The 144,179-nt window shown below is 44.7% G+C and overlaps 11 non-coding genes across 11 annotated transcripts; 5 read left to right on the forward strand and 6 right to left on the reverse strand.

Moving 5' to 3' along the window:
- Nucleotides 1-141: 141 nt before the first annotated feature.
- On the reverse strand, nucleotides 142-223 carry trnas-gcu (transfer RNA serine (anticodon GCU)). The gene has a single exon. It is a non-coding gene; the product is annotated as a tRNA-Ser (tRNA).
- A 41,090-nt stretch (nucleotides 224-41,313) lies between these two features.
- Nucleotides 41,314-41,386, reverse strand: trnaf-gaa (transfer RNA phenylalanine (anticodon GAA)). The gene has a single exon. It is a non-coding gene; the product is annotated as a tRNA-Phe (tRNA).
- A 9,154-nt stretch (nucleotides 41,387-50,540) lies between these two features.
- Nucleotides 50,541-50,613, reverse strand: trnaf-gaa (transfer RNA phenylalanine (anticodon GAA)). Its single transcript has one exon. It is a non-coding gene; the product is annotated as a tRNA-Phe (tRNA).
- A 10,189-nt stretch (nucleotides 50,614-60,802) lies between these two features.
- trnaf-gaa (transfer RNA phenylalanine (anticodon GAA)) lies at nucleotides 60,803-60,875 on the reverse strand. Its single transcript has one exon. It is a non-coding gene; the product is annotated as a tRNA-Phe (tRNA).
- Nucleotides 60,876-65,409: 4,534 nt separating this feature from the next.
- On the reverse strand, nucleotides 65,410-65,482 carry trnaf-gaa (transfer RNA phenylalanine (anticodon GAA)). Its single transcript has one exon. It is a non-coding gene; the product is annotated as a tRNA-Phe (tRNA).
- Nucleotides 65,483-80,270: 14,788 nt separating this feature from the next.
- trnaf-gaa (transfer RNA phenylalanine (anticodon GAA)) lies at nucleotides 80,271-80,343 on the reverse strand. The gene has a single exon. It is a non-coding gene; the product is annotated as a tRNA-Phe (tRNA).
- A 6,623-nt stretch (nucleotides 80,344-86,966) lies between these two features.
- trnar-ucg (transfer RNA arginine (anticodon UCG)) lies at nucleotides 86,967-87,057 on the forward strand. Its single transcript is given in 2 exon segments — nucleotides 86,967-87,003; nucleotides 87,022-87,057. It is a non-coding gene; the product is annotated as a tRNA-Arg (tRNA).
- Nucleotides 87,058-96,208: 9,151 nt separating this feature from the next.
- trnaw-cca (transfer RNA tryptophan (anticodon CCA)) lies at nucleotides 96,209-96,280 on the forward strand. The gene has a single exon. It is a non-coding gene; the product is annotated as a tRNA-Trp (tRNA).
- Nucleotides 96,281-109,867: 13,587 nt separating this feature from the next.
- trnal-uaa (transfer RNA leucine (anticodon UAA)) lies at nucleotides 109,868-109,950 on the forward strand. Its single transcript has one exon. It is a non-coding gene; the product is annotated as a tRNA-Leu (tRNA).
- A 3,744-nt stretch (nucleotides 109,951-113,694) lies between these two features.
- On the forward strand, nucleotides 113,695-113,777 carry trnal-cag (transfer RNA leucine (anticodon CAG)). The gene has a single exon. It is a non-coding gene; the product is annotated as a tRNA-Leu (tRNA).
- A 17,841-nt stretch (nucleotides 113,778-131,618) lies between these two features.
- On the forward strand, nucleotides 131,619-131,709 carry trnar-ucu (transfer RNA arginine (anticodon UCU)). Its single transcript is given in 2 exon segments — nucleotides 131,619-131,655; nucleotides 131,674-131,709. It is a non-coding gene; the product is annotated as a tRNA-Arg (tRNA).
- Nucleotides 131,710-144,179: the final 12,470 nt, after the last annotated feature.

Genomic DNA, 144,179 nt, shown 5'->3' on the forward strand with positions numbered 1-144,179 from the left:
TCCAATTGTCTGTCTCAATTTTAATAAAGTATAACAAATTCTGGAATCACTGTCTGGACATTGACAAGAACAGGTTTCGAGGCTGACTTTACAAATAAGCTCACCCAACATAAATAATACACGAAACAGCTCATAAACTAGCGACAAGGATGGGATTCGAACCCACGTGTGCAAAGCACAATGGATTAGCAGTCCATCGCCTTAACCTCTCGGCCACCTTGTCAGTTGCAGAGGCATAGCTGTCACCTTCAGCACAGCTTCTGGCTGTGCAGCCAGCTGTGGAATGATGGAAATATATCTTCTGTAAGTAAATGAAGTTGGGAATGGAGCGGTGTGAAACATTTCCAGACCATGTCCAACACGTTTCTACTCAGTGTGAAAACCCACCACGGAAAGACTGGAACATACAAACATTTCAACACATCATGATTAACATCACTCAGACACCTGAACTATTAGGTCACTGACGAAGTCATGATGACCGAATTTCTCATGAAATGACAACTGAACTAACTGACTGGAAGAATTGCTTTAACCCCACATGATCAGCGAGGCACAGCATCAGGCTGACTTGTCGGGTGGTGTAAACAGATATCACTGCTTCTGATCTTCACCAGAACAGAGAGTGAGATGTAACATTGATCATCAAACAGACTGTGAGAGAATACAACAGAATAAAACACATGGAGAGACACTGTGGAATAACAAATAGATTTGATTGGAATGTTGAAATTTTGATTGGAATGGATAAAACACCAGAAACAGCAGATTAAATTGGGATTCTCATCATTATAGTGATCTGGGACAGAAAAGAGAAACTGATGGAAAGAAGAGAAGAAGGAAGGAAAGAAAGGGTGAACTGTTCAATCTTTTCAGTTTTTTCACTCGCCCATCAAAGCTGATAAAAAAAAGTTGCAAATAACAGAGAATTTCACCATAAAGGGAGATTAAATGTTGCTGAAACCTTGGATCGAAGGATGCCCCAAAAGATCACCTGTTTAACTGTCTCCTCACTAGGGGATTTCAATCAGTGAGCAATATTATTCTCTACTTTTTTTGTTAATTTGTCCCAGAACTGTCACTTGGAATTAATATCTGTGTTCCGACTCCTGAATAATAAAATTGTGAGTTTCTCGATATTTTCTGGACACAGTTCCTGCTGAAAGAACTAACAACTCTTTTCTAATTTGCACAATACTCTATACACACTCATCAAGCCTGCTAAGCTAGCATCCTTGGTGCTGCTCTCTCTTCTCCCAAACTTCATCTCATGTGACTGTTCCATCATCACTCTGACAGTGGGAGGGGTTGATCCCACTATCTTCAGCATTAACCCTTTACATCCTTATACCACACAGTCTGTCCAAAAAAAATGGGTGGAGGGAACTTCCTTCATTTATCAAAACACCAACAGCAGCACAGTGGCGCAATGGTTAGCACCGCAGCCTCACAGCTCCAGCGACCAGGATTCAGTTCTGGGTACTGCCTGTGTGGAGTTTGCAAGTTCTCCCTATGTCTGTGTGGGTTTCCGCCGGGTGCTCTGGTTTCCTCCCACCTCCAAAAGACTTGCAGGTTGATAGGTAAATTGGCCATTGTAAATTGTCCCTAGTGTAGGTACGTGGTAGGAGAATGGTGGGGATGTGGTAGAGAATATGGGATTAATGCAGGATTAGTATAAATGGGTGGTTGCTGGTTGGCACAGACTCGGTGGGCCGAAGGGGCTATCTCTCTAAATAAGAAAAGTAAAATAAAAGCTATCAGTCGTAAATCAACTCAAACCCATTAGAGAGATAGAGGGAGACTGTCAGAGAACTTCCTGCATCCAGTCCTGACCCTGTCACACTCAGCAGCTTCTCACCCAGACCCCACTCTCATCAACACTGAACATTGTTACCGAGACCCTTCAAATACTGTTTATAAAAGGGAGAAAAATTCAAACTTTATCACAGCTAGATTGAATAGAACAAAGTTTAATATCTTCTCGTCGTCACTCGGTAACCACATGAGACAGTCCTTAAATCAGTAGCATAAATTATCAGCTGTAAGAATGTTTGTCATTGGGTTGAATCATTTCTGTGTGAGGAATGTTCCAGCATCATAAACCAGGGGAACGTGTTGACTGAGCTGTATCTTCATCTCTCTTCTGGACAGTTCACCCTTCCTTCTGCTCTGATTCACTTTCCCAAAGCGGATCTACAGATTCTCAAATCTGGAGACTGGGTTTTCTTATTTTGTTCCTTTTGATTTTTCTTGCTCCTGAATGATAATATATTCCAACCTCGGATCAACCTTGCCCTGTCTCGCAGTCTTGGTTAAAAGCGACAAATAACGGCAACAACATTCTGAAACATACAACACGGTCACATTCTGCTTCAGTGAGATTAATGCTGAGGCAGTTTCTGTGTCGAATGCGATTGTGAACAAATTTCTCTCAAGGAAATTGTGAGTGATCAAGTATTTGCACTGAATTTCTGTGCAAGAAGGGACAGTTTCAACCAGCCATTCCCAAATCACTTCCTTCACAAAGACAAAGACTGTGCTGTCTTAACGTGTGAATCAACTTCACAAACAAATTTGAACTCGAAGTTCAGGAGAAGACAGAGATGTGAATGATTGACAGTGTAATCTTTAAATCATAATTTTCCGTTTCTTCGTTGAAGTGAGGCTCAACCCTAAGCCACTAGAGATCGCGGAAAGCTACAAACTTGGATCCAGAAAACAGAAAAGTAGTGAAACAGTTGGTGAGTACATTGTGACATTGAAGAATTTATCACCACATTGCAACATTGGCACATTCTTAGACCGTACATTATGAGACAGATTTGTGCTTATATTGGTGGATGAGGAAAGATACTAAACACACAAAATCCCAATTTGAGCTAGTGTGTAAGATTGCTCTTTCCACGGAGATAGCATCAAAGAATGCTCGTGAATTTCATCCTATGCCAGTGACAGTAACACACTTCAGAGGAACTTAAACACACTGGTAAAATGGGCTTTCACACAACAGATAAAATTTTACACAGAGACTTGTGAAGTGATACAGTTTAGGAGGAAGAATGAGACAATGTACACCAATCTTTTTTGATCAAGGTTTGAAAAGGTTGCTAAGAGCAAACAGGACACTTGGCTTTATTAATAGAGGCATAGAGTAAAAGCAAATAAGTTATGCTAAACCTTTATAAAACACTGGGGCTGAATGACCTACTCCTGTACCTCCACGGGAAGCTTCCACTCCAGGCTCGGGCACCCTCTTCAGGATCACTCTCCATACATCCCGCCACTCCACACACGGATATCTCCCTCAGGATCAGATCACAGCTCCACAGTCCTGCCACATCCAGTTGTGAATGGTGGTGGATAATTAAATAACTAACAAGATGAGGAGGCTCCAAAAACATTCACATCCTCAATGATGGTGGTGCTGAGCACGTCAGTGCAAAAGATGAAGCTGAAGCATTTGCAACCATCTTCAGTCAGAAATATTAAGTGGATTTGATCTGTGCTAATTTCAGCTCCTCATGCTCGCTGGTGCCTTGGTTCTCTGGTGCTAATTTCAGAGTAAATCATGCAGCTTGACAATTGGAGCCAAAGAAAAAGACACAGGAGAGGTTGAAAGTGCCAAAACCTGGTATTGAACCAAGAACTGTTTAACTGTTAGTACAGCACGAACTCAACAAAGCTATTTCAACAACACACCAAAGCCAGCATTCTGTCACTGCTTTGGAAGACAATATATACATTAAAGTGTTTGTAAAAATTTACAGAACACAACATGTGAGTAATATTCCCCATTGTTTTCTCAGTACTGATGGACTGTGAAGTGGGAGACAGCCAGAAGTCCCACTGTGCCACACTGACCCTGAGCTGTGAGTGAAATGAGATAAAGTTCAATCTTTAGCAGAGAGATTCTGGAGAGAGGTAAGAGTCCTGAATCAAGGAAAGACTTTCTGACACAATAAAAGCAAAATACTGCAGATGCTGGAAATCTGAAATAAAAACAAAAAGTGCTGGAAATACTCAATAGCTCTGGCAGCATCTGTGGTGAGAGAAACGGAGTTAACATTTCTGGTCTGTGACCTTTCATCAGAACAGACACAGGTTAGAAAAGAATGAGGTTTTAAACAAGTGACGGGGAGGGGCATGTGGGAGAGAACAAAGAGGAAGGTGTTTGATAGGGCAGAGGGCAGGAGAGATTAAATAACAAAGCTGTCCTGGGACAAAGGCAAAGAGTGTGTTAATGCTTGTGGTTGCCTGACACCAGTCATGCTCTGATGTTATTGAACACAATGTTCAATCCACAAGGCTGTAGAGTGCCGAATCAAAAGGTCAGGTGCTGCTCCTCGAGCTTGGGTTGATTTTCACTGGAACACTGGAACAGGCCAAAGACAGAAGTGTTGACATGAGAGCAGGGGAGAGTGTTGAAATGGCAAGCAACCCGAAGCTCAGGATTATGCTTTCGGCCTGAGCAGAGGTGTTCCATCCAATCTGCATTTGGTCTCCCCAGTTTAGAGGAGACCGCATTGTGAGCAGTGAATACAGTATACATAATTGAAAGAAGTACAAGTAAATCGCTGCTTCACCTAAAAGGAGTGTTTGGGGCTTTAGATAATGAGCAGAGAGGAGGGAAAAGGGCAGGTATTATATCTCCTGCGATTGCATGGGAAGGTGCCTTGGGAAGGGGACGAGGTATTGGGGGTAATGGAGGAGTGGACCAGGGTGTCGCGGAGGGAACAATCCCTTCAGAATGCTGACAGGGGATGGGAGGATGCATTTGGTGGTGGCATCACGCTGGAGGTGGCGGAAATGGTGGAGGATGATCCTTTAGATGTGGAGGCAGGTGGGGTGGAAAGTGAGGACAAGGGGAACCCTGTCGCAGATCTGGGAGGGAGGGGAAGGGGGAAGGCAGAGGTTGAGAGTCCTGTCAACTACACTGGGAGGGGGCGGGGTGGGAGTAGTTGAAATCTGGTGATGTTGTTGAATTTAATTTCAAACAATCCTTGAACTCTCTGCTGATGAAGACTGAAAAAGGGAAGAACAACCACACAACAAGGGTCTCAAATCCAAGACCCTGAGATTAAAAGTCTCATGCTCTACCAACTGAGTTAACAAGGCCTGATACAGTACTTCTACTCTGTCTGTTATTGGACGGATGCTGCTGTTGGCTCCACCCCAAGGGCGGGAATTTGTTCCACCAACTATGAAGCAGCTTCCTATCAATTCCCCAGATTATCAGTAAATCCACTTCCAGAAGCCCCAAAGTGTGATATATTCCTCTCACTCATCAATAATAAAACTGAAATCTTTTTACCTTCCAAATTCTGCCATCCATTTTGTCAGTATTTATTTCTCTCTCCTTTTTATTTAGTTCATGCATTTCTTCAGAATTTTTTTTTCAATTATATCTGAGGGAAGAAATGAACAGATCTGGCAGCTCAAAACTGGACATCCATGAGGCACTGTGGGTCATCAGCAGCAGCAGAATTGTATTTAAACACAATATGTTACCTCATGGCCTGACATATCCCTCACTCGAACCATTACCATCAAGCCAAGGGAGCAATAGTGGTTCAATGAAGTGTGCAGGAGGGCATGTCAGGAGCAGCACCAAGCAGACCTAAAAATGAGTGAAGCTACAACACAGGATTACTTGCATGTCATATAGCGGAAGCAGCATGCAATAGACAGAGCTGAGTGATCTCACAACCAACAGATCAGATCAAAGCTCTGCAGTCCTGCCACATCCAGTCCTGAATGGTGGTGGATAATTAAACAATTAACAGGAGGACGAGGCTCCACAAATATCCCCATCCTTAATGATAAGGGAGACCAGTATATCAGTGCAAAATACAAGGTTGAATCATTTGCAACCATCTTCAGCCAGAAGTGCCAAGTAGATGATCAATCTCGGCCTCCTCCTGAGGTCCCCAGCATCACAGGTGCCAATCTTCAGCTAAATCCACTTCACTCCACATGATATCAAGAAATGGCTGAAGGCTCTGGATACTGACAACATCCTGGCTGCAGTGCTGAAGACTTGTGCTCCAGAACTAGCCACGCCGCCCGCCAAGCTACAACACTGGCATCTACCCAGCAATGTGGAAAATTGCCCAGGTATGTTCTGTATACAAAAGGCAGGACAAATCCAACCCGGTCAATTCCTGCCCGATCAGCCTCCTCTTGATCATCAGTGAAGTGATGGAAGGTGTCGTTGACAGTGCTATCAAGCAGCACTTACACAGCCATAACCTACTCACCAATGCTCATTTTGGGTTCCGCCAGGGCCACTTAGTTCCTGACCTCATTATGGCCTTGGCCCAAATATGGACAGAAGAGCTGAATTCAGGAGGTGAGGTGAGGTGACAGTGACTGCTCTTGCCAAGGGCATCAAGGAACCCTTGCAGAATTGAAGTCAATGGCAATCAAGGAGAAAAATCTCCACTGGTTGGAGGCATACCTTGCGCAAAGGAATATGGTGCTGGTTGTTGGTGGCCAATCATCTCAGTACCAGACATCGCTCAGGAGTTCCTCAGGGTCGTGTCCTCGGCCCCAACCGTCTTCAGTTGCTTCATCAATAAACTTCCTTCCATCATAAGGTCAGAAGTGGAAATGTTCACTGATGATTGCAAAATGTTCAGTTGCATTAGTAACTCCTCAGATACTGAAGCAGTCCGTGTCCACATGTAGAGAGACCTGGGCAAGATTGGGCTTGGACTGATAAGTGGCAAGTAACATGCACGCCACAAAAATGCCAGGCAATGACCATTTCCAACAAGAGTGAATCTAACCATCTCCCCTTGACAGTCAATGACATTACCATTGCTGAATCCTTCACAATCAACATCCGGGGGGTTACCAATGAGCAGAAACTGAATTGGATCAGTCATATAAATACCGTAGCTACAAGAGCAGGTCAGAAGCTGGGAATTCTGCTGCAAGTAACTCACCTCCTGTCCACCATCTACAAGGCACAAGTCAGGAGTGTGATGTAATACTCCCCACTTGCCTGGATGAGTGGAGCTCCAACAACACCAAAGAAACTCAACACCATCCAGGACAAAGCAGATCACTTGATCAGCACTCCATCCACTACTTTAAATATTCACTTCCTGCACCACCAGTGAACAGTGGCAGCAGTGTGTACCATCTACAAGATGCACTGCAGCAACTCACCAAGCCTCCTTCGACAGCACCTTCCAAACCCCCAACCTCAACCACCTAGAAGGACATTGGATGAATGGGAACACCACCATCTGCAAGCTCCCCTCCAAGTTACACACTGTCCTGACTGGGAACTATATCACCATTCCTTCACTGTCACTGGATCAAAATCTTGGAACTCCCTTCCTAACAGCACTGTGGGTTTACGTACAACACATGGACTGCAGCAGCTCCAAAAAGGCAGCTCACCACCACCTTCTCAAGGGCAATTAAGGATGGACAATAAAGGCTGCGTTTGCTGACAACGCAACCACTAGGTGGCACAACTCGCTTTCTCCCCCTGCTTTGCACCGGCCGCTTCCACCCTCCACAGTCGCTCACTCCAGACCTCGCTGCTCCCCCCCCTACTTCCCTGGCCGATTGTCTCCCGATCATGTCACCCCATTCTCCAGTCGTTCGCTCACTCCCCACCCCCCCTCCCCTCCAGCCGCTAGCTCTCGGCTGCGCTGCTTCCCTTCTCTCGGCCACTTGCTCCCACGTTTGTCCAGTCTCCACGCGCCGCCCGAAGAAGCAAGGTGGGCTGCAAAGTGTGACGTAGGAGTGAGTAGTGAGTGGCCTAGGGGAGGGAAGTGGCACGGCCTAGAGCTAGCGGCTGGAGTGGGGGTTGGGGGGCAGAGAGCAAGCGGCCATAGAGCTGGATGACGCGAGTGGGGAACAATTTTCCAGGGGAGCATCGAGGTGTAGAGCGAGCGGCTGAGGGGAGGAAGCGTCGAGGCCTGGAGCGAGTTGCCGAGGGGGGAGAGCTCCAGCCTCAAAGTCTCCTATTCAGCCGCTTCCTCCAGCTGAGTGAGGGGCTGGATACCTGATGACGCTTTAGCGCACATGTGCGAAGATGGACCAAGCGCGGATATGCGATGATGTTGGCGCTGCGCAATGACATCATCCTCCACATGTGCCACTTAATCCTGGCAAGATGTAGCTGTGCCTATGCACAGCTTGGCACAGTCCGATGCTGCGTTGACAGGAATCACATTGTGTCAGCAGTGCCCACATCCCATGAAAGAATAAAAAAGAGATTTACCACAATGGTAGCAGGGTGAGGGATTTCAGTTATGTGGAGAGATTGGAGAAGCTGGGGTTGTTCTCCTTGCAGCAGAGAAAATTCAGAAAAGATTTGACACATTTGTTCAAAGTCATGAAGTTCTTCAATAGTTTAAATCAGGAGAAACTGTTTCCAGTGGTAAAAGGGTCAGTAAGCAGAGGACACAGATATCAGGTGATTGGCAGAAGAACCAGAGGTGACATGAGGAACCATTTTTTACACAGCAATGTGTTGTGATAAAGAAAGAAAAGACTTGCATTTATATAGCACCTTTCAAGACCACTGGACATATCAAAGCACTTTGTAGACAATGAAATACTTTTGAAGTGTAATCACTGTTGTAATGTCAGAAATGCAGCAGCTAATACCCACAAACAGCAATGTGATAATGACCAACTGATCTGATTGAGGGGCAAATATTGATCACAACACCAGGGAGAATTGCTCTTCACTTGTTTGAAATTGCAGCATGGGATCTTTTACATTCACCCAAACATGCAGACCAGGTCTTGGTTTAACATCACACCTGAAAGGCAGCACCTTCAACACCCTCAGTGCTGCACTGGAGTGTCAGCTGTGAAATCTGAACCCAGAAGCTTGTGATTTCGAGGTGAGTGTGACCAACTGAGCCACAGCTTTTACCTGAGTCTCAATCCTTCTACCAACAGTTTCTCTCTATCGGGTCTGTCACGGCCCCTCATGATTGTGAACACCTCTATCAAATCTCCTCTCTAAAGAGAACAACCCCAGCTTCTCCAATCTATCCACATAACTGAAATCCTAACCACATGTTGCAGAAATCGATTTTTCCTCAAGTTCCTTCTGGTTTTGTGAGTCACCTTAAATCTATAACCTTCGGTTATTGACCTTTCAGCAGTTAGAAACAGTTCCTCAGTATTTACTCTACCTCAAACCTTCAAGGAAGCTCTGCAAAGTAACTGAAAATCAAGTTGTCAGAAGTGGGATTTAAACACATGCCTCCAGTGAAAGCTGCAACCTGAACAGCGAAGCTGAAACCGCTCAGTCACCTCAACTGTTCAGACCTTTTTGACCTCGTCCTCACTTCTGTACTTTGAAAGGTTCACTCAGTTCAGGAACTTGTTCAATGTTGCTGGAATGCTCAGTGACTGGGATATTAACTCCCCCGGGTTTTCCTGAGCTTGTTCTCGGTGTATGGGGATGTTTATCCTGGGCTGTGGAATCTTGCATCCCTGTAATGGACATTAACCCACTGATTGAATCTGTATTCACTGCTTTCCGCTGGTGCTGGGTAATTGCAGAGTGTGGGGCCGGAATGTTGCTGCTTGTCCCGGCCTCACTCACTCTGGGAAAGAGTGAATAATTGATGCGTCTGTTTCTGTATCTGAAATGTGACTTCAATCTGCTGTTATTAACCGAGGCAGCGCTGCAGAAGGATACGTTAATAATCTCTCACTAATCAACTGCAAACAGTCAGAATGTGTAACTTTGAGCAGCGCTTTCTGCACCGTCAGGGCTGGAAAGTTGAGGGAGGGAGAGACACTGTCAGTATCTGAGTGTATACAGCACTGTACAGAGAAAGAGTCAATATACCGGGGCTGAGACACAGTGCATCTTTTCACATTTAATCACAATAATATCCACAGTCAGGAGCTGAAAATGATGAAAAACCGAATAGCAAGAGCAAAATTAAGAAATGTAAGTAATTATAGATTAGCTGATCAGCTTTCACTGTGTTACCTGGTAGTCTACAGTTTTATATTTAATGCTCTCTCCTCTGTGGCCAGGGAATGATTTCTTCTCAAAGGCTGAACATTGACAAAACTGCTTGTAATTTAAAATCTTTTAAAAGTAATTCCATGGAGCGAATGGGGCAAAGTCAAATAACTGAACCAATTATAGGAGAGCTGGTTGGTGATGACGTGGATGTGTCTGCAGTGTGCAGGACCAGACTGTTTCTATAGATTCACAATGAATGTTCCATCTTTATTTATAACAGTAAAACTGATAGCGGACAATGGCTATTCTGGTTGCAGCAACCTGAAGCTTTAACTCATTAACACCCTACTTTAGGGTAATTTAGAAAGAACAACATGCAGCTCTGTCAGTTAGTATGTTTGTTTGTTAACCCACAATTTGATGGTTCAAGCACATAAATAGATGAGGCTTTATTAACTTAAACTCTTCTACATCTGCTATATTACTCTTGCTGTTGATTTTTCAAAGATAAGGTTAATCAAGTCTTTCTTCATGAAATCCATGCTGACTGTGTTTTATTATTTTTCATTTCCATCTGTATTTTCTACTTTGGAGGATTACAGGATATTATCATTTTTTAATTCATTCATGGGAGGTGGGTGTCGCTGGCTGGGCCAGCATTTATTATCCATCCCTAATTGCCTTGAGAAGGTGGTGCTGAGCTGCCTTCTTGAACCACTGCAGTCCATGTGCTGCTGTTATGAAGAGAGTTCCAGGATTTTGACCCAGCAACAGTGAAGGAACGGTGATACAGTTACAATTCAGGATGGTGTGTGGCTTGGAGGGGAACTTGCAGGTTGTGGTGTTCCCATGCATCTGCTGCCCTTGTCCTTCTAGGTGATAAAGGTCACGGGTTAGGAAGGTGCTGTCTCAGGAGCCTTGGCACATTGCTGCAGTGCATCTTGTGGATGGTACACACTGCTGCCACTGTGTGCCAGTGATGGAGGGCATGAATGTTGTAAATGGGGTGCCAATCAAGCGGGCTGCTTTGTCCTGTTGAGTTTCTTGAGTATTGTTGGAGCTGCACCCAGCCAGACAAGTGGAGAGTATTCCATCACACTCCTGACTTGTGGACAGGCTTTGGGGAGTCAGGAGGTGAGTTACTTGCCGCAGGATTCCTAGTCTCTGACCTGCTCTTGTAGCCATAATATTTATATGGCTACTGCAGTTCAGTTTCTGCTCAATGGTAACCCCCAGGTTGTTGAGAGTGGGGGATTCAGCGATGGTAATGCCATTGAATATCAAAGGGAGATGGTTAGATTCTCTCTTGTTTGGGATGGTCATTGTCTGGCAGTTGTGTGGTGAGAATCTTATACATCTTTATTGTAGGGTACTCTATTGTACTGTTGAGTGACTACACTTTAAAAGTCCTTCCTTCATTGGCTGTAAAAGGGTTTGCAATGTCCTGTGGTCGTGAAATGCAAGTCTTGCTTTTTCCATTGTTATCAGTGTCATTGTGATCAAAAGATAGGATTCATGAGCACAAAGTTTAAATCAATTTTGATTAAAATAATGTAAAAGCATCTGTATTTTTGCACTGTACTTAATAATCTCCATCTTCCTATCCTTAACAAGTACAATGTCTTTGACCCTGAAATTGATTCCACAATCGCAGTCCCTCAGACAATTTCAGCCCAGTTCTGATGAAAGATCACAGATCTGAAACGTTAACTCTGTCTCTCTCTCCACAGATGCTGCCAGACCTGCTGAGTATTTCCAGCATTTTCTGTTTTTATTTCAGATTTCCAGTATCTGCAGTATTTTGCTTCTGTGTTACTTTGAAAGTTAAAACTGACCCACCTGTCTACAATTCACACTGGGGTCTCCCATGAAATGATTCTGTATAATGTTGATGTAATGAATACAGACTCCGAGCACAGAGCTTCCTGTGGGGAATTGGGGATATGAAAACCAGCAGACTCTGCAGGAATTTCCACTGGGAGCACAAATTCACAAAATCTACCTTTTATATATCGATTCATTTTGATTGTCCTTCTGGAAAATTATTTTGAAACAATTTAAACATCAACCCACAGCTCCATGACTGGGTCAATTATGAGGTCATCCTCTGACAGGTCATGTGACAGCTGGAGCCACAAGACATCAGAATCAGATTTGTGACTGGATTAAAACCCGGAATCCTGTCATAATGACTTTTCAAATAAAGCTGTTGCTGTTTGAAAACACAGCAGTTAAACTTTCTGCCTGACCATGAGGGGAGCTAGGGAGAAATTTACAAAACTAAATCCTTTTACAAAATAGTTCAAAAATCATTCACTGAGAAATCATGTGAGGATTTATATGCAGGAGAAACAAGCAGAATACAGAAAGTACAGAGGAGAGCTGAAAAAGGAAATGAGATCAGCAAGAGAATGTATGAGAAAAGATTAGCAGGTCACATAACTGGGAACACTGAAGTCTTTTACCAACATATGGACAGTCAATGAAAGGGTGGGTCAATTAGGAGATCCTGTGGAGGCAGAGGGTGTGGCTGAGGTACTAATTAAGTACATTTCATCTGTCATCACAAAACAAACGGGTGCTGCAAATGTCACAGTAAAGGAGGAGGAAGTGGAGAATTTGGAGGGGATGAAAATAGATAAAGAGGAGACAATTACAAGGTTAGCAGTGCTCACACCTGTCTACTGGTCACCCGGTCTGGATGGGCTGCATCCTGGGTTACTGAGGGAAGTCAGGGTGGAAATAGCAGAGACTCGAACCACAATCTTTCAATCCTCCTTGAATATGGGAATGATGCCAGAGGACTGGAGGATGGAGGTAAGCTTGGGTAGTTCGATCTCAGTTTAACTTGACCATTTTTATAATGTATCCATTGTCATAACTAACAACGTTAAGAAAGCCATTTTATAATGAACACATGACCAAAGGAACCATTTTGTGTTCAGTACTAACGTTTATATCCTGTATAATTAATGAGTAGCTACCCATCCTGAAACAGATGATTGTAAAAGTAATGAACCTTGATTGAGTTATAATTAATGAATCAATAAACATTTTAGAGAGAATGGGTTTTCATTTAAAGTTAGTTCAATCTAATTACTGTGAGTTTCTGTGTCTGTGTGGGAAAGGACAGTTTCAGCTAAATGTATTCAAACAATGGACCTTTCTCGGACCCCTGATAAAACCCATGGTATGGTACATCGTGACCTTCAAGAGTCTAGATTTAATGAACAGGAAACTTGTTTCAGATCAGATTGGGAGACAGTGTGAAACCACTCCATTGTACTCATGTCTGAGATTCTGAGGACAGGTGACTGTTAGTGGAAGACATTATTAAGAACTAATTAAATGTACCTAGCAACAGCTAAGACCAATTATTATTTTACATGGTGGTGTGATGGCCATCCAGGGGTTAAAAGTAGGGATCTTGTAAGGTTTCAGTGTGCAGGAACACTAGAAGATCTCAGGGGTAAAGACTCAGATCATCAACCAAGTTCTCCACCTGATGAGGGATCTAGGCTGGACAAAGAGGACCGTGACGCTCTGAGACCAAGCTCGACCAGTCCCCAGAGCTGTAAAGTTATATTCCCCAAGTTTGTTAAGTATAATTTTACTTTCAATTATTAAGTACTATTTTACTCTCAGTAAAAGTTCTGGACTTATTAATCAAGTATCCTGTTGCTTTAATTGGTTAAAGTCATGCCCAAAGTGATTGTCTGCAATAGACTTTCCAGAATTAAAAGATAAGTCTGCAAGGGTTGTGAATATTACAGCCCTGTTTAAAAAGAGAGATAAACCCAGGAACTACAGACCAATTAGTCTAATGTCGGTGGTGGGGAAACTTTTAGAGACAATTATCCAGGAGGAAATTAACTGTCACTTGGTAGAACATGGGCTAATAAATGACAGCCAGAACAGATTGGTTCACAGAAGATTGTGTCTGAAATAATTAATAAATTAATTTCTTTGATGAAGTTTCAGAGAGAGTTGACGAGGGTGGTGAGGTTGATGGTACGTGTCTGGACATCAAAATTGTGTTTGAAAAGATACCACAAACTAGACTTGGGGCAGCACAATGGCACAGTGGTTGGCACTGCAACCTCACAGCTCTCGCAACCCAGGTTCAGTTCTGGGTACTGCCTGTGCAGAGTTTGCAAGTTCTCCCTGTGACTATGTGTGTTTCTGCTGGGTGCTCCGGTTTCCTCCCACAAGCAAAGACTGCAGGTTGATAGGTAAATTGGCTGTTGTAAATTGCTCCTAGTGTAGGTAAGAGAATGGTGGGGATGTGGTAGGGAATATGGGATTATGGTGTAGGATTACTATAAATGGGTGGTGGTTGGTCAGCACAGACTCAGTGGGCGGTAGGGCCTGTTTCAGTTTTGCATCTCTCTTTGACTTGCTAACAAAATTCAAGCAGATGGGATTAAAGGGGCAGTGGCAGTGTGGATCCAAAATTGGCTGCAGGGTAAAAAGTAGGGTGAATGCTTGTTTTTCAGAATGGAGGGAGTTATACAGTAATGTCCTTGTTGTTGCAATATGTTCAATGTCAGACCCCGAGCTGTCCGAGGGATGGGGCAATTTGTGATGTTCCTGTGGTTGCAATATTTGCAGTGTCTGACCTTGATCTGTCACAGGGACGTGGCATTTATGAGGTCCCTGTGGGGTGCTGTTTGTTTGGTGTATCACACTGACCTGTCCCAGAGAGCGGGAAGGTTGTGATGTCCTTGTGGGTTGCAATCTGTTCAGTGTCTGACTCTGATCTGGACCAGAGATGGGGCAGTGTGTGATATCCTTGTGCATGTCATACAGGCCCACTGGTGTGTGGTTCCATCCTGATGCCAAGAAACAGAGCCCCATCTCTGGGCAAAAAGTCTCACTTCTCAAGGGGTGTCTCGAGAAGACACAGTGGCGCAGTGGTTAGCACCGCAGCCTCACACCTCTAGTGACCCGCGTTCGATTCTGGGTACTGCCTGTGCAGAGTTTACAAGTTCTCCCTGTGACTGCGTGGGTTTCTGCCGGGTGCTCTGGTTTCCTCCCACAGCCAAAGACTTGCAGGTTGATAGGTAAATTGGCCATTGTAAATTGCCCCTAATGTAGGTAGGTGGTAGGGGAATTGAGGGGATGTGGTAGGAATATGGGATTAATGTAGGATTAGTATAAATGGGTGGTTGATGGTCGGTACAGACTTGGTGGGCTGGAAGGACCTGTTTCAGTACTGTATCTCTAAATAAATAAATAAGAAGGCTGAGGCAGTAAACCTGGACAGTAAATCCGGAGTGGAGTCCTGGAGGCGGTTACCTGTGACTTATCAGGCAGTTTTCCAGCAACTCCTACAGCAGAACTGGTAACAAACAGTACTGGTTTTTCCTTTCCTTTGGACAATACGAGCAATGCTGAGAGGGGGTCCTGATGCTCAGGGTCTCCATACTGTTTGCCCAGGCCTGTGCCCTAGAGAGGACACTCCAGCTTCGTGGTTAAACATGAGCACAACCCGGGAATAAACAGTTACTGATTATAAGCTCTCATTCAATTGGTGTAGAGTATGAGCGGCAGGGGTTACTTCGGACAGTGGGAGAGCTCTTAGTGTCTCATTGGATAGCTACCATTCACTCCAAGCTGGGCATCCCCCAGTCAGTTAGGTGCTGTGAAGCCACGACCTGCTTGCTTCAATGGGTGCTTGGAGCTGAGAGAGTCATCTCTCAACAGGCGGATCGATAATCTATGCACCAAGAAAAACAAACTCAACAAAGAAGACACCAGTCCTTCGCATCACAAGCTGGAATGTAAGGACCATGTGTCCTGGCCTTACCGACAACCTTCTGCAGGTTGATGACACACACAAGACAGCTGTGATCGACAAGGAACTCACAAGGCTCAATGTGGACATTGCTGTGCTGCAAGAAACTAGACTCGTTCAAAGTGGATCCCTCAAAGAGAAACACTACACCTTCTTCTGGCAGGGGAAAGCCCAAGAGGCAACTCGTGAGCATGGAGTGGGTTTCACAGTAAAATACACGCCACTTCAGATGAGTGAACCACCCACAGTAGGCTCAGAGAGACTTCTTACTCTTCACTTGTCAACAAGTGTGGGCCCAGTTAATCTCATGTGCATCTATGTCCCGACACTCACCTCCACCCCAGATGTCAAGGATCAATTCTATGTGACACTTGACACTGCCATCAGTAGAATTCCCAGCACTGAGGGACTGTACCTTCTAGGAGACTTCAACTCAAGCTTGGGTACTGACTACACAGCTTTGCCAATGTGCATAGGGCACCAGGGGATTGGCAAGATGAACAAAAATGGACAGAGGTTGCTGGAGCTATGCTGTCACCATGGATTCTGTGTGATGAACAGCTACTTCCAGGTCAAGCTGTGCTACAAGGTGTCCTGGAGACATCCGAGATCATGCCATTGGCACCAGCTAGACCTTATCTTCACCAGACATAACACCCTCAGCAGTGTCCTCATCACTCGCAGCTATCACAGCGCTGACTGTGACACTGACCACTCCCTGGTGGGTAACAAGGTCAGGCTTCAGCCAAGGAAGCTTCATCCATCCATGATGAAAGCTCGTCTTCTGATCAACACTTGCCGAACCACTGACCCAGAAAGGACCCAGGGGTTCCTCAACATCCTCGATCAGGCTCTTTCAGACAACAATGCTCAAGGCCTCAGTGCAGTGTCAAAGTGGAATCATCAGCACACCACCATCTATAACTCTGCACTCACTGTGTATAGGAAAAGAGATGGGAGGAATGCTGACTGGTTTGAGGCTTATTGGACTGAAATGGAGTCAGTTACTGTAACTAAGAGGAGAGCCCTCATGAACTACAAACAAGTCCCCAGCAAACAACATCTAAATGCTCTCAGAGCTGCCAGAAACAAGTCTCTGCAGACTGCTCGGCACTGCACCAATCAATACTGGTTAAAACTCTGCTGATGAATCCGGGGATGCTAGAGGGATGTATGAAGGAATGAAGAAAGCAATGGGCCCAGTAGTAACTAAATCAGCACCTTTTGAAGACAAAGAGAGGGGTGATCATCACTGAACCTAACAAGCAGATGGAAAGGTGAGTGGAGCATTACCTTGAACTCTACATAACGGAGAACATTGTCATTGAAGTAGCTCTCAGTGCCATTCCAGACTTCCCTGTCATGGAGGAACTGGACAGTGAGTCCTCCATAGTCGAGCTCAACAAGGGCTCAAAACATGCGTGATGCAAACATTGTCACCTTGTACAAAATTAAGGGGGATCGCAGTGACTGCAGCAATTATCGGAGCCAGCTACTCAGTTCCACTCACCTGCTCGATCCCTTTCCTCCTGCAAGTTCCTTTGCTTCAGGTATCCATCCAATTTCCTTTTCAAATCATTGATTGTCTCTACTTCCACCACACTCGTGGGTCAGGTCATTACCACTCACAGCATAAAAAAATTCCACCTCACCCAAGGATGGGAAATATTTATATCTTCTATATTTAGCTTATTCTCTATCTCTACGAGAATAGAATGGCAGTCAACATGAAAGGGAACCCAAAAATCTTCGAGCAGTATATAAATAATAAGCAGGTAGTCAGTGGTGAAGTGGGCCCCATGAGGGACAAAGAGGGTAATATATACTTAGAGCTGCAGGGCAATGTTAATCTAGATAATAAGTACCTTGTATCAATGATCACTAAGGAAGTGGAATTTGACAAAATATCAGTAGAAGTGGAGAGTGTAGAGGCAATGGAGAGGGTACAAATTGAGAGAGGGAGGTACTAAAAAGGCTGGTTATGCTTCAGGAAGATAAATTACCTGGTCCGGATGGCTTTCATCCCAGATTGCGAAAGGAAATGTGGATGAAGATAACAGAAAGGCTTTCTATAATCTTCCAATCTTCCCTGAATACGGGGGAGGTGTCAGAGGATTAAACAGTTGCAAATGTGACACCCTTATTCAAGAAAGGGTGTATGGACAGTCCGGCTAACTACAGGCCAGTTAGATTAACAGCAGTGGTGGGTAAGGTTTTAGAAAGAATAATCAGGGTAAAAAATCAACAGTCACTTGGAGAGGTTCGAGTTAATTAAGGAGAGTGAGCATGGATTTATAAATGGGAGTTCATGCTTGACTAATCTAACTGCATTTTTTGATGAACTAACAGAGAAGGTTTATGAAGGGCATGCAGTGGATGTTGTTTATGTGGATTTTAAGAAACGACACATAAAAGGGTGATTAACAACATTGAGGTTCATGGAATAGGAGGGTCAGTGTCCAATTGGATAGAAAATTGGCTTAAGGACAGAAAACAGCAAGTCGTAATAAATGATTCATTCTCAGACTGGAAGGTTGTCGACAGTGCTGTTCCCCAAGGGTCACTGCTGGAACCACTGCTTTTTACTTGCGACAGATAAATGACTTGGATCTTGGAATATAGAGTAGAATCTCAAAATATGCCGATAACACCAAACTTGGAGAAGTGGCAAACAGTGAGGATGAAATGAACCACCTGCAACAAGACAGTGATAGGCTAGCAGAAGGGGCAGACAGGTGCAGATGGATTTTAATAGTGACTAGTGTGAGGTGATGCATTTTAGCAGAAGGAATAGGGAGAGGCAATATATACTTAATGGCACAGTTCTAAAGAGTGTGCAGGAATAGAGGGACCTGTTCACTGAACAATGAACAACGTGAACAATTACTTCTTGTTGTGTGCTCTCAGATTTGTCACCTTCACTGGACTGGAGTGAGGTGACATCTACTGGCAGGAAGCAAGAACTGCAATCAAGCAGCAGAAATTCCATCGTCTGTCAGGGTGAAAGAAACATTGCAATGTGAGGAAATAGTGAATGGGTTTGATTGGGTTGATGGAGGCATGATTCCACTTGTGGTGGAGTCCAAAGCAAAGACCAGAAATATAAAATTGTCGTTATTAAAAGATATGAGGAATTCATGATAAATGTATTTTGGAAGTGAGTGGGTGGAATCCAGATAAAATAGAAAGTGAGATTGGGTGGACAGAAGCAGTGTGAAAGGATGGCTCAAACAAAAGGTAAACGCCCTGAAAGGTGAACTCTGTTTCTCTCTCCACAGATGCTGCCAGAGTTTCTGAACATTTCCAACACTTTCTGTTTTTATTTCAGAATTTGCAAGATGTTGCTTTGCTCTGAAAAAAAAATGGATGGTCGGCTTTGGCTGCCAGTGAAATTCCACAGGAGCTAAAAGGAAGTGGCATGTTGATCTAGGGGTATGATTCTTGCTTCGGGTGAGTGATTAATTAATGTGTGAGAGATCCTGGGTTCAAATCCTGGACATGCCCTTCTTCTTTGGCATTTTTAGTTTAAGGTCGTCGATTGGTTTCAGCCTTGCAGAAGGCGGAATTGATTTCCATATGGAGCCTGCTTGAGGACCAGAGAGCTGGATTCAAAGAGCTTGATTAACTAAATGTACAGATAGCCAAGTGGGAATATAAAGTTTTTGCAGTAATTGTGACCTGACTCCAAAAAGAACAGGACTGGGTTCTGGACTGGAATGGAATCGAATTCTTCAGTGTTTCTGCTGTTTGGCTTGCATCGACTCATCGATTTTCTTGTTTTTCACTTTGTCGATGCCTTTGAATAATTGTGGATCCTTCTTCAGGGTGTCTTCTTTCACCAGGTAGTTCTGACCTCTGATGATGATGATCGTAATGAGCTTCAACTCACTGATAGTTTTGGAACTGAACAGATTTCCTTTGCTTGAGTCTATAACATGGAACTCAGTCTGACATGTGGACCCATGGGAGGATTTGAATGCCACCCCTGCGTTGGAGAATACAGTTGTATCCGTCCAATAAGAGAGCGAGTAGAAGTGACAGTTCAGTCAGTCAAACATTAAACTTTTAATTTCAGGGTGGTGAGTTTGAGTGCCATTTTGTTTTTCCCTTTTTTAAGGCTTCATTAACAGAGAGTACAAGGAGTGTTTGAAATGAAATTCAGCAAAAGTATGAGAAAGTCTCACTTTGATTCGGGACTCTTATCTCTCTGCAGCATCTCGCTGTGAAAGATTGAACTTCATCTCATTTCATTCCCAGCTCGGGGTCAGTGCGGCTCAGTGGGACTTCTGGCTGTCTCCTGCTTCACAATCCATCAGTGCTGAGAAAGCAATGGGGAATATTATTCACGGCTCTGTAACCTGAGGACACCGATTTAAGGTGAATGGCAAAAGAACCAAAGGCAACAGCGAGTGGTTAAGATCTGATATGCACTGCTTGAGAGTGTGATGGAGGCTGATTCAACCATGGCTTTCAAAATGGTATAAGATAATTATCTGAAGTGGAAAAATTGCATGTTTTCATGGAATACATGAGTCTGTGGCATGAGCTGAGTTGCTCGTGCATAGAAGCAGCACAAGCACAATGAGCTGAATGGCTTCCTTTTGTTCTGTAACTATTCTATGATCTATGATTCTTTTCAGAGTGAAATCAACACTCACATACAAGAAACTGACAGGTACACTGTAAACTTTGCATTACCAGACAAGAAATTGACAGATACAGTGTGAAACCCACAGTCACGTAGCAGCAGTTGGCAGGTAACGTGTAAAAATCTTTCTTTCATATCCCAACTGCAAGGTACAAAGGAAATTAGGTACAAACCCAGGCTCACACTTCAAAGACTGAGAGATACAAAGCAAAACACATATTCACCTACAAGTACAGAGACGAAGACACACTCAGAGGAGGTGCAGATTAAAGACACATGCATGTAACAGAAACTGATAGGGATAGAATCAAACCCTTTCTCACTTCTCAGAAACTGATAGATATAGACAAAAGCTGATGCTCACATACAAGTTGTTGAAAGATATGTGGTGAAACTCACAGAGCAATAGCAGAAACAAACAGGTACTGAATAATACCCACAGTCACAGACCAAAAACTGAAATATACTGAGTTAAACACCACTTTCTCACACCAGAAACTCATGGCTACAAAGTGAAGCTGACTCTATCCTCCCAGGCACTGACAGGTGCAAAAGAAAACACTCACGACGATTCCAGGACATGAAATGTACGGAATAAAACCTTTCAGCTGAAAGAATAGCATTAATGACAGGTGTGATACCCAGAATGCTCAGCGGCCTAGAATCCGCCCTATCTGTGACAGGAGCGGGGCGCGCAGGCGCGGTAGAGACAGCTCTGTCAGCAGCAAGAGCTGCGGAAACGGAGTTGGAGCGGGATATTCACAAAGTGCGAGAAGACTTTGCGGGCTCACACAGCTGGAGCAGGGCCTCAGGCCACAATAGCATGGAACAATCCCATCTGTATCCCTGCGGATGGCGGTGGTGAAGCTTTTCCCGGTGAGGCTTCCCGAAACGGCGTCTTTCAATGGATAAGAATTGGGGACTGGGCAGGGAGCGTCTCTAAATGAATAAAATTAGGGTACTGGTCAGGGAGCGTCTGTAAATGGATAAGAATTGGGGACTGGGCAGGGAGCGTCTCTAAATGAATAAAATTAGGGTACTGGTCAGGGAGCGTCTGTAAATGGATAAGAATTGGGGACTGGGCAGGGAGCGTCTGCAAATGGATAAGAATTGGGGGACTGGGCAGGGAGCGTCTCTAAATGAATAAGATTTGGGTACTGGGCAGGGAGTGTCTATAATTGAATAAGAGTTGGAGACTGGGCAGGGAGCGTTTCGAAATGAATAAGATTTGGGGACTGGGCAGGGAGCGTCGATAAATGCTTAAGAATTGGGGACTGGTTCGGGAGCGTTTTTTTATTCGTTCGTGGGATGTGGGCGTCGCTGGCTCGATCTCAGCTCGAGTAATGTGTCCAGTTCTGGGCACCAGGCTTTAGAAAGGACATCAAAGCTTCTGAGACAGTTCAGAGGAGATTTACTAGAATGATACCAGAGATGAGGGGTGTCAGTTCTCTGGACAGGCTGGTGAAGCTGGGATTGTTCTCCTCAGAGTAGAGAAGGTTAAGGGAAGATTTAATAGAGGTGTTCAGAATCATGAAGGATTTTCATAGGGTAGAGAGGGAGAAACTGTTTCCACTGTCCTGGGGGGTCAGTAACCAGAGGACACAGATTTAAAATAATTGGCCAAAGATGTCAAGGGGAGGTGAGGAGAGATCTTTTTACCCAGTAACTGATTCGGATTTGGAATGAATTGTCTGACAGGGTGGTGGAAACAGATTCAATTATAACTTTCATAAAGGAATTGGACAAATATTTCAAAGTGAAATTCTCCAGGATTATGGGGAAATAGGCAGGGGGTTGGACTAATTGCATCTTTTTGTCAGAGAGTCAGCAGAGGCACAATGGGGCCGAATGGCCTCCTGTGCTGGATGATTCGATGAACATAAGAACGAGGAGCCGGAGTCGGCAAGTCAGCCACTCGAGCCTGCTCTGCCATTCAATACAATCATGGCTGATCTCATCACGGCAGTTCTTGTTTCTTGCCAGTAGATGTCACTTCACTCCAATACAGTGAAGTTTACAAATCTGAGAGAGACACAACAGGAAATAATTGTTCACATTATATTGAATGTGTGGGATTTAGAAATACTAGGAGTGGAGACGAGTTATTACTTGTCTGCTCGATCCCCATAGCCCTGTAAAATTATTTCCTTCAAGTGCCCATTCAAATTCCTTTTGTAATCCTCGATTATCTCCATTTCCACCGCCCCCGTGGGCAGCGAGTTACAGATCATCACCAATCAGTGGAAGAAAGTTCTTGCGCACATTCCCCCTGTACCTCCTGTCCAAAACCTTCAATCTGTGTCCCCTAGTCCTTGTACCAATAGTTAACGGGAACAATGTTTCCTTGCCAACTTATTTAAAACTGTCATAGCCGAAAACACATCTATCAATTCTCCCCTCACTCTCCTTTGATGCAGGTAGAACAACCCTAGCTTTTCCAATCTAACCTTGTAACTAAAATCCTCCATCCCTGGATCCATTCTGGTGAATTTCCTCTGCATCCTCTCAAGGACGCTCACATTCTTTTTTAAGTATGGTAAGCAAAACTGGAAGCAACACGCCAACTGGGGCCTAACCAGAGCTTTATAATGGTTCAGCATAACTTCCCTGCTTTGTACTCAATGCCTCTTTTTTTCAAGCCCAAGATCCCATATGCTTTGCTAACCACTCTCGCAATATGTCTTGCCACCTTCAAAGATTGATGCACATGAACCCCAAGTCCCTCTATTCCAACACACACTTTAGAACTGTGCCATTAAGTAAATATTGCCTCTCCCTATTCCTTATGCCAAAATACATCACCTCACACTTGTCACTATTAAATTCCATCTGCCACCTGTCTGCCCATTCTGCTAGCCTATCATTGTCCTGTTGCAGGCAGTTCATATCATCCTCACTGTTTGCCACTCCTCCAAGTTTGTTGTCATCGGGATATTTTGAGATTCTACTCAATATTCCAAGATCCAAGTCACTTATCTTTAGCAAAAAAAGCAGTGGTTCTAGCACTGACCCTTGGGGAACACCTCTGTCGACTATCCTCCAGTCTGATAAAGAATCATTTCATAAGACTCCCTGTTTTCTGTCCTTAAACCAATTTTCTATCCAATTGGACACTGACCCTCCTATACCACGAACCTCAATTTTGTAAACCCCACTTTTATGTGGTACCTTGTCAAACGCTTCCTTAAAATCCATATAAACAACATCCACTGCATTCCCTTCATCAACCTGCTCTGTTAGTTCATCAAAAAATGCAGTTAGATTAGTCAAGCATGAACTCCCATTTATAAATCCATGCTCACTCTACTTAATTAACTCAAACCTCTCCAAGTGACTGTTGATTTTTTACCCTGATTATTCTTTCTAAAACCTTACCCACCGCTGCTGTTAATCTAACTAGCCTGTAGTTAGCCGGACTGTACTTACACCCTTTCTTGAATAAGGGCGTCGCATTTGCCACTGTTTACTCCTGGCACCTCCCCCGTATCCAGGGAAGATTGGAAGATTATGGCAAACTCTTCCATTATCTGCATCCGCATTTCCTTTCGCAACCTGGGATGCCAGCCATCCAGACCAGGTGATTTATCTACCCTAAGCACAGCCAGCCTTTTTAGTACCTCCCTCTCTCAATTTGTACCCTCTCCATTGACTCCACTCTCTTCACTTCGACTGATATTTTGTCAAATTCCACTTCCTTAGTGATCACTGATACAAAGAACTCATTAAGTAGATTAACATTGCCCTGCACCATTGCACTTTTGAACTACAAGAAAGCCCCCAGCGATTTAACATCCGCAGCACTTAAAGCAGCCAGAAGTACTGCACAAAGAACAGCTAGGCGTTGCGCAAACGACTACTGGCAACACCTATGCAGTCATATTCAGCTGGCCTCAGACACCGGAAACATCAGAGGAATGTATGATGGCATGAAGAGAGCTCTTGGGCCAACCATCAAGAAGATCACCCCCCTCAAATCTAAATCGGGGGACATAATCACTGACCAACGCAAACAGATGGACCGCTGGGTTGAGCACTACCTAGAACTGTACTCCAGGGAGAATGCTGTCACTGAGACTGCCCTCAATGCAGCCCAGCCTCTACCAGTCATGGATGAGCTGGACATACAGCCAACCAAATCGGAACTCAGTGATGCCATTGATTCCCTAGCCAGCGGAAAAGCCCCTGGGAAGGACAGCATTACCCCTGAAATAATCAAGAGTGCCAAGCCTGCTATACTCTCAGCACTACATGAACTGCTATGCCTGTGCTGGGACGAGGGAGCAGTACCCCAGGACATGCGCGATGCCAACATCATCACCCTCTATAAAAACAAAGGTGACCGCGGTGACTGCAACAACTACCGTGGAATCTCCCTGCTCAGCATAGTGGGGAAAGTCTTTGCTCGAGTCGCTCTGAACAGGCTCCAGAAGCTGGCCGAGCGCGTCTACCCTGAGGCACAGTGTGGCTTTCGTGCAGAGAGATCGACTATTGACATGCTGTTCTCCCTTCGTCAGATACAGGAGAAATGCCGTGAACAACAGATGCCCCTCGACATTGCTTTCATTGATCTCACCAAAGCCTTTGACCTCGTCAGCAGACGTGGTCTCTTCAGACTACTAGAAAAGATCGGATGTCCACCAAAGCTACTAAGTATCATCACCTCATTCCATGACAATATGAAAGGCACAATTCAACATGGTGGCTCCTCATCAGAGCCCTTTCCTATCCTGAGTGGTGTGAAACAGGGCTGTGTTCTCGCACCCACACTTTTTGGGATTTTCTTCTCCCTGCTGCTTTCACATGCGTTCAAATCCTCTGAAGAAGGAATTTTCCTCCACACAAGATCAGGGGGCAGGTTGTTCAACCTTGCCCGTCTAAGAGCGAAGTCCAAAGTACGGAAAGTCCTCATCAGAGAACTCCTCTTTGCTGACGATGCTGCTTTAACATCTCACACTGAAGAATGCCTGCAGAGTCTCATCGACAGGTTTGCGTCTGCCTGCAATGAATTTGGCCTAACCATCAGCCTCAAGAAAACGAACATCATGGGGCAGGATGTCAGAAATGCTCCATCCATCAATATTGGCGACCACGCTCTGGAAGTGGTTCAAGAGTTCACCTACCTAGGCTCAACTATCACAAGTAACCTGTCTCTAGATGCAGAAATCAACAAGCGCATGGGCAAGGCTTCCACTGCTATGTTCAGACTGGCCAAGAGAGTGTGGGAAAATGGCGCACTGACACGGAACACAAAAGTCCGAGTGTATCAGGCCTGTGTCCTCAGCACCTTGCTCTACGGCAGCGAGGCCTGGACAACGTATGCCAGCCAAGAGCGACGTCTCAATTCATTCCATCTTCGCTGCCTTCGGAGAATACTTGGCATCAGGTGGCAGGACTATATCTCCAACACAGAAGTCCTTGAAGCGGCCAACATCCCCAGCTTATACACACTACTGAGTCAGCGGCGCTTGAGATGGCTTGGCCATGTGAGCCGCATGGAAGATGGCAGGATCCCCAAAGACACATTGTACAGCGAGCTCGCCACTGGTATCAGACCCACCGGCCGTCCATGTCTCCGTTATAAAGACGTCTGCAAACGCGACATGAAATCGTGTGACATTGATCACAAGTCGTGGGAGTCAGTTGCCAGCATTCGCCAGAGCTGGCGGGCAGCCATAAAGACAGGGCTAAATTGTGGCGAGTCGAAGAGACTTAGTAGTTGGCAGGAAAAAAGACAGAGGCGCAAGGGGAGAGCCAACTGTGCAACAGCCCCAACAAACAAATTTCTCTGCAGCACCTGTGGAAGAGCCTGTTACTCCAGAATTGGCCTTTATAGCCACTCCAGGCGCTGCTTCACAAACCACTGACCACCTCCAGGCGCGTATCCATTGTCTCTCGAGATAAGGAGGCCCAAAAGAAAAGAAAAGAAGAAGAAGCACCTCTAAGCTTATATTATCCTTTTTGTCCCTAATAGGCCCGACTCAACCTCTTACTACCCACTTATCATTTACATGCTGCTCGAAGATTTTTGGGTTTCCTTTCATGTTGACTGCCAGTCTATTCTCATAGAAATAGAGAATAAGCAAATATAGAAGATGTAAGTATTTCCCATCCTTGATGAGGTGGAACTTTCTTATGTTGTGGGTGGTAATGACTTGGCCCACGAGTGTGGTGGAAGCAGAGACAATCGATGATTTGAAAAGGAAATTAGATGGATACTTGAAGGAAAGAAACTTGCAGGAGGAAAGGGATTGAGCTGGTGAGTGGAACTGACTAGATTGCTCCGGGGAGAGCCAGCATGGACGTGATAGGCCAAACGACCACCTTCTATGCTGTAAATGACTCTGTGTTGTTTCTCAAATTCAATCCACTGGTGCTTGGTAAATAATTTCAAAGTAAATTGTGCAACTGGAAAATCAGAACCAAGGCAAGGGACGCATAAGGAAGCAAAACTGCTGTAACCCGGGATTGAACCAGGAACCTTTAGATCTTCAGTTTAACACTCTCCCAACTGAGCTATTTTAGCCCTACATTAGCAGTGGCTTGTTGTCCTTGTTTTGGAAGAAAATACATACATTCAAGTTTTCCAAAAAATTAAAGAACACAACATGTGAGTAATATTCCCCATTGCTTTCTCAGTACTGATGGATTGTGAAGCGGGAGACAGCCAGAAGTGCCACTGAGCCGCACAGACCCCGAGCTGAGAATGAAATGAGATCAAATTCAATCTTTCATAGTGAGATGCTGCTGAGAGGTAAGAGTCCTGAATCAAAGCGAGACTTGCTCATTTCAAACACTCCCTGTACTCTCTGCTCATGAAGCCTTAAAAAAGGGAAAAACAGAATGGCACTCAAACTCACAACCCTGCCATTAAAAGTCTCATATTCGACTGACAGAACTGTCACTTCTACTCGGTCTCTTATTGGATGGATGCAACTCCAACGCAGGGATGGCATTCAAATCCTCCCATGGGTCCACATGTCAGACTGAGTTCCATGTTGTAGACTCAAGCAAAGGAAATCTGCTCACTTCCAAAACTATCACCGAATTGAAGCTGATTACAATCAACATCATCAGAGGTCAGAACTACCTGGTGAAAGAAGACACCCTGAAGAAGGATCCACAATTATTCAAAGGCATCGACAAAGTGAAAAACAAGAAAATCGATGAGTCAATGCAAGCCAAACAACAGAAACACTGAAGAATTCCATTCCATTCCAGTCCTGTTGTTTTTGGAGTCAGGTCACAATTCCAGCAACAACTTTATATTCCCACTTGGCTATCTGTACATTTAGTTAATTACAATTTTGTCGACAAGCTCTTTGAATCCAGTTGTCTGGTCCTCAAGCCAGCTCCGTATGGAAGTCAATTCCGCCTTCTGCAAGGCTGAAACCAATAGATAACCTTAATCTAAAAATGCCAGCAGACCAGGGCTCGTCCGGGACTTGAACCCAGGATTTCTCGCATGTTAATTAACCATACTCCCTAAGCGAGGATCATACCCCTAGACCAACGAGCCACTGACAGGTCAGGTTTTATTAGCTGCTGTGGAATTTCACTGGAACCCCCCAGCCAATCATCCATTTTTTTTTCAGATCAAAGCAACATCCTGCAAATGCTGAAATAAAAACAGAAAGTGCTGGAAATGTTCAGCAGCTCTGGCAGCATCTGTGCTGTGAGAAACACAGTTAACGTTTCAGGGCACTCACCTTTTGTTTCAGCCATCCTTTCAGACTGCTTCTGTCCATCCAATCTCACTTTCTATTCTATCCACATTCTAACCATTCACTACGTTACTACATTTTTCATGAATTCCTCATTTCTTTTATTAATGACAATTTTGTATTTCTGGCCTTTGCTTCAGACACCACTACAAGTGGAATCATGTCTCCATCTACCCAATCAAACCACTTCGCTGTATCCTCACATTGCAATGTTTCTTTAATCCTGACAGACTGTGGAGTTTCTACTGCTTGATTGCAGTTCTTGCTTCCCGCCAGTAGATGTCACCTCACTCCAATACAGTGAAGTTTACAAATCTGAGAGAGACACAACAGGAAATAATTGTTCACATTATAGTGAATGTGTGGGATTTAGAAATACTAGGAGTGGAGACGAGTTATTATTGCACTCTGCTATTACATCTTTTATAATGGACTCCAGCATTTTCCCCACGACTGATGTCAGGCTTCTTTTGGGCCCCCTTATCTCGAGAGACAATGGATACGCGCCTGGAGGTGGTCAGTGGTTTGTGAAGCAGCGCCTGGAGTGGCTATAAAGGCCAATTCTGGAGTGACAGGCTCTTCCACAGGTGCTGCAGAGAAATTTGTTTGTCGGGGCTGTTGCACAGTTGGCTCTCCCCTTGCGCCTCTGTCTTTTTTCCTGCCAACTACTAAGTCTCTTCGACTCGCCACAATTTAGCCCTGTCTTTATGGCTGCCCGCCAGCTCTGGCAAATGCTGGCAACTGACTCCCACGACTTGTGATCAATGTCACACGATTTCATGTCGCGTTTGCAGACGTCTTTATAGCAGAGACATGGACGGCTGGTGGGTCTGATACCAGTGGCGAGCTCGCTGTACAATGTGTCTTTGGGGATCCTGCCATCTTCCATGCGGCTCACATGGCCAAGCCATCTCAAGCGCCGCTGACTCAGTAGTGTGTATAAGCTGGGGGTGTTGGCCGCTTCAAGGACTTCTGTGTTGGAGATATAGTCCTGCCACCTGATGCCAAGTATTCTCCGAAGGCAGCGAAGATGGAATGAATTGAGACGTCGCTCTTGGCTGGCATACCTTGTCCAGGCCTCGCTAACCGGTATATAATTCGCTGTTTTCTTTCTGCCTCTTTTTTTAAATAGCGGAGTTACATTAACTACCGTCCAATCCATTGGAACTGTTCCAGAGTCGATAGAAGTTTGAAAAAAGACCAGAAATGCATCTGCTATTTCAAGGGCCACTTCCTTAAGTACTCTGGGATGTAGATTATCAGGCCCTGGGGATTTATCGGCCTTCAATCCCATCAATTTCCCAAACATTTCCTACTAATACTGATTTCATACAGTTCCTCCTTCTCACTTGACCCTATGTTCCCCAACATTTCTGGGAGATAATTTGTATCCTCCTTTGTGAAGACAGATCCAAAGTATGTATTTAATTGGTCTGCCATTTCTTTGTTCCCCATTATAAATTCCCCCGTTTCTGACTGTAAGGGGCCCACATTTGTCTTCACTAATCTTTTTCTCTACACATATCTATAGAAGCTTTTACAGTCAGTTTTTATGTTCTCTGCTAGCTTACTCTCATACTCTATTTCCCCCTTCTTAATCAATCCTTTTGTCCTCCTCTGCTAAATTCCAAACTGCTCACAATCTTCAGGTTTGCTGCTTGTTCTGGCCATTTTATATTTCTCCTCCTTGGATCTAATACTTTCCTTAATTTCTTTTGTAAGCCACAGTTGAGCCACCCTTCCTGTTTTACTTTTGCACAGACAGGAATGAACAATTGTTGTAATTCATCCATGCGCTCTTTAAATGCTAGCCATTGCCTATCCACTGTCAACCCTTTAAGTAACGTTCCCCAATCTATCATAGCCAACTCCCGCCTCATACCTTCATAGTTTTCTTTGTTTAGATTCAGGACCCGAGTCTCGGAATCAACTCTCTCACTCTCCATCTTAATGAAGAATTTTATCATATTATGGGCGCACTTCCCCAAGGTACCCCACACAACAAGATTGTTAACTAATCCTTTCTCATTACACAATACCCAGTCCAGGATGGCCTGTTCTCTAGAGGTGTTATACACCTCTATCAATTCTCCACTCAATCTCCTTTGAGAAAGGCAGAATAATCCTAGCTTTTCCAACCTAACCTTGTAACTAAAATCCCCCATCCCTGGATCCATTCTGGTAAATCGCCTCTGCGTCCTCTCAAGGACCCTCACATTCTTTCTAAAGTCTGCTGAGCAGAACTGGAAGCAACACTCCAATTGGGGCCTAACCAGAGTTTTATAATGGTTCAGCATAACTTCCCTGCTTTTGTACTCAATGCCTCTACTTATAAAGCCCAAGATCCCATATGCTTTGCGAACCACTCTCGCAATATGACTTGCCTCCTTCAAAGATTGATGCACATGAACCCCAAGTCCCTCTATTCCAGTATACTCTTTAGAACTGTGCCATTAAGTATATATTGCCTCTCCCTATTCCTTATGCCAAAATACATCACCTCACACTTGTCACTATTAAATTCCATCTGCCACCTGTCTGCCCATTCTGCTAGCCTATCACTGTCCTGTTGCAGGCAGTTCATATCATCTTCACTGTTTGCCGCTCCTCCAGGTTTGGTGTCATCGGCATATTTTGAGATTCTACTCTGTATTCCAAGATCCAAGTCACTTACCTTGAGCAAAAAAAGCAGTGGTTCTAGCACTGACCCTTGGGGAAAACCACTGTCGACTATCCTCCAGTCTGACAAAGAACCATTTAATAAGACTCGCTGTTTTCTGTCCTTCAACCAATTTTCTATCCAATTGGACACTGACCCTCCTATACCACGAACCTCAATTTTGTTAACCGCCCTTTTATGTGGTACCTTGTCAAACGCTACCTTAAAATCCATATAAACAACATCCACTGCATTCCCTTCATCAACCTGCTCTGTTAGTTCATCAGAAAATGCAGTTAGATTAGTCAAGCATGAACTCCCATTTATAAATCCATGCTCACTCTCCTTAATTAACTCGAACCTCTCCAAGTGACTGTTGATTTTTTACCCTGATTATTCTTTCCAAAACCTTACCCACCGCTGCTGTTAATCTAACTAGCCTGTAGTTACCCGGACTGTCCTTACACCCTTTCTTGAATAAGGGTGTCGCATTTGCCACTGTTTAATCCTCTGGCACCTCCCCCGTATCCAGGGAAGATTGGAAGATTATAGCAAGCCCTTCCGTTATCTGCATCCGCATTTCCTTTCGCAACCTGGGATGTGAGCCATCCGGACCAGGTGATTTATCTTCCCTGAGCACAGCCAGCCTTTTCAGTACCTCCCTCTCTCAATTTGTACCCTCTCCATTGACTCTACTCTCTTCACATCGACTGATATTTTGTCAAATTCCACTTCCTTAGTGATCACTGATACAATGTACTCATTAAGTAGATTAACATTGCCCTGCACCTCTAAGCTTATATTATCCTTTTTGTCCCTCATAGGCCCGACTCAACCTCTTACTACCCACTTATCATTTACATGCTGCTCGAAGATTTTTGGGTTTCCTTTCATGTTGACTGTCAGTCTATTCTCATGGAAAGAGAGAATAAGCAAATATAGATGATATAAGTATTTCCCATACTTGATGAGGTGGAATTTTTTATGCTGTGGGTGGTAATGTCTTGGCCCACGAGTGTGGTGGAAGCAGAGACAATCAATGATTTGAAAAGGAAATTGGATGGATACTTGAAGGAAAGAAACTTGCAGGAGGAAAGGGACCGAGCTGGTGAGTGGAACTGACTAGATTGCTCCGGGGAGAGCCAGCATGGACGTGATAGGCCAAATGACCACCTTCTGTGCTGTAAATGACTCTGTGTTGTTTCTCAAATTCAATCCACTGGTGCTTGGTAAATAATTTCAAAGTAAATTGTGCAACCGGAAAATCAGAACCAAGGCAAGTGACGCATCAGGAAGCAAAATTGCTGAAACCCAGGACCTTTAGATCTTCAGTCTAACGCTCTCCCAACTGAGCTATTTCAGCTCTACATTAACAGTGGCTTGGTGTCCTTGTTTTGGAAGAAAATACATACATTCAAGTTTTCCAAAAAATTAAAGAACACAACATGTGAGTAATATTCCCCATTGCTTTCTCAGTACTGATGGATTGTGAAGCGGGAGACAGCCAGAAGTGCCACTGAGCCGCACAGACCCCGAGCTGAGAAATGAAATGAGATCAAATTCAATCTTTCATAGTGAGATGCTGCTGAGAGGTAAGAGTCCTGAATCAAAGCGAGACTTGCTCATTTCAAACACTCCCTGTACTCTCTGCTCATGAAGCCTTAAAAAAGGGAAAAACAGAATGGCACTCAAACTCACAACCCTGCCATTAAAAGTGTCATATTCGACTGACAGAACTGTCACTTCTACTCAGTCTCTTATTGGATGGATGCAACTCCAACGCAGGGGTGGCATTCAAATCCTCCCATGGGTCCACATGTCAGACTGAGTTCCATGTTGTAGACTCAAGCAAAGGAAATCTGCTCACTTCCAAAACTATCAGCGAATTGAAGCTGATTACAATCAACATCATCAGAGGTCAGAACTACCTGGTGAAAGAAGACACCCTGAAGAAGGATCCACAATTATTCAAAGGCATCGACAAAGTGAAAAACAAGAAAATCGATGAGTCAATGCAAGCCAAACAACAGAAACACTGAAGAATTCCATTCCATTCCAGTCCAGAACCCAGTCCTGTTGTTTTTGGAGTCAGGTCACAATTACAGCAACAACTTTATATTCCCACTTGGCTATCTGTACATTTAGTTAATTGCAATTTTGTCGACAAGCTCTTTGAATCCAGTTGTCTGGTCCTCAAGCCAGCTCCGTATGGAAGTCAATTCCACCTTCTGCAAGGCTGAAACCAATAGATAACCTTAATCTAAAAATGCCAGCAGACAGGGCTCGTCCGGGACTTGAACCCGGGATCTCTCGCATGTTAATTAACCATACTCCCAAAGTGAGAATCATACCCCTAGACCAACGAACCACTGACAAGTCATGCTTTATTAGCTGCTGTGGAATTTCACTGGAACACCCCAGCCAATCATCCATTTTTTTTCAGATCAAAGCAACATCCTGCAAATGCTGAAATAAAAACAGAAAGTGCTGGAAATGTTCAGCAGCTCTGGCAGCATCTGTGCTGTGAGAAACACAGTTAACGTTTCAGGGCACTCACCTTTTGTTTCAGCCATCCTTTCAGACTGCTTCTGTCCATCCAATCTCACTTTCTATTCTATCCACATTCTAACCATTCACTACGTTACTACATTTTTCATGAATTCCTCATTTCTTTTATTAATGACAATTTTGTATTTCTGGCCTTTGCTTCAGACACCACCACAAGTGGAATCATGTCTCCATCTACCCAATCAAACCACTTCGCTGTCTCCTCACATTGCAATGTTTCTTTAACCCTGACAGACTGTGGAGTTTCTGCTGCTTGATTGCAGTTCTTGCTTCCCGCCAGTAGATGTCACCTCACTCCAATACAGTGAAGTTTACAAATCTGAGAGAGACACAACAGGAAATAATTGTTCACATTATAGTGAATGTGTGGGATTTAGAAATACTAGGAGTGGAGACGAGTTATTATTGCACTCTGCTATTACATCTTTTATAATGGACTCCAGCATTTTCCCCACGACTGATGTCAGGCTAACCGGTATATAATTCGCTGTTTTCTTTCTGCCTCTTTTTTTAAATAGTGGAGTTACATTAACTACCGTCCAATCCATTTGAACTGTTCCAGAGTCTACAGAATTTTGAAAAAAGACCAGAAATGCATCTGCTATTTCAAGGGCCACTTCCTTTGGTACTCTGGGATGCAGATTATCAGGCCTTGGGGATTTATCGGCCTTCAATCCCATCAATTTCCCAAACATTCCCTACTAATACTGATTTCATACAGTTCCTCCTTCTCACTAGACCCTATGTTCCCCAACATTTCTGGGAGATAATTTGTATCCTCCTTTGTGACGACAGATCCAAAGTATGTATTTAATTGGTCTGCCATTTCTTTGTTCCCCATTATAAATTCCCCCGTTTCTGACTGTAAGGGGCCCACATTTGTCTTCACTAATCTTTTTCTCTACACATATCTATAGAAGCTTTTACAGTCAGTTTTTATGTTCTCTGCTAGCTTACTCTCATACTCTATTTCCCCCTTCTTAATCAATCCTTTTGTCCTCCTCTGCTAAATTCCAAACTGCTCACAATCTTCAGGTTTGCTGCTTGTTCTGGCCATTTTATATTTCTCCTCCTTGGATCTAATACTTTCCTTAATTTCTTTTGTAAGCCACAGTTGAGCCACCCTTCCTGTTTTACTTTTGCACAGACAGGAATGAACAATTGTTGTAATTCATCCATGCGCTCTTTAAATGCTAGCCATTGCCTATCCACTGTCAACCCTTTAAGTAACGTTCCCCAATCTATCATAGCCAACTCCCGCCTCATACCTTCATAGTTTTCTTTGTTTAGATTCAGGACCCGAGTCTCGGAATCAACTCTCTCACTCTCCATCTTAATGAAGAATTTTATCATATTATGGGCGCACTTCCCCAAGGGACCCCACACAACAAGATTGTTAACTAATCCTTTCTCATTACACAATACCCAGTCCAGGATGGCCTGTTCTCTAGAGGTGTTATACACCTCTATCAATTCTCCACTCAATCTCCTTTGAGAAAGGCAGAATAATCCTAGCTTTTCCAACCTAACCTTGTAACTAAAATCTCCCATCCCTGGATCCATTCTGGTAAATCGCCTCTGCGTCCTCTCAAGGACCCTCACATTCTTTCTAAAGTCTGCTGAGCAGAACTGGAAGCAACACTCCAATTGGGGCCTAACCAGAGTTTTATAATGGTTCAGCATAACTTCCCTGCTTTTGTACTCAATGCCTCTGGTTATAAAGCCCAAGATCCCATATGCTTTGCGAACCACTCTCGCAATATGACTTGCCTCCTTCAAAGATTGATGCACATGAACCCCAAGTCCCTCTATTCCAGAACACTCTTTAGAACTTTGCCATTAAGTATATATTGCCTCTCCCTATTCCTTATGCCAAAATACATCACCTCACACTTGTCACTATTAAATTCCATCTGCCACCTGTCTGCCCATTCTGCTAGCCTATCACTGTCCTGTTGCAGGCAGTTCATATCATCTTCACTGTTTGCCGCTCCTCCAGGTTTGGTGTCATCGGCATATTTTGAGATTCTACTCTGTATTCCAAGATCCAAGTCACTTACCTTGAGCAAAAAAAACAGTGGTTCCAGCACTGACCCTTGGGGAACACCACTGTCGACTATCCTCCAGTCTGACAAAGAACCATTTAATAAGACTCGCTGTTTTCTGTCCTTAAACCAATTTTCTATCCAATTGGACACTGACCCTCCTATACCACGAACCTCAATTTTGTTAACCGCCCTTTTATGTGGTACCTTGTCAAACGCTTCCTTAAAATCCATATAAACAACATCCACTGCATTCCCTTCATCAACCTGCTCTGTTAGTTCATCAAAAATTGCAGTTAGATTAGTCAAGCATGAACTCCCATTTATAAATCCATGCTCACTCTCCTTAATTAACTCGAACCTCTCCAAGTGACTGTTGATTTTTTACCCTGATTATTCTTTCTAAAACCTTACCCACCGCTGCTGTTAATCTAACTAGCCTGTAGTTACCCGGACTGTCCTTACACCCTTTCTTGAATAAGGGTGTCGCATTTGCCACTGTTTAATCCTCTGGCACCTCCCCCGTATCCAGGGAAGATTGGAAGATTATAGCAAGCCCTTCCGTTATCTGCATCCGCATTTCCTTTCGCAACCTGGGATGTGAGCCATCCGGACCAGGCGATTTATCTTCCCTAAGCACAGCCAGCCTTTTTAGTACCTCCCTCTCCTAATTTGTACTCTCTCCATTGACTCTACTCTCTTCACATCGACTGATATTTTGTCAAATTCCACTTCCTCAGTGATCACTGATGCAAAGTACTCATTAAGTAGATTAACATTGCCCTGCACCTCTAAGCTTATATTATCCTTTTTGTCCCTAATAGGCCCGACTCAACCTCTTACTACCCACTTATCATTTACATGCTGCTCGAAGATTTTTGGGTTTCCTTTCATGTTGACTGCCAGTCTATTCTCATAGAAATAGAGAATAAGCAAATATAGAAGATGTAAGTATTTCCCATCCTTGATGAGGTGGAATTTTTTATGTTGTGGGTGGTAATGTCTTGGCCCACGAGTGTGGTGGAAGCAGAGACAATCAATGATTTGAAAAGGAAATTGGATGGATACTTGAAGGAAAGAAACTTGCAGGAGGAAAGGGATCGAGCTGGTGAGTGGAACTGACTAGATTGCTCCGGGGAGAGCCAGCATGGACGTGATAGGCCAAATGACCACCTTCTATGTTGTAAATGACTCTGTGTTGTTTCTCAAATTCAATCCACTGGTGCTTGGGAAATAATCTCAAAGTAAATTGTGCAACTGGAAAATCAGAACCAAGGCAAGGGACGCATAAGGAAGCAAAATTGCTGAAACCCGGGACCTTTAGATCTTCAGTCTAACGCTCTCCCAACTGAGCTATTTCAGCCCTACATTAACAGCGGTTTGGTGTCCTTGTTTTGGAAGAAAATACATACATTCAAGTTTTCCAAAAAATTAAAGAACACAACATGTGAGTAATATTCCCCATTGCTTTCTCAGTACTGATGGATTGTGAAGCGGGAGACAGCCAGAAGTGCCACTGAGCTGCACAGACCCCGAGCTGAGAATGAAATGAGATCAAATTCAATCTTTCATCGTGAGATGCTGCTGAGAGGTAAGAGTCCTGAATCAAAGCGAGACTTGCTCATTTCAAACACTCCCTGTACTCTCTGCTCATGAAGCCTTAAAAAAGGGAAAAACAGAATGGCACTCAAACTCACAACCCTGCCATTAAAAGTCTCATATTCGACTGACAGAACTGTCACTTCTACTCGGTCTCTTATTGGATGGATGCAACTCCAACGCAGGGATGGCATTCAAATCCTCCCATGGGTCCACATGTCAGACTGAGTTCCATGTTGTAGACTCAAGCAAAGGAAATCTGCTCACTTCCAAAACTATCAGCGAATTGAAGCTGATTACAATCAACATCATCAGAGGTCAGAACTACCTGGTGAAAGAAGACACCCTGAAGAAGGATCCACAATTATTCAAAGGCATCGACAAAGTGAAAAACAAGAAAATCGATGAGTCAATGCAAGCCAAACAACAGAAACACTGAAGAATTCCATTCCATTCCAGTCCAGAACCCAGTCCTGTTGTTTTTGGAGTCAGGTCACAATTACAGCAACAACTTTATATTCCCACTTGGCTATCTGTACATTTAGTTAATTGCAATTTTGTCGACAAGCTCTTTGAATCCAGTTGTCTGGTCCTCAAGCCAGCTCCGTATGGAAGTCAATTCCACCTTCTGCAAGGCTGAAACCAATAGATAACCTTAATCTAAAAATGCCAGCAGACAGGGCTCGTCCGGGACTTGAACCCGAGATCTCTCGCATGTTAATTAACCATACTCCCAAAGTGAGAATCATACCCCTAGACCAACGAGCCACTGACAAGTCATGCTTTATTAGCTGCTGTGGAATTTCACTGGAACACCCCAGCCAATCATCCATTTTTTTTCAGATCAAAGCAACATCCTGCAAATGCTGAAATAAAAACAGAAAGTGCTGGAAATGTTCAGCAGCTCTGGCAGCATCTGTGCTGTGAGAAACACAGTTAACGTTTCAGGGCACTCACCTTTTGTTTCAGCCATCCTTTCAGACTGCTTCTGTCCATCCAATCTCACTTTCTATTCTATCCACATTCTAACCATTCACTACGTTACTACATTTTTCATGAATTCCTCATTTCTTTTATTAATGACAATTTTGTATTTCTGGCCTTTGCTTCAGACACCACCACAAGTGGAATCATGTCTCCATCTACCCAATCAAACCACTTCGCTGTCTCCTCACATTGCAATGTTTCTTTAACCCTGACAGACTGTGGAGTTTCTGCTGCTTGATTGCAGTTCTTGCTTCCCGCCAGTAGATGTCACCTCACTCCAATACAGTGAAGTTTACAAATCTGAGAGAGACACAACAGGAAATAATTGTTCACATTATAGTGAATGTGTGGGATTTAGAAATACTAGGAGTGGAGACGAGTTATTATTGCACTCTGCTATTACATCTTTTATAATGGACTCCAGCATTTTCCCCACGACTGATGTCAGGCTAACCGGTATATAATTCGCTGTTTTCTTTCTGCCTCTTTTTTTAAATAGTGGAGTTACATTAACTACCGTCCAATCCATTTGAACTGTTCCAGAGTCTACAGAATTTTGAAAAAAGACCAGAAATGCATCTGCTATTTCAAGGGCCACTTCCTTTGGTACTCTGGGATGCAGATTATCAGGCCTTGGGGATTTATCGGCCTTCAATCCCATCAATTTCCCAAACATTCCCTACTAATACTGATTTCATACAGTTCCTCCTTCTCACTAGACCCTATGTTCCCCAACATTTCTGGGAGATAATTTGTATCCTCCTTTGTGAAGACAGATCCAAAGTATGTATTTAATTGGTCTGCCATTTCTTTGTTCCCCATTATAAATTCCCCCGTTTCTGACTGTAAGGGGCCCACATTTGTCTTCACGAATCTTTTTCTCTACACATATCTATAGAAGCTTTTACAGTCAGTTTTTATGTTCTCTGCTAGCTTACTCTCATACTCTATTTCCCCCTTCTTAATCAATCCTTTTGTCCTCCTCTGCTAAATTCCAAACTGCTCACAATCTTCAGGTTTGCTGCTTGTTCTGGCCATTTTATATTTCTCCTCCTTGGATCTAATACTTTCCTTAATTTCTTTTGTAAGCCACAGTTGAGCCACCCTTCCTGTTTTACTTTTGCACAGACAGGAATGAATAATTGTTGTAATTCATCCATGCGCTCTTTAAATGCTAGCCATTGCCTATCCACTGTCAACCCTTTAAGTAACGTTCCCCAATCTATCATAGCCAACTCCCGCCTCATACCTTCATAGTTTTCTTTGTTTAGATTCAGGACCCGAGTCTCGGAATCAACTCTCTCACTCTCCATCTTAATGAAGAATTTTATCATATTATGGGCGCACTTCCCCAAGGGACCCCACACAACAAGATTGTTAACTAATCCTTTCTCATTACACAATACCCAGTCCAGGATGGCCTGTTCTCTAGAGGTGTTATACACCTCTATCAATTCTCCACTCAATCTCCTTTGATATAGGCAGAATAATCCTAGCTTTTCCAACCTAACCTTGTAACTAAATTCCCCCATCCCTGGATCCATTCTGGTAAATCGCCTCTGCGTCCTCTCAAGGACCCTCACATTCTTTCTAAAGTCTGCTGAGCAGAACTGGAAGCAACACTCCAATTGGGGCCTAACCAGAGTTTTATAATGGTTCAGCATAACTTCCCTGCTTTTGTACTCAATGCCTCTGTTTATAAAGCCCAAGATCCCATATGCTTTGCGAACCACTCTCGCAATATGACTTGCCTCCTTCAAAGATTGATGCACATGAACCCCAAGTCCCTCTATTCCAGAACACTCTTTAGAACTGTGCCATTAAGTATATATTGCCTCTCCCTATTCCTTATGCCAAAATACATCACCTCACACTTGTCACTATTAAATTCCATCTGCCACCTGTCTGCCCATTCTGCTAGCCTATCACTGTCCTGTTGCAGGCAGTTCATATCATCTTCACTGTTTGCCGCTCCTCCAGGTTTGGTGTCATCGGCATATTTTGAGATTCTACTCTGTATTCCAAGATCCAAGTCACTTACCTTGAGCAAAAAAAACAGTGGTTCCAGCACTGACCCTTGGGGAACACCACTGTCGACTATCCTCCAGTCTGACAAAGAACCATTTAATAAGACTCGCTGTTTTCTGTCCTTAAACCAATTTTCTATCCAATTGGACACTGACCCTCCTATACCACGAACCTCAATTTTGTTAACCGCCCTTTTATGTGGTACCTTGTCAAACGCTTCCTTAAAATCCATATAAACAACATCCACTGCATTCCCTTCATCAACCTGCTCTGTTAGTTCATCAAAAAATGCAGTTAGATTAGTCAAGCATGAACTCCCATTTATAAATCCATGCTCACTCTCCTTAATTAACTCGAACCTCTCCAAGTGACTGTTGATTTTTTACCCTGATTATTCTTTCTAAAACCTTACCCACCGCTGCTGTTAATCTAACTAGCCTGTAGTTACCCGGACTGTCCTTACACCCTTTCTTGAATAAGGGTGTCGCATTTGCCACTGTTTAATCCTCTGGCACCTCCCCCGTATCCAGGGAAGATTGGAAGATTATAGCAAGCCCTTCCGTTATCTGCATCCGCATTTCCTTTCGCAACCTGGGATGTGAGCCATCCGGACCAGGTGATTTATCTTCCCTAAGCACAGCCAGCCTTTTTAGTACCTCCCTCTCCTAATTTGTACTCTCTCCATTGACTCTACTCTCTTCACATCGACTGATATTTTGTCAAATTCCACTTCCTCAGTGATCACTGATGCAAAGTACTCATTAAGTAGATTAACATTGCCCTGCACCTCTAAGCTTATATTATCCTTTTTGTCCCTAATAGGCCCGACTCAACCTCTTACTACCCACTTATCATTTACATGCTGCTCGAAGATTTTTGGGTTTCCTTTCATGTTGACTGCCAGTCTATTCTCATAGAAATAGAGAATAAGCAAATATAGAAGATGTAAGTATTTCCCATCCTTGATGAGGTGGAATTTTTTATGCTGTGGGTGGTAATGTCTTGGCCCACGAGTGTGGTGGAAGCAGAGACAATCAATGATTTGAAAAGGAAATTGGATGGATACTTGAAGGAAAGAAACTTGCAGGAGGAAAGGGATCGAGCTGGTGAGTGGAACTGACTAGATTGCTCCGGGGAGAGCCAGCATGGACGTGATAGGCCAAATGACCACCTTCTATGTTGTAAATGACTCTGTGTTGTTTCTCAAATTCAATCCACTGGTGCTTGGGAAATAATCTCAAAGTAAATTGTGCAACTGGAAAATCAGAACCAAGGCAAGGGACGCATAAGGAAGAAAAATTGCTGAAACCCAGGATTGAACCAGGGACCTTTAGATCTTCAGTCTAACGCTCTCCCAACTGAGCTATTTCAGCCCTACATTAACAGCGGTTTGGTGTCCTTGTTTTGGAAGAAAATACATACATTCAAGTTTTCCAAAAAATTAAAGAACACAACATGTGAGTAATATTCCCCATTGCTTTCTCAGTACTGATGGATTGTGAAGCGGGAGACAGCCAGAAGTGCCACTGAGCCGCACAGACCCCGAGCTGAGAATGAAATGAGATCGAATTCAATCTTTCATCGTGAGATGCTGCTGAGAGGTAAGAGTCCTGAATCAAAGCGAGACTTGCTCATTTCAAACACTCCCTGTACTCTCTGCTCATGAAGCCTTAAAAAAGGGAAAAACAGAATGGCACTCAAACTCACAACCCTGCCATTAAAAGTCTCATATTCGACTGACAGAACTGTCACTTCTACTCGGTCTCTTATTGGATGGATGCAACTCCAACGCAGGGATGGCATTCAAATCCTCCCATGGGTCCACATGTCAGACTGAGTTCCATGTTGTAGACTCAAGCAAAGGAAATCTGCTCACTTCCAAAACTATCAGCGAATTGAAGCTGATTACAATCAACATCATCAGAGGTCAGAACTACCTGGTGAAAGAAGACACCCTGAAGAAGGATCCACAATTATTCAAAGGCATCGACAAAGTGAAAAACAAGAAAATCGATGAGTCAATGCAAGCCAAACAACAGAAACACTGAAGAATTCCATTCCATTCCAGTCCAGAACCCAGTCCTGTTGTTTTTGGAGTCAGGTCACAATGACAGCAACAACTTTATATTCCCACTTGGCTATCTGTACATTTAGTTAATTGCAATTTTGTCGACAAGCTCTTTGAATCCAGTTGTCTGGTCCTCAAGCCAGCTCCGTATGGAAGTCAATTCCACCTTCTGCAAGGCTGAAACCAATAGATAACCTTAATCTAAAAATGCCAGCAGACCAGGGCTCGTTCAGGACTGGAACCCGGGATCTCTCGCATGTTAATTAACTACTCTCCCTAAGCGAGAATCATACCCCAAGACCAACAAACCACTGACAAGTCAGGCTTTATTAGCTGCTGTGGAATTTCACTGGAACCCCCCAGCCAATCATCCATTTTTTTTCAGATCAAAGCAACATCCTGCAAATGCTGAAATAAAAACAGAAAGTGCTGGAAATATTCAGCAGCTCTGGCAGCATCTGTGCTGTGAGAAACACAGTTAACGTTTCAGGGCACTCACCTTTTGTTTCAGCCATCCTTTCAGACTGCTTCTGTCCATCCAATCTCACTTTCTATTCTATCCACATTCTAACCATTCACTACGTTACTACATTTTTCATGAATTCCTCATTTCTTTTATTAATGACAATTTTGTATTTCTGGCCTTTGCTTCAGACACCACCACAAGTGGAATCATGTCTCCATCTACCCAATCAAACCACTTCGCTCTCTCCTCACATTGCAATGTTTCTTTAACCCTGACAGACTGTGGAGTTTCTGCTGCTTCATTGCAGTTCTTGCTTCCCGCCAGTAAAATGTCACCTCACTCCAATACAGTGAAGTTTACAAATCTGAGAGAGACACAACAGGAAATAATTGTTCACATTATAGTCAATATGTGGGATTTAGAAATACTCGGAGTGGAGACGAGTTATTATTGCACTCTGCTATTACATCTTTTATAATGGACTCCAGCATTTTCCCCACGACTGATGTCAGGCTAACCGGTATATAATTCGCTGTTTTCTTTCTGCCTCTTTTTTTAAAAAGTGGAGTTACATTAACTACCGTCCAATCCATTGGAACTGTTCCAGAGTCTACAGAATTTTGAAAAAAGACCAGAAATGCATCTGCTATTTCAAGGGCCACTTCCTTAAGTACTCTGGGATGCAGATTATCAGGCCTTGGGGATTTATCGGCCTTCAATCCCATCAATTTCCCAAACATTCCCTACTAATACTGATTTCATACAGTTCCTCCTTCTCATTAGACCCTATGTTCCCCAACATTTCTGGGAGATAATTTGTATCCTCCTTTGTGAAGACAGATCCAAAGTATGTATTTAATTGGTCTGCCATTTCTTTGTTCCCCATTATAAATTCCCCCGTTTCTGACTGTAAGGGGCCCACATTTGTCTTCACTAATCTTTTTCTCTACACATATCTATAGAAGCTTTTACAGTCAGTTTTTATGTTCTCTGCTAGCTTACTCTCATACTCTATTTCCCCCTTCTTAATCAATCCTTTTGTCCTCCTCTGCTAAATTCCAAACTGCTCACAATCTTCAGGTTTGCTGCTTGTTCTGGCCATTTTATATTTCTCCTCCTTGGATCTAATACTTTCCTTAATTTCTTTTGTAAGCCACAGTTGAGCCACCCTTCCTGTTTTACTTTTGCACAGACAGGAATGAACAATTGTTGTAATTCATCCATGCGCTCTTTAAATGATAGCCATTGCCTATCCACTGTCAACCCTTTAAGTAACGTTCCCCAATCTATCATAGCCAACTCCCGCCTCATACCTTCATAGTTTTCTTTGTTTAGATTCAGGACCCGAGTCTCGGAATCAACTCTCTCACTCTCCATCTTAATGAAGAATTTTATCATATTATGGGCGCACTTCCCCAAGGGACCCCACACAACAAGATTTTTAACTAATCCTTTCTCATTACACAATACCCAGTCCAGGATGGCCTCTTCTCTAGAGGTGTTATACACCTCTATCAATTCTCCACTCAATCTCCTTTGAGAAAGGCAGAATAATCCTAGCTTTTCCAACCTAACCTTGTAACTAAAATCCCCCATCCCTGGATCCATTCTGGTAAATCGCCTCTGCGTCCTCTCAAGGACCCTCACATTCTTTCTAAAGTCTGCTGAGCAGAACTGGAAGCAACACTCCAATTGGGGCCTAACCAGAGTTTTATAATGGTTCAGCATAACTTCCCTGCTTTTGTACTCAATGCCTCTGTTTATAAAGCCCAAGATCCCATATGCTTTGCGAACCACTCTCGCAATATGACTTGCCTCCTTCAAAGATTGATGCACATGAACCCCAAGTCCCTCTATTCCAGAACACTCTTTAGAACTGTGCCATTAAGTATATATTGCCTCTCCCTATTCCTTATGCCAAAATACATCACCTCACACTTGTCACTATTAAATTCCATCTGCCATCTGTCTGCCCATTCTGCTAGCCTATCACTGTCCTGTTGCAGGCAGTTCATATCATCTTCACTGTTTGCCGCTCCTCCAGGTTTGGTGTCATCGGCATATTTTGAGATTCTACTCTGTATTCCAAGATCCAAGTCACTTACCTTGAGCAAAAAAAACAGTGGTTCTAGCACTGACCCTTGGGGAACACCACTGTCGACTATCCTCCAGTCTGACAAAGAACCATTGAATAAGACTCGCTGTTTTCTGTCCTTAAACCAATTTTCTATCCATTTGGACACTGACCCTCCTATACCACGAACCTCAATTTTGTTAACCGCCCTTTTATGTGGTACCTTGTCAAACGCTTCCTTAAAATCCATATAAACAACATCCACTGCATTCCCTTCATCAACCTGCTCTGTTAGTTCATCAAAAAATGCAGTTAGATTAGTCAAGCATGAACTCCCATTTATAAATCCATGCTCACTCTCCTTAATTAACTCGAACCTCTCCAAGTGACTGTTGATTTTTTACCCTGATTATTCTTTTTAAAACCTTACCCACCGCTGCTGTTAATCTAACTAGCCTGTAGTTACCCGGACTGTCCTTACACCCTTTCTTGAATAAGGGTGTCGCATTTGCCACTGTTTAATCCTCTGGCACCTCCCCCGTATCCAGGGAAGATTGGAAGATTATAGCAAGCCCTTCCGTTATCTGCATCCGCATTTCCTTTCGCAACCTGGGATGTGAGCCATCCGGACCAGGTGATTTATCTTCCCTAAGCACAGCCAGCCTTTTTAGTACCTCCCTCTCCTAATTTGTACCCTCTCCATTGACTCTACTTTCTTCACTTCGACTGATATTTTGTCAAATTCCACTTCCTCAGTGATCACTGATGCAAAGTACTCATTAAGTAGATTAACATTGCCCTGCACCTCTAAGCTTATATTATCCTTTTTGTCCCTAATAGGCCCGACTCAACCTCTTACTACTCACTTATCATTTACATGCTGCTCGAAGATTTTTGGGTTTCCTTTCATGTTGACTGCCAGTCTATTCTCATAGAAATAGAGAATAAGCAAATATAGAAGATGTAAGTATTTCCCATCCTTGATGAGGTGGAATTTTTTATGTTGTGGGTGGTAATGTCTTGGCCCACGAGTGAGGTGGAAGCAGAGACAATCAATGATTTGAAAAGGAAATTGGATGGATACTTGAAGGAAAGAAACTTGCAGGAGGAAAGGGATCGAGCTGGTGAGTGGAACTGACTAGATTGCTCCGGGGAGAGCCAGCACGGACGTGATAGGCCAAATGACCACCTTCTATGTTGTAAATGACTCTGTGTTGTTTCTCAAATTCAATCCACTGGTGTTTGGGAAATAATCTCAAAGTAAATTGTGCAACTGGAAAATCAGAACCAAGGCAAGGGACGCATAAGGAAGCAAAATTGCTGAAACCCGGGACCTTTCGATCTTCAGTCTAACGCTCTCCCAACTGAGCTATTTCAGCCCTACATTAACAACGGCTTGGTGTCCTTGTTTTGGAAGAAAATACATACATTCAAGTTTTCCAAAAAATTAAAGAACACAACATGTGAGTAATATTCCCCATTGCTTTCTCAGTACTGATGGATTGTGAAGCGGGAGACAGCCAGAAGAGCCACTGAGCCGCACAGACCCCGAGCTGAGAATGAAATGAGATCAAATTCAATCTTTCATCGTGAGATGCTGCTGAGAGGTAAGAGTCCTGAATCAAAGCGAGACTTGCTCATTTCAAACACTCCCTGTACTCTCTGCTCATGAAGCCTTAAAAAAGGGAAAAACAGAATGGCACTCAAACTCACAACCCTGCCATTAAAAGTCTCATATTCGACTGACAGAACTGTCACTTCTACTCGGTCTCTTATTGGATGGATGCAACTCCAACGCAGGGATGGCATTCAAATCCTCCCATGGGTCCACATGTCAGACTGAGTTCCATGTTGTAGACTCAAGCAAACGAAATCTGCTCACTTCCAAAACTATCAGCGAATTGAAGCTGATTACAATCAACATCATCAGAGGTCAGAACTACCTGGTGAAAGAAGACACCCTGAAGAAGGATCCACAATTATTCAAAGGCATCGACAAAGTGAAAAACAAGAAAATCGATGAGTCAATGCAAGCCAAACAACAGAAACACTGAAGAATTACATTCCATTCCAGTCCTGTTGTTTTTGGAGTCAGGTCACAATTACAGCAACAACTTTATATTCCCACTTGGCTATCTGTACATTTAGTTAATTACAATTTTGTCGACAAGCTCTTTGAATCCAGTTGTCTGGTCCTCAAGCCAGCTCCGTATGGATGTCAATTCCACCTTCTGCAAGGCTGAAACCAATAGATAACCTTAATCTAAAAATGCCAGCAGACCAGGGCTCGTCCGGGACTTGTACCGGGGATCTCTCACATGTTAATTAACCATACTCCCAAAGCAAGAATCATACCCCTAGACCAACAAGCCACTGACAAGTCAGGCTTTATTAGCTGCTGTGGAATTTCACTGGAACACCCCAGCCAATCATCCATTTTTTTTCAGATCAAAGCAACATCCTGCAAATGCTGAAATAAAAACAGAAAGTGCTGGAAATGTTCAGCAGCTCTGGCAGCATCTGTGCTGTGAGAAACACAGTTAACGTTTCAGGGCACTCACCTTTTGTTTCAGCCATCCTTTCAGACTGCTTCTGTCCATCCAATCTCACTTTCTATTCTATCCACATTCTAACCATTCACTACGTTGCTACATTTTTCATGAATTCCTCATTTCTTTTATTAATGACAATTTTGTATTTCTGGCCTTTGCTTCAGACACCACCACAAGTGGAATCATGTCTCCATCTACCCAATCAAACCACTTCGCTGTATCCTCACATTGCAATGTTTCTTTAACCCTGACAGACTGTGGAGTTTCTGCTGCTTGCTTGCAGTTCTTGCTTCCCGCCAGTAGATGTCACCTCACTCCAATACAGTGAAGTTTACAAATCTGAGAGAGACACAACAGGAAATAATTGTTCACATTATAGTGAATGTGTGGGATTTAGAAATACTCGGAGTGGAGACGAGTTATTATTGCACTCTGCTATTACATCTTTTATAATGGACTCCAGCATTTTCCCCACGACTGATGTCAGGCTAACCGGTATATAATTCGCTGTTTTCTTTCTGCCTCTTTTTTTAAAAAGTGGAGTTACATTAACTACCGTCCAATCCATTGGAACTGTTCCAGAGTCGATAGAATTTTGAAAAAAGACCAGAAATGCATCTGCTATTTCAAGGGCCACTTCCTTAAGTACTCTGGGATGTAGATTATCAGGCCCTGGGGATTTATCGGCCTTCAATCCCATCAATTTCCCAAACATTCCCTGCTAATACTGATTTCATACAGTTCCTCCTTCTCACTAGACCCTATGTTCCCCAACATTTCTGGGAGATAATTTGTATCCTCCTTTGTGAAGACAGATCCAAAGTATGTATTTAATTGGTCTGCCATTTCTTTGTTCCCCATTATAAATTCCCCCGTTTCTGACTGTAAGGGGCCCACATTTGTCTTCACTAATCTTTTTCTCTACACATATCTATAGAAGCTTTTACAGTCAGTTTTTATGTTCTCTGCTAGCTTACTCTCATACTCTATTTCCCCCTTCTTAATCAATCCTTTTGTCCTCCTCTGCTAAATTCCAAACTGCTCACAATCTTCAGGTTTGCTGCTTGTTCTGGCCATTTTATATTTCTCCTCCTTGGATCTAATACTTTCCTTAATTTCTTTTGTAAGCCACAGTTGAGCCACCCTTCCTGTTTTACTTTTGCACAGACAGGAATGAACAATTGTTGTAATTCATCCATGCGCTCTTTAAATGCTAGCCATTGCCTATCCACTGTCAACCCTTTAAGTAACGTTCCCCAATCTATCATAGCCAACTCCCGCCTCATACCTTCATAGTTTTCTTTGTTTAGATTCAGGACCCGAGTCTCGGAATCAACTCTCTCACTCTCCATCTTAATGAAGAATTTTATCATATTATGGGCGCACTTCCCCAAGGTACCCCACACAACAAGATTGTTAACTAATCCTTTCTCATTACACAATACCCAGTCTAGGATGGCCTGTTCTCTAGAGGTGTTATACACCTCTATCAATTCTCCACTCAATCTCCTTTGAGAAAGGCAGAATAATCCTAGCTTTTCCAACCTAACCTTGTAACTAAAATCCCCCATCCCTGGATCCATTCTGGTAAATCGCCTCTGCGTCCTCTCAAGGACCCTCACATTCTTTCTAAAGTCTGCTGAGCAGAACTGGAAGCAACACTCCAATTGGGGCCTAACCAGAGTTTTATAATGGTTCAGCATAACTTCCCTGCTTTTGTACTCAATGCCTCTACTTATAAAGCCCAAGATCCCATATGCTTTGCGAACCACTCTCGCAATATGACTTGCCTCCTTCAAAGATTGATGCACATGAACCCCAAGTCCCTCTATTCCAGTATACTCTTTAGAACTGTGCCATTAAGTATATATTGCCTCTCCCTATTCCTTATGCCAAAATACATCACCTCACACTTGTCACTATTAAATTCCATCTGCCATCTGTCTGCCCATTCTGCTAGCCTATCACTGTCCTGTTGCAGGCAGTTCATATCATCTTCACTGTTTGCCGCTCCTCCAGGTTTGGTGTCATCGGCATATTTTGAGATTCTACTCTGTATTCCAAGATCCAAGTCAATTACCTTGAGCAAAAAAAGCAGTGGTTCTAGCACTGACCCTTGGGGAACACCACTGTCGACTATCCTCCAGTCTGACAAAGAACCATTTAATAAGACTCGCTGTTTTCTGTCCTTAAACCAATTTTCTATCCAATTGGACACTGACCCTCCTATACCACGAACCTCAATTTTGTTAACCGCCCTTTTATGTGGTACCTTGTCAAACGCTTCCTTAAAATCCATATAAGCAACATCCACTGCATTCCCTTCATCAACCTGCTCTGTTAGTTCATCAAAAAATGCAGTTAGATTAGTCAAGCATGAACTCCCATTTATAAATCCATGCTCACTCTCCTTAATTAACTCGAACCTCTCCAAGTGACTGTTGATTTTTTACCCTGATTATTCTTTCCAAAACCTTACCCACCGCTGCTGTTAATCTAACTAGCCTGTAGTTACCCGGACTGTCCTTACACCCTTTCTTGAATAAGGGTGTCGCATTTGCCACTGTTTAATCCTCTGACACCTCCCCCGTATCCAGGGAAGATTGGAAGATTATAGCAAGCCCTTCCGTTATCTGCATCCGCATTTCCTTTCGCAACCTGGGATGTGAGCCATCCGGACCAGGTGATTTATCTTCCCTAAGCACAGCCAGCCTTTTTAGTACCTCCCTCTCTCAATTTGTACCCTCTCCATTGACTCTACTCTCTTCACTTCGACTGATATTTTGTCAAATTCCACTTCCTTAGTGATCACTGATACAAAGTACTCATTAAGTAGATTAACATTGCCCTGCACCTCTAAGCTTATATTATCCTTTTTGTCCCTCATAGGCCCGACTCAACCTCTTACTACCCACTTATCATTTACATGCTGCTCGAAGATTTTTGGGTTTCCTTTCATGTTGACTGTCAGTCTATTCTCATGGAAAGAGAGAATAAGCAAATATAGATGATATAAGTATTTCCCATCCTTGATGAGGTGGAATTTTTTATGCTGTGGGTAGTAATGTCTTGGCCCACGAGTGTGGTGGAAGCAGAGACAATCAATGATTTGAAAAGGAAATTAGATGGATACTTGAAGGAAAGAAACTTGCAGGAGGAAAGGGACCGAGCTGGTGAGTGGAACTGACTAGATTGCTCCGGGGAGAGCCAGCATGGACGTGATAGGCCAAACGACCACCTTCTGTGCTGTAAATGACTCTGTGTTGTTTCTCAAATTCAATCCACTGGTGCTTGGTAAATAATTTCAAAGTAAATTGTGCAACTGGAAAATCAGAACCAAGGCAAGGGACGCATAAGGAAGCGAAATTGCTGAAACCCGGGATTGAACCAGGGACCTTTAGATCTTCAGTCTAACGCTCTCCCAACTGAGCTATTTCAGCCTTACATTAACAGTGGCTTGGTGTCCTTGTTTTGGAAGAAAATACATACATTCAAGTTTTCCAAAAAATTAAAGAACACAACATGTGAGTAATATTCCCCATTGCTTTCTCAGTACTGATGGATTGTGAAGCGGGAGACAGCCAGAAGTGCCATTGAGCCGCACAGACCCCGAGCTGAGAATGAAATGAGATCAAATTCAATCTTTCATCGTGAGATGCTGCTGAGAGGTAAGAGTCCTGAATCAAAGCGAGACTTGCTCATTTCAAACACTCCCTGTACTCTCTGCTCATGAAGCCTTACAAAAGGGAAAAACAGAATGGCACTCAAACTCACAACCCTGCCATTAAAAGTGTCATATTCGACTGACAGAACTGTCACTTCTACTCGGTCTCTTATTGGATGGATGCAACTCCAACGCAGGGGTGGCATTCAAATCCTCCCATGGGTCCACATGTCAGACTGAGTTCCATGTTGTAGACTCAAGCAAAGGAAATCTGCTCACTTCCAAAACTATCAGCGAATTGAAGCTGATTACAATCAACATCATCAGAGGTCAGAACTACCTGGTGAAAGAAGACACCCTGAAGAAGGATCCACAATTATTCAAAGGCATCGACAAAGTGAAAAACAAGAAAATCGATGAGTCAATGCAAGCCAAACAACAGAAACACTGAAGAATTCCATTCCATTCCAGTCCAGAACCCAGTCCTGTTGTTTTTGGAGTCAGGTCACAATTACAGCAACAACTTTATATTCCCACTTGGCTATCTGTACATTTAGTTAATTGCAATTTTGTCGACAAGCTCTTTGAATCCAGTTGTCTGGTCCTCAAGCCAGCTCCGCATGGAAGTCAATTCCACCTTCTGCAAGGCTGAAACCAATAGATAACCTTAATCTAAAAATGCCAGCAGACCAGGGCTCGTTCGGGACTTGAACCCGGGATCTCTCGCATGTTAATTAACTATTCTCCCTAAGCGAGAATCATACCCCTAGACCAACAAGCCACTGACAAGTCAAGCTTTATTAGCTGCTGTGGAATTTCACTGGAACCCCCCAGCCAATCATCCATTTTTTTTCAGATCAAAGCAACATCCTGCAAATGCTGAAATAAAAACAGAAAGTGCTGGAAATGTTCAGCAGCTCTGGCAGCATCTGTGCTGTGAGAAACACAGTTAACGTTTCAGGGCACTCACCTTTTGTTTCAGCCATCCTTTCAGACTGCTTCTGTCCATCCAATCTCACTTTCTATTCTATCCACATTCTAACCATTCACTACGTTACTACATTTTTCATGAATTCCTCATTTCTTTTATTAATGACAATTTTGTATTTCTGGCCTTTGCTTCAGACACCACCACAAGTGGAATCATGTTTCCATCTACCCAATCAAACCACTTCGCTGTATCCTCACATTGCAATGTTTCTTTAACCCTGACAGACTGTGGAGTTTCTGCTGCTTCATTGCAGTTCTTGCTTCCCGCCAGTAGATGTCACCTCACTCCAATACAGTGAAGTTTACAAATCTGAGAGAGACACAACAGGAAATAATTGTTCACATTATAGTGAATGTGTGGGATTTAGAAATACTAGGAGTGGAGACGAGTTATTATTGCACTCTGCTATTACATCTTTTATAATGGACTCCAGCATTTTCCCCACGACTGATGTCAGGCTAACCGGTATATAATTCGCTGTTTTCTTTCTGCCTCTTTTTTTAAATAGTGGAGTTACATTAACTACCATCCAATCCATTTGAACTGTTCCAGAGTCTACAGAATTTTGAAAAAAGACCAGAAATGCATCTGCTATTTCAAGGGCCACTTCCTTAAGTACTCTGGGATGCAGATTATCAGGCCTTGGGGATTTATCGGCCTTCAATCCCATCAATTTCCCAAACATTCCCTACTAATACTGATTTCATATAGTTCCTCCTTCTCACTAGACCCTATGTTCCCCAACATTTCTGGGAGATAATTTGTATCCTCCTTTTTAGTTTTTTAGCTTTTAGTTTCGGTGGCCGCAGCGTGGATAGCAGCGGAGGTGCGTGAACGGGCTTACAGCTGAGAAGTCAATTTCAGCGTAAGTTTAAAAGTGAATTCCCTTTTGTTTTCGGAGGACCAGGGGACTGCTGGGTAAGGAAAAAGGTATACATTTGTGTGGTTTAGAATCTCTTTCTTTTAGTTTCGGTGGCCGCAGCGTGGATAGCAGCGGAGGTGCGTGAACGGGCTTGCAGCTGAGAAGTCAATTTCAGCGTAAGTTTAAAAGTGAATTCCCTTTTGTTCTCGGAGGACCAGGGGACTGCTGGGTAAGGAAAAAGGTATATATTTGTGTGGTTTAGAATCTCTTTCTTTTAGTTTCGGTGGCCACAGCGTGGATAGCAGCGGAGGTGCGTGAACGGGCTTGCAGCTGAGAAGTCAATTTCAGCGTAAGTTTAAAAGTGAATTCCCTTTTGTTCTCGGAGGACCAGGGGACTGCTGGGTAAGGAAAAAGGTATATATTTGTGTGGTTTAGAATCTCTTTCTTTTAGTTTCGGTGGCCGCAGCGTGGATAGCAGCGGAGGTGCGTGAACGGGCTTACAGCTGAGAAGTCAATTTCAGCGTAAGTTTAAAAGTGAATTCCCTTTTGTTTTCGGAGGACCAGGGGACTGCTGGGTAAGGAAAAAGGTATATATTTGTGTGGTTTAGAATCTCTTTCTTTTAGTTTCGGTGGCCGCAGCGTGGATAGCAGCGGAGGTGCGTGAACGGGCTTGCAGCTGAGAAGTCAATTTCAGCGTAAGTTTAAAAGTGAATTCCCTTTTGTTCTCGGAGGACCAGGGGACTGCTGGGTAAGGAAAAAGGTATATATTTGTGTGGTTTAGAATCTCTTTCTTTTAGTTTCGGTGGCCACAGCGTGGATAGCAGCGGAGGTGCGTGAACGGGCTTGCAGCTGAGAAGTCAATTTCAGCGTAAGTTTAAAAGTGAATTCCCTTTTGTTTTCGGAGGACCAGGGGACTGCTGGGTAAGGAAAAAGGTATATATTTGTGTGGTTTAGAATCTCTTTCTTTTAGTTTCGGTGGCCGCAGCGTGGATAGCAGCGGAGGTGCGTGAACGGGCTTGCAGCTGAGAAGTCAATTTCAGCGTAAGTTTAAAAGTGAATTCCCTTTTGTTCTCGGAGGACCAGGGGACTGCTGGGTAAGGAAAAAGGTATATATTTGTGTGGTTTAGAATCTCTTTCTTTTAGTTTCGGTGGCCGCAGCGTGGATAGCAGCGGAGGTGCGTGAACGGGCTTGCAGCTGAGAAGTCAATTTCAGCGTAAGTTTAAAAGTGAATTCCCTTTTGTTTTCGGAGGACCAGGGGACTGCTGGGTAAGGAAAAAGGTATATATTTGTGTGGTTTAGAATCTCTTTCTTTTAGTTTCGGTGGCCGCAGCGTGGATAGCAGCGGAGGTGCGTGAACGGGCTTGCAGCTGAGAAGTCAATTTCAGCGTAAGTTTAAAAGTGAATTCCCTTTTGTTCTCGGAGGACCAGGGGACTGCTGGGTGAGGAAAAAGGTATATATTTGTGTGGTGGCTGTACCCGAGACACTACACTTGTAGTGTCTCCCACCCACCCTCCTCCTCTAACCATAAAAAAAGTACTCTGGTGTGTTGATAAGGTAAGCTTTTTATTTAGGAAGTTCTGTCCGTTGGATTGCTAACCTAACAAGTTTTGACTTTTTGTTTTTCAGTAGATTTGTTGGGAATTTAGAATAGTGGGAATGGAGGTTAAGGCAGTTGCATGTTCCTCCTGCAGAATGTGGGAGGTAAGGGTCGCCAAGAGTGTCCCTGCTGACTGCATCTGTGGGAAGTGCACCCAACTCCAGCTCCTCGAGAACCGCGTTAGGGAACTGGAGCTGGAGCTGGATGAACTTCGGATCATTCGGGAGGCGGAGGAGGTTATTGAGAGGAGTTATGGGGAGGTAGTCACACCTCAGGTAAAAGAAGTAGGTAGATGGGTTACCGTCAGGGGAAGGAGAGGGAACCAGCAGGCAGTGCAGGGATCCCCTGTGGCCGTTTCCCTCAACAACAGGTATACCGTTTTGGATACTGTTGCGGGGGACGACTTACCAGGGGTAAGCAATGGGGTACAGATATCTGGCACAGAGTCTGTCCCTGTTGCTCAGAAGGGAAGGGGGAAGAGGAGCAGAACATTAGTCATTGGGGACTCCATAGTTAGGGGAACAGATAGGAGGTTCTGTGGGAACGAGAGAGACTCACGGTTGGTATGTTGCCTCCCAGGTGCCAGGGTTCGTGATGTCTCGGATCGTGTTTTTGGGATCCTTAATGGGGAGGGGGAGCAGCCCCAAGTCGTGGTCCACATAGGCACCAACGACATAGGTAGGAAGAGAGATGGGGATTTAAGACAGAAATTTAGGGAGCTAGGGTGGAAGCTTAGAGCGAGAACAAACAGAGTTGTTATCTCTGGGTTGTTGCCCGTGCCACGTGATAGCGAAGCGAGGAATAGGGAGAGAGAGGAGTTGAACACGTGGCTGCATGGATGGTGCAGGAGGGAGGGTTTTGGTTTCCTGGATAATTGGGGCTCTTTCTGGGGTAGGTGGGACCTCTACAAACAGGATGGTCTTCACCTGAACCAGAGGGGTACCAATATCCTGGGGGGGAGGTTTGCTAGTGCTCTTCGGGGGGGTTTAAACTAATTCAGCAGGGGAATGGGAACCTAAATTGTGGTGCCAGTGTACAGGATGTTGAGAGTAGTGAGGTCAGGGATATGGTTACAAGGACGCAAGAGGGCACTGGCAAGCAAGAACCTGGTTTAAAGTGTGTCTATTTCAACGCCAGGAGCATCCGGAATAAGGTGGGTGAGCTTGCAGCATGGGTTGGTACCCGGGATCTCGATGTAGTGGCCATTTCGGAGACATGGGTAGAGCAGGGGCAGGAATGGATGTTGCAGATTCCGGGATTTGGATGTTTTAGTAAGAACAGAGAAGATGGTAAAAGAGGGGGAGGTGTGGCATTGTTAATCAAGGAGAGTATTACAGCGACAGAAAGGACGTTTGAGGACTCGGCTACTGAGGTAGTATGGGCTGAGGTTAGAAACAGGAGAGGTGAGGTTACCCTGTTGGGAGTCTTTTATAGACCTCCGAATAGTTCCAGAGATGTAGAGGAAAGGATAGCGAAGATGATTCTCGACAGGGGTGAGAGTAACAGGGTAGTTGTTATGGGGGACTTTAACTTTCCAAATATCGACTGGAAGTACTATAGTTCGAGTACTTTAGATGGGTCAGTTTTTGTCCAGTGTGTGCAGGAGGGTTTTCTGACACAGTATGTAGACAGGCCAACCAGGGGCGATGCCACATTGGATTTGGTACTGGGAAATGAACCCGGCCAGGTGTTAGATTTAGATGTAGGTGAGCACTTTGGTGATAGTGATCACAATTCGGTTAGGTTTACCTTAGCGATGGGCAGGGACAGGTATATACCGCAGGGCAAGAATTATAACTGGGGGAAAGGAAATTATGATGCGATTAGGCAAGATTTAGGATGCGTCGGATGGGGAAGGAAACTGCAGGGGATGGGAACAATCGAAATGTGGAGCTTATTCAAGGAGCAGCTACTGCGTGTCCTTGATAAGTATGTACCTGTGAGGCAGGGAGGAAGTTGTCGTGCGAGGGAGCCGTGGTTTACTAAAGAAGTTGAAGCGCTTGTCAAGAGGAAGAAGAAGGCTTTTGTTAGGATGAGACGTGAAGGCTCAGTTAGGGCGCTTGAGAGCTACAAGCTAGCCAGGAAGGATCTAAAGGGAGAGATAAGAAGAGCAAGGAGAGGACACGAGAAGTCATTGGTGGATCGGATCAGGGAAAACCCTAAGGCTTTCTATAGGTATATCAGGAATAAAAGAATGACTAGAGTTAGATTAGGGCCAATCAAGGATAGTAGTGGGAAGTTGTGTGTGGAATCAGAGGAGATAGGGGAAGTGTTAAATGAATATTTTTCGTCAGTATTTACAGTAGAGAAAGAAAATGTTGTTGAGAATACTGAGATTCAGGCTACGAGGCTAGATGGGATTGAGGTTCACAAGGAGGAGGTGTTATCAATTTTGGAAAGTGTGAAAATAGATGTCCCCTGGGCCAGATGGGATTTATCCTAGGATTCTCTGGGAAGCTAGGGAGGAGATTGCAGAGCCTTTGTCCTTGATCTTTATGTCGTCATTGTCGACAGGAATAGTGCCGGAAGACTGGAGGATTGCAAATGTTGTCCCCTTGTTCAAGAAGGGGAGTAGAGACAGCCCTGGTAATTATAGACCTGTGAGCCTTACTTCGGTTGTGGGTAAAATGTTGGAAAAGTTTATAAGAGACAGGATTTATAATCATCTTGAAAAGAATAAGTACATTAGAGATAGTCAGCACGGTTTTGTGACGGGTAGGTCGTGCCTCACAAACCTTATAGAGTTTTTCGAGAAGGTGACCAAACAGGTGGATGAGGGTAAAGCAGTGGATGTGGTGTATATGGATTTCAGTAAGGCGTTTGATAAGGTTCCCCACGGTAGGCTATTGCAGAAAATACGCAAGTATGTGGTTGAAGGTGATTTAGAGCTTTGGATCAGAAATTGGCTAGCTGAAAGAAGACAGAGGGTGGTGGTTGATGGCAAATGTTCATCCTGGAGTTTAGTTACTAGTGGTGTACCGCAAGGATCTGTTTTGGGGCCACTGCTGTTTGTCATTTTTATAAATGACCTGGAAGAGGGTGTAGAAGGGTGGGTTAGTAAATTTGCAGATGACACTAAGGTCGGTGGAGTTGTGGATAGTGCCGAAGGATGTTGTCGGGTACAGAGAGACACAGATAGGCTGCAGAGCTGGGCTGAGAGATGGCAAATGGAGTTTAATGCGGAAAAGTGTGAGGTGATTCACTTTGGAAGGAGTAACAGGAATGCAGAGTACTGGGCTAATGGGAGGATTCTTGGTACTGTAGATGAACAGAGAGATCTTGGTGTCCAGGTGCATAAATCCCTGAAGGTTGCTAACCAGGTTAATAGGGCTGTTAAGAAGGCATATGGTGTGTTAGCTTTTATTAGTAGGGGGGTCGAGTTTCGGAGCCACGATGTCATGCTGCAGCTGTACAAAACTCTGGTGAGACCGCACCTGGAGTATTGCGTGCAGTTCTGGTCACCGCATTATAGGAAGGATGTGGAAGCTATGGAAAGGGTGCAGAGGAGATTTACTAGGATGTTGCCTGGTATGGAGGGAAGGTCTTACGAGGAAAGGCTGAGGGACTTGAGGTTGTTTTCGTTGGAGAGAAGGAGGAGGAGAGGTGACTTAATAGAGACATATAAGATAATCAGAGGGTTAGATAGGGTGGATAGTGAGCGTCTTTTTCCTCGGATGGTGATGGCAAACACGAGGGGACATAGCTTCATGTTGAGGGGTGATAGATATCGGACAGATGTGAGAGGTAGTTTCTTTACTCAGAGAGTAGTAAGGGCGTGGAACGCCCTGCCTGCAGCAGTAGTAGATTCGCCAACTTTAAGGGCATTTAAGTGGACATTGGATAGACACATGGATGAAAATGGAATAGTGTAGGTCAGATGGTTTCACAGGGCGGCGCAACATCGAGGGCCGAAGGGCCTGTACTGCGCTGTAATGTTCTAAAAAATTCTTTGTGAAGACAGATCCAAAGTATGTATTTAATTGGTCTGCCATTTCTTTCTTCCCCATTATAAATTCCCCCGTTTCTGACTGTAAGGGGCCCACATTTGTCTTCACTAATCTTTTTCTCTACACATATCTATAGAAGCTTTTACAGTCAGTTTTTATGTTCTCTGCTAGCTTACTCTCATACTCTATTTCCCCCTTCTTAATCAATCCTTTTGTCCTCCTCTGCTAAATTCCAAACTGCTCACAATCTTCAGGTTTGCTGCTTGTTCTGGCCATTTTATATTTCTCCTCCTTGGATCTAATACTTTCCTTAATTTCTTTTGTAAGCCACAGTTGAGCCACCCTTCCTGTTTTACTTTTGCACAGACAGGAATGAACAATTGTTGTAATTCATCCATGCGCTCTTTAAATGCTAGCCATTGCCTATCCACTGTCAACCCTTTAAGTAACGTTCCCCAATCTATCATAGCCAACTCCCGCCTCATACCTTCATAGTTTTCTTTGTTTAGATTCAGGACCCGAGTCTCGGAATCAACTCTCTCACTCTCCATCTTAATGAAGAATTTTATCATATTATGGGCGCACTTCCCCAAGGGACCCCACACAACAAGATTGTTAACTAATCCTTTCTCATTACACAATACCCAGTCCAGGATGGCCTGTTCTCTAGAGGTGTTATACACCTCTATCAATTCTCCACTCAATCTCCTTTGAGAAAGGCAGAATAATCCTAGCTTTTCCAACCTAACCTTGTAACTAAAATCCCCCATCCCTGGATCCATTCTGGTAAATCGCCTCTGCGTCCTCTCAAGGACCCTCACATTCTTTCTGAAGTCTGCTGAGCAGAACTGGAAGCAACACTCCAATTGGGGCCTAACCAGAGTTTTATAATGGTTCAGCATAACTTCCCTGCTTTTGTACTCAATGCCTCTGTTTATAAAGCCCAAGATCCCATATGCTTTGCGAACCACTCTCGCAATATGTCTTGCCACCTTCAAAGATTGATGCACATGAACCCCAAGTCCCTCTATTCCAGCACACTCTTTAGAACTGTGCCATTAAGTATATATTGCCTCTCCCTATTCCTTATGCCAAAATACATCACCTCACACTTGTCACTATTAAATTCCATCTGCCACCTGTCTGCCCATTCTGCTAGCCTATCACTGTCCTGTTGCAGGCAGTTCATATCATCTTCACTGTTTGCCGCTCCTCCAGGTTTGGTGTCATCGGCATATTTTGAGATTCTACTCTGTATTCCAAGATCCAAGTCACTTACCTTGAGCAAAAAAAACAGTGGTTCTAGCACTGACGCTTGGGGAACACCACTGTCGACTGTCCTCCAGTCTGACAAAGAACCATTTAATAAGACTCGCTGTTTTCTGTCCTTAAACCAATTTTCTATCCAATTGGACACTGACCCTCCTATACCACGAACCTCAATTTTGTTAACCGCCCTTTTATGTGGTACCTTGTCAAACGCTTCCTTAAAATCCATATAAACAACATCCACTGCATTCCCTTCATCAAGCTGCTCTGTTAGTTCATCAAAAAATGCAGTTAGATTAGTCAAGCATGAACTCCCATTTATAAATCCATGCTCACTCTCCTTAATTAACTCGAACCTCTCCAAGTGACTGTTGATTTTTTACCCTGATTATTCTTTCTAAAATCTTACCCACCACTGCTGTTAATCTAACTAGCCTGTAGTTACCCGGACTGTCCTTACACCCTTTCTTGAATAAGGGTGTCGCATTTGCCACTGTTTAATCCTCTGGCACCTCCCCCGTATCCAGGGAAGATTGGAAGATTATAGCAAGCCCTTCCGTTATCTGCATCCGCATTTCCTTTCGCAACCTGGGATGTGAGCCATCCGGACCAGGTGATTTATCTTCCCTAAGCACAGCCAGCCTTTTTAGTACCTCCCTCTCTCAATTTGTACCCTCTCCATTGACTCTACTCTCTTCACATCGACTGATATTTTGTCAAATTCCACTTCCTTAGTGATCACTGATGCAAAGTACTCATTAAGTAGATTAACATTGCCCTGCACCTCTAAGCTTATATTATCCTTTTTGTCCCTCATAGGCCCGACTCAACCTCTTACTACCCACTTATCATTTACATGCTGCTCGAAGATTTTTGGGTTTCCTTTCATGTTGACTGTCAGTCCATTCTCATAGAAAGAGAGAATAAGCAAATATAGATGATATAAGTATTTCCCATCCTTGATGAGGTGGAATTTTTTATGTTGTGGGTAGTAATGTCTTGGCCCACGAGTGTGGTGGAAGCAGAGACAATCAATGATTTGAAAAGGAAATTAGATGGATACTTGAAGGAAAGAAACTTGCAGGAGGAAAGGGACCGAGCTGGTGAGTGGAACTGACTAGATTGCTCCGGGGAGAGCCAGCATGGACGTGATAGGCCAAACGACCACCTTCTGTGCTGTAAATGACTCTGTGTTGTTTCTCAAATTCAATCCACTGGTGCTTGGTAAATAATTTCAAAGTAAATTGTGCAACTGGAAAATCAGAACCAAGGCAAGGGACGCATAAGGAAGCAAAATTGCTGAAACCCGGGATTGAACCAGGGACCTTTAGATCTTCAGTTTAACGCTCTCCCAACTGAGCTATTTCAGCCCGACATTAACAGTGGCTTGGTGTCCTTGTTTTGGAAGAAAATACATACATTCAAGTTTTCCAAAAAATTAAGGAACACAACATGTGAGTAATATTCCCCATTGCTTTCTCAGTACTGATGGATTGTGAAGCGGGAGACAGCCAGAAGTGCCACTGAGCCGCACAGACCCCGAGCTGAGAATGAAATGAGATCAAATTCAATCTTTCATAGTGAGATGCTGCTGAGAGGTAAGAGTCCTGAATCAAAGCGAGACTTGCTCATTTCAAACACTCCCTGTACTCTCTGCTCATGAAGCCTTACAAAAGGGAAAAACAGAATGGCACTCAAACTCACAACCCTGCCATTAAAAGTGTCATATTCGACTGACAGAACTGTCACTTCTACTCGGTCTCTTATTGGATGGATGCAACTCCAACGCAGGGATGGCATTCAAATCCTCCCATGGGTCCACATGTCAGACTGAGTTCCATGTTGTAGACTCAAGCAAAGGAAATCTGCTCACTTCCAAAACTATCAGCGAATTGAAGCTGATTACAATCAACATCATCAGAGGTCAGAAATACCTGGTGAAAGAAGACACCCTGAAGAAGGATCCACAATTATTCAAAGGCATCGACAAAGTGAAAAACAAGAAAATCGATGAGTCAATGCAAGCCAAACAACAGAAACACTGAAGAATTCCATTCCATTCCAGTCCTGTTGTTTTTGGAGTCAGGTCACAATTACAGCAACAACTTTATATTGCCACTTGGCTATCTGTACATTTAGTTAATTACAATTTTGTCGACAAGCTCTTTGAATCCAGTTGTCTGGTCCTCAAGCCAGCTCCGTATGGAAGTCAATTCCACCTTCTGCAAGGCTGAAACCAATAGATAACCTTAATCTAAAAATGCCAGCAGACCAGGGCTCAACCGGGACTTGAACCCAGGATCTCTCGCATGTTAATTAACTATACTCCCAAAGCTAGAATCATACCCCTAGACCAACGAGCCACTGACAGGTCAGGTTTTATTAGCTGCTGTGGAATTTCACTGGAACACCCCAGCCAATCATCCATTTTTTTTCAGATCAAAGCAACATCCTGCAAATGCTGAAATAAAAACAGAAAGTGCTGGAAATGTACAGCAGCTCTGGCAGCATCTGTGCTGTGAGAAACACAGTTAACGTTTCAGGGCACTCACCTTTTGTTTCAGCCATCCTTTCAGACTGCTTCTGTCCATCCAATCTCACTTTCTATTCTATCCACATTCTAACCATTCACTACGTTGCTACATTTTTCATGAATTCCTCATTTCTTTTATTAATGACAATTTTGTATTTCTGGCCTTTGCTTCAGACACCACCACAAGTGGAATCATGTCTCCATCTACCCAATCAAACCACTTCGCTCTCTCCTCACATTGCAATGTTTCTTTAACCCTGACAGACTGTGGAGTTTCTGCTGCTTGATTGCAGTTCTTGCTTCCCGCCAGTAGATGTCACCTCACTCCAATACAGTGAAGTTTACAAATCTGAGAGAGACACAACAGGAAATAATTGTTCACATTATAGTGAATGTGTGGGATTTAGAAATACTAGGAGTGGAGACGAGTTATTATTGCACTCTGCTATTACATCTTTTATAATGGACTCCAGCATTTTCCCCACGACTGATGTCAGGCTAACCGGTATATAATTCGCTGTTTTCTTTCTGCCTCTTTTTTTAAAAAGTGGAGTTACATTAACTACCGTCCAATCCATTGGAACTGTTCCAGAGTCGATAGAATTTTGAAAAAAGACCAGAAATGCATCTGCTATATCAAGGGCCACTTCCTTAAGTACTCTGGGATGTAGATTATCAGGCCCTGGGGATTTATCGGCCTTCAATCCCATCAATTTCCCAAACATTCCCTACTAATACTGATTTCATACAGTTCCTCCTTCTCACTAGACCCTATGTTCCCCAACATTTCTGGGAGATAATTTGTATCCTCCTTTGTGAAGACAGATCCAAAGTATGTATTTAATTGGTCTGCCATTTCTTTGTTCCCCATTATAAATTCCCCCGTTTCTGACTGTAAGGGGCCCACATTTGTCTTCACTAATCTTTTTCTCTACACATATCTATAGAAGCTTTTACAGTCAGTTTTTATGTTCTCTGCTAGCTTACTCTCATACTCTATTTCCCCCTTCTTAATCAATCCTTTTGTCCTCCTCTACTAAATTCCAAACTGCTCACAATCTTCAGGTTTGCTGCTTGTTCTGGCCATTTTATATTTCTCCTCCTTGGATCTAATACTTTCCTTAATTTCTTTTGTAAGCCACAGTTGAGCCACCCTTCCTGTTTTACTTTTGCACAGACAGGAATGAACAATTGTTGTAATTCATCCATGCGCTCTTTAAATGCTAGCCATTGCCTATCCACTGTCAACCCTTTAAGTAACGTTCCCCAATCTATCATAGCCAACTCCCGCCTCATACCTTCATAGTTTTCTTTGTTTAGATTCAGGACCCGAGTCTCGGAATCAACTCTCTCACTCTCCATCTTAATGAAGAATTTTATCATATTATGGGCGCACTTCCCCAAGGTACCCCACACAACAAGATTGTTAACTAATCCTTTCTCATTACACAATACCCAGTCCAGGATGGCCTGTTCTCTAGAGGTGTTATACACCTCTATCAATTCTCCACTCAATCTCCTTTGAGAAAGGCAGAATAATCCTAGCTTTTCCAACCTAACCTTGTAACTAAAATCCCCCATCCCTGGATCCATTCTGGTAAATCACCTCTGCGTCCTCTCAAGGACCCTCACATTCTTTCTAAAGTCTGCTGAGCAGAACTGGAAGCAACACTCCAATTGGGGCCTAACCAGCGTTTTATAATGGTTCAGCATAACTTCCCTGCTTTTGTACTCAATGCCTCTGTTTATAAAGCCCAAGATCCCATATGCTTTGCGAACCACTCTCGCAATATGACTTGCCTCCTTCAAAGATTGATGCACATGAACCCCAAGTCCCTCTATTCCAGAACACTCTTTAGAACTGTGCCATTAAGTATATATTGCCTCTCCCTATTCCTTATGCCAAAATACATCACTTCACACTTGTCACTATTAAATTCCATCTGCCATCTGTCTGCCCATTCTGCTAGCCTATCACTGTCCTGTTGCAGGCAGTTCATATCATCTTCACTGTTTGCCGCTCCTCCAGGTTTGGTGTCATCGGCATATTTTGAGATTCTACTCTGTATTCCAAGATCCAAGTCACTTACCTTGAGCAAAAAAAACAGTGGTTCTAGCACTGACCCTTGGGGAACACCACTGTCGACTATCCTCCAGTCTGACAAAGAACCATTTAATAAGACTCGCTGTTTTCTGTCCTTAAACCAATTTTCTATCCAATTGGACACTGACCCTCCTATACCACGAACCTCAATTTTGTTAACCGCCCTTTTATGTGGTACCTTGTCAAACGCTTCCTAAAAATCCATATAAACAATATCCACTGCATTCCCTTCATCAAGCTGCTCTGTTAGTTCATCAAAAAATGCAGTTAGATTAGTCAAGCATGAACTCCCATTTATAAATCCATGCTCACTCTCCTTAATTAACTCGAACCTCTCCAAGTGACTGTTGATTTTTTACCCTGATTATTCTTTCTAAAACCTTACCCACCGCTGCTGTTAATCTAACTAGCCTGTAGTTACCCGGACTGTCCTTACACCCTTTCTTGAATAAGGGTGTCGCATTTGCCACTGTTTAATCCTCTGGCACCTCCCCCGTATCCAGGGAAGATTGGAAGATTATAGCAAGCCCTTCCGTTATCTGCATCCGCATTTCCTTTCGCAACCTGGGATGTGAGCCATCCGGACCAGGTGATTTATCTTCCCTAAGCACAGCCAGCCTTTTTAGTCCCTCCCTCTCCTAATTTGTACTCTCTCCATTGCCTCTACTTTCTTCACTTCGACTGATATTTTGTCAAATTCCACTTCCTTAGTGATCACTGATGCAAAGTACTCATTAAGTAGATTAACATTGCCCTGCACCTCTAAGCTTATATTATCCTTTTTGTCCCTAATAGGCCCGACTCAACCTCTTACTACCCACTTATCATTTACATGCTGCTCGAAGATTTTTGGGTTTCCTTTCATGTTGACTGCCAGTCTATTCTCATAGAAATAGAGAATAAGCAAATATAGAAGATGTCAGTATTTCCCATCCTTGATGAGGTGGAATTTTTTATGCTGTGGGTAGTAACGTCTTCGAGTGTGGTGGAAGCAGAGACAATCAATGATTTGAAAAGGAAATTGGATGGATACTTGAAGGAAAGAAACTTGCAGGAGGAAAGGGATCGAGCTGGTGAGTGGAACTGACTAGACTGCTCCGGGGAGAGCCAGCATGGACGTGATAGGCCAAATGACCACCTTCTATGTTGTAAATGACTCTGTGTTGTTTCTCAAATTCAATCCACTGGTGCTTGGGAAATAATTTCAAAGTAAATTGTGCAACTGGAAAATCAGAACCAAGGCAAGGGACGCATAAGGAAGCGAAATTGCTGAAACCCGGGATTGAACCAGGGACCTTTAGATCTTCAGTCTAACGCTCTCCCAACTGAGCTATTTCAGCCCTACATTAACAGCGTCTTGGTGTCCTTGTTTTGGAAGAAAATACATGCATTCAAGTTTTCCAAAAAATTAAAGAACACAACATGTGAGTAATATTCCCCATTGCTTTCTCAGTACTGATGGATTGTGAAGCAGGAGACAGCCAGAAGTGCCACTGAGCCGCACAGACCCCGAGCTGAGAATGAAATGAGATCAAATTCAATCTTTCATCGTGAGATGCTGCTGAGAGGTAAGAGTCCTGAATCAAAGCGAGACTTGCTCATTTCAAACACTCCCTGTACTCTCTGCTCATGAAGCCTTAAAAAAGGGAAAAACAGAATGGCACTCAAACTCACAACCCTGCCATTAAAAGTCTCATATTCGACTGACAGAACTGTCACTTCTACTCGGTCTCTTATTGGATGGATGCAACTCCAACGCAGGGATGGCATTCAAATCCTCCCATGGGTCCACATGTCAGACTGAGTTCCATGTTGTAGACTCAAGCAAACGAAATCTGCTCACTTCCAAAACTATCAGCGAATTGAAGCTGATTACAATCAACATCATCAGAGGTCAGAACTACCTGGTGAAAGAAGACACCCTGAAGAAGGATCCACAATTATTCAAAGGCATCGACAAAGTGAAAAGCAAGAAAATCGATGAGTCAATGCAAGCCAAACAACAGAAACACTGAAGAATTCCATTCCATTCCAGTCCTGTTGTTTTTGGAGTCAGGTCACAATTACAGCAACAACTTTATATTCCCACTTGGCTATCTGTACATTTAGTTAATTACAATTTTGTCGACAAGCTCTTTGAATCCAGTTGTCTGGTCCTCAAGCCAGCTCCGTATGGAAGTCAATTCCACCTTCTGCAAGGCTGAAACCAATAGATAACCTTAATCTAAAAATGCCAGCAGACAAGGCTCGTCCGGGACTTGAACCCGGGATCTCTCGCATGTTAATTAACCATACTCCCAAAGTGAGAATCATACCCCTAGACCAACGAGCCACTGACAGGTCATGTTTTATTAGCTGCTGTGGAATTTCACTGGAACACCCCAGCCAATCATCCATTTTTTTTCAGATCAAAGCAACATCCTGCAAATGCTGAAATAAAAACAGAAAGTGCTGGAAATGTTCAGCAGCTCTGGCAGCATCTGTGCTGTGAGAAACACAGTTAACGTTTCAGGGCACTCACCTTTTGTTTCAGCCATCCTTTCAGACTGCTTCTGTCCATCCAATCTCACTTTCTATTCTATCCACATTCTAACCATTCACTACGTTACTACATTTTTCATGAATTCCTCATTTCTTTTATTAATGACAATTTTGTATTTCTGGCCTTTGCTTCAGACACCACCACAAGTGGAATCATGTCTCCATCTACCCAATCAAACCACTTCGCTGTATCCTCACATTGAAATGTTTCTTTAACCCTGACAGACTGTGGAGTTTCTGCTGCTTCATTGCAGTTCTTGCTTCCCGCCAGTAGATGTCACCTCACTCCAATACAGTGAAGTTTACAAATCTGAGAGAGACACAACAGGAAATAATTGTTCACATTATAGTGAATGTGTGGGATTTAGAAATACTAGGAGTGGAGACGAGTTATTATTGCACTCTGCTATTACATCTTTTATAATGGACTCCAGCATTTTCCCCACGACTGATGTCAGGCTAACCGGTATATAATTCGCTGTTTTCTTTCTGCCTCTTTTTTTAAATAGTGGAGTTACATTAACTACCATCCAATCCATTTGAACTGTTCCAGAGTCGATAGAATTTTGAAAAAAGACCAGAAATGCATCTGCTATTTCAAGGGCCACTTCCTTAAGTACTCTGGGATGCAGATTATCAGGCCTTGGGGATTTATCGGCCTTCAATCCCATCAATTTCCCAAACATTCCCTACTAATACTGATTTCATATAGTTCCTCCTTCTCACTAGACCCTATGTTCCCCAACATTTCTGGGAGATAATTTGTATCCTCCTTTTTAGTTTTTTAGCTTTTAGTTTCGGTGGCCGCAGCGTGGATAGCAGCGGAGGTGCGTGAACGGGCTTACAGCTGAGAAGTCAATTTCAGCGTAAGTTTAAAAGTGAATTCCCTTTTGTTTTCGGAGGACCAGGGGACTGCTGGGTAAGGAAAAAGGTATACATTTGTGTGGTTTAGAATCTCTTTCTTTTAGTTTCGGTGGCCGCAGCGTGGATAGCAGCGGAGGTGCGTGAACGGGCTTGCAGCTGAGAAGTCAATTTCAGCGTAAGTTTAAAAGTGAATTCCCTTTTGTTCTCGGAGGACCAGGGGACTGCTGGGTAAGGAAAAAGGTATATATTTGTGTGGTTTAGAATCTCTTTCTTTTAGTTTCGGTGGCCGCAGCGTGGATAGCAGCGGAGGTGCGTGAACGGGCTTGCAGCTGAGAAGTCAATTTCAGCGTAAGTTTAAAAGTGAATTCCCTTTTGTTCTCGGAGGACCAGGGGACTGCTGGGTAAGGAAAAAGGTATATATTTGTGTGGTTTAGAATCTCTTTCTTTTAGTTTCGGTGGCCGCAGCGTGGATAGCAGCGGAGGTGCGTGAACGGGCTTACAGCTGAGAAGTCAATTTCAGCGTAAGTTTAAAAGTGAATTCCCTTTTGTTTTCGGAGGACCAGGGGACTGCTGGGTAAGGAAAAAGGTATATATTTGTGTGGTTTAGAATCTCTTTCTTTTAGTTTCGGTGGCCGCAGCGTGGATAGCAGCGGAGGTGCGTGAACGGGCTTGCAGCTGAGAAGTCAATTTCAGCGTAAGTTTAAAAGTGAATTCCCTTTTGTTCTCGGAGGACCAGGGGACTGCTGGGTAAGGAAAAAGGTATATATTTGTGTGGTTTAGAATCTCTTTCTTTTAGTTTCGGTGGCCACAGCGTGGATAGCAGCGGAGGTGCGTGAACGGGCTTGCAGCTGAGAAGTCAATTTCAGCGTAAGTTTAAAAGTGAATTCCCTTTTGTTTTCGGAGGACCAGGGGACTGCTGGGTAAGGAAAAAGGTATATATTTGTGTGGTTTAGAATCTCTTTCTTTTAGTTTCGGTGGCCGCAGCGTGGATAGCAGCGGAGGTGCGTGAACGGGCTTGCAGCTGAGAAGTCAATTTCAGCGTAAGTTTAAAAGTGAATTCCCTTTTGTTCTCGGAGGACCAGGGGACTGCTGGGTAAGGAAAAAGGTATATATTTGTGTGGTTTAGAATCTCTTTCTTTTAGTTTCGGTGGCCGCAGCGTGGATAGCAGCGGAGGTGCGTGAACGGGCTTGCAGCTGAGAAGTCAATTTCAGCGTAAGTTTAAAAGTGAATTCCCTTTTGTTTTCGGAGGACCAGGGGACTGCTGGGTAAGGAAAAAGGTATATATTTGTGTGGTTTAGAATCTCTTTCTTTTAGTTTCGGTGGCCGCAGCGTGGATAGCAGCGGAGGTGCGTGAACGGGCTTGCAGCTGAGAAGTCAATTTCAGCGTAAGTTTAAAAGTGAATTCCCTTTTGTTCTCGGAGGACCAGGGGACTGCTGGGTAAGGAAAAAGGTATATATTTGTGTGGTGGCTGTACCCGAGACACTACACGTGTAGTGTCTCCCACCCACCCTCCTCCTCTAACCATAAAAAAAGTACTCTGGTGTGTTGATAAGGTAAGCTTTTTATTTAGGAAGTTCTGTCCGTTGGATTGCTAACCTAACAAGTTTTGACTTTTTGTTTTTCAGTAGATTTGTTGGGAATTTGGAATAGTGGGAATGGAGGTTAAGGCAGTTGCATGTTCCTCCTGCAGAATGTGGGAGGTAAGGGTCACCAAGAGTGTCCCTGCTGACTGCATCTGTGGGAAGTGCACCCAACTCCAGCTCCTCGAGAACCGCGTTAGGGAACTGGAGCTGGAGCTGGATGAACTTCGGATCATTCGGGAGGCGGAGGAGGTTATTGAGAGGAGTTATGGGGAGGTAGTCACACCTCAGGTAAAAGAAGTAGGTAGATGGGTTACCGTCAGGGGAAGGAGAGGGAACCAGCAGGCAGTGCAGGGATCCCCTGTGGCCGTTTCCCTCAACAACAGGTATACCGTTTTGGATACTGTTGCGGGGGACGACTTACCAGGGGTAAGCAATGGGGTACAGATATCTGGCACAGAGTCTGTCCCTGTTGCTCAGAAGGGAAGGGGGAAGAGGAGCAGAACATTAGTCATTGGGGACTCCATAGTTAGGGGAACAGATAGGAGGTTCTGTGGGAACGAGAGAGACTCACGGTTGGTATGTTGCCTCCCAGGTGCCAGGGTTCGTGATGTCTCGGATCGTGTTTTTGGGATCCTTAATGGGGAGGGGGAGCAGCCCCAAGTCGTGGTCCACATAGGCACCAACGACATAGGTAGGAAGAGAGATGGGGATTTAAGACAGAAATTTAGGGAGCTAGGGTGGAAGCTTAGAGCGAGAACAAACAGAGTTGTTATCTCTGGGTTGTTGCCCGTGCCACGTGATAGCGAAGCGAGGAATAGGGAGAGAGAGGAGTTGAACACGTGGCTGCATGGATGGTGCAGGAGGGAGGGTTTTGGTTTCCTGGATAATTGGGGCTCTTTCTGGGGTAGGTGGGACCTCTACAAACAGGATGGTCTTCACCTGAACCAGAGGGGTACCAATATCCTGGGGGGGAGGTTTGCTAGTGCTCTTCGGGGGGGTTTAAACTAATTCAGCAGGGGAATGGGAACCTAAATTGTGGTGCCAGTGTACAGGATGTTGAGAGTAGTGAGGTCAGGGATATGGTTACAAGGACGCAAGAGGGCACTGGCAAGCAAGAACCTGGTTTAAAGTGTGTCTATTTCAACGCCAGGAGCATCCGGAATAAGGTGGGTGAGCTTGCAGCATGGGTTGGTACCCGGGATCTCGATGTAGTGGCCATTTCGGAGACATGGGTAGAGCAGGGGCAGGAATGGATGTTGCAGATTCCGGGATTTGGATGTTTTAGTAAGAACAGAGAAGATGGTAAAAGAGGGGGGGGGTGTGGCATTGTTAATCAAGGAGAGTATTACAGCGACAGAAAGGACGTTTGAGGACTCGGCTACTGAGGTAGTATGGGCTGAGGTTAGAAACAGGAGAGGTGAGGTTACCCTGTTGGGAGTCTTTTATAGACCTCCGAATAGTTCCAGAGATGTAGAGGAAAGGATAGCGAAGATGATTCTCGACAGGGGTGAGAGTAACAGGGTAGTTGTTATGGGGGACTTTAACTTTCCAAATATCGACTGGAAGTACTATAGTTCGAGTACTTTAGATGGGTCAGTTTTTGTCCAGTGTGTGCAGGAGGGTTTTCTGACACAGTATGTAGACAGGCCAACCAGGGGCGATGCCACATTGGATTTGGTACTGGGAAATGAACCCGGCCAGGTGTTAGATTTAGATGTAGGTGAGCACTTTGGTGATAGTGATCACAATTCGGTTAGGTTTACCTTAGCGATGGGCAGGGACAGGTATATACCGCAGGGCAAGAATTATAACTGGGGGAAAGGAAATTATGATGCGATTAGGCAAGATTTAGGATGCGTCGGATGGGGAAGGAAACTGCAGGGGATGGGAACAATCGAAATGTGGAGCTTATTCAAGGAGCAGCTACTGCGTGTCCTTGATAAGTATGTACCTGTGAGGCAGGGAGGAAGTTGTCGTGCGAGGGAGCCGTGGTTTACTAAAGAAGTTGAAGCGCTTGTCAAGAGGAAGAAGAAGGCTTTTGTTAGGATGAGACGTGAAGGCTCAGTTAGGGCGCTTGAGAGCTACAAGCTAGCCAGGAAGGATCTAAAGGGAGAGATAAGAAGAGCAAGGAGAGGACACGAGAAGTCATTGGTGGATCGGATCAGGGAAAACCCTAAGGCTTTCTATAGGTATATCAGGAATAAAAGAATGACTAGAGTTAGATTAGGGCCAATCAAGGATAGTAGTGGGAAGTTGTGTGTGGAATCAGAGGAGATAGGGGAAGTGTTAAATGAATATTTTTCGTCAGTATTTACAGTAGAGAAAGAAAATGTTGTTGAGAATACTGAGATTCAGGCTACGAGGCTAGATGGGATTGAGGTTCACAAGGAGGAGGTGTTATCAATTTTGGAAAGTGTGAAAATAGATGTCCCCTGGGCCAGATGGGATTTATCCTAGGATTCTCTGGGAAGCTAGGGAGGAGATTGCAGAGCCTTTGTCCTTGATCTTTATGTCGTCATTGTCGACAGGAATAGTGCCGGAAGACTGGAGGATTGCAAATGTTGTCCCCTTGTTCAAGAAGGGGAGTAGAGACAGCCCTGGTAATTATAGACCTGTGAGCCTTACTTCGGTTGTGGGTAAAATGTTGGAAAAGTTTATAAGAGACAGGATTTATAATCATCTTGAAAAGAATAAGTACATTAGAGATAGTCAGCACGGTTTTGTGACGGGTAGGTCGTGCCTCACAAACCTTATAGAGTTTTTCGAGAAGGTGACCAAACAGGTGGATGAGGGTAAAGCAGTGGATGTGGTGTATATGGATTTCAGTAAGGCGTTTGATAAGGTTCCCCACGGTAGGCTATTGCAGAAAATACGCAAGTATGTGGTTGAAGGTGATTTAGAGCTTTGGATCAGAAATTGGCTAGCTGAAAGAAGACAGAGGGTGGTGGTTGATGGCAAATGTTCATCCTGGAGTTTAGTTACTAGTGGTGTACCGCAAGGATCTGTTTTGGGGCCACTGCTGTTTGTCATTTTTATAAATGACCTGGAAGAGGGTGTAGAAGGGTGGGTTAGTAAATTTGCAGATGACACTAAGGTCGGTGGAGTTGTGGATAGTGCCGAAGGATGTTGTCGGGTACAGAGAGACACAGATAGGCTGCAGAGCTGGGCTGAGAGATGGCAAATGGAGTTTAATGCGGAAAAGTGTGAGGTGATTCACTTTGGAAGGAGTAACAGGAATGCAGAGTACTGGGCTAATGGGAGGATTCTTGGTACTGTAGATGAACAGAGAGATCTTGGTGTCCAGGTGCATAAATCCCTGAAGGTTGCTAACCAGGTTAATAGGGCTGTTAAGAAGGCATATGGTGTGTTAGCTTTTATTAGTAGGGGGGTCGAGTTTCGGAGCCACGATGTCATGCTGCAGCTGTACAAAACTCTGGTGAGACCGCACCTGGAGTATTGCGTGCAGTTCTGGTCACCGCATTATAGGAAGGATGTGGAAGCTATGGAAAGGGTGCAGAGGAGATTTACTAGGATGTTGCCTGGTATGGAGGGAAGGTCTTACGAGGAAAGGCTGAGGGACTTGAGGTTGTTTTCGTTGGAGAGAAGGAGGAGGAGAGGTGACTTAATAGAGACATATAAGATAATCAGAGGGTTAGATAGGGTGGATAGTGAGCGTCTTTTTCCTCGGATGGTGATGGCAAACACGAGGGGACATAGCTTCATGTTGAGGGGTGATAGATATCGGACAGATGTGAGAGGTAGTTTCTTTACTCAGAGAGTAGTAAGGGCGTGGAACGCCCTGCCTGCAGCAGTAGTAGATTCGCCAACTTTAAGGGCATTTAAGTGGACATTGGATAGACACATGGATGAAAATGGAATAGTGTAGGTCAGATGGTTTCACAGGGCGGCGCAACATCGAGGGCCGAAGGGCCTGTACTGCGCTGTAATGTTCTAAAAAATTCTTTGTGAAGACAGATCCAAAGTATGTATTTAATTGGTCTGCCATTTCTTTCTTCCCCATTATAAATTCCCCCGTTTCTGACTGTAAGGGGCCCACATTTGTCTTCACTAATCTTTTTCTCTACACATATCTATAGAAGCTTTTACAGTCAGTTTTTATGTTCTCTGCTAGCTTACTCTCATACTCTATTTCCCCCTTCTTAATCAATCCTTTTGTCCTCCTCTGCTAAATTCCAAACTGCTCACAATCTTCAGGTTTGCTGCTTGTTCTGGCCATTTTATATTTCTCCTCCTTGGATCTAATACTTTCCTTAATTTCTTTTATAAGCCACAGTTGAGCCACCCTTCCTGTTTTACTTTTGCACAGACAGGAATGAACAATTGTTGTAATTCATCCATGCGCTCTTTAAATGCTAGCCATTGCCTATCCACTGTCAACCCTTTAAGTAACGTTCCCCAATCTATCATAGCCAACTCCCGCCTCATACCTTCATAGTTTCCTTTGTTTAGATTCAGGACCCGAGTCTCGGAATCAACTCTCTCACTCTCCATCTTAATGAAGAATTTTATCATATTATGGGCGCACTTCCCCAAGGGACCCCACACAACAAGATTGTTAACTAATCCTTTCTCATTACACAATACCCAGTCCAGGATGGCCTGTTCTCTAGAGGTGTTTTACACCTCTATCAATTCTCCACTCAATCTCCTTTGATATAGGCAGAATAATCCTAGCTTTTCCAACCTAACCTTGTAACTAAAATCCCCCATCCCTGGATCCATTCTGGTAAATCGCCTCTGCGTCCTCTCAAGGACCCTCACATTCTTTCTAAAGTCTGCTGAGCAGAACTGGAAGCAACACTCCAATTGGGGCCTAACCAGAGTTTTATAATGGTTCAGCATAACTTCCCTGCTTTTGTACTCAATGCCTCTATTTATAAAGCCCAAGATCCCATATGCTTTGCGAACCACTCTCGCAATATGTCTTGCCACCTTCAAAGATTGATGCACATGAACCCCAAGTCCCTCTATTCCAGTGCACTCTTTAGAACTGTGCCATTAAGTATATATTGCCTCTCCCTATTCCTTATGCCAAAATACATCACCTCACACTTGTCACTATTAAATTCCATCTGCCACCTGTCTGCCCATTCTGCTAGCCTATCACTGTCCTGTTGCAGGCAGTTCATATCATCCTCACTGTTTGCCACTCCTCCAAGTTTGTTGTCATCGGGATATTTTGAGATTCTACTCTGTATTCCAAGATCCAAGTCAATTACCTTGAGCAGAAAAAGCAGTGGTTCTAGCACTGAGCCTTGGGGAACACCACTGTCGACTATCCTCCAGTCTGACAAAGAACCATTTAATAAGACTCGCTGTTTTCTGTCCTTAAACCAATTTTCTATCCAATTGGACACTGACCCTCCTATACCACGAACCTCAATTTTGTTAACCGCCCTTTTATGTGGTACCTTGTCAAACGCTTCCTTAAAATCCATATAAACAACATCCACTGCATTCCCTTCATCAACCTGCTCTGTTAGTTCATCAAAAAATGCAGTTAGATTAGTCAAGCATGAACTCCCATTTATAAATCCATGCTCACTCTACTTAATTAACTCGAACCTCTCCAAGTGACTGTTGATTTTTTACCCTGATTATTCTTTCTAAAACCTTACCCACCGCTGCTGTTAATCTAACTAGTCTGTAGTTACCCGGACTGTCCTTACACCCTTTCTTGAATAAGGGTGTCGCATTTGCCACTGTTTAATCCTCTGGCACCTCCCCCGTATCCAGGGAAGATTGGAAGATTATAGCAAGCCCTTCCGTTATCTGCATCCGCATTTCCTTTCGCAACCTGGGTTGTGAGCCATCCGGACCAGGTGATTTATCTTCCCTGAGCACAGCCAGCCTTTTTAGTACCTCCCTCTCCTAATTTGTACTCTCTCCATTGCCTCTACTTTCTTCACTTCAACTGATATTTTGTCAAATTCCACTTCCTTAGTGATCACTGATGCAAAGTACTCATTAAGTAGATTAACATTGCCCTGCACCTCTAAGCTTATATTATCCTTTTTGTCCCTAATAGGCCCGACTCAACCTCTTACTACCTCTTACTTATCATTTACATGCTGCTCGAAGATTTTTGGGTTTCCTTTCATGTTGACTGCCAGTCTATTCTCATAGAAATAGAGAATAAGCAAATATAGAAGAAGTAAGTATTTCCCATGCTTGATGAGGTGGAATTTTTTATGTTGTGGGTGGTAATGTCTTGGCCCACGAGTGTGGTGGAAGCAGAGACAATCAATGATTTGAAAAGGAAATTGGATGGATACTTGAAGGAAAGAAACTTGCAGGAGGAAAGGGATCGAGCTGGTGAGTGGAACTGACTAGATTGCTCCGGGGAGAGCCAGCATGGACGTGATAGGCCAAATGACCACCTTCTGTGTTGTTTCTCAAATTCAATCCACTGGTGCTTGGTAAATAATCTCAAAGTAAATTGTGCAACTGGAAAATCAGAACCAAGGCAAGGGACACATAAGGAAGCGAAATTGCTGAAACCCAGTATTGAACAAGGGACCTTTCGATCTTCAGTCTAACGCTCTCCCAACTGAGCTATTTCAGCCCTACCTTAACAATAGCTTGGTGTCCTTGTTTTGGAAGAAAATACATACATTCAAGTTTTCCAAAAAATTAAAGAACACAACATGTGAGTAATATTCCCCATTGCTTTCTCAGTACTGATGGATTGTGAAGCGGGAGACAGCCAGAAGTGCCACTGAGCCGCACAGACCCCGAGCTGAGAATGAAATGAGATCAAATTCAATCTTTCATAGTGAGATGCTGCTGAGAGGTAAGAGTCCTGAATCAAAGCGAGACTTGCTCATTTCAAACACTCCCTGTACTCTCTGCTCATGAAGCCTTAAAAAAGGGAACAACAGAATGGCACTCAAACTCACAACCCTGACATTAAAAGTCTCATATTCGACTGACAGAACTGTCACTTCTACTTGGTCTCTTATTGGATGGATGCAACTCCAATGCAGGGATGGCATTCAAATCCTCCCATGGGTCCACATGTCAGACTGAGTTCCATGTTGTAGACTCAAGCAAAGGAAATCTGCTCACTTCCAAAACTATCAGCGAATTGAAGCTGATCACAATCAACATCATCAGAGGTCAGAACTACCTGGTGAAAGGAGACACCCTGAAGAAGGATCCACAATTATTCAAAGGCATCGACAAAGTGAAAAACAAGAAAATCGATGAGTCAATGCAAGCCAAACAACAGAAACACTGAAGAATTCCATTCCATTCCAGTCCAGAACCCAGTCCTGTTGTTTTTGGAGTCAGGTCACAATTACAGCAACAACTTTATATTCCCACTTGGCTATCTGTACATTTCGTTAATTGCAATTTTGTCAACAAGCTCTTTGAATCCAGTTGTCTGGTCCTCAAGCCAGCTCCGTATGGAAGTCAATTCCACCTTCTGCAAGGCTGAAACCAATAGATAACCTTAATCTAAAAATGCCAGCAGACCAGGGCTCGTCCAGGACTTGAACCCAGGATCTCTCGCATGTTAATTAACCATACTCCCTAAGTGAGAATCATACCCCTAGACCAACGAGCCACTGACAAGGCAGGCTTTATTAGCTGCTGTGGAATTTCACTGGAACCCCCCAGCCAATCATCCATTTTTTTTTCAGATCAAAGCAACATCCTGCAAATGCTGAAATAAAAACAGAAAGTGCTGGAAATGTTCAGCAGCTCTGGCAGCATCTGTGCTGTGAGAAACACAGTTAACGTTTCAGGGCACTCACCTTTTGTTTCAGCCATCCTTTCAGACTTCTTCTGTCCATCCAATCTCACTTTCTATTCTATCCACATTCTAACCATTCACTACGTTACTACACTTTTCATGAATTCCTCATTTCTTTTATTAATGACAATTTTGTATTTCTGGCCTTTGCTTCAGACACCACCACAAGTGGAATCATGTCTCCATCTACCCAATCAAACCACTTCGCTGGATCCTCACATTGCAATGTTTCTTTAACCCTGACAGACTGTGGAGTTTCTGCTGCTTGATTGCAGTTCTTGCTTCCCGCCAGTAGATGTCACCTCACTCCAATACAGTGAAGTTTACAAATCTGAGAGAGACACAACAGGAAATAATTGTTCACATTATAGTGAATGTGTGGGATTTAGAAATACTAGGAGTGGAGACGAGTTATTATTGCACTCTGCTATTACATCATTTATAATGGACTCCAGCATTTTCCACACGACTGATGTCAGGCTAACCGGTATATGATTCGCTGTTTTCTTTCTGCCTCTTTTTTTAAATAGCGGAGTTACATTAACTACCGTCCAATCCATTGGAACTGTTCCAGAGTCGATAGAATTTTGAAAAAAGACCAGAAATGCATCTGCTATTTCAAGGGCCACTTCCTTAATTACTCTGGGATGTAGATTATCAGGCCCTGGGGATTTATCGGCCTTCAATCCCATCAATTTCCCAAACATTCCCTACTAATACTGATTTCATACAGTTCCTCCTTCTCACTAGACCCTATGTTCCCCAACATTTCTGGGAGATAATTTGTATCCTCCTTTGTGAAGACAGATCCAAAGTATGTATTTAATTGGTCTGCCATTTCTTTGTTCCCCATTATAAATTCCCCCGTTTCTGACTGTAAGGGGCCCACATTTGTCTTCACTAATCTTTTTCTCTACACATATCTATGGAAGCTTTTACAGTCAGTTTTTATGTTCTTTGCTAGCTTACTCTCATACTCGATTTCCCCCTTCTTAATCAATCCTTTTGTCCTCCTCTGCTAAATTCCAAACTGCTCACAATCTTCAGGTTTGCTGCTTGTTCTGGCCATTTTATATTTCTCCTCCTTGGATCTAATACTTTCCTTAATTTCTTTTGTAAGCCACAGTTGAGCCACCCTTCCTGTTTTACTTTTGCACAGACAGGAATGAACAATTGTTGTAATTCATCCATGCGCTCTTTGAATGCGAACCATTGCCTATCCACTGTCAACCCTTTAAGTAACGTTCCCCAATCTATCATAGCCAACTCCCGCCTCATACCTTCATAGTTTTCTTGTTTAGATTCAGGACCCGAGTCTCGGAATCAACTCTCTCACTCTCCATCTTAATGAAGAATTTTATCATATTATGGGCGCACTTCCCCAAGGGACCCCACACAACAAGATTGTTAACTAATCCTTTCTCATTACACAATACCCAGTCCAGGATGGCCTGTTCTCTAGAGGTGTTTTACACCTCTATCAATTCTCCACTCAATCTCCTTTGATATAGGCAGAATAATCTTAGCTTTTCCAACCTAACCTTGTAACTAAAATCCCCCATCCCTGGATCCATTCTGGTAAATCGCCTCTGCGTCCTCTCAAGGACCCTCACATTCTTTCTAAAGTCTGCTGAGCAGAACTGGAAGCAACACTCCAATTGGGGCCTAACCAGAGTTTTATAATGGTTCAGCATAACTTCCCTGCTTTTGTACTCAATGCCTCTATTTATAAAGTCCAAGATCCCATATGCTTTGCGAACCACTCTCGCAATATGTCTTGCCACCTTCAAAGATTGATGCACATGAACCCCAAGTCCCTCTATTCCAGTACACTCTTTAGAACTGTGCCATTAAGTATATATTGCCTCTCCCTATTCCTTATGCCAAAATACATCACCTCACACTTGTCACTATTAAATTCCATCTGCCACCTGTCTGCCCATTCTGCTAGCCTATCACTGTCCTGTTGCAGGCAGTTCATATCATCCTCACTGTTTGCCACTCCTCCATGTTTGTTGTCATCGGGATATTTTGAGATTCTACTCTGTATTCCAAGATCCAAGTCAATTACCTTGAGCAGAAAAAGCAGTGGTTCTAGCACTGACCCTTGGGGAACACCACTGTCAACTATCCTCCAGTCTGACAAAGAACGATTTAATAAGACTCGCTGTTTTCTGTCCTTAAACCAATTTTCTATCCAATTGGACACTGACCCTCCTATACCACGAACCTCAATTTTGTTAACCGCCCTTTTATGTGGTACCTTGTCAAACGCTTCCTTAAAATCCATATAAACAACATCCACTGCATTCCCTTCATCAACCTGCTCTGTTAGTTCATCAAAAAATGCAGTTAGATTAGTCAAGCATGAACTCCCATTTATAAATCCATGCTCATTCTCCTTAATTAACTCGAACCTCTCCAAGTGACTGTTGATTTTTTACCCTGATTATTCTTTCTAAAACCTTCCCCACCGCTGCTGTTAATCTAACTAGCCTGTAGTTACCCGGACTGTCCTTACACCCTTTCTTGAATAAGGGTGTCGCATTTGCCACTGTTTAATCCTCTGGCACCTCCCCCGTATCCAGGGAAGATTGGAAGATTATAGCAAGCCCTTCCGTTATCTGCATCCGCATTTCCTTTCGCAACCTGGGATGTGAGCCATCCGGACCAGGTGATTTATCTACCCTAAGCACAGCCAGCCTTTTTAGTACCTCCCTCTCCTAATTTGTACTCTCTCCATTGTCTCTACTTTCTTCACTTCAACTGATATTTTGTCAAATTCCACTTCCTTAGTGATCACTGATGCAAAGTACTCATTAAGTAGATTAACATTGCCCTGCACCTCTAAGCTTATATTATCCTTTTTGTCCCTAATAGGCCCGACTCAACCTCTTACTACCCACTTATCATTTACATGCTGCTCGAAGATTTTTGGGTTTCCTTTCATGTTGACTGCCAGTCTATTCTCATAGAAATAGAGAATAAGCAAATATAGAAGATGTAAGTATTTCCCATCCTTGATGAGGTGGAATTTTTTATGTTGTGGGTGGTAATGTCTTGGCCCACGAGTGTGGTGGAAGCAGAGACAATCAATGATTTGAAAAGGAAATTGGATGGATACTTGAAGGAAAGAAACTTGCAGGAGGAAAGGGATCGATCTGGTGAGTGGAACTGACTAGATTGTTACGGGGAGAGCCAGCATGGACGTGATAGGCCAAATGACCACCTTCTATGTTGTAAATGATTCTGTGTTGTTTCTCAAATTCAATCCACTGGTGCTTGGTAAATAATCTCAAAGTAAATTGTGCAACTGGAAAATCAGATCCAAGGCAAGGGACACATAAAGAAGTGAAATTGCTGAAACCCAGGGTTGAACTAGGGACCTTTAGATCTTCAGTCTAACGCTCTCCCAACTGAGCTATTTCAGCACTACATTAACAGGAGCTTGGTGTCCTTGTTTTGGAAGAAAATACATACATTCAAGTTTTCCAAAAAATTAAAGAACACAACATGTGAGTAATATTCCCCATTGCTTTTTCAGTACTGATGGATTGTGAAGCGGGAGACAGCCAGAAGTGCCATTGAGCCGCACAGACCCCGAGCTGAGAATGAAATGAGATCAAATTCAATCTTTCATCGTGAGATGCTGCTGAGAGGTAAGAGTCCTGAATCAAAGCGAGACTTGCTCATTTCAAACACTCCCTGTACTCTCTGCTCATGAAGCCTTAAAAAAGGGAAAAACAGAATGGCACTCAAACTCACAACCCTGCCATTAAAAGTCTCATATTCGACTGACAGAACTGTCACTTCTACTCGGTCTCTTATTGGATGGATGCAACTCCAACGCAGGGATGGCATTCAAATCCTCCCATGGGTCCACATGTCAGACTGAGTTCCATGTTGTAGACTCAAGCAAACGAAATCTGCTCACTTCCAAAACTATCAGCGAATTGAAGCTGATTACAATCAACATCATCAGAGGTCAGAACTACCTGGTGAAAGAAGACACCCTGAAGAAGGATCCACAATTATTCAAAGGCATCGACAAAGTGAAAAACAAGAAAATCGATGAGTCAATGCAAGCCAAACAACAGAAACACTGAAGAATTACATTCCATTCCAGTCCTGTTGTTTTTGGAGTCAGGTCACAATTACAGCAACAACTTTATATTCCCACTTGGCTATCTGTACATTTAGTTAATTACAATTTTGTCGACAAGCTCTTTGAATCCAGTTGTCTGGTCCTCAAGCCAGCTCCGTATGGAAGTCAATTCCACCTTCTGCAAGGCTGAAACCAATAGATAACCTTAATCTAAAAATGCCAGCAGACCAGGGCTCGTCCAGGACTTGAACGCAGGATCTCTCGCATGTTAATTAACCATACTCCCTAAGCGAGAATCATACCCCTAGACCAACGAGCCACTGACAGGTCAGGCTTTATTAGCTGCTGTGGAATTTCACTGGAACCCCCCAGCCAATTATCCATTTTTTTTCAGATCAAAGCAACATCCTGCAAATGCTGAAATAAAAACAGAAAGTGCTGGAAATGTTCAGCAGCTCTGGCAGCATCTGTGCTGTGAGAAACACAGTTAACGTTTCAGGGCACTCACCTTTTGTTTCAGCCATCCTTTCAGACTGCGTCTGTCCATCCAATCTCACTTTCTATTCTATCCACATTCTAACCATTCACTACGTTACTACATTTTTCATGAATTCCTCATTTCTTTTATTAATGACAATTTTGTATTTCTGGCCTTTGCTTCAGACACCACCACAAGTGGAATCATGTCTCCATCTACCCAGTCAAACCACTTCGCTGTTTCCTCACATTGCAATGTTTCTTTAACCCTGACAGACTGTGGAGTTTCTGCTGCTTGATTGCAGTTCTTGCTTCCCGCCAGTAGATGTCACCTCACTCCAATACAGTGAAGTTTACAAATCTGAGAGAGACACAACAGGAAATAATTGTTCACATTATAGTGAATGTGTGGGATTTAGAAATACTAGGAGTGGAGACGAGTTATTATTGCACTCTGCTATTACATCTTTTATAATGGACTCCAGCATTTTCCCCACGACTGATGTCAGGCTAACCGGTATATAATTCGCTGTTTTCTTTCTGCCTCTTTTTTTAAATAATGGAGTTACATTAACTACCGTCCAATCCATTGGAACTGTTCCAGAGTCGATAGAATTTTGAAAAAAGACCAGAAATGCATCTGCTATTTCAAGGGCCACTTCCTTAATTACTCTGGGATGTAGATTATCAGGCCCTGGGGATTTATCGGCCTTCAATCCCATCAATTTCCCAAACATTCCCTACTAATACTGATTTCATACAGTTCCTCCTTCTCACTAGACCCTATGTTCCCCAACATTTCTGGGAGATAATTTGTATCCTCCTTTGAGAAGACAGATCCAAAGTATGTTTTAGTTTAGTTTAGAGATACAGCACTGAAACAGGCCCTTCGGCCCACTGAGTCTGTGCCGACCATCAACCACCCATTTTATACTAATCCTACACTAATTCCACATTACTACCACATCCCCACCTGTCTCTATATTTCCCTACCACCTACCTATACTAGGGGCAATTTATAAAGGCCAATTAACCTATCAACCAGCAAGTCTTTGGCATGTGGGAGGAAACCGGAGCACCCGGAGGAAACCCACGCAGACACAGGAAGAACTTGCAAACTCCACACAGGCAGTACCCAGAATTGGTCTGCCATTTCTTTGTTCCCCATTATAAATTCCCCCGTTTCTGACTGTAAGGGGCCCACATTTGTCTTCACTAATCTTTTTCTCTGCACATATCTATAGAAGCTTTTACAGTCAGTTTTTATGTTCTTTGCTAGCTTACTCTCATACTCTATTTCCCCCTTCTTAATCAATCCTTTTGTCCTCCTCTGCTAAATTCCAAACTGCTCACAATCTTCAGGTTTGCTGCTTGTTCTGGCCATTTTATATTTCTCCTCCTTGGATCTAATACTTTCCTTAATTTCTTTTGTAAGCCACAGTTGAGCCACCCTTCCTGTTTTACTTTTGCACAGACAGGAATGAACAATTGTTGTAATTCATCCATGCGCTCTTTAAATGCTAGCCATTGCCTATCCACTGTCAACCCTTTAAGTAACGTTCCCCAATCTATCATCGCCAACTCCCGCCTCATACCTTCATAGTTTCCTTTATTTAGATTCAGGACCCGAGTCTCGGAATCAACTCTCTCACTCTCCATCTTAATGAAGAATTTTATCATATTATGGGCGCACTTCCCCAAGGGACCCCACACAACAAGATTGTTAACTAATCCTTTCTCATTACACAATACCCAGTCTAGGATGGCCTGTTCTCTCGAGGTGTTATACACCTCTATCAATTCTCCACTCAATCTCCTTTGATATAGGCAGAATAATCCTAGCTTTTCCAACCTAACCTTGTAACTAAAATCCCCCATCCCTGGATCCATTCTGGTAAATCGCCTCTGCGTCCTCTCAAGGACCCTCACATTCTTTCTAAAGTCTGCTGAGCAGAACTGGAAGCAACACTCCAATTGGGGCCGAACCAGAGTTTTATAATGGTTCAGCATAACTTCCCTGCTTTTGTACTCAACGCCTCTATTTATAAAGCCCAAGATCCCATATGCTTTGCTAACCATTCTCGCAATATGTCTTGCCACCTTCAAAGATCGGTGCACATGAACCCCAAGTCCCTCTATTCCAGTACACTCTTTAGAACTGTGCCATTAAGTATATATTGCCTCTCCCTATTCCTTATGCCAAAATACATCACCTCACACTTGTCACTATTAAATTCCATCTGCCACCTGTCTGCCCATTCTGCTTGCCTATCACTGTCCTGTTGCAGGCAGTTCATATCATCCTCACTGTTTGCCACTCCTCCAAGTTTGGTGTCATCGGCATATTTTGAGATTCTACTCTGTATTCCAAGATCCAAGTCACTTACCTTTAGCAAAAAAAGCAGTGGTTCTCGCACTGACCCTTGGGGAACACCACTGTCGACTATCCTGCGGTCTGACCAAGAACCATTTAATATGACTCGCTGTTTTCAGTCTTTAAAACAATTTACTATCCAAATGGATACTGACCCTCCTAATCCATGAACCTCAATTTTGTTAACCACCCTTTTATGTGGTACTTTATAAAATGCTTTCGTAACATCCATATAAACAACATCCACTGCATTCCCGTCATCAGCATTCTCAGATAGTTTATCAACAAATGCAGTTAGATTCGTCAAGCATGAACTCCCATTTATAAATCCATGCCCACTCTCCTGAATTAACTCAAACCTCTCCAAAGGACTTGATTTTTTTCCCTGACCTGTTGATCTCGTGCTGATAGCAAGCTCACCATAGAGCATGTATTTGGCAATGTGACCGTCATCCATTTGGCCCAGTCAACAGAGTCACCGCTGACTCAAGAGGGCAAACATGCTGCGGATCCCTGCACGCTGGTGTACTTCCGCATTCGGCACTCTGTCCTGCCAGGAGATGCCCAGTATCCATCTGAGGCAGTGGAGGTGGAAGCTGTTCAGCCGCTTTTTTTGGCTTGTATAAGTTGTTGATGCTTCTCTACTATAAAGGAGGGTGCTGAGAACACAAGCCTGGTACACGTGGAGCTTTGTATTTTCGGTCAGTTTGCTGTCGGTTCACACTTGGCTTCTCAACTTTGACATGACAGCTGCAGCATTGACAATCCTGGTGCTGATTTCAGCATCAAGGGACAGATTGCTGGTGATTGTTGATTGAAGGTATGTGAAGCTGTTGACAACCTCCAAAGTGAGGTTGTCGATGTTGATGGAAAGTGGAGTCTCTACGTCCTGGCCCATAACTTTCATCTTCCTGATGCTGATTGTCAGTCCAAACTCTTTGCAGGCCAGGGAGAACCGATCTACAAGCTGCTGTGACTGAACTTCATTATGGGATGTCAGCACAGCATCATCAGCAAATAGCAACTCACAGACTAGGAATTTACCCACTTTGGTCTTGGCGCACAGTCTTGCCAAGTTGAACAGCTTGTCGTCAGCTCTGATGTGCAGGTGAACACCTATATCTGAGTAATTGAAAGTGTACAATAGCAGCATGGAGAAGAATATGCCAATTATAAAGGATGTGATAACTAGACAGTTCGAAAATGATGACATGATTGGGCAGAGTCAACATAGATTTATGAAAAGGAAAACAGGTTTGAAAAACCTGTTGAGATTTTTGAGGATGTTACCTATAGAACAGATAAAGGAGAACCAGTGGATGTGTGGTATTTGCATTTTCCTTTGGTAAGGTCCCACACAGGAGGTGAGTAAACAAAATTAGAGCACATAGGCTTGGGGATAATATACTGATATGGATTGAGAATTGGTTAACAGACCGAAAACAGAGAGCAGGAATAACGGGTCCTTCTCAGGATGGCAGGCTGTTACTATTGGGGTACTGCAAGGATCAGTGTTGGAGCCACAGCTGTTAACAACCTCTATAAATGATTTGGATGTGGGGATTAAATGTAATATTTCCAAGTTTGCAGATGACACAAAGCTCGGTGAAGTGTGAGTTGTGAGGAGGATGCAGAGAGGCTTCCAGGGGACCTGGAGAGGCTAAGTGAATGGGCAAGAACATGGAATATAATGTGAATAAGTGTGAAGTTATTCACTTTGGTAGAATAAACAGAAAGACAGAGTATTTCTTAAATGGTGAGAGGTTGGGAAGTGTCGATGTCCAAAGGGACCTGGGTGTCCTTGTTCCTGAGACACTAAAAGCTCTTGTGCAGGTGCAGCAATCAATTAGGAAGGCAAATGGTATGTTGTACCCACACGAGGGGTCATGAGTACAGGAGTAAAGATGTCTTGCTGCAATTGTCTAGAGCCTTGGTGAATCCGCACTGGAGTATTGTGTACAGTTTAGTTTCCTCATCTTATGAAGGATACACTTGCCATAGAGGGGGTGAAACAGAGGGTCAACAGACTAATCTTTTTTTTGCATTTATTTCATTTCATCTCAGTTTGTTCAGTTTGCTTACCTACTGTTTTTTTTCAGGTTTGTACTTGCTGCTGTTCAATATTCAGTCCGTTATTACCTAATCTGTACTAATGCTTTGTCTTTCAACACACCATTAACATATTGTTTGCCTTTGCTGCATGACCTTTTGGTAAGCTATGTGGCCTTGTCCAATCTACACCTTCTCCTTTGTTATCTCTTGCCCCACCCCCACTTCACTTGCTTATAACCTGTGACTTTTCTAATATATGTCAGTTCCGAAGATGGGTCGCTGACCTGAAACGTTAACTCTGCTTCTCTTTTCACAGATGCTGCCAGACCTGCTGAGTGGTTCCAGCATTTCTTGTTTTTCTGTCACCAGACTAATCCCTGGGATGGTGGGATTGTCTTATGAGGAAACTGGGCCTGTATTCCTTAAAGTTTCGAAGAATGAGAGGTGATCTGATTGAAACTGACAAAATTCTTACAGGGCGTGACAGTGTGGATGTAGACAGGATGTTTGCCCTGGTTGGTGAGTCTAAAACCAAAGGACATCGTCTCAGAATAAGGAGTAGGCCATTTAAAACTGAGATGGGTGGAATTTCTTCACTCAGACGGTGGTGAATCATTGGAATACTGTGCCCCAGAGGGCTGTGGCAGCTCAATCATTGAGCATGTTCAAGACAGAAATTGATAGAAATCTTGATACTCATGACATCAAGGGATATGGGGATAGCATGGGAAAGGGGCTTTGAGGTAGGTGATCAGCCATGATCGAATTGAATGACAGAGCAGGCTCGACGGGCTGAATAGCTTACTCCTATGTTCCTCTGTTCCTAAGAGAGTTGGCGCCAGCGCGCAGCCCTGCTTTACCCCACTGCTGATCTTGAAAGCGTCTGATGTTGCTCCATTGTAACTGATGGAACTGTGCATGTTCTCGTGGAAAGAAGAGATGATGCCCAAGAGGTCAGGAGGGCAGCCTATGTTCCATTGCAGTTTGAAGAGGCCGTCTCTGCTGACAAGATCAAAGGCCTTAGTGATGTTAATAAAAATGTGTGAGGCTCTGTGGCGCAATGGATAGCGTGTTGGACTTCGAAATAATGATTAAGACGATATTCAAAGGTTGTGGGTTCAAGTCCCACCAGAGTCAGATTTTGGACCAGAAACAGAGGAGCACAACGGAACAACAAATGAAGAAATGCGCCAAAAGCACAGACTCGGAGACAGAGCGAGAGAGAGAGGAGCACGGCAGGAGCAGAGCAGGGGAAAAAAATCGAGGAGTGACGTCACAATGGAGAGTGAGAGCAGGGAAACAGAGAGCCGCTGGGGTGAGGATACAGGATTTGGTTCTTTCTTCGGTGCAGTGGAAGGAGCTGTTTGGTGAGGATCTGGTAAGCTGTGACATCACAGGCAAGCAGGTAGTTGATTGTTTTGGAAGAACCGACCTGCTTGATGCGCATCTGGTAAGTGATTAAGATCCACTTTAGTCCTAACGTTTAAAATAGTAAACAAACTAGTGGTAAGTTTAATAAAATATGCAATAAAATGAATAATTGAATAAAATATTTAAGTAGTTAATTGAAACACGTTAAGGATGACAGGACAGGTGATGTGTCACAGCTGCAGCATGTGGGAGTTCCTGGATGCCAGTGTGATCCAGGGCAAACACGTCTGCAGTAAGTGTTTGCGGCTCAAAGAGGGAGAAAAAAAGGAATGTAGTGGTAGTAGGGGACAGTATAGTAAGGTGGATTGACTCTGTTCTCTGCAGCAAAAGCAAGAGTCCAGACGGCTGTGTTGCCTGCCGGTGCCAGGATTCAGGACATCTGCTCAGGGCTGGAGCGAAACATACAATGGGAGGGGGAGGATCCAGTCGTCGTGGTCCATGTCGGTACCAGCGACATAGGCAGGACAAGGATAGAGGTTCTGCAAAGTCAGTATGAGGAATTAGGCACCAAATTAAGAAGCAGAACCTCAAAGTTAATCATCTCTGGATTATTACCTGAGCCATGTGCAAATTGGCATAGGACAAATAAGATTAGAGAAAGTAATGTGCGGCTGAAAGACTGGTGTGGTAGTAGTGGGTTCTGGTTCATGGGGCATTGGCACCAGTACTGTGGAAAGAGGTGGCTGTACCGTTGGGACGGTCTACACCTGAACCGTGCTGGTGCCGGTGTTCTAGCGAGCCACATAACGAGGGAAGTAGAGACGGTTTTAAACTGAATAGTGGGGGCAAGGGATCAAATTTGGGAAGATATGGTGAATCAAGGAGGAGAGACAAGGCAAGAGAGAAAGGTATAAATATGGGAAATGATAAACAGACTGTGACAGGAAGGGACAGAATGTACAAATCTAAGAGTAAATCGACAGATAAGGCTAGAGGTGACAAAAATAATAAAAGGACAAAACTAAATGCTCTGTATCTGAATGCATGGAGCATTTGAAACAAAACAGATGAACTGGGAGCACAAATAGAATAAATAAGTACGATCTGATAGTCATTACAGAGACATGGCTGCAGGGCGACATAGATTGGGATGTGAATATTGGAGGTGACATGGCATTTTGGAAGGACAGGAAGCTAGGAAAAGGTGGCGGGGTAGCTCTGTTAATTAATGATGGTATTAGCGTAATAGAGAGGGATGACCTGAGTTCTGGAGATCAGGATGCAGAAGCAGTTTGAGTACAAATGAGAAATCATAAAGGCAAGAAGTCACTTGTGGGAGTGGTGTACAGGCCACCTAACATTAACCACACTGTCGGATGGGATATAGAAGAAGAAATAATGGCAGCTTGTCAGAAAGGTACTGTGATAATCATGGGGGATTTTAATCTACATATAGATTGGAAAATTCAGATGGGCAGAGGTAGCCTAGATGAGGAATACATAGAATGTTTTGGGGATAATTTCTTGGAACAATACATTCTGGAGCCAACCAGAGAGCAGGCTATACTAGACCTGGCATTGTGCAACGAGATAGGATTAATTAATGACCTCATAGTTAAGGTGCCCCTAGGTAGTAGCGATTATAATATGATTGAATTTTACATTCAGTTTGAGGGAGAGGAGAGTGGGTCCCAGACTAGTATTTTAAATTTAAATAAGGGCAATTATAAGGTCATGAAAGCAGAGCTAGCTGAAGTGAACTGGCAAATTAGGTTAAGGGATAAGTCAATAGAGATGCAGTGGCAGACATTTAAGGGGATATTTCAGAATACACAGAATAGATACATTTCAACGAGAAAGAAAAGTTCCAAAGGTGGGACTCACCATCCATGGTTCACGAAAACAGTTAAAGATACTATCAAACTTAAAGAAAAAGCCTATAATTGTGCAAAGGTGGGAGGCAGGTCAGAAGATTGGACAGAATATAAAAAAAACAGCAAAGGATGACTAAAAGATTGATAAGGAAGGTAAAATTAGAGTATGAGAGAAAGCTCGCAAGAAATTTCAAGACAACTAGTAAGACTTTCGATAGATATTTTAAAAAGAAAAGAGTTAACAAAGTGACTGTTGGTCCAATAGAAAGTGTGTCTGGGGAATTAATAATGGATAATTAAGAGATGGCAGATGAATTAAACAGATACTTTGCATCGGTCTTCACTATTGAGTATACAAATAACATCCCAGTATTAGCCGTATATCAGGAAATTGAAGGGATGGAGGAACTCAAGAAAATTACAATCACCAGGGAAGTGGTACTAAACAAATTGTTGGAGCTGCGGGTTGACAAGTCGCCAGGTCCTGAATTGGCTAGTGAGATAGTTGATGCGCTGGTTTTAATATTCCAAAATTCCCTAGATTCGAGAAGGTTCCGTTAGATTGGAAAAGAGTGAATGTAATTCATTTATTCAAAAAGGGAGGGAGACAGAAAGCAGGAAACGACAGGCCAGTTAGCTTAACATTTGTCTGAGGGAAAATGTTTGGAGCTATTACAGAGGATGTTATAGCAGGGCATTTAGAAAAAATTAAGGTAATCAGGCAGAGTCAACATGGTTTTTTGAAAGGGAAATCATGTTTAACCAATTTATTGGAGTTCTTTGAGGGAGTTACATGTGCTGTGGATAAAGGGGAACCAGTGGATGTATTGTATTTCGATTTCCAGAAGGATAAGGTGCCATATCAAAGGTTATTGCAGAAAATAAAAGCTCATGGTGTCGGGGGTAACATATTGGCATGGATAGAAGATTGGCTAGCTGACAGGAAACAGAGAGTCAGCATAAATGGGTCATTTTCTGGTTGGCAAGAAGTAACGAGTGGTGTGCCACAGGGATCTGTGCTGGGGCCTCAACTTTTTACAATTTATATAAATGACTTAGATGAAGGGACCGAAGGTATTGTTGCTAAATTTGCTGATCACAAAGATAGGGAGGAAAGTAGGTTGTGAAGAGGACATAAGGGGGCTACAAAGGGATATAGATAGGTTAAGTGATTGGGCAAAGACCTGGCAAATGGAGTATAATGTGGGAAAGTCGGAAATTGTCCACTATGGCAGGAAGAATAAAAAAGCATATTATCTAAATGGTGAGAGATTGCAGAGCTCTGAGATGCAGAGGGATCTGGGTGTCCGAGGGCATGAATTGCAAAAGGTTAGTATGCAGGTCCAGCATGTAATTAGGAAAGCTAATAGAATGTTATCATTTATCACCATGGGAATTGAATACAATAGTAGGGAGGTTATGCTTCAGCTATACAGGACATTGGTGAGACCTCTTCTGCAGTACTGAGTACTGTACTGGTCTCCTTATTTGCGGAAGGATGTAAATGCATTGGAGGTAGTACAGAGAAAGTTTACGAGATTAATACATGGAATGGGTGGGCTGTCTTACGAGGAAAGATTGGACAAGCTAGGCTTGTCTCCGCCAGAGTTTAGAAGAGAAAGAGGCGACATGATTTGTTATTTAATTTATTAATTAACAAATTAGCTATCCTCCAGTCTTCCGGTACCTCACCCGTGGCTAACGATGATACAAAAATCTCTGCCAGCGCCCCAGCAATCTCCTCCCTTGCTTCCCATAGCATCCTAGGATACATCTGATCAGGCCCTGGGGATTTATCCACCTTAATGCGCTTCAAAACCTCCAACACCTCCTCCTTTGTAATGTTGATATGCTGCAGGATATCGCTGTTCCCTCCCTTGAACTCACTAGCTTCCATGACCTTCTCCACGGTAAATACAGACGAGAAATATTCATTTAAGACCTCGCCCATTTCGCGTGGCTTCACACATAGATTGCCACACTGATCCTTAAGGGGACCTACTCTCTCCCTAGCTACCCTTTTACTCTTAATACACTTATAGAATCTTTTAGGATTCTCCTTTATCTTATCTGCCAGGGAAATCTCATGGCCCCTTTTCGCCCTCCTAATTTCCTTCTTAAGTATACTCCTATATCCCCTATACTTCTCGAGGGACTCGCTCGATCCCAGCTGCCTATACCTGACGTATGCCTCCTTCTTTGTCCTGACCAGACCCTCAATATCCCTCGTCAACCAAGGTTCCCTAAACTTGCCAGCCTTGCCCTTCCATCTAACAGGAACATGCTGGCCCTGAACTCTTCCTATCTCACTTTTAAAAGCCTCCCACTTGCCAGACGTCCCTTTCCCTGTAAAAAGCCTCTCCCATTCAACTTTTGAGAGTTCCTGTCTGATGCCATGGAAATTAGCCTTCCCCCAATTTAGGATTTCAACCTGAGGACCAGTCCTATTCTTTTTCATAACTATCTTGAAGCTAATAGAGTTATGGTCACTGGTCCCAAAGTGCTCCCCCACTGCCATATCAACCACCTGCCCATTCTCATTTCCTAAGAGGAGATCGAGTGTAGCCCCTTCTCTAGTCGGGCCATCCACGTACTGCTTCAGAAAACTATCCTGGACTCACTTAACAAATTCTTCCCCATCTGATCCCTTAGCACTAAGGCAGTCCCAGTCAATATTAGGGAAGTTAAAATCACCTACTATTACAACCCTATAATTCCTATCTGTGATTTCCCTACATATATGCTCCTCCACTTCCCTCTGACTATTGGGGGGCCTATAGTATAATCCCATCAAAGGGATCACCCTTTTATTATTTCTAAGTTCTACCAGTATGGCCTCACTGGACATTCACCCCGGGATATCCTCTCTAAGTACTGCCGTGATGTCCTCCCTAATCAATAGTGCAACTCCCCCTCCTCTCTTACCTCCACCTCTGTCACGCCGGAAGGATTGGTACCGCGGAACATTGAGCTGCCAGTCCTGCCCATCCCTCAACCACATTTCCGTAATAGCTACAATACCACAATCCCATGTACCGATCCATGCTCTGAGTTCATCTGCCTTACCTGTAAGGATACTTGCATTAAAGTAAATGCAGTTTAGCCCACCACACCTTCCACGCTCCCTGTCCTGCCCCTGCCTGGCCTGCCTACTGGACTTGCTTGCTTTAACCTCTCCATTTGCCTCAACTATCTCATCGGAGAGACTACTACTTTGGGTCCCACCCCCGCTGCAAGACTAGTTTAAACCCTCCAGTGTATTACTATAAAATCTCCCTACAAGGATATTGGTCCCCTTCCAGTTCAGATGCAACCCGTCCCTCTTGTACAGGTCACCTCTGCACCAGAAGAGATCCCAATGATCCAAGTACCTGAAGCCCTCCCGCCTTCGCCAGTCTTCAGCAATGCATTCATTTGCCTAATCCTCCTATTCCTACCCGCACTAGCACGTGTCACAGGGAGTAATCCTGAGATTACAACCCTAGAGGTCCTGCTCTTTAACCTTCTGCCTAACTCCCTATATTCACTTTGCAGAACCTCATCTCTCTTCCTGCCTATGTCGTTCGTACCAATATGGACCACGATCTCTGGCTGCACACCCTCCCCTTTCAGAATTTCCGGCAGCTGCTCCGAAACATCCTTGACCCTAGTATTAGGGAGGCAACATACCATCCTGGAGTCTCGTTTGCGGCCACAGAAACGCCTATCTGCACCCCTTATGATAGAATCCCCTATCACAATAGCTCTTCCACCCCTTTTCCTCCCCTGCTGTGCAGCAGAGCCCTCCGTGGTGCCACGGACCGCGCTGTTGCTCTTTTCCCCTGGGAGGTCTTCCCCCCAACAGTAACCAAAGCGGTGTATCTGTTTGAGAGGGGGATGGCCACAGGGGACTCCTGCACTACCTGCCTGCTCCTACTATTCCATCTGGTGGTCACCCATCCCTTTTCTGCCTGTGCATCCATTACCTGCAGTGCGACCACCTCACTAAACATGCTATCCATGACGCCCTCAGCTTCGTGGACGCTCCACAGTGAAACCACCCGCAGGTCCCGCTCCATAATGCGAGTAGCCAGTAGCTGCAGCTGGATACACTTCCTGCACACATGGTCATCATGGAGACTGGGAGGGTTCCTGAATCCCCACATAGCGCAGGAGGAGCATATCACGGGGCTGAGCTCTCCTGCCATGACTTACCCTTAGATTAATTAGTTACTCCCTTAATTAAAAAATACTAATGACACTAGGGGCATTGTTCTACCCACTACAATCTAAAGTCCTTCATAAGCTACACTGAATAAAAAAAACACTTTAGTAGTACTCATCTTATCAGCAGAGGTTTTTTTTTCAAGTAAAAAAACTTTGCCCTTTTCTTTAAGATATTTAAATACACTAACAGCAGTGACTCACCAACCAATCACCTTGCAGCTCTCCTCTGACATCACAGTTGGCTTCTTTTTTTTTCAAAACTCCAGCACACTGGAAGATCTCCACTCCACTCCTGGAAGGTAAGAGACTGGGCCTCGATCCTCGGATTGGATTTATAGGCTCCGCTCTCAACGTTCTCCTCATATCGGTCCATATAGGTCTGCTCCGCTCCGCTCCTCTCCGCTCCCGGAAGGTAATTCACCATCTTTTGCAGAAAAGTCGGTCTTAAGCTGTTGCAGTACCTGTTAGAAAGATAGTCTAAGCTATTCTGAAGTCATCTTCCAATGTCATCTACATGGAAGCAGGATTTTAAAGGATAAGATGTAGTTTTTAAAAGTCACTTCAATCTTGCTCAAGAGTCTTTGCAAAGAAGCCAAGTAAATCTTGATAAAAAGTCATATACATTTAGAGATCTTTTAAAAGCACTTCAATCTTGTTAATAAAAAGTCAGATGTAAATTTAAGAACTCTGATCAGGCTATGCTAAAAAGTTACATACAATTAAGAAATAAAATACAACATTTAAAAGCTCTGAACTCCCTCTGAAAGTTGACCACTGCTGCTGCCGGTGTCTTCCTGGAATAGTGGAGCTGTTGTGTCAACAGAAAAGTCCTTCCCGAGCAGCCCTGAGCCTGTTGGTACCGGCTTTAATCCAACCCAGGTAAAAATCAGGGTACATTGTGGGCAATGAGCCCAAATTGCTGAACTACAGGTCCCTGTCACTTTAAAGAGTGGGCTGGTGCGATTATGATCAGAGGCTCCTTCTAAGCACATTTCTCACCACCACAACTTCCAGATGCTGGTGTTAGTGTGTGCATGTACCAGCAGTTGCAGTGCTGTTCAGACCCTCAATAGCAGTGAAAGTCTCAGAGTTCACCGCTATTGGGGCTGTAAAATCCAGGCCGATATCTCACAGTCCTGTTAGATTTGCTCTCCCTCTGTACAAAATCAAACTCCACACATTGTCTTTCACTCACTCCTGTTTCCAGCCCTGATGGTGCAGAAATCCCCTCTCAAAGGTACACAATCCAGTTGATTTCTGATCAAATACCTCCTTCCTCATTCAATAGAGGAAACAGAGACATGAACAGGAGTCAGGTTCAAGAAAGTTTCACCAACAGAGCAAAGAAAGGCACCAACAAAAGTCACACCTACTTTCCAAATCATTTCACTGGAATATTCTTTCACTTGTTTTGTCGGATGACTGCAATAAATCTGAAAATGAGCACCATGAGGTTTGTGTTCACTAGTCACTTGTTCTCCTGTGTTTGTCTGTCAGGTTTGTAATTCAGTTTGTATTGGATATTGAAGAGAATCTCTTTTCAAGATGATTACACATCGTACTGTGTTTAAAGCAACCAACTTGTAAAATGGAAGATAATGAATGTTTCAATACCTGTGTGACCAGATTCTTCCAATGCTTTTCAACAGCTCGATTGATGATGCTTGTAATCTGTATCCTGTGGAGAATGGGAGAGGAGAATAAAAACATGGTGCATGAACAGGACAGACTGTGTAAAATGGGAGCACAGAAATACTGCCACCTCATTGAAAGTTAATGAGATTTATTCTAAGTCAGACACCTGTCCACAATGAACAAGTGAATACATTAATTGTCCACTTTCAATCTAAATGGGACTGAGGTTCCAACAGAGAAGTTTTCTGGAAAATACCTGCTGCAGTTTTAAAATTGATGAACTGGAACATCTTATACTAACTTTCAAATAACTGTAGTGATTGTATAGTTCCCATAGTGGAGAGAAGGAGTTGTTTATAAATATAAGCAGAAAAACACATTTGTGGATTGGTGAATGAGCTTTATCTTTCTGAAATGTATTTGTCCATTGGTTGCAGGTCACTGGAAATTCTTTTTTACATTTCAATTGTAGCAGCAGCAGTTAGCAGCAAAATGTCTGATTAATCAGAGTAGTGGGTCTGGGAAACACTTAAACAGCCGAGACCCTGTAAAACAGAACTCCAAGTAATAGTTTAAATAAGGCACTGAACTGACAGAGCGGTAAAGGCCTGCTCAGGTCAGGAAAAAATACCCGACCCGAACCCGACAGAACCACATTGGACCCGAGCCCGACCCAGCCCGAGTATCTCCATTTATTCCCACGCCCAAACTAACCCGAGCCTTACCCGACCACCAGAATGTTCACTTTATCTACCTCCCGATTCCGAATCTACAGGAAGCTGCAGCATGAGCGTAATGACGTCATAGAGATGCTCACTTGCTCACTGAGCAGACTCAGAGTTTCCCTCCTTGATGACCCGGACTCCCAGCTTAGGTTGGCTTTTCAACTTTTGACACTTATTAAACTCAACTTCCCAGCAGAGTTAAATGTAATACTTACTGTGTGTGTCCGACACGGACCCAGCCTGACCTGGAGCCAGCCCGACCCAAACCTGGCCCGACCTGACCCGAGCCCGAAAGCCAGTCCCGGAAGAGCGACCCGACACGACCCGGACCCGACACAGGTCGTTGGGTCCCGTCGGGTTCAGGTCGGGTGGCAGGCCTTTACAGAGCGGAGGTCAGATCAGGATTGAATTAATTTCTATCACTGAATCTAGACAAGAAGTAAATCTGCCAGGAATGGAAGACTTTGCTTTATCTGTGAGCTTGTGGCGCAACGGTAGCGCGTCTGACTCCAGTTCAGAAGGTTGTGTGTTCAAATCATGTCAAGCTCACTTATATTTTACAGCAGTTCAAGTTCCTGGATTTTATATCAGAAGAGAGTTCGTTCTCTTGGAATGTTCGTGCATGGTAGAATTTCAAGATCAACTTTAATAGATTAAAGTCCTGATTTCTGGTTCCGTTCCATTTCCATGCTCAGTTCTTATTTCACACTGTTTTATATCAGAACAATGTTTCAGGGATGTGATGTGTCCATTGTTTGTACAATTGCTCTGTCACCCAGTGTGAGAAATAAAACACAAACCGCACAGCGTGCGGCTCAAACCCATACCTGGCTCTGTCTATAGGCCGCTTAGTTCAGTTGGTTAGGACGCAGTGTTGATAACAACAAGGCTGTGGATTTGATCCCCATGTGCGCTGTCACATGGTCAGTCATTAATTTGACACATTTTTGTAACACTTAAAATCCAACTTTTAGATGCAAACAAGTTTACATCAAATGTCAAAGGGAATTTATTTTGAATAACATCCATTGCATCTTTGTCACTGGTCTGGAGTAACACAGAATTCTTTCCAATTATCTTCCGTTTGCTGATAAACGTTGAACTCGTGGCCTGTTCTCGTTAATGGTCACGAGCAGCAAAAACAGACAGAGCGAGTCTGACCGCCCAGAGATGTGGAAAAGGCTTCAGTTTGGAACATGTGCAGCAAATCAAATGTTCACCCGGCCCCGAAAGATTCAAAAACTGGGGAAAAGGACACAAGGAGATAGAGAATAAGCTAAAGCAGACAATGTAAATATTTCCCATCCTTGATATCTCTCTATTCCAATCCAACCTTCAGAGTTGGGTAAATAATTTCAGTGTAAATTGTGCAGCTCAAGAGTCAAAACCAAAGGGCGATGCAGAATAAAGGAGAACTGCCAAAACCCCAGATTGAACCAGGGATCTTCAGTCCAACACACTCCCAACTGAGCTACTTCAGTCTCACAGGCTTGCGATGATAAGTGGCAAGTAACATTCGCACCACACAAGTGCCAGGCAATGACCATCTCCAACAAGAGAGAATCTAACTATCTCCCCTTGACATTCAATACCATTACAATCACTGAATCCCCCACCATCAACATCATGGAGGTTACCATGGGTAGCCATACAAATAACGTGACTAGAAGAGCAGGTCAGAGACTTGGAATCCTGAGGTGAGTAATTACAGTGCAGCTGTTGGCTCCACCCCAGGGGCTGAATTTGTTCTGTAAACCATGAAGCAGCTTCCTCTCAAATCCCAGGTTTATCAATAAATCCTCTTACAAAAGCCCCAAAGTGTGATATATTCCTCTCACTCATCCATGACTCCTGACTCCCCAAAGCCTGTCCACCATCTGCAATTCACAAGTCAAGAGTGTGATGGAATACTCTCCACTTGCCTGGATGGGTGCAATTCCAACTCAAGAATCTCAACACCGTCCAGGACAAAGCAGCCCACTTGATTGGCACCCCATCTACAAACATTCTCTCCCTCCACCATCGGCACACAGTGGCAGCAGTGTGTACCGTCTACAAGATGCACTGCAGCAATGCACCAAGACTCCTTAGACAGCACCTTCCAAACCCAGCGACCTTTACCACCGAGAAGGGCAAGGGCAGCAAATGCAGGGGATACCACCACCTGCAAGTTCCCCTCCAAGCCACACACCATTCTGACTTGGAACTATATCGCCGTTCCTTCACTGTCGCTGGGTCAAAATCCTGGAACTCCCTTTCTCACAGCACTGTGGGTGTACCTACCCCACATGGACTGCAGCGGTTCAAGAAGGCAGTTCACCACCACCTTCTCATGGGCAGTAAATGCTGGCCTAGCCAGCGATGCCCACATCGCATGAATGAATGAATAAAAAAGTGAAGTATCCCTTGTGTCATTGTTTTGGTAGAAAATATAACCCTGGTGGAATTGCCCCTCCCAATCACACCTCACTTCATAGAACATAGAAAATGGAGAACATTTATGGCACTGAATGAGACCATTTAGCAATCGTGTCTGTGCCAGCTGAAAAAGAGCGATCCAGCCCAATCCCACTTTCCAGGTCTTGGGAATGGGATCTGAACAGATCTCAGAGCTCACATTATGTGAATGTTCTGTTGAAGTGTTGGTGAGCTGATATACCAGGGGAGATTCACACTGTTGGACACAGTGTGAAATACATTCAAGTATTTATAAAACATTACAACATGTGAGTAATATTCCCCATTGATTTCTCAGCACTGATGGATTGTGAAGTGGGAGACAGCCAGAAGTCCCAGTGATCCACACTGACCCTGAGCTGAGAATGAAATGAGAAAAAGTTCAATCTTCAGCAGCGAGTTGCTGCAGAGAGGTAAGAGTCCTGAATCAAGGAGAGATTTTCTCATCCTGCTGTTGAATCTCATTTCAAACACTCCTTGAACTCTCTGCCGAGGAATTCAGAGCTGGATAACGCCTGTAAAATCAGCCTAAAAAGGAAATAGAAAACACCCACCGTGGGCTCAAACTCAAAAACTTGAGATTCAGAGTTTCATGCTTTCATCGACTGAGCTCACCAGGCCTGAGACAGTGTCCCCGTTCTGTCTGTTATTGGACGGTGCAGCTGTTGGCTCCACCCCAGGGGCTGAATTTGTTCTGTAAACCATGAACCAGCTTCCTCTCAAATCCCAGGTTTATCAGTAAATCCTCTTACAAAAGCCCCAAAGTGTGATATATTCCTCTCACTCATCCAGAATAAAAGTTACATCTTTTGCTCTTTTTACCTTCCAAACATTGACTTCTATTTTACTCAGCATTTATTTCTCTCTCCTTTTTATGTTGTGCATTTCCTAATAAACATTTCATTTCAATTCTTTATGAGGGATGAAATGAACAGAAAATATTTTCTGCAATGGTACCAGGGTGTGGGACAGAGTGAGTGGTTCGGATCTGGAATACACTGCCTGAGAGTGTGCTGGAGGCAGATTCAATCGTGGCTTTCAAAAGGGAATTGGATAAACACCTGAATAGAGAAAATTTGCAGGGCTACAATGAAAGGGCAGAGGAGTGGAATTAGCTGATCTGCTCTTGCAAAGAGCTGTCAAGGACATGATGGACTGAATGGTCTCCTTCTGTACTGTAACCATTTGATTCCTTGATTCTAACTCTGTCAAAGTTGTTCTGAACTTGCTCTGCTCCAAGGAGAACAACCCCAGCTTTTCCAGTCTCTGCACATAACTGAAGTTATGAGGAACCATGGGGAACCCACTGTAAACCTTCCTCCAGACAGAAATACAACTGTTCACCACCACACTGTGACCCAGCTGTTCACATGATTTGGATGCGGGGACCAAATGTAGTATTTCCAAGTTTGCAGATGACACAAAACTAGGTGGGACTGTGTGTTGTGAGGAAGTTGCAAAGCGGCTTCAAGGGAATTTGGACAGACTTAGTGAGTGGACAAGAAAGTGGCACATGAAATATAATGTGTAAAAATGTGAGGTTATCCACTTTGGTAGGAGAAACAGATGTGCAGATTATTTGTTAAATGGTAAGAGTGTGAATGTACAAAGGGGCCTGGGTGTCCTTGTCAATAAGTGACTGAAAGCTAACATGCAGGTGCAGCAAGCAATTAGGAAGGCTAATGATATGTTAGCCTCTGTCGCAAGAGGATTTGAGTACAGGAGTAGTGAAGCCTTGCTTCAATTGTACATAACCTTGGTTGGTCTGCACTTTGGAATACTGTGTGAAGTTTTGTTCCCCTTACCTTAGGAAGGATATCATTGCCATAGAGGGAGTGCAACGAAGGTTCACCAGACTTGTTCCCGGGATGGCGGGACTGTCAAATGAAGAGAGATTGGGGAAACTGGGCCTGTATTCTCTAGAGTTTTGAAGAATGAGAGGTGATCTCATTGAAACTTACAAAATATTTAAAGGGATAGACAGGTAGATGAAGCTAAGATGTTTCCCCCGGTTGAGGAGTCTAGAACCAGGGGACACAATTTCAACGTAAGGGGAAAGCCACTTAGGACAGAGATGAGGAGAAATTTCTTTACTCAGTGGGTTGTGAATCTTTGGAATTCTCTACCTCAGAGGGCTGTGGAAGCTCAGTCATTGAGTATGTTTAAAGCAGAGATTGACAGATTTCTAAATACAAATGACATAGGGGATATGGAGATAGTGTGGGAAAAAGGCATTGAAGTGGACGATCAGTCATCATCATATTGAATGGCAGGGTGGGCTCGACGGGCTGAATGGCCTACTCCTGCTCCTATGTTCCTATCAGTCTGCAAACTTCATATGCATGCTGTCATTGTCCCTTTTATTCCATGGGCTTCAGTTTTACTGGCAGTCTAGTATGTGACATCATCAAGAAGGTTTTTAATAAGTTAAATAAGGAGAAATTGTTTCCAGTGGCAAAAAGGTCAGTAACCAGAGGATGTATTTATCAGGTGATTGAGATAAGAACCAGAGGCGAAATGAGGAATGATTTTTTATACAGTGATGTGTTGTGATCTGGAATGCACTGTCTGATCAGGACTTGAAAGCAGATTCAGTAGTAACTTTGAAAAGCAATTGGGATAAATACTGGAAGGAAAAATGTACAGATTACAGGAGACAGCACTGACACAATGGACCAAATGGTCTCCTTCTTTGGGTATCATTCTATGGTTTTATGAACATAATGTTGATACAATTCGCTGAGTTGGAAGGGAAGTGAACTCAGATTCCGGGTATTCTAAACACCAGACCCAAACCAAATGAACAAGCCCGTTGTTTAATCTCTGTTTTTCACACCAGCTTCTCCTCGCTCTTTCTGTGTTTCCTGCCTGGTCTGTTCCTCTAACCTTCATTCCTGACACTCTATTGAGAATGGCCAACTCACTGCACCTCTCACTCACACCGTCACTCCAACCCTTCACCCACTTCCAAACCTCTCTGTTCAACAGTACCTCACATCTGCTCCTCTGCTCCATTAATATAACAGGAAAACATTTTCAAACAGACATTTCCAGACAGTGAACGTTCCAGTAAGACAAGGTAAAGATCAGATTCATTCACTTTAAACACAGAGAGAGCAGCTCTCCCTGTTCAGTCTAAGGAGCAGATGTGGTATCACTCCCATTAGTCTTAGAGACATGGGCCAGAATTTTAAGGGACCGTTGGAGACGGGAATGGAGGCCGGGGAGGGGGAGGGGGGGGGTGTATAAAATAGGGATGGAAGACGTTGGACCGGATTTTTCTGTCGGCGGCTGACATGGAGGGCAGACTTCGCACATCCACACGGCAAGAAGGCATTTAAAGTATTTATGAATCCAATTGTCAGCAATTTTATTGACTGGATCCAATTGAACTAATAGCACACGGGAACCACGAGGCTTCAGAGCCTCGCCTGGTTAAAGGAGGTGACTGGGAGGTGGGAGCTGAGTGTTGTCTTCACTGGGAAGCTATCGGGTGAGGCAGCGTCACTTGGCAGCAAGGGTGGAGGGGGAAAGGGCATCGGGAAACACTGTCAGGAGTGGGGGCTAATGTGCCAGCTCTGCAGAGGGAACAACACCAGGGTGCCATTGGGGCAGTACCACTTCATTGAGGATGACAAATGAGGTAAATGTGGCTGGGTGTTGTTTACTGTGAAGGCCTTGCACTCAGGGAGGGGCAACCTGTCATGGGCCTCATTCGAGGCTCCCATTGAGGAGGAGGAGGAGGAGTAGAGAGGAAGGGAGGGAGGCGCAGGCACCAGCAGGGGCACCACAGCAGCTTGGGGGCCCACAGGAAGGCCAGCCTCGAACAGGAGGCTGGAGAAGGAGGCATAGGAACACGTCAGCCGAGGTTCAACTACCTGCAGATGTCCGAGTGACAGTGTCTCCGCAGACTGCACCTCTCCACGGAGGTCGTCACTGATCTCTCTGCCATGATGCAGCTGTGCCCCATGCGACTTGGTGGGCACCTGATGCCAGTGTCACTGAAGGTCACCGTGCCACTGAACTTCTGCACCACCAGATCATTGTGGGGATCCACTGGAGATATGTGTGGAATCTCACAGTCTGTAGTGAATCAGTGCATCAAGGAGGTCACCAATGTCCTGTTCAGGAGGGCCGGTGACTATGTGCACATTGATCCAAACAGTCAAGCTGAGAGAGCTATAGGATTTGGGGCCATCGCTGGATTCCACCAGGTGTAGGGTGTCATTGACTGCACCCATGTGACCATCAAGGCTCCTGCAGACCAGCCAGCAGCCTTCAACAGGAAGGGCTTCCACTTGCTCAGTGTGCAATTGGTCTGCGACCACTGCAAATGGATCCCATAGGTGTGTGCACAAATCCCGGGAAGCAGCCACAACGCCTGCATACCAAGGCACTCCCAGGTGCCAGAACCTTTCCGCGGCCCCATCCACTTTCAGAGATGGATCCTTGGAGACAAGGGCTACCCACTGAGGACATGACTACTGACGTCTGTGAGGAACCCACGCACGGATGCAGAGGAGAGGTACAACACCTGCTGCGGGTCAACCCGAGCGACCATCAAGGAGGCCATTGGTCTCCTGAAGATGAGATTCAGGTGCCTAGATCGATCCAGTGGAGCCCTTCAGTATGTCCCGGCGAGGGTCTCGCATATCGTGGTGGTTTGCTGTGCACAGCACAATCTGGCATTACAGAGGGGTGAGGTGTTGACTAGTGAGGATATCGTGGAGTGTGATGTCTCCTCTGATGATGAGGATGTGGAGGAGGATGCTGCCCAAGCAGTGCCAGATGAAGAACCTCACGCACAGCAGGAAAGGGGCCATGAGATACACACAAGGGAGACATGAGACACCCTTATACATTCAAGTTTCCTTTGAGCCTTACCACCTTCTGGAACCACAGCAATAAAGTCTTAGCTTTAAGCAGCCCTGTTGTCGCCTCCTTCCTTCTGCACTGCAGAGTCCAGGTACACATCGCACAGTGACAAGGCCGAAGCTTTGTGAACTCAGGGCTTGGTCCCTCACTTCCAGCCCCTTGGGAGGAAGGGTTTAAATGAAGTCCCAAAGGGCATCAACAATAGGAAGGAGACATAGTGAGAGAACATCATTTCTTTCTTCCGTGTGACAACAAACGCAACCCTATCCATCTGGAATGCACATTCACCATGAACCCTAAGTGAATCTAGGTGCTCTTCTGAAATCTTTTCCGGGTGCTCCTACGTGGTGCTCCCCCTGCTCTGTCAGCTGAGATGGAGACAGGCTGCTGACCTTGCTGCCCCATGGCTTGGGATGACATTGGTGGCCGTCCTCTTGCTGCCTGAGGCCTGGAGGGCCCCGGCACACTGAGGGCCTCCTGCACAGGTACAGAGACCCCCCTCTGTCATCGAGGGTGATGGAGGCAGGCACTGGCATCACTGGTGTCACTGGCAGAGGGGCTTTAGAGCTACTGTCCACACCAGGAGCACCCAGAGAGGAGACCCCAGATGTAGCAGCCAGCTGCTCCTCCCCAGTTATAAGACACACTTGTACCTCCCTGCTGACCTGAGAGGGACGTGGACCTGGTGGAGAGTTCAGGTGCCTCGTCCCCCCTCTCGCCTTGTCACCACTGGATGGAGCTCATGGACAAAGTGATGGAGTGCAGGTCTGCGCACATCTCCGGCAGCCACTGATTGGTCGGCTGGATCTGGCTCTCCATCAGAGTCACCAATCTCTCAAGGAAGGAAGCCAGACACACCCCCATCGGAGACTGTACAGCATGCAAGGCCTGGATGGACTCCTCCATCATCCGAGCTTGGGTACACATAACCTCCGGCAACTCTGCCAGATGTTGCCTGACCTCTTGCTGCAGCTGCAGCATTTCCCGTGTTGCTGGTGACACCAGAGGCACGTCATCAGCCTGGGACTCAGCATGGGCCTGGCCTCCCACAGACTCCCAACTGCCAGTGGCCTCGGCTGTCACAGCCTCCGTCAGCTGCCCGGGCCTGTCTGTGACGTGCTCACCAGCTTGTGTGACCAAATCTAACAGCGAGTGGATTCCCACCGAGTGAGGGTTTCTGTGCTGGTGGAGGGTGCAGGGGAATGATGTGACGGTGCACCCTCTGAGGCTCCCACCTCCTCCTCAGAGGTGTCCGGCTGTCCCCCAGTCTCTCCAGCTCTTCATGCTTGTCGTTCATCCTAGCCTGCATGAAAAAACAGTGACATTGAAGGGTTAGGGTCTGCCCATCGCGACATTCCAACCACCCCTACTGTGCAGCTCCATTGATGCAGTGGTGAACAGATGTGCAGTGTGGTTCCTTTGCAGCGGATGCTCCCTTGTGCCCCAGGAGATGTTCAGTCACTCTCTTGGGTAGGTGACCCTGTCTCTCCATCAGCTATGGAGCAGCTGCCTTGCTGCCCGGCCTGTTCCATGGCCTCCTCCTCCATCGGGATGAGAACACGGAGATAAGGCACTCCACCGCCAGTCTTGACACGCTCTTTCCGATTGTGGGCTGTCTTCTCCTGCAGCCACTATGATGAACAAAGTTAGTCTCCCAGCGGGGACAAGCCCAACATCTCTGATGGTGATAGTCCAGCAGTCCATGATGGGGACACACGTATTCCTCCTGCATGTGGCCCCCTCTCGAGGGACTGTGTGAGTTTATACAATGACTGACGTGCACCTCTCACCGAGATGCAGCCAAGCCTCAGGCAGCATGTCCTGCTGCCCTTCCCCAATACACATGACTTAGTGGTCACTCCCTTTCCACCAAACACTCCCTCTCACTCTGCCACATGCAATGTCCAAAGGGTCCAAAGTGTTTGGAGTTCTCACCTGAGCAGCCTGGATCAGGTCATTGACCCACTTCCTGCACTGGATCCATGTCCTGGGGGTGACCCCACAGCTGCTGACTTCACCTACTATCTCCAGCCAGCTTTACTTGGTCAGGTGGGCAGGTCTTCACCTCCCATCCCTGGGAAAGAGGATCTTCCACCTATCTCTTGCCACCTGGAGGCGAACCTGCAGGAAGGCATCGCTAAACTGTGGGACCATGGTCACTGCAGGCTCGCATTCAGCTCCTTACCTATCAGGCAGCAGAGGCAGCAGAACGGGTCCTGGGGCAGCAGATGCAGCAGAACAGGTCCTGGGGCAGCAGAGGCAGCAGAATAGGTCTTGGGGCATCAGAGGCAGCAGAACGGATCCTGGGGCAGCAGAATGGGTCCTGGGGCAGCAGAACGGATCCTGGGGCAGCAGAGACAGCAGAATGGGTCCTGGGGCAGCAGAGGCAGCACAACGGATCCTGGGGCAGCAGAATGGGTCCTGGGGCAGCAGAGGAAGCAGAACGGGTCCTGGGGCAGCAGAACGGGTCCTGGGGCAGTAGAGGCAGCAGAACAGATCCTGGGGTAGCAGAGGCAGCAGAACGGGTCCTGGGGCAGCAGAGGCAGCAGAACGGGTCCTGGGACAGCAGAGGCAGCAGAACGGATCCTGGGGCAGCAGAGGCAGCAGAAGGGGTTCTGGGACAGCAGAGGCAGCAGAACGGGTCCTGGGACAGCAGAGGGCTCTCAGGAAGACACTCCTTTAAACCAGGCAGCAGTGAATGCAGGTCTGGCAGCCCTTTCAATATGGTGCCAGCACCTGCCATTGTGTCAGATGTCGGTGCCATCGGTGCCTCGTTCCCTGCCTCTGGTCCTTGTTTACATGGGCCCCACGCCTCCCCTTCATTAATTGGTCGGCTGCTCCGTGATCGGGGTCGGTCGGCCACATTTCACTCGTGTGGTGATGACACCCGCTTCCGGTGCCTCTGCCGAGAGCCGCACCGTTAGTTTAAAATTCAGCCCATGGGATCAAGAGTGGAAAATCTCCCCTCTGATTCTCTCTACTTAAAATGAAGGAGACACCAAATTAAAACTGATGAAACCAGGGATTGTATCCTGGTTCTTCAATCTAGTGTTCTCCCAACTGAGCTATTCCATCCTCACTGTGAACTCATCTTCATTGGAGACAAATATAACTCCAGGCAGAATTTCCCCACGCGTTCATTCCTCACTTCAGGGGAATGGGACCCGACCAGATCGCGGAACTCAGATTATGTTAATGTTCTGCTCTTGATATCTTAATATTATCTTGAGTTTGAGCCACTTTTAATCAGGTTCACGGACAAATTCTTCCATCATCCCTTCTCCCACATTCTCTCTCTCTCATTCATTCTTTATTCCTCACAGTCCAGAAAGGGTTAGGAATCAGAGCTCACCTCCAAACCCTCTGCACACAGACCTCTGTCTGTTACCCTGTTTGATCCAAGAGACCAGTCAATAAATTACACTCTTTATAAACACAGAAAGCTGCCTCACAGTGTTGGACAGAGTTAAATACACTGAAGTCTTTTGAAAAAAGTTCATCTTACGGGTTGTTACTGAACCCACAGAGCAGGACGGGCCCAGGCTCCAGCTCCAGCCCCAGCCTGTGCTGTGTTAGCTGATGCCACCTGGTGTGCTACTGAGCCACACGGAGCAGGAAAGGGCCTGGTTATATTCATGGCCTGTGTTGAGTTAACTGATCCCACTCAGTGTGGTAGGAGCCACACAGAACAGAATGGGCCCAGGCTCCTTCCTCAGCCTGAGGGATGATAGTTCTTCTCACACGTTGTTGTACAGAGCCCCACACAGAACAGGGAAATCTCAGGCTCCATCCCCGGCCTGTGGTATTTTACTTCATCGCACCTGGTATGGTACGGAGTCCCCAGAGCAGGAAAGGTCCAGCTTCCATCTCCGGCCTGTGCTGAATTAGCTGATCTTACCTGGTTGGCACTGAACCACAATCAGAGAAGGATGGGCCGAGGCTCCATGGCCTGTGGTGTGTTAGTTATTCTCATTTGGTGAGGTACTGAGCACCATATAGAGCAGGATGGGCCTGTGCTCAGTGAGCTGATCTCACCTTGTTTGGTCCTGCGACCCATACACAGAGCAGGACAGGCCTAGGCCTAATCCTCAGCCTGTGTTCAATTAGCTGATCTCATTCAAAAGATTTTGATAAGGTTCCACACAAGAGGCTTCTCTATAAGATTAAAGTCCCTGGTATCAGTGGTAATATATTGATCTGGATTGGGAACTGACTGGCACGACGTAGGCAGAAAGTAGTTACAGATGGATCTGGATCTGTTTGGAGACCAGTTACCAGTGGTATCTCACAGGGATCGGTGTTGGGACTGTTGCTCTTTATTATTTTTATTAATGATCTGGATGTAGGTGGAGGGGGCACCATCTGTAAATTGACAGATGATTTGAAGATCTGTGCGAGTGTTTAGACTGTAGACGATGCTCGACTGTTTCAGGCTGATCTTAATGTGTTGGGAGATTGGGTTCATGACTGGTAAATGATGTTTAATTTGGGTAAGTGCAGTGTTATTCATGTGGACAGGGCGAATGCTCAACATTCATACACCCTTCAGGGAAAAACATTAAAGCAGGTGGAAAAAATAAAATAATTTTGAGCAGAGATCTGGATGTTCTAGTGCACAGATCTCTAAAGTTACAGCAGCAATGCTGTGAAGTGATAGTTGGAGCAAATAGAGGGTTGAGCTGCATTCAGAGGATAATTGAGTATAAGATGAGGCATATTCTTTCATGGGATGTGAGCGACACTGACAAGGCCAGAATTTGTTACCCATCCCTAATTGTCCTTGACAAGGTGGCGGTGAGCTCCCTTCTCGAATTGCTGCACTCCATGTGGTGTAGGTACACCCACAGTGCTGTTAGGAAGGGAGATCCAGGATCTTGACCCAGCATCAGTGAATGAACAGCGATATATTTGCAGATCAGATGGTGTGTGACTTGGAGGGGAGCTTGCACATGGTGGTGTTTCCATGCATCTGCAGCCCTTGTCCTTCAAGGTGGTGGAGGTCTTCGGTTTGGAAAGTGCTGTCTGCGGAGCCTTGGTGAGTTGCAGCAGTGCATCTGGTAGATGGTACACACTACTGCCACTGTGCGTCAGTGGTGAAGGGAGTGAATGTTTAAGGTGGTGAATGGGGTGACAATCAAGGCGGCTGCTTTGTCCTGAACAGTGTCGAGTTTCTAGAGTATTGTTGGTGCTGCACTCATCCTGGTTTGTGCCTTGTAGATGGTTGACAAGTTTTGGAGAGTCAAAAATCACAAAATTATTACAGTGCAGAAGGAGGCCATTCAGCCCATTGTGTCTGCATAGAATCATAGAACATAGAAAGTTTACAGCACAGGCAGGCCAAAAAACGAGCCACCCAGCTGAATCCCATTGCCCAGCATTTGGACCGTAGCCCTGCAGGTTCAGGTACTTGAGGTGCACATCCAGACACCTTTTAAATGAGTTGAGGCTTTCTGCCTCAGCTACCCTTACAGGCAGTGAGTTCCAGACTCCCACAGCCCTCTGGGTGAAAAAACCTTTCCTCATCTCCCCTCTAATTATTCAACACATCACTTTAAATCTATGCCCTCTAGTCACTGACCTCCCTACTAAGGTAAATAGACCCTTCCCATCCATTCTATCCAGACCCCTCACAATTTTGTACATTTCAATCAAATCTCCCCTCAGCCTCTTCTATTCCAAGGAGAACAACCCCAGTCTATCCAATCTTTCCTCATAGCTGCATTTTTCCAGTCCTGGCAACATCCTCGTAAATCTCCTCTGTTACCTCTCTAGTGCAATTACATCCTTTCTGGAATGAGGTGACCAGAACTGCACACAGAACTCAAGTTGTGGCCTAACTAATGTTATATACAGTTCCAGCATAACCTCCCTGCTCTGATATTCTATACATCGGCTAATAAAGGAAAGGATTCCATAAGCCTTCTCAACCAACTTATCAACCTGTCCTGCTACTTTCAGGGATTTGTGGACATTCACTTCAAGGTCCCTCACTTCCTCTACACCTCTCAGCATTCACCCATTAATTGTGTATTCCTTTGCTGTGTTTGACCTCACCAAAGGCATCACCTCACACTTCTCCAAGTTGAATTCCATTTGCCACTTTTCTGCCCACCTGACCAGTCCATTTCTCCAGCTCTCCTAATGAGCATTTCACCACGTGCCTTGAGCTGAGTTACTCATCACAGAATTCCCACTATCTGATTTACTCTTGTAGCCAGAGTATGTATATGAATGGTCCAGTTAAGCTTTTGTCAATGGTAACCCCCAGGATGTTGATGGTGGGGGGATTCAGCGATGGTAATGCTGTTGAACGTCAAAGGGAGATGGTTACACTCTCTCTTGTTGGAGATGGTCATTGCCTGGTACTTATGTGGTGTGAATGTTACTTGCCACAGCAGCCCAAGTCTGAATGTTGTCCAGGTCTTGCTGCTTCTGGACACGGACTCCTTCAGTATCTGAGATGTCCCGAATTTGTCCTTTTATGAAACCTTGGTCAGGACTCACTTGGAATATTGTATCCAGTCTTGGTCTCCTCACATGATGGGTGATATTGAGGCTTTGGAAAGGGTACAGAGGAGAGACATTCGACGAATTCCCAGTATAAGACATCTTGGTTATCAAGTTAGACTAAAAGATTTGGGACCCTACACCTTAGAGAAACCTAGACTGAGGGGTGATCCGATTGAGGTTCATAAATAATGAAGGGTCCAATTTAGCATGGGAGAGGAGTCATAACTTTATATTGGAAAAGGCCAGATGGCACCCGGATCACATTAAATTTCATTTTTAGTGGTGAGTTAAAGTACCAGGATGGCCGAGTGGTTAAGGCGTTGGACTTAAGATCCAATAGACATGTGTCTGCGTGGGTTCAAACCCCACTCCTGGTATCTGTGCTTACAAAATGTTACTTATTCTGTCCCTGACTTTTGCCTTGCACCATCATCTCTTCTGTCATTTAATCACTCTTGCCTTCCAACTGATCACAACTGCCGATTATTTGATCTGCCCCAGCACCGTTCCTTGGCTCTGCGCTTGCTTATAAACTGGTAAATCTTTAACTTAATCTCCTCTGTACCCTGACAATGACCTTCTCATCCTTCCTTGATTGTGGTTCCTCACAGGATCCGCTGCCTCTCCGACTCCCCTCCAGGTCACTGAAGGCCCTGAGCCTTGGTCTCGCTTTATACGCTAGCTGGTAGTTGATTCCTTGCAGGTCTGCCACCGCTCAGGAGAAGCTCAAGACCCAGATCAAGCGAAGTATCAAGAGGAATGTGAACAAAGGCTCCCTGGTGCAGAGCAAGGGACAGGGCGCCTCCGGCTCCTTCAAAATCAGCAAGAAGGAAAACCCAGGGAAAAGTGGGAAAGAAGGTGAAGAAACCAGCAGCCAAGAAATCTTTAGTGAAGAAACCAGCAGACAAGAAATCTTCAGTGAAGAAACCAGCAGACAAGAAATCTTTAGTGAAGAAACCAGCAGACAAGAAAGTGACAACAAAGAAAGTAACAGCCAAGAAAACGAGCAGCAAGGCGGCGGCAACGCCAAATAAGGCGGTGAAGAAAGCAGCGCTTCAGAAAAAGTCTCCTGCGAAGAAGGTCAAAAAAGGCAAGAGTGCGGCGGGCGGAAAGGCGCTGAAGAAAGTGCAGACATGGAAGAGCAAGGTCAAGCCGAAAGCAGCGAAGTCTCAGAAAGCAGGGTCTGGAAAGAAGTGAAAGCGCGGGAAACTTGTAAACATCTGAACACAAGGGCTCTTCTCAGAGCCACCCACATCTCTCAGGAAAGAGCTGATCCCCTGATCAAATGATCCCTGTCCCGGCCCCGCCTGCAGATTCCACATGGAAATGATTTGGAGTAAATCCAGGATCCCTGGTGACTCGCTGACATCCACTCCACCCAGCCCTTTCCCCACTCTCTGTAATAAAACAGAGGGATACCCGGCCCTCACTCTAACTGGGGATGTCTTCGGTGCAGTCTCAGTTCACAAATTCAGGGGGAGAGTCTGTAAGACAGTAACACTGGCGGAGAAACCCCACCTCACAACTCAAACCCCAACACATGAGTTTCTCCAATTCAGCTGGAGTCGGGTGACAACAGGAGCTGGGATAGGCTGTGATCGGGAATGTTAGGAATGGATTTGTTCAGGGAGGAACGTACCTGGAATCTCCGAATATAATAGTTCCTTATTTCCCCAGATGACACATTCTGCAGTGAGAGTGAAAAGTCTCTTCACTGCTTCACATTTACTAATTGTTTGGTTCTAGATGAATAATGAGTCAGAGAGTAATGACAGGATCTGAAGCTTCTCTCACACCAGCCCTTGAATGACTCAGTGTGAAGTGTCCAATGTGTGAAGCTACTGCCAGGGTTTGTCAATCTGAACAGTTTCAGCTCAGTTACTGGGGGCCTGGAATCCCCACAGTTTGACTCTGTCTCTGATTGGTCACCCGCTTCTCAATCCAATTCTTAACCAATAGGAGAATCACATATAAGTAAATAGAAGTTCTCATTGGCTTAGATTTTCCAATTGGAAAAAGCCTGGCAATTCCAGAGCAGGAAGGAATTGAAGTGATGGAAAATTTCAATTTTCAGGCAACAATTTTAAAACCTCTCATTTTATGTTCTGTTTTATTGTATTTACCGTCACAAAATCCTGACGCGATTTTAGGAATCGTTTTCATTTGTCAATCTGTTAACTGTAAGCGGCGGGAGGAAGGTCCGGTTCAGCAATTTAAAACGGGACAAATATCAGCTTCCTCTCTGTAAAAGGAACAAATTAGCGACTAACCGCTTCTCACAGGCTTCTCGGGGACTGACAGAAACGAGCGGTTTCTGATCTTTTCTCCTGAAAGAGGCGGATAATGCTGCAGGGAGCAATGAACTGCCCTTCACTTTCTGGCTGCTAATGCACCCCTGACTTTAAACAGTTCAAACAGCGACTGATGCTTCTGTCGGAAAATGAGCAGATTCACCAGAATGATCCCGGTCCATCATGGCCAAAGACATCCAGCTGGCCCGCCGCATCCGCGGGGAACGCACCTAAAACCCAGCTTCAGTAACAAGTGTAACAAGGGCTCTTTTCAGAGCCACCAAATCAGCAAAGGAAAGAGCTGCCATCTCTGTTCATCATCAAACCCATTAGATTGGAGGGGAGGCCACATGGTTTCTGTTTTGTCACATCACTTTCCCGAAAGGCCTGTCGGACTGAGAGCTGATCTGGAATTTAGAAAGCAGCATTACCGGAGACTCATTGCTGCTCAGCACAATCTAAACCCCGCTCCTGGGATCCGTTAGCTGGCATTTGGGGAAAAGAAATGGATCCCAGTTTTATTTGGAAGGCATTAATGGAGCCGGGTCCGTTCACATGAGGGTTATTTACAAACATTACCCAATGAGTTCACTAATATTTGAATCCATTGGAGATTAGTACACAGGATATGTAAGGCAGCTCGGTCACTCTGACTGAAACCGCCAGTTCCCCGGGGTTGCAGACCCTGACACTGCGGGGAGAGAATCCCCGACTCTATCCCGCCGCCGGGGGAAACAGACAGCTCTGTGTCCGGAGAATAGGGAGGGCCGGGGAGAAGGCACATATTAAAGCGCTGCAATGGACTCAGCTCCTGTGTGTGCACAACTCTCACTGATTCCGTCCTCTGGGAACAGTGCGGTCGAAACAGATCAGGTTAGGAGAGAAACACACAGCCCGAGAATGGCCTCTTCCTTCCTGCATTTACTCTGTTCCGGGAGCAGATTCTCATTGAGAAGCGGCGCTCAGATCACCAGAGAGAAAAAAAAACACAATTCAAACTGTCCAAATGAAAAACAGAGAATTAACCCGGACACTTCCATTATTAAATTAATTCATCAGCTCCGAACCAGTTCCCGTTAATGTACCGGGATGGTCTCGGGATTTATAAAATCGAAGGCAGCGGGATTTATTAAATTGTTGATTCTGACACCCTGTAGTTCAGTTCTTCACTTAACTGGAGGGGGAGATGTGTGAGCAGAGAAACAGAGCGAAATCCAGAGAGGGAACTGAAAACACACCTGGACAGATGTGAAACAGGTCAATCCACTGTTCCAATAACTCCATCTCTGACTCCCTCCTGACAGTAACCAGCCCTTTCACAGAGACTGTGAGTGGCTCTGAAAAGAGCCTTTGGTTTATTAGATGACATTTTGGCCGCTTTACTTTTTCTGGGAGCTCTTGAGTGCTGGTTTTCTTGGGCAGCAGCACAGCCTGGATATTAGGCAGCACCCCGCCCTGAGCGATGGTCACCCCTCCCAGCAGCTTGTTGAGCTCCTCGTCGTTGCGGACGGCCAGCTGCAGGTGTCTGGGGATGATGCGGGTCTTCTTGTTGTCCCGGGCCGCGTTACCGGCCAGCTCGAGGATTTCAGCGGTCAGATACTCGAGCACAGCAGCCAGATAGACCGGGGCTCCGGCACCCACACGCTCAGCTTTCTCAGGAGCCTGTGAACACGGCCCACCGGGAACTGCAGTTCAGCCCGGGAGGAGTGAGACTTGGCCTTGGCCCGAGCTTTCCCGCCGGTCTTTCCTCTTCCAGACATTTCCACAATCTCACAAATACTTTCTCAAAGAATGAATAATTTCCTTAGCATTGATAGCACATCACAGGCAGTTAGGATGGCCGAGCGGTCTAAGGCGCTGCGTTCAGGTCGCAGTCTCCACTGGAGGCGAGGGTTCAAATCCCACTTCTGACAAGTTGTGTTTTGACTGAACTGGAGGCGTTTGGGAGCAGCGGCAAAAAGCAAAGAAAAAGCAGGAAAGAACATGGACAAACAAAGTAACAATGGACCCAAAGATGTTGCAACAAAACATGAGAGTAAGAGGCAACTAAGCAAACAGCAGGGCACATAAAAGATCAAAAATGTAACCTTTGTATCGGGGTGGAAGATGTTGCCAATATCCTTAATGAATACTTTACTGTTTTCCCGAATGAGAGGGTGATGCAGATATTGTTATTAAGGAGGAGGAGTGTGAAGTATTGGACGTGATAACTTAAGGAGAGAGGAAGTCTTAATGGGATGAGCATCCTTGAATGTGGATAAATCATCAGGACCAGATGAAATGTACCCCAGGCTGTTGAAAGAAGCCAGGGAAGAAATAGTGGAACAAAAACAAGAAATGCCGGATTCACTCAGCAGGTCTGGCAGCATCTGTGGAAAGAGAAGCAGAGGTAACGTTTCGGGTCAGTGACCCTTCTTCGGAACTTCGGAATTCCGAAGAAGGGTCACTGACCCGAAACGTTAACTCTGCTTCTCTTTCCACAGATGCTGCCAGACCTGCTGAGTGAATCCGGCATTTCTTGTTTTTGTTTCAGATTTCCAACATCCGCAGTAGTTTGCTTTTAAGAAATAGTGGAAGGTCTGACCATCATTTTCCAATCCCTCACTGGATACAGGTGTGGTGCCAGAGGATTGGAGGTCTTGTAACGTTGCAATAAAAGCAAAATACGAGGCAGATCAAGCATGGCTGATCCTTTCGAGTAGAGAAACAGGGCTGAATTCCCTGAACCAGTGCTACAGCTTTCAGAATAGAAGGAGCCTATACACACCTGATGGGTTCCACTTAAACAAAAGAGCTGGAGGTGTTGACGGTCAGAACAGATAAAATGTGGAGGAGTGTTTGAAGCAGATGCTGTGTGGTTACTGTAGTTGTACTATGGAGTTATTTCAAGGAGGTGATTCTGAATGTAATGGATCAACGTGGACCCGTCCAAGGCAAAGGTTCTAAGCTTCCCTGTGGTCCAGCCTGGTTGAATGGAACTGAAGCAAACAAATCATCCAGAAGAGGAAAAGATATGTAAGGCCATGAAAGCACAGAATTCAGATGGATGCAATACCAGATGGTATGGCAAGAGTGTAAAACAGCAACAGACTGGTGAATAAAACTTTCCCATTGAATAAGACAAGAGAAGAGAAGGGTAATAATGGTGTCAGAGGTGAGTTGTGACACTATTCACATTCCACCTTGATCTGAATAGGACTGTTGAAGGGAGTGATTGAGAAGAATAGAGGAGAAATGAAAAGAAAGGAGAAATAAACAAAAGGTCTTTTGATTTTAGAATGCTTGTTTTTGGAAATGACAGACTGTAAAGTGTGTGTGTCAGAAGATATAGAGCGAAGTTGGGTATGACAAGATCACAGGAAAGTTGTGCCCTGAGACAAGGTGTGTGTTGACAGGAAAGCTGCTTTCTTTTGCACAATATGTATTTTATTCGTATAATTTGTGCAATTACATTGCAAAGCAGTTCAATTTTAATATTACATAAGGTATAATACAGATCAGTTTCCTTCAATAAGGTACATGATGTATCTCACTATCCCTGCCTGCACAGGTTATATTTACAGTATTTACATTACACATCAAACATTCTCTGGTGCAAACAGCCCGAGGGGTTTTACACGGGTTCCAGCCCCTCACTGTACTATGGCCTACTAGGGCCTTAGACTGCAGCCTTTCCCAATTGAGTCTCCATGGTGGCTTCCCCAAGCTTTAATGCCGTCCCACAGCACATAGTCTTGGACGTTGCAATGTGCCAGTCTGCAACACTCGGTCATGGACAGCTCTTTGCACTGGAATACCTGTCCCACGGACGGGCTCGTTCTCAATAGGGATCATTTCAAATGAACATTTCCTAAATCCGTGCTTTCTCTCTCGCAATAAAGAGAACAGGATATCTAGCAGATTCAGTGTGAGACAATAACACTGCCGGGTAAAGGCCGCTTTCCAACTCCAATCTTAACACAGGAGATTCCCCAAACAGCTGCAGTAAGGTGCTGTAAACTGCTGGAAGCGGATGTGTGTGGAAATGGTGATGTTACTGAGGAGGTTTCTTGTTAAAGAATGGACTGTGTTTAGGTGGGAATATTACTGAGTGTTAATTGCATCGGGACCATATTTAAAAGCTCCGGCTTTCTGGAAAGCCTTGACTATGAAGACCGAGTCTGGAAGGGTTTGTGTGGAGAACTGGGTTTCGGTTCTACTGTTAATAAAGGGTTTGAAATTGGCAGCCCGGAGGAAAATGGAGGTGGAGCTGAAAGATGAGGGGCCGTTCTCTCTCTGTCTGTCACTCTGGGTGTCTCCTCCATCTAGCTCTCTGTTTAATCTTCACTCTTGTCTCCTCCCCTCCCTGCTCTCACTCTACCTTTCTCAGCCAGGTCCGGGTGGCCTGTATAAAAAGGAGCCTGACGGAATCAGTGTCTTTTATTGTGCACTGATTTGAGGCAAGAATCAACATGTCTGGCAGTAAACAAGAGTATGCTCCAGGCTGGCAGTATGTTAGAATCCATGAGGAAAGGCATCATCACCCTCATCGACAAGCGGAAGGGGGAGAGGACAGAAATAAGAAATTGGTGGCCCATTTCACTGCTTAATGCTGACTACAAGATTCTGTCAAAAGTCATAGCCAGTCGATTCAAGTCTGCTCTGGAGTTGGTGATTCACCCTGATCAGACCTATACTATACCAGGCAGGACAATCTCTGATAGCATTGCGCTACTCAGGGATATGATCACCTATGTACGGGACAGGAGGGTGGACACCTGCCTCATCAGCCTGGACCAGGAGAAGGCTTTTGACAGGATATCGCACACTTACATGATGGATGTGCATTCCAAAACGGGGTTTGGGGAGGGAATCTGCAATTGGGTCAAACTACTCTACACAAACATCAGTAGTGCAGTCTCAATCAATGGGTGGGAATCAGAAAGTTTCCCGATCCAATCTGGAGTCAGACAGGGCTGTCCTCTCTCCCCTGTCTTGTTTGTTTGCAGTATTGAACCCTTTGCTGAGTCTATTAGGAAGAATGCGAGCATCAGAGGGGTGACAATCCCAGGCAGCGGAGGCACTCAGGTGAAAACCTCCCTGTACATGGATGACATCGCCATTTTATGCTCGGATCCACTGTCTGTGCGCAGACTGATGAGCATCTGCGACCAGCTCGAACTGGCCTTGGGAGCCAATGTTAAACACGGCAAGAGCGAGGCCATGTTCTTTGGGAACTGGGCTGACCGATCCTTTGTCCCCTTCACCGTTAGGTCAGACTACCTGAAGGTGCTGGGGATATGGTTTGGAAGGGCTGGGACGTGCACCAAAACCTGGAAGGAGCGAGTAGCCAGGGTACAACATAAACTGAGCATGTGGGAGCAGCGATCTCTCTCCATTATGGGTAAGAACCTGGTCATCAAGGGCGAGGTGCTCACATTGCTGTACGTGGTGCTGGTCTGGCCCATACCGCATTCCTGCACTGTGGCGATCACCTGAGCCATTTTCCGCTTCATCTGGGGATCCAAAATGGTCCGAGTCCGGAGGGACACGATGTTCAAACCTCTGGATAAGGGCGGGAAAAATGTACCTAACGTCGCCCTCATCCTTATGGCTACCTTTGTGTGCGGCTGCATCAAGCTGTGTGTAGATTCCCAGTTTGCAAACTTCAAGTGTCACTACGTGCTGAGGTTCTATCTGTCCCCGGTGTTGCAAAGGATGGGCCTGGTCATATTGCTGCGGAATGCTCCATCCAGTTGGACTGTGCCGTACTGCCTATCCTTCATGGAAAAGTTTCTGTGGAAAAACACCTTTGACCACCAATCCATCAGGCAGTGGTCTGCACGGAATATCCTCAAGGCCCGACGGGAAAAGGAGATGGTGGATCCTGTCGGATGGTCCCCTGAGCAGAAGTCCAAAGTCATTTGGCAGAATGCCTCATCACCAGAACTTTCAAACAAGCACCAAAATGTAGCCTGGCTGATGATGAGAAGAGCCCTCCCTGTCAGATCCTTCCTGCACACCCGAAGTCTCACCCCATCCACACGCGGCCCTCGAGGTGGCTGTGGTGGAAAAGAGACGTTGCCCACCTCTTTCTGGAATGTGTCTTTGCAAAGCAGGTGTGGAAGAGATGCAGTGGTTTTTGTCGAGGTTCATCCCAAGCAGCTCTGTAGCACAGGAGTCTGTGCTCTGTGGGCTGTTCCCAGGGACGCACACCAAGATAAACATCAACTGTTGCTGGAGGACTATCAATTCGGTGAAAGATGCCCTTTGGTCTGCCCGAAACTTGCTGGTCTTCCAGCGCAAAGAGTTGTCCACGACCGAATGTTGCAGACTGACACATTCCAAGGTCCAGGACTATGTGCTGAGGGACGCACTAAAACTTGGGGCAGCCGCAGCAAAGGCTCAATGTGGAAAGACCACTGTGTAAGGTCCCCTCACCAAGCTGAACTGAGGGGCTGGATCCATGGGAAACCCCTCGAACTGTAGCCAGAAAATATTTGTTTGCTGTAAAATGTACATGGCATGACAATGAAATGGAAGGGTTGTGAGGCAACTCACTCCTGTATTGAAGGAAACTGATCTCCTTTGCACTCTTTGTATTGTTTGACTTGGTGCTTTTGGGAACTGTTTTGTAATGTATTTTTTTTTTACAGATTTTTATGAATAAAGTATATTTTGGAAATTAATAAAAGAAAGTCTGGCAGAGGTAAAGGAGGGAAAGGACTGGGCAAAGGCGGAGCAAAGCGGCACCGCAAAGTGCTTCGTGATAATATCCAGGGCATCACCAAACCAGCAATCCGCCGCCTGGCTCGCCGTGGCGGGGTCAAGCGGATCTCGGGTTTGATCTATGAGGAGACTCGCGGGGTGTTGAAGGTTTTCCTGGAGAATGTGATCAGGGATGCGGTCACCGACACTGAACACGCCAAGCGCAAGACGGTCACTGCCATGGATGTGGTGTACGCTCTGAAACGGCAGGGCCGCACTCTCTACGAATTCAGCGGCTGAACAACTCGACCCTTTCCAGCAAACACACAACAAAGGCTCTTCTAAGAGCCACCCACCGCCTCACAGAGAGAGCAGTGACCTGGAAACGGGAGCTGGGATAGGCTGTTTAGAACTGTCTGGAATAAATCTGTGCTGTGTTCGAGATACAAAACTAGAATCCCCAAATTTGACATTTCATTTGTAGCAAGGATGTGCAGTGGATTTGATTTTCTAAACGGGCTGTGTAAACAGTGCCCGAGACTCTACACTTAGTTATTTCCCCAGTCGACACATGCCCTCAGTGAAAAGCCACATCACTCCTCCAGAATCACTCATTGTTTTCATAGAATTTCAAAATGATTTCGCTGCAATGAGGGAATCCGGGAGTTTTGCAGCAGCCGTTGAATCGGTCACTGGAACCAGACCCACTTGTGATGTTATTTCCCCCGAGACGGTGTTTCCTGCACTGAAACTGACAGGGTTTGTGAAACTGATCAGTTTCAGCTCAGTCATTCAGGGACCTGGAATTCCCGCAGTTTGAGCCCGCGCTATCCAGAGCCCACTTCTGATTGGTCACCCTCTTCCCATTCGCATGTCTTAACCAATTGCCGAGCCTCGAATTAGAAAATACAGCAAATCATTGGCTTAAATTGTCGTCCTGGCAGAAAGGTTGAATTCAAAAAAGCCGCCAATTTCAGTGCTGGGCAGAATCGAATTACTCAACGAATCTCAATAACGAAATTGGCGGCACATTTTATACTTTCCCCGATTTTCCTTTCCATCGATTGGGGTGCTAATTCACTCGGGTGCGTTTGCTAATACTAACTGTAATCCTCAGATCCATTTAACATTTCAGTAATCCTATTAAATACAAAAGGAATTTTATGATTGAATTTCCATTGGAAGATAGTGAATTAGCACCCCGATCGATGGAAAGGAAAATCGGGCAGAGGATAAAATGTGCTGCCAATTCGTTATTGTGATTTGTTTATATAACTGACCAGGACTGACTTCACCCAAACGCAGCTACTAGCTCCCACCTCACTGACCGCTCTCCCCCCTCTGCAACTCGCTTTCTCCCCCTCCTCCCTACTGGCGAAATTCCGCACTCTGGCTGTTCGCTCTCCGCACCCCCACCCCCCACCCTGTCCCAGCCCAGCCCACAGCTGCTAGCTCTGGCCGTGACACTCGCTCCCACATTTCTTCACCAGGCGCCACCTGTAGAAGCAGGAGGGCCGCAAGGGGTGACAGGGCGACGGAGGAGTGAGTGGCTGAGAGGAGGGAAGCGGCGCGGCCTGGAGCGAGTGGCCAGAGAGTGGGGTAGTGCGAAGCGAGGAACAACTGGCCAGGGGAGTGGGGGGGTGGGGGAGCAGCGTGGTCTGGAGCGAGCGACTGAGGGGGGGAATCGTCGAGGCCTGGAGTGTGTTGCCGAGGGGGGAGAGCTACAGCTTCAAAATCTCCCATTCAGCCACTTCCTCCAGCCAAGTGGTGGGGGGATGGGGTGGCTAGATACCCAATGACGCTTTATCACGCATGCACGAAGATGGATTTGTTGCGGAAATGTGATGACGTTGGCGCTGCAAAATGACATCATCCCGTGCACGCGCCACTCAATCCTGGCAAGATGTCAAAAATCACTGTGATTTTTTTGGTCTTTTCAGTGCACTCCTCTTTCTTTAGTTGCCTCTTACCTTAATGTATTGAAGAAACATCTTTGGGTCCATTTTCATTTTCCTTCTCAATATTCTTCCATGCTTTCCCTTCACCGCTGCTCCCAAATCCCTCCAGTTCAGTCAAAACACAACTTGGTAGATTTGGGATTTGAACACACGCCTCCAGAAAACACTACGACCTGAACACAGCCCCTTAGACCACTCAGCCATCCTGACTGTTTTAAGCTTATGACAAAAGCTGAGAAATTATCCATTCTTTGTGAAAGTATTTGTGAGATTGTGGAAATGTCTGGAAGAGGAAAGACTGGCAGGAAAGCTCGGTCCAAGGCCAAGTCTCGCTCCTCCCAGGCTGGACTGCAGTTCCCGGTGGGCCGTGTTCACAGGCTCCTGAGAAATGGCAACTATGCTGAGCGTGTGGGTGCTGGAGCCCCGGTCTATCTTGCTGCTGTGCTCGAGTACCTGACCGCTGAAATCCTCGAGCTGGCCGGTAACGCGGCCCGGGACAACAAGAAGACCCGCATCATCCCCAGACACCTGCAGCTGGCCGTCCGCAACAACGAGGAGCTCAACAAGCTGCTGGGAGGGGTGACCATCGCTCAGGGCGGGGTGCTGCCTAATATCCAGGCCGTGCTGCTGCCCAAGAAAACCAGCGCTCAGAGCTCCCAGAAAAAGTAAAGCGGCCAAAATGACATCTAATAAACCAAAGGCTCTTTTCAGAGCCACCCACAGTCTCTGTGAAAGAGCTGATTACTGTCAGGAGGGAGTCAGTGATGGAGTTATTGTAACAGTGGATTGACCTGTTGCACATCTGTCCAGCTGTGTTTTTTAATTTGCTCTGTTTTTCTGCTCACACATCTCCCCCTCTAGTTAAGTGAAGAACTGAACTACAGGGTGTAGAATCAACAATTCCCAGGATCGGGGGTGAGATTGTGCTGAGCAGCAATGAGCCTCCAGTAATGCTGCTTTCTAAATTCCAGATCAGCTCTCAGTCTAACAGGCCTTTCGTATTTTAAATATCACAACAGAGCTGAGCGGGGGTGAGCGCAGCCTCAGCTGCACCGAGTCTCAGGGGCTCTCAGGACCCCAATCAGAGCCGCCAGGCCTGGCGGGCGTGCAGCGAGGACCCCGGGGGAGGGAGGGTGCACCATTAAAGTGAGGGTGCAGCACCTCCCCCATCCTCGCCTCCACTTCCCGGTTTCTTCTCCCGTTTATCTCAACATTAAGAAGACGCTTTTGCTCTGGACTACACTGGTTATAAAGTAAGACCCAACTTTGTCTCTGAAAGTGATGAATAGCAGCAACAACAGCAGAATCCAACCCCTGCAGTTACATGTGAACTTGCTGATGTTGCAGCAGATTGAATGACTGAGTGAATCCCTTCCCACACACATGGCAGGGGAATGGCCTCTCCCCAGAGTGAATGTGTTGGTGTTTCAGCAGATCATTACTGCTTTTAAAGCTCTTCTCACAGTCAGGACATTAAAAAGGTCTCTGATCAGTGTGAACAAGTTGATGTTCAGTGAGGTTGGATGACTGAGTGAACCCCTTCCGACACACGGAGCAGGTGAATGATCTCTCCCCAGTGTGAACTCACTGGTGTTTCAGCAGGTTGACTCTGGCTGGATTCAGTTCGACACTCACTGGTTCCTCTCTCTCTCTTCCCCTGAAGGTGCTGATTCTGACTGTATGTACATGCTCTCTCCCCCTCCGACCCTCCCTGTCCAATGTAGTATCTCTCAGTTTTGGTGATGTGCTCTCCCTGACCTGTCTCCATTTCTCCTTCTTATACAGACTTGCCCTGACTGTCACTATTTCATAGAATCATACAGCACAGAAGGAGGCCAATCGGTCTTTTGTGCCTGTGCTGAATCTGTGAAAAAAATGATGCAATTAGTCCAACCCCCTGCCTATTTCCCCATAGTCCTGGAGAAATTCACTTTGAAATATTTGTCCAATTCCTTTATGAAAGTTATAATTGAATCTGTTTCCAGCACCCTGTCAGACAATTCATTCCAAATCCGAATCAGTTACTGGGTAAAAAGATCGCTCCTCACCTCCCCTTGACATTTTTGGCCAACAATCCCAGCTTCACCACCCTGTCCAGAGAACTGAAACCCCTCATCTCTGGGATCATTCTCGTAAATCTCCTCCGAACTGTCTCAAAAGCTTTGATGTCCTTTCTGAAACCTGGTGCCCAGAACTGGACACATTACTGCAGCTGAGATCGAGCCAGCGCCGCCCACATCCCACGAACGGACGAAAAAACGCTCCCTGCTAAATCCCCAATTCTTATCCATTTACAGACGCTCCTTGCCCAGTCCCCAAATCTTATTCATTTAGAGACGCTCCCTGCCCAAGCCCCAATTCCTATCCATTTACAGACGTTCTCTGATCAGTTGACCTTGCTGGCGGGCAGTTTCGGGAAGCCTCACAGGGAAAAGCTTCACCACCACCCGCAGGGACACAAACGGGATTGTTCCATCCTATTGTGGCCTTGACGCCCTGCTCCAGCTGTGTGCACCCGCTACGGGCGCGGTCTCCCTGCACTTTGTGAATATTCCGCTCCAGCTGCAGATGGAGCTCAGCCACTACCGCGCCTGCTCCTTATCAGAGACAAGGCAAATTCTGGAGCGCAGAGCATTCTAGGTACCACAACTGTCATTAATGCCAATCTCTGACATGATAATCAGGTTTTATTTCCTACATTTCATTTCCTGATATGTTAGTGCGTGTTTTCTTTTGTACCTGTCAGTGCCTGGGAGGAGAGAGTCAGCTTCACTTTGTAGCCGTGAATTTCTGGTGTGAGAATGTGGGTTTTTACTCTGTATGTTTCAGTTTTTGGTTTGTGACTGTTTCTGCTATTGCTATGTGAGTTAACTTTGTGGAAAGAGATGCAGTGGTTTTTGTCGATGTTCATCCCAAGCAGCTCTGTAACACAGGAGTCTGTGCTCTACGGGCTATTCCCAGGGACGCACACCGAGACAAACATCAACTGCTGCTGGAGGACTATCAATTCGGTGAAAGACGCCCTTTGGTCTGCCCGAAACTTGCTGGTCTTCCAGCGAAAAGAGTTGTCCACCACCGAATGTTGCAGACTGGCACATTCTAAGGTCCAGGACTACGTGCTGAGGGACGCACTAAAGCTTGGGGCAGCCGCAGCAAAGGCTCAATGGGGAAAGACCACAGTGTAAGGTCCCCCCACCAAGCTGAACTGAGGGGCTGGATCCATGGGAAATCCCTCGAACTGTATCGGAGAAATTTTGTGTGCTGTAAATGTAAAAATGTATATGGCATGACAATGAAATGGAAGGGTTGTGAGGCAACTCATGATTGTACAGAAGGTAGCTGATCACCTTTGCACTGTTTGTATTTTTTGACTTGATGCTGTTTTAAACTGTTTGGGAATGTAATTTTTACAGATTTTTATGAATAAAGTATATTTTGGAAATTAAAAAAAAATGAGTTTCACCACATATCTTTCAACAACTTGTATGTGAACATCAGCTTTTGTCCAGATCTATCAGTTTCTGATATAGAGTCATAGAGTTATACAGCACAGAAACAGGCCCTTCAGCCCATTGAGTCTGTGCTGGCCATCAAGCACCTAACTATTCTAATCCCATTTTCCAGTATTTGGCCCGTAGCCTTGTATGCTATAGCATTTCAAGTGCTCATCTAAATACTTCTTAAATGTTGTGAGGGTTCCGGCCTCTACCACCTCTTCAGGGAGTGCGTTCCAGATTCCAACCACCCTCTGGGTAAAATTTATTTCCTCAAATCCCATCTAAACCTCCTGCCCCTTACCTTAAATCTATGCCACCTGGTTATTGACCCCTCCGCTAAGGTAAAATGTTTCTTCCTATCTAACCCATCAATGCCCCTCATAATTTTGTAAACCTCAATCTTATCTCCCCTCAGCCTTCTCTGCTCTAAGGAAAACAACGCTAGCCTTTTCAGTCTCTCTTCGCAGCTGAAATGCTCCAGCCCAGGCAACATCCTGGTGACTCTCTTCTGCACCCTCTCCAGTGCAATCACATCCTTCCTATAGTGTGGTGCCCAGAACAGTACACAGTACTCCAGCTGTGGCCTAACTAGCATTTTATACAGCTCCGTCATAACCTCCCTGCTCTTATATTCTCTGCCTCGGATGATCTATATTGGCCTGTAATCTAAGGCTTTCCTCCTCACTATTTACGACACCACCAATTTTCATGTCATGTGTGAGAAAGGGTTTGATTCTATCCCTATCAGTATCCATTACATGCATGTGTTTTTAATCTGCACCCCCTCTGTTTTATTCTCTGTACTTGTCAGCCTCTTGTAGGTGAGTCTGTGTTTTGCTCTTTATCTCTCAGTCTTCGAAGTATGAGCCTGGGTTTGTACCTAATTTTCTTTGTACCTTGCAGGATGGATATTGAAGAGAGGTTTTTACACATTAACTGCTAAATCCTAAAAAGTGATTTTTGGGTTTCACACAGTATCTGTCAGTTTCTTGTTGGTTTTACTCTGTCCCTGGCATTTGCTGGTTTGTTAGTGTGGGGTTTACACTGTACCTGTCAGTTTCTCATATGTGAATGTTGGTTTCACTTTGTATAGAATCATTGATCACAGAATACTTGCAGCACAAAAGGAGGGATTCAGCTCATTGTGCTTGTGCTGCCTCTCTGCACAAGCAAATCAGCTCATGCCACATCCTCATGTATTCCATGAAAACCTGATTTTTTTTTTCCCTTCAGATAATTATCATATATCCTTTTGAAAGCTATGGTTGAATGTTCCTCCGTCCGTCTCAGGCAGTGCATATCAGATCTTAACCATTTGCTGCATAAAAAAGGTTTTTCCTCATGTTGCCTTTGGTTCTTTTCCCATTCACCTTAAATCGGTGCCCTCTGCTTACTCAGCCATGAGTAATATTCCCCATTGCTTTCTCAGCACTGATGGATTGTGAGGTGGGAGACAGCCAGAAGTCCCACTGAGCCGCACTGACTCCCAGCTGAAAAAGAAATGAGATAAAGTTCAATCTTTCACAGCGAGATGCTGCAGAGAGTTAAGAGTCCCGAATGAAAGAGAACGTTTCTCATACTGTTGTTGAATTTCATTTCAAACACTCCTTGTACTCTCTGCTAATGAAGCCTAAAAAGTGGAAAAACTAAATGGCGCTCAAACTCACAACCCTGAGATTAAAAGTCCCATGATCGACAGACTGAACTGAATATGTCACTTCTACTGTACCTCTGTTTGGATGGATGCAACTGGATGCTCCAATGCAAGGGCAGCTTTCAAATCCTCCCATGGGTCCACACGTCAGACTAAGTTCCATGTTGTAAACTCAAGCAAAGGAAATCTGCTCACTTCCAAAACTATCAGCAAATTGAAGCTGATTACGATCAACATCATCAGAGGTCAGAACTACCTGGTGAAAGAAGACTCCCTGAAGAAGAATCCACAATTATTCAAAGGCATCGACAAAGTGAAAAACAAGAAAATCGATGAGTCAATCCAAGCTAAACAGAAACACTGAAGAATTCCATTCCAGACCAGAACACAATTAGAGGCATTTTTTGTATTCAAAGCTGGGCATTAGTATTTAATAGTTGATATATAATTTTGAATATATTTGAATTTCTTTATTCATTTGGCACTGCTGAACATGAAGCAGTCTTAAATCATTTAATTTTTTTTTGTAAAATCTGACTTACCAGATTAAAATATTAGATCAAGGGAGAAATTTCAAAGATTACTGGACCAGTAATCCAGAGGCCTGGACTCAAGAACCAGTGACAGCCAGGACGTCAAGGCGGGAAACACTCCGCACTAGTCTGCAGTGAGCGATTCCATCGAAGGTAGAGCACAATCTCTTTAATATAAGAATCTATATTTTATACTAATTAATCACTCAAGACCTTACTGGTCTCTGCATCTCAGCTGCTCTCTGGATAAACTTGCAGAAAGTATTTCAACCTGTAAAGCAGGAGTCTAGGGAATGTATAATGATATTTTCTAGCCTTCGGGCAATATTTTAATCAATACAATGTGGGACAACCTGTCTGGGCACAACTCCATGACTTTCTCTTTAACTAGTGACCTAACAATCACTAACTTCTATGGTAACAATCTTCAGCTCATCACCTCCGGTACGTAGCTCTAATCTTCATGTACATTTCAACAACCTTTCAAGTCCAGTTACAGTTTTTGTTGCCTGACCTGCACAAGCTTAAAAAGTGAAAAACGGAAGCAAGTTTAACTGAACATTCTGGTGGTCAGTTCGGGCACGGGAAAAAAATGAAAGGACTCGGACCAGGTCGGATGTGGTGCTGTCAGGCTTGGGTCGGGTTTCATTTGCTGACCCGAGCAGGCCTTTAGTTACTGTTGCAACCTTATATTCCCACTTGACAATCTGTATATTTTGTTCATTTCAATTTTGTCGACTAGCTCTTTGAATCCAGTTCCCCGGTCCTCAAGCAGGCTCAGTTTGGAAATCGATTCCGCTTTCTGGAAGGCTGAAAGCAATTGATGACCTTAAACTAAAAATGGCAACAGAGAAGGGCTCGTCTGGGATTTGAACCCAGGACCTCTCACATATTAATCACTTATATACCCAAAGCAAGAATCATACCCCTAGACCAACGAGCCACCGTTGGCATGGTTTTTATTGGCTCCTGTGGAATTTCACTGGCACCCACAGCTGATCATGCATTTTTTTCAGATCAAAACAATATCCTACAAAGCTGAAATAAAAACAGAAAGTGCTGGAAATACTCAGCACCTCTGACAGCATCTGTGGAGAGAGAAACAGAGTTAACATTTCAGGGTTTTCACCTTTTGTTTGAGCCATCTTTTCAGACTGCTTCTGTCCATCCAATCTCACTTTTTACTCTATCCACATTCTAAGGGTGGTGCAGTGGTGAGCACTGTAGCTTCACAACTTCAATGACCCCGATTCAGTTCTGTATACTGCCTGTGTGGAGTTTGCAAGTTGTTTATGTGGGCTTCCACAAGGTACTCTGGTTTCCTCCCACAACGAAAGACTTGTGGGTTGATAGATAAATTGACTGTTGTAAATTGGCCCCAGGGTAGGTGATAGGAGAAATGTGGGGATGTGGTAGGGAATTCTGGGTTAACATAGGATTAGTATAAATGGGTGGTTGATGGTCAGTGCAGACTCAGTGGGCCAAAGGGCCTATATCAGTGCTGTATATCTCTATAACCATTCTCTAAGCAAATGCATTTTTCATGAATTCCTCATTTCTTTTATTAATGACAATTTTATATTTCCGGCCCTTGCTTCATACGATACCACAAGTGGAATCATGTTTCCATCAACCCGATCAAACCCCTTCACTATTTCCTCATATTGCAATGTTTCTTTAACCCTGACAGACTGTGGAGTTTCTGCTGCTTGATTGCAGTTCTTGCTTCCCGCCAGTAGATGTCACCTCACTCCAATATAGTGAAGTTTACAAATCTGAGAGAGACACAACAGGAAATAATTGTTGACATTATAGTGAATGTGTGGGATTTAGAAATACTAGGAGTGGAGACGAGTTATTATTGAATTTGTCAAACAAAACATATGTTATAATGTTGTGTTAAATCTGTCACTCTGTTGTCTTGATTCTGAGAGTGACATAGACTCATCGAGTCATTGGGTCATTTGTGGTATGGAAGGAGGCCATTTGCCCCATCGAGTACAGGCCAGCTCTCCATGGAGCGATCCAGTCAGTCCCACTCGTCTGCTCGATCCCCCTAGCCCTGTAAATTTATTTCCTTCAAATGCCCATCGAAATTCCTTTTGTAACCAACGATTGTCTCCACTTCCTCCGCCCTCGGGGGCAGCGAGTTACAGATCATTACCAATCACTGTGTAAAAAAGCTCTTCCGCACATTCCCCCTGCATCTCTTGTCCAAAACCTTCAATCTGAATCCCCTAGTCCTTGTACCAATATTAATGGGAACAATTTTTCTTTGCCAACTTATCTAAAACTGTCATAGCCTTCGACACCTCTATCAATTCTCCCCTCAATCTCCTTTGATACAGGCAGAAAAAACCCTGTTTTTCTAACCTAACCTTGAAACTAAAACTCTCCATCCCTGGAACTGTTCTGGTAAATCTCCTCTGCATCCTCTCAAGAATCCGCACATCCTTTCTAAAGATTGGTGAGCAGATCTGAATGCAACACTCCAATTGGGGCCTAACCAGAGTTCAGCATAACAACCCTGCTTATGTACTCAATGTCTCTATTTATAAAGCCCAAGATCCCACATGCTTTGCTAACCACTCTCGCAATATGTCTTGCCAACTTCAAAGAATGATGGACATGTACTCCAGGCCCCTCTATTCCAGCACACTCTTCAGAACTGTAACATTGAGTATATATTGCCTCTCCCTATTTCTTCTGCTAAAATGCATCACCTCACACTTGTCACTATTAAATTCCATCTGCCACCTGTCTGCCCATCCTACTAGCCGATAACTATCCTGTTTCAGGCAGTTCATATCATCCTCACTGTTTGCCACTCCTCCAAGTTTGGTGTCATCGGCATATTTTGAGATTCTACTCGATATTCCAAGATCCAAGTCATTAATCTGTAGCAAAAAAAAGCAATGGTTCTAGCACTGACCCTTGGGGAACACCACTGTCGACTATCCTCCGGTCTGACCAAGAACCATTTCATATGACTCGCTGTTTTCTGTCCTTAAAACAATTTCCTATCCAAATGGACACTGACCCTCCTAATCCATGAACCTCAATTTTGTTAACCACCCTTTTATGTGGTACTTTATAAAATGCTTTTGTAAAATCCATATAAACAACATCCACTGCATTCCCTTCATCAACTTTCTCAGATAGTTTATCAAAAAATGCAGTTAGATTCATCAAGCATGAACTTCCATTTATAAATCCATGCCCACTCTCCTTAATTAACTCAAACCTCTCCAAATAACTTGATTTTTTCCCTGACCTGTTGGTCTTGTGCTTATAGCAAGCTCACCACAGAGCATGTATTTGGCAATGTGACTGTCATTCATTTGGCCCAGTCAACAGAGCCGCCTCTGACTCAAGAGGGCAAACATGCTGTGGATCCCTGCACGCTGGTGTACTTCCTCATTCGGCACTCTGTCCTGCCAGGAGATGTCCAATATCCATCTGAGGCAGTGGAGGTGGAAGCTGTTCAGCTGCTTTTCTTGGCTTGTATAAGATGTTGATGATTCTCTACTATAAAGGAGGGTGCTGAGAACACAAGCCTGGTACACGTGGAGCTTTGTATTTACGGTCAGTTTGCTGTCGGTTCACACCCGTCTTCTCAACTTTGACATGACAGCTGCAGCATTGGCAATCCTGGTGCTGATTTCAGCATCAAGGGACAGATTGCTGGTGATTGTTGATCCAAGGTATGTGAAGCTGTTGACAACCTCCAAAGTGATGTTGTCAATGTTGATGGAAAGTGGAGTCTCTACGTCCAAGTCTCTACGTCCAAGTGGAGTCTTGCCAAGATGAACAGCTTGTCGTCAGCTCTGATATACAGGTGAACACCCCCATCTGAGTCACTGAAAGTGTACAATAGCAGCATGGAGAAGAATACACCAATTATAAAGGATGTGATAACTAGACAGTTAGAAAATAATGATATGATTGGGCAGAGTCAACATAGTTTTATGAAAAGGAAAACAGGTTTGAAAAAACCCGTTGAGTTTTTTGAGGATGTTACCTGGAGAACAGATAAAGGAGAACCAGTGGATGCTTTGGTAATGTCCCACACAGGAGGTGAGAAAACAAAATTAGAGCACATAGGATTGGAGATAATATACTGGTATGGATTGAGAATTGGTTAACAGAACGAAAACAGAGAGCAGGAATAACGGGTCCTCCTCAGGATGGCAGGCTGTTACTATTGGGGTACTGCAAGGATCAGTGTTGGAGCCACAGCTGTTAACAACCGAAATAAATGATTTGGATGCAGGGATTAAATGTAATATTTCCAAGTTTGCAGATGACACAAAGCTAGGTGAAGTGTGAGCTGTGAGAAGGATGCAGAGAGGCTTCCAGGGAACCTGGAGAGGCTAAGTGAATGGGAAAGAACATGGCAGATGGAATATAATGTGAGTAAGTGTGAAGTTCTCCACTTTGGTGGAATAAACAGAAAGACAGAGTATTTCTTAAATGGTGAGAGGTTGGGAAGTGTTGATGTCCAAAGGGACCTGGGTGTCCTTGTTCATGAGACACTAAAAGCTCTTGTGCAGGTGCAGCAATCAATTAGGAAGGCAAATGGTATGTTGGCCTTCACACGAGGGGTCATGAGTACAGGAGTAAAGATGTCTTGTTGCAATTGTATAGAGCCTTGGTGAAACCGCGCTGGAGTATTGTGTATAGTTTGGTCTCCTCATCTAAGGAAGGATATACTTGCCATAGAGGGAGTGAAACAGAGGGTCACCAGACTAATCCCTGGGATGGTGGGATTGTCTTATGAGGAAACTGGGCCTGTATTCCTTAAAGTTTCGAAGAATGAGAGGTGATCTCATTGAAACTGATAAAATTCTTCCAGGGTGTGACAGTGTGGATGTAGATAGGATGTTTGCCCTGGTTGGTGAGTCTAAAATCAGGGGACCAAGTCTCAGAATAAGGAGTAGGCCATTTAAAACTGAGATAGGGTTGAATTTCTACACTCAGACGGTGGTGAATCATTGGAATTCTCTACCCCAGAGAGCTGTGGCAGTTCAATCATTGAGCATGTTCAAGACAGAAATTGTTAGAAATCTTGATACTCATGACATCAAGGGATATGGGGAGAGCACGGGAAAGGGGCGTTGAGGTAGATGATCAGCCATGATCGAATTGAATGGCAGAAAAGGCTCGACGGGCTGAATGGCCTACTCCTATGTTCCTCTGTTCCTAAGAGAGTTGGCGCCAGCACGCAGCCCTGCTTTACCCCACTGCTGATCTTGAAAGTGTCTGATGTTGCTCCATTGTAACTGATGGAACTGTGCATGTTCTCGTGGAAAGAAGAGATGATGCCCAAGAGTTCAGGAGGGCAGCCGAGTTTCCATCGCAGTTTGAAGAGTCCGTCTCTGCTGACAAGATCAAAGGCCTTGGTGATGTTTATCAAAATATGAGCGGCTCTGTGGCGCAATGGATAGCGTGTTGGACTTCTAAATAATGATAAAGAAGGCATTCAAAGGTTGTGGGTTCAAATCCCACCAGAGTCAGATTTTGGACCAGAGACAGAAGAGCACGACGGAACAGAGAGTTAACAAGTGTGTCAAAAGCACCGACTCAGAGACAGAGTGAGAGAGAGAGGAGCAGAGCTGGGGTAAAAAAATCAAGGAGTAACATTACAATGGAGAGTGAGAGCAGGGGAACAGAGAGCCGCTGGGGTGAGTTCACAGGATTTGGTTCTTGCTTCGGTGCGGTGGAAGGAGCTGTTTGGTGAGGATCTGTTGAGCTGTGACATCACAGGCAAGCAGGTAGTTGATTGGTTTGGAAAAAGCTGCATGTTTGATGAGTATCTGGTAAGTGATTGAGGTCCATTTTAGTCCTAATGTTTAAAATAGTAAACAAACTAGTGGTAAGCTTAATAAAATATACAACAAAATAAACAATTGAATAAAATAATTAAGTAGTGAATTGAAACACGTTAAGGATGACAGGACAGGTGATGTGTCACAGCTGCAGCATGTGGGAGCTCCTGGATGCCAGTGTGATCCAGGGCAAACACGTCTGCAGTAAGTGTTTAGTTTCTGCGGCAAAACACCTTTGACCACCGGTCCATCAGGTAGTGGTCTGCACGGAATGTCCTCAAGGGCCTACGGGAAAAGGAAACGGTGGATCCTGTCGGATGGTTCCCTGAGCAGACCGTCAAAGTCATTTGGCGGAATGCCTCATCACCAGAACTTTCAAACAAGCACCAAGACGTAGCTTGGCTGGTGGTGAGACGGGCCCTTCCCGTCAGATCCTTCCTGCACACCCGAAGTCTCGCCCCCTCCGCACAGTGCCCCGCGTTGGCTGTGGTGGGGAAGAGACGGTCGCCCACCTCCTCCTGGAATGTGTCTTTGCAAAGCAGGTGTGGAAAGAGATGCAGTGGTTTTTGTCGAGGTTCATCCCAAGCAGCTCTGTAACACAGGAGTCTGTGCTCTCAGGGCTGTTCCCAGGGACGCACACCGAGACAAACATCAACTGCTGCTGGAGGACTATCAATTCGGTGAAAGACGCCCTTTGGTCTGCCCGAAACTTGCTGGTCTTCCAGCGCAAAGTGTTGTCCACCACCGAATGTTGCAGACTGGCACATTCCAAGGTCCAGGACTACGTGCTGAGGGACGCACTAAAGCTTGGAGCAGCCACAGCAAAGGCTCAATAGGGAAAGACCACAGTGTAAGGTCCCCCCACCAAGCTGAACTGAGGGGCTGGATCCATGGGAAATCCCTCGAACTGTATCGTTGATATTTTCTTTTGCTGTAAATGTAAAACTGTAATTGGCATGACAATAGTGAAATGGAAGGGTTGTGAAGAAACTCATGATAGGAGAGAAGGAAACTGATCTCCCTTGCAATGTTTGTATTTTTTGGTGCTGTTTGAAACTGTTTGGCAATGTAATTTTTGCAGATTTTTATGAATAAAGTATATTTTGAAAATAAAAAATGTGTTTGCGGCTCAAAGAGTGAGAAAAAAGGAATGTAGTGGTAGTAGGGGACAGTATAGTAAGGTGGATTAACACTGTTCTCTGCAGCAAAGAGCAAGAGTCCAGACGGCTGTGTTGCCTGCCGGTGCCAGGATTCAGGACGTCTGCTCAGGGCTGGAGCGAAACATACAATGGGAGGGGGAGGATCCAGTTGTCGTGGTCCATGTCGGTACCAACGACATAGGCAGGACAAGGATAGAGGTTCTGCAAAGTCAGTATGAGGAACTAGGCACCAAATTAAGAAGCAGAACCTCAAAGGTAATCATCTCTGGATTATTACCTGAGCCATGTGCAAATTGGCAAAGGACAAATAAGATTAGAGAAAGTAATGTGCGGCTGAAAGACTGGTGTGGTCGTAGTGGGTTCTGGTTCGTGGGGCATTGGCACCAGTACTGGGGAAAGAGGTGGCTGTACCGTTGGGACGGTCTACACCTGAACCGTGCTGGTGCCGGTGTTCTCGCGAGCCACATAACGAGGGACGTAGAGACGGTTTTAAACTGAATAGTGGGGGCAAGGGATCAAATTTGGGAAGATATGGTGAATCAAGGAGGAGAGGCAAGGCAAGAGAGAAAGGTATAAATATGGGAAATGATAAACAGACTGTGACAGGAAGGGACAGAATGTACAAATCTAAGAGTAAATCAACAGATAAGGCTAGAGGTTACAAAAATAATAAAAGGACAAAACTAAGTGCTCTGTATCTGACTGCATGATGCATTCAAAACAAAACAGATGAACTGAGAGCACAAATAGAATAAATAAGTACGATCTGATAGTCATTACAGAGACATGGCTGCAGGGCGACAGAGATTGGGATGAGAATATTGGAGGTGACATGGCATTTAGGAAGGACAGGAAGCTTGGAAAAGGTGGTGGGGGTAACTCTGTTAATTAATGATGGTATTAGCGCAATAGAGAGGGATGACCTAAGTTCAGGAGATCATGATGTCGAAGCAGTTTGAGTTGAGATGAGAAATAATACAGGCAAGAAGTCACTTGTGGGAGTGGTGCACAGGCCACCTAACATTAACCACACTGTAGGATGGGGTATAAAAAAAAGAAATAATGGCAGCTTGTCAGAAAGGTACAGCAATAATTATGGGGGATTTTGATCTCCATATAGACTGGAAATTCTGATGGGCAGAGGTAGCCTAGATGAGGAGTACATAGAATGTTTTTGGGATAATTTCTTGGAAAAATAAGTTCTGGAGCCAACCTGAGAGCAGGCTATACTAGACCTGGCATTGTGCAACGAGATAGGATTAATTAATGACCTCATAGTTAAGGTGCCCCTAGGTAGTAGTGATCAGAATATGATTGAATTTTACATTCAGTTTGAGGGAGAGAAGAGTGGGTCCCAAACGAGTATTTTAAACTTAAATAAGGGCAATTATAAGGGCATGAAAGCAGAGCTAGCTAAAGTGAACTGGCAAATTAGGTTAAGGGATAAGTCAATAGAGATGCAGTGGCAGACATTTAAGGAAAATTTCAGAATACACAGAATAGATACATTTCAACGAGAAAGAAAAATTCCAAAGGTGGGACTCACCATCCATGGTTCACGAAAACGGTTAAAGATACTATCAAACTTAAAGAAAAAGCCTATAATTGTGCAAAGATGGGAGGCAGGTCAGAAGATTGGACAGAATATAAAAAACAGCAAAGAATGACTAAAAGATTGATTCTTTCTTTTGGGCCTCCTTATCTCGAGAGACAATGGATACGCGCCTGGAGGTGGTCAGTGGTTTGTGAAGCAGCGCCTGGAGTGGCTATAAAGGCCAATTCTGGAGTGACAGGCTCTTCCACAGGTGCTGCAGAGAAATTTGTTTGTTGGGGCTGTTGCACAGTTGGCTCTCCCCTTGCGCCTCTGTCTTTTTTCCTGCCAACTACTAAGTCTCTTCGACTCGCCACAATTTAGCCCTGTCTTTATGGCTGCCCGCCAGCTCTGGCGAATGCTGGCAACTGACTCCCACGACTTGTGATCAATGTCACACGATTTCATGTCACGTTTGCAGACGTCTTTATAACGGAGACATGGACGGCCGGTGGGTCGGATACCAGTGGCGAGCTCGCTGTACAATGTGTCTTTGGGGATCCTGCCATCTTCCATGCGGCTCACATGGCCAAGCCATCTCAAGCGCCGCTGACTCAGTAGTGTGTATAAGCTGGGGGTGTTGGCCGCTTCAAGGACTTCTGTGTTGGAGATATAGTCCTGCCACCTGATGCCAAGTATTCTCCGAAGGCAGCGAAGATGGAATGAATTGAGACGTCGCTCTTGGCTGGCATACGTTGTCCAGGCCTCGCTGCCGTAGAGCAAGGTACTGAGGACACAGGCCTGATACACTCGGACTTTTGTGTTCCGTGTCAGTGCGCCATTTTCCCACACTCTCTTGGCCAGTCTGGACATAGCAGTGGAAGCCTTACCCATGCGCAAAAGATTGATAAGGAAGGTAAAATTAGAGTACGAGAGAAAGCTAGCGAGAAATATAAAGACAACTAGTAAGAGTTGTCAAGCCTTACCCATACCCAAAAGATTGATAAGGAAGGTAAAATTAGAGTACGAGAGAAAGCTAGCGAGAAATATAAAGACAACTAGTAAGAGTTTCGATAGATATTTTAAAAAGAAAAGAGTTAACAAAGTGAGTGTTGGTCCTATGGAAAGTGTGTCTGGGGAATTAATAATGGATAATTAAGAGATGGCAGATGAATTGAACAGATACTTTGGATTGGTCTTCACTATTGAGGATACAAATAACATCCCAGTATTAGCTGTAAGTCAGGAAATGGAAGGGAGGGAGGAACTCAAGAAAATTACAATCACCAGTGAAGTGGTACTAAACAAATTGTTGGAGCTGCGGGCTGACAAGTCGCCAGGTCCTGAAGTGGCTAGTGAGATAGTTGATGCGCTGGTTTTAATTTTCCAAAATTCCCTAGATTCGAGAAGGTTCCGTTAGATTGGAAAAGAGTGAATGTAACTCATTTATTCAAAAAGGGAGGGAGACAGAAAGCAGGAAACGACAGGCCAGTTAGCTTAACATTTGTCTTAGGGAAAATGTTTGGAGCTATTACAGAGGATGTTATAGCAGGGCATTTAGAAAAAATAAAGGTAATCAGGCAGAGTCAACATGATTTTGTGAAAGGGAAATCATGTTTAACCAATTTATTGGAGTTCTTTGAGGGAGTTACATGTGCTGTGGATAAAGGGGAACCGGTGGATGTATTGTACTTCGATTTCCAGAAGGATAAGGTGACATATCAAAGGTTATTGCTGAAAATAAAAGCTCATGGTGTCAGGGGTAACATATTGGCATGGATAGAGGATTGGCGAGCTGACAGGAAACAGAGAGTCAGCATAAATGGGTCATTTTCTGGTTGGCAAGAAGTAACGAGTGGTCCACAGGGATCTGTGCTGGGGCCTCAACCTTCTACAATTCTCGAAATGACTTTGATGAAGGGACCAAAAGTATGGTTGCTAAATTTGCTGATGACAAAGATCGGTAGGAAAGTAGGTTGTGAAGAGGACATAAGGGGGCTACAAAGGGATATAGATAGGTTAAGTGACTGGGCAAAGACCTGGCAAATGGAGTATAATGTGGGAAAGTGGGAAATTGTCCACTTTGGCAGGAAGAATAAAAAAGCATATTATCTAAATGGTGAGAGATTGCAGAGATCTGAGATGCAGGGGATCTGGGTGTCCTAGTGCACGAATCGCAAAAGGTTAGTCTGCAGGTACAGCACGTAATTAGGAAAGCTAATAGAATGTTATCATTTATCGCCAGGGGAATTGAATACAATAGTAGGGAGGTTATGCTTCAGCTATACAGGGCATTGGTGAGACCTCTTCTGCAACACTGAGTACAGTACTGGTCTCCTTATTTATGGAAGGATGTAAATGCATTGGAGGTAGTACAGAGAAGGTTTACTAGACTAATACATGGAATGGGTGGGCTGTCTTACGAGGAAAGATTGGACAGGCTAGGTTCGTATCCACTAGAGTTTAGAAGAGAAAGAGGCGACATGATTGAAACATACAAGATCCTGAGGGATTTTGACAGGGTGGATGTGGAAAGGATGTTTCCCCTTGTGGGAGACTCTAGAGCTAGGGGTCACTGTTTAAAAATAAGGGGTCACCCATTTAAGACAGAGATGAGGAGCAATTTTCCCCCTCAGAGGGCCGTGAGTCTTTGGAATTTTCTTCCTCAAAAGGCGGTGGAAGCAGAGTCTTTGAATATTTTTAAGGGAGAGATGGATAGATTCTTTATCTGCAAGGGGGTGAAAGGTTATCGGAGGTAGATGGAAATGTGGAGTAATCAGTTCAGCCATGAGCTTATTGAATGGTGAAGCAGGCTCGAAGGGACGAGTGGCCCACTCCTGCTCCTAATTCGTATGTTCATATGTAAAGACAATGTAGAGTGGTCTGTACTGTTCACAGCACTTCTCCTGTAACTGCCGAAGTGAGACAATCATGTCGACTGTCGATCTACCAGCTCTGAAGCTGCACTGAGACTCAGGATAGATGTGTGATGCCAGGGTCTGCAATCTGGTCAGAGCAATGCGAGCAAAGACCTTCCCCACAATACTTAGCAAGGAGATGCCTCGCTAATTGCTGCAGTCACTGCGATTCCCCCTTATTGTTGTACAAGGTGACAATGTTTGCATCACGCATGTTTTGAGGTGCAGATCTTTCCTTCCAACAGAGACACAGAAGTTCATGGAGATGCTGCAGTAGAACCGCTTTTCCACTCTTGATGATTCCAGGTGGAATACCATCATTTCCCGGGGCTTTACCACTGGCAAGATGGTCAATGGCTTTGTTGAGCTCCACTATCGTGAGGTCACTGTCCAGCTCCTCCATGACAGGGAAGTCTGGAATGGCACTGAGAGCCACTTCAATGACAATATTCTCCGTTATGTAGAGTTTAAGGTAATGCTCCACTCACCTTTCCATCTGCTTGTTAACAGATGATTCCACTTTGACACCGCACTGAGACCTTGAGCATTGTTGTCTGAAAGAGCCTGATCGAGGATGTTGAGGAACTCCTGGGTCCTTTCTGGATCAGTGGTTCGTCAAGTGTTGATCTGAGGACGACGTTCTTCTTGGATGGATGAAGCTTCCTTGGCTGAAGCCTGACCTTGTTACACACCAGGGAGTGGTCAGTGTCACAGTCAGCGCTGTGATAGCTGTGAGTGATGAGGACACTGCTGAGGGTGGTATGTCTGGTGATGATAAGGTCTAGCTGGTGCCAATGGCATGATCTCAGATGTCTCCAGGACACCCTGTGGCACAGCTTGACCTGGAAGTAGCTGTTCATCACACAGAATCCATGGTGACAGCATAGCTCCAGCAACCTCTGTCCATTTTCATTCATCTTGCCAATCCCCTGGTGCTCTATGCTCGTTGGCCAAGCTGTAGTCAGTACCCAAGCTTGTGTTGAAGTCTCCTAGAAGGTACAGTCCCTCAGTGCTGGGAATTCTACTGATGGCAGTATCAAGTGTCACATAGAATTGATCCTTGACATCTGGGGTGGAGGTGAGTGTCGGGACATAGATGCACATGAGATTAACTGGGCCCACGCTTGTTGACAAGTGAAGAGTAAGAAGTCTCTCTGAGCCTACTGTGGGTGGTTCACTCATCTCAAGTGGCGTGTTTTTTACTGTGAAAACCACTCCATGCTCACGAGTTGCCTCTTGGGCTTTCCCCTGCCAGAAGAAGGTGTAGTGTTTCTCTTTGAGGGATCCACTTTGAACGAGTCTAGTTTCTTGCAGCACAGCAATGTCCACATTGAGCATTGTGAGTTCCTTGTCCATCACAGCTGTCTTGTGTGTGTCATCAACCTGCAGAAGGGTGTCAGTAAGGACAGGACACATGGTCCTCACATTCCAGCTTGCGATGCGAAGGACTGGTGTCTTTTTGTTGAGCTTGTTTTTCTTGGTGCATTGATTATCAATCCGCCTGTTGAGAGATGACTCTCTAAGCTCCAAGCACCCATTGAAGCAAGCAGGTCGTGGCAGGACAGCACCTAACTGATTGGGGGCTGCCCAGCTTGGAGTGGGTGGTAGCTATCCAATGAGATGCGATGATCTCTTCAACTGTCAGAAGTAACCCCTGGCGCTCATACTCTGCACCAATTGAGTGAGAGCTTATAATCGGTAACCGTTTCTTCCCGTGTTGTGCTAATGTTTAAGCACAAATAGTGTCCTCTTCACGGCACATTAGTACTGAACACAAAATGGCTCCTTTGGTCATGTGTTAATTATAAAATGGCTTTCTTGACCTTGTTAGGTATTACAATGGATACATTATAAAAATGGTCAAATTAAACTAAGATCGAACTACCCAAGCTTACCTGCATCCTCCAGTCCTCTGGCAACATTCCCATATTTAAGGAGGATTGAAAGATTGTGGTTCGAGTCTCTGATATTTCCACCCTTACTTCCCTCAGCAACCCAGGATGCAGCCCATTCAAACTGGGTGACTTTTCTACTGTGAGTGCTGCCAACATTGTAATTATCTCCTCTTTATCTATTTTCATCCTGTCCAATTTCTTCACTTTCTCCTCCTTTACTGTGACATTTGCAGCATCCGCTTATTTTGTGATACTTAATTAGTGCCTCAGCAACACCCTCTGTCTCCACAGGATCTCCTAATTGATCCCCCCTTTCATTGTCTGTCCATATGTTGGTAAAAGACTTCAGTGTTCCCAGTTATGTGACCTGCTAATCTTTTCTCATACATTCTCTTGCTGATCTCATTTCCTTTTTCAGCTCTCCTCTGTACTTTCTATATTCTGCTTGTTTCTCCTGCATATAAATCCTCACATGATTTCGATATTAATGGTTTGTGAACTATTTTGTTGAAGGATTGAGTTTTGTAAATTTCTCCCGAGCTCCCCTCATGGTCAGGCAGAAAGTTTAACTGCTGTGTTTTCAAACAGCAACAGCTTTATTTGAAAAGCCATTGGGACAGGATTCCGGGTTTTAATCCAGTCACAAATCTGGTTCTGATGTCTTGTGGCTCCAGCTGTCACATGACCTGTCAGAGGATGACCTCATAATTGACCCAGTCATGGAGCTGTGGGTTGATGTTTAAATTGTTTCAAAATAATTTTCCAGAAGGACAATCAAAATGAATCGATATATAAAAGGTAGATTTTGTGAATTTGTGCTCCCAGTGGAAATCCCTGCAGAGTCTGCTGGTTTTCATATCCCCAATTCCCCACAGGAAGCTCTGTGTCGGAATCTGTATTCATTATATCAATATTATACAGAATCATTTTATGGGAGACCCCAGTGTGAATTGTAGACAGGTGGGTCAGTTTTAACTTTCAAATTAACACAGAAGCAAAATACTGCAGATGCTGGAAATCTGAAATAAAAACAGAAAATGCTGGAAATACTCAGCAGGTCTGGCAGCATCTGTGGAGAGAGAAACAGAGTTAACGTTTGTGATCTGTGACCTTTCATCAGAACTGGGCTGAAATTGTCTGAGGGCCAAGTGGCCTCTTTCTGTGCCTTAAACTTTCTATGAGTCTAAGATTCTATGAGATTCTGGAATCAATTTCAGGGTCGATGACATTGCACTCTGTGAGGATAGGAAGATGGAGATTATTAAGTACAGTGCAAGAATATAGATGCTTTTACATTATTTTAATCAAAATTGATTTAAACTTTGTGTTCACGAATCCTATCTTTTGATCACAATGACACTGATAACAATGGAAAAAGCATAACTTGCATTTCACGACCACAGGACATTGCAAAGCCTTTTATAGCCAATGAAGGACTTTCCAAGTGTAGTCACTGTAGTCATGTAGGAAACATGGTGGCCAATGTGCGCACAGCAAGCTCCCAGAAACAACAACGTGATAAAAACGAGATAATCTGTTTTTAAGTGATGTTGATTCAGGGTTAAACAATGACCAGCATCCCAGAAATAATTCCCCTTCTATTCTCTGAAATAGTGCCATGGTACCTTTAACATCCACCTGAGAGGGCAGAGGGATCCTCAGTTTTCTGTCTCACCTGAAAAACAGCATTTCTGATAGTGCAGCACTGCCTTAGTACTGTTCTGGAGTGTCAGCCATTTTTAAAGGGCTGTTCGTCCTACTGGAAAATATTTAAAGGAAGATTAAATGAAATGAAATAAATACATTGCTTTTGCCTCTCTCCCATCCCCCCAATAACAGTTAAATTAATTATTTGCCCTTCCCTCCCAAAACCTACCTTTACCATCTGACCTTCCGCCCAAAACTGCACAAACTGTAAACTGTAACCCTTCCCACCATCCCCTACACCCATGACATTAATTTGACTCCGCCCCCCCTCCCCCACACTGAGAAACTTACCTTCTCCCCCCTCCTCACCAGTGTTGCACCTCATTTGCCCGGATGGGGCTCCGAAGGCACGGCAGTGCCGGCCACTGGGCTGAAGATCGCAGCGGGATATCAGGAAGTGATGGGATAATAATTAATGCAGGTTTGTGGTCCCGTTGCCGAGCGGTGGGGGTCCCCCACAAGGCCTCGCCGTCGCCGGCAATATCGAGCCAGGCCCTGCCGGCGTTGAGGTCCGTGGCGGGTCTCATCCGGGGCCATCTTCAGGCGGCCCCCACCCCACCCCCACCACAGATCTCGACGTCGAGGTCTCTATAGAATCCAGCCCATTGTTTCTGTCAATCTCAACTCCACAAGGATTTGCCTGTTAATTGTAGAAAAATTAAAGCTCTATCACCTTTTGATAAAAGGGGGTTCAAATCCATTTCCAAACAAATGATAGTTCTCATTGTATCTAGAACATGTTTTCTTACATACAAACATACCAATTAGGAGCAGGAGTAGACCACTCGGCCCCTCGAGCCTGCTCTACCATTCAATAAGATCATGGCTGATCTGATTGTAACCTCAACTCCACATTCCCACCTGCCCCCGATAACCTTTCACCCCCTTGTTTATCAAGAATCTATCTACCTCTATCTTAAAATATTTCAGAATTTCTGTCGTCCAGCAACTCTCACTTTATTTCCTGGATTTCACCTAAAAAATGTATTTCCACACTGGATATCCTGTACTTCATTAATGTTTTTGCTGTCTGGGGATTTCCCTTTAATTATATTCAGTGCTGGTATTTTACTGCCACACACTGACTGAAAGTGTCCCATCTTTCTGCAGGAAAAACACTCAGCTTCTTTGGCGAGGCAGTTTTCCCACTTGTGTCTCTCTCGGCCACACCTACTGCAATTGGTTGCAGCTACCACTAGATGCTCTTCCCGTCTTTCTTGTCTTTTACCACTAATTTTTCCTTTTGTTTTCTGAACAAATTCAATTGAGTCTGCAACTCTGGAGATCAGACTCTCCCTGTCCCCTCGGACAACGGATTGGTTAAACTTTCTAACCTCTGTTTGTCTGCTCAATTGAAACTCTTTCGTTAATGTGAGACCAGCCCTGGACTGTAGATGATCTGAAAGGGTGTTGTCTAATACCCCGAACACAATCCTGTCTCCATTCAGCTCTTCTCTTAAGTTGCTGTATTCACAATCCTCCGTGAGATTGTACAAGTCATTGATAAATGAATGAATACTCTCCCCTTTCTGTTTTGTACGCTTATTAAATTCAAAGTGATTCCTGACAATGCAGCAGCCAGCCGACGTCATCAGAGCGCTCCAAGCTGCGCACATGCACAAACACTCTCCTGCGCTCTGAGATGCTGCGCATGCTCAGCCTACGTCTTCCAGGACGAAGTGTCGCATGCGCGGGAAAACTCTCTACCCCCTCTCAGCCACTCACTCCAGGCCGCTCGCTGCCCGCTCCTCGCTACCCCGCTCCCCCGCCCTCCGGCCGCTTGCTACCCCCCCACCCCCGCACTGCACTCTCTCCGTCCACTCACACCCCGCTTCCCCCCCACGTCCCTCCAGACACTAGCTCTAAGCCATGCTGCTTCCCTCCTCTCGGCCTCTCGCTCCAACATTCGATCATTCTTCACCGCACCACCCGATAAAGCAAGGCGAGCCTCGAGGGGTGATGGGGCAATGTTGGAGCGAGTGGCCGAGAGGAGGGAAGCGGCAGAGCCCATGGCCTGGAGTGTGAGCGGCCAGAGAGCAGGATGGGGCTGGTGGTGGGTGAAGCGGGGAGTGAGCAGTCAGAGAGTGGGATGGGGGGAAGTGGGGATTGATCGTCCGGAGAATGGGATGGCACTGTTTAGAGGGGATTTGAGGAAAAAATGTTTCACCTCGAGGGTGGTTGGAATCTGGAACACATTGCCTGAAGGAGTGGCAGAGGCAGGAACCCTCACAACATTTAAGAAGTATCTAGATGAGCACTCAAAATGCCACAGAATACAAGGCTACGGCCACGTGCTGGAAAATGGAATTAGAATAGATAGGTACTTGATGGCCGGCACGGACATGATGGCCGAAGGGCCTGTTTCTGTGCTGTATAACTCTATGACTCTATGAAACCTCACTGAATTACAGAGGGTGTGCAGCACTGTCAGGGGTGCTGTCCTTCTAATGAGACTTCAAACAGCGCAACGTTCTCCGAGTATCAACCAAAACATGTCCATTGTGTAGATATGTGCCATATTTGCTTATGAAATGACAGTCACTGCTCCGAAAGTAATTCACTTTAGGTGAATTAAGATGACTTGGTACTATATAACTGGCGACTGCACAAGAAGGAGCGGGGGACTGTTGGGGTGGGACGGAGGCGGTGATGGCAACCTTTGAGGGGATTTTTGGGTCTAAGTTGTTTTCTGTGATAAATTGAGTAGCTCCATCTTTAATCCTTGCAGCTGCCTGAATGTCACAGACAGTGACGTTTCAGTGGAAGAGGCTGCATTTGCGCATGTGCTAGTACAGCGTCACCTGGTGGTTGCGTTGTCAGCAAATGCAGCGTTTTAACTTTGGCTCCACGATGACATTTTTTTCCTCAATTAAAATAGGTCTTGAGTGCCTTAATAACTTCTTCACATGTAGCCTTCTGTTCTTCATGAGGATGTTGCCTGCACACT

Source organism: Heterodontus francisci, chromosome 35 (assembly GCF_036365525.1).
Source record: "Heterodontus francisci isolate sHetFra1 chromosome 35, sHetFra1.hap1, whole genome shotgun sequence".
Taxonomy (NCBI): Eukaryota; Metazoa; Chordata; class Chondrichthyes; order Heterodontiformes; family Heterodontidae; genus Heterodontus; species Heterodontus francisci.